Source organism: Phoenix dactylifera, unplaced genomic scaffold (genome assembly GCF_009389715.1).
Source record: "Phoenix dactylifera cultivar Barhee BC4 unplaced genomic scaffold, palm_55x_up_171113_PBpolish2nd_filt_p 000652F, whole genome shotgun sequence".
NCBI lineage: Eukaryota > Viridiplantae > Streptophyta > Magnoliopsida > Arecales > Arecaceae > Phoenix > Phoenix dactylifera.
In genome coordinates this window covers 20,191-164,369 of record NW_024068042.1, presented here as the reverse complement: position 1 = coordinate 164,369, position 144,179 = coordinate 20,191, and the positions used below count along the sequence as shown (strand labels likewise).

Sequence of the window (144,179 nt, the reverse complement as noted above, 5' to 3'; positions counted from 1 at the left end):
CCAGTCTTCAGCTGATCCTGTACTCTCATCTATTTAGGGTTGGCTTGAAAGGATATTTTATACTTCCACTCTTATCAGCTATTCGGACTCCAACGTGTTACATTTGTCCTGCCCCTGCTATCATCGACAATGGATCATTGTGGGTAGAATGCCTTGATGCTTTAGCAGGTCAATGATGGTGAAAGATTCATCTGCCTAAATCCGGAGTCAAGTGAGCACCTCAGGTATTGACCCATGCAATCCCATGCTTAAACGAATGTAATAAAATGATAAGGCCTTCTTTGCATGTCTGCTTCTTATCAACACTCGGCCTATCTCTCAAGAATCCGACTGATGATTTTTCAACTCAGACTAGCCAAAATTATTATCATTAATAAGGCTACAAATGGATCAGGTTGACCCATGACCCAACCCGAACCAACTTTCTTAGACATGATCCAAACCCAATTTAAGGATCCGTGGGGTCACAGAAAGTTTCAAATTTGGATCCATTCCACATTTTGGGTCAAATCAGGGTTTATTAGGTTCTGCCCTAACTCGACCCGATCGGATTGTTTTTTGGGTCTTCTGACCTATTACCCAACCCGATTTGATCCGAACCTGAAATACCCATTAACCTAAGAAGGGGGGATGTTAAGCACTTAACATATTAGTGTTTCGAGGGTTAGAAGAGAGAACAATTTGGGCTTCCAATTATTTTGACGAAGAGGTATTTGGTTCAATGGATGCTGCTATTAAGGCATAGGAGACTTAGGCTCAGGGGATAGTGATTTAGAAGGCCTTATTGGTAAAGTTGATGTGCAAATTGCTGATGGTGATGCTGATTTAGGTATGTTAATTATCTTTTTCTTAGTTAAGCCTTACCATATATGAATAGATACCATTTAATTATTCATCGTGATCTTGTATAAGGTTTATCTTTAAGTGATCCTCAAGATACACCAATATTGTATTACTTTTCAACCTCCTCAATAAAGAAATATGGAAGATGGAGGTGATACATGAAGTTCCTGATATCATCTAAAGTTCGAAAGATTTAAATGGTACTGAGGTGATCCTCAATAATTGTCTAGTTCAAAGTTGCTTCCGATGTCTAATCTCCACTCTTGACAAATCTAGTGACTGTTGCCAACCATCTTCCCATTACTCTGATACACAAGCATGATCATTCTACAATTACCAGACTGAAATTCATACTTATCAGCCTTAATTTATCTTTATGTAGTTTATGTTAGCTATTTTCCTTCGTTCGACCTATAATATAGTCTTCTTTCCTTGAGAATCTGAGACTTGTATAATGTCTCAGTCTTCTATCTGACAATGACTCGAGACCTAATCGTGCCTAGTTTTCTATCTCATGGCTAAATTCTATCTATTCGGCTTGAGCTTCCACCCACGTATAATTTCTCAATCGAACTCTATTAAGTCTTAGCAAGAGTCATGCAATTTTTACCAACTTTGGTTCTATCAAACTTCATCCATATGGCACTTACCTCGGGCTGCTAGCCATATAGTTAAGATGTAGTCTAAACAAGCCATTAAGGAGGAAGGAGAATAGAGGAGATAAATTAAAGAGAGATAGCTATGCCGAGAGGGAGGATGGGAAGAGAAAGGGGCATTGAGAGTGGAGGAGATTCATCAAAGAGTGGGACAGGCACTGAGAGAAGATGGAAAGAGAGGAGAGATATTAGAGAGGCATCATTATTGTGATTGGGAGAAAATAAGGGTGGAGAGAAGAGATAATAAGATGAGATGAAGTGAGGGTGGGGGCATTGTGATGGAGAGATGATTTAGGATCAAGTTAGCCTTAAACTTGGCTCAAATATAATTAAGCCTTGGGTTCTATGCGCAACTTGAATTTGTTTAGGCCGAGCCTAAAGACCGACACGAAGCTGACTTGAATCGACAGGCTCATTCCTATCCCTATTTTTCTTATTAGTTGTTAGGTACTATTAGTTTCAATAAGATTGTTTTGGTAGAAAAGTTCATTTAATTATCAATTTTGCAAGAAAAAAGGTTAGATTTTTTTATTTGTAAAACAACAAATATTTTGGATTAAAGATAGGGTTGAAAGTAGGTCGTATAATCCCACCGTATCTATTTCGAATCAGATTCGAATACTAATTTCTTGGTCCGATCAGATTTGGATACTTAGTACAGAAATCAATTGGATACGGATACGGATCCAAACTTAGATATTTCTGTTTTTTCCGAATTCGAATTCGGATATCCATATATTAAGGTGCCCCATTACTAACCTAGAAGGCCGAATCTATGGCACTTTGAACCTGATCGAATTTGGAGTCACTTTTGTTTCTCACCATTCTAATCAATCTTGTCTCATGATTTGAATCTCTTCCTTCAACAGCTTTTTTTGTGTCCACTGTGGATAGCTTTTTTAACATCTTCATAAGGTTTATTTGTTTCTCTTCTGGCTTAATTTGTGACTCTTGCTCCATGTTGTTTTGATGGCAAGTCATTAAAAAATTAGGATCAAACAGCCTAACAATCACTCACCTTATACCCAGTGTAACCATATCACCATGCATTTAAATAGAAAATAAAATAAATAAAGTAAAGGGACAATGATATGCCACATCTAGTTTTTCCAAGAGACTTCATCCAAATGATGCTTGGTTTTCAAGGTTTGGCAAAATGAGCTTTCAGAGACTCAAAATTGGTTTTGCAAAATGGTTGTTTAGTTATTTTTCATAAGCTTATTTTGTCAAAACTGACAAGTCATAAAACTTGTAAAATGAGTAAAACATGTCTCTTTTTATTTTACATAAAATATGTTATAAAAAAAATCAGATCCTCTGCAATGCTTGATGTACAACATTGAGTGGTATAACCTTGGATGGTTGTCATATCATCCAATCACAAAGATGAATGACTATCAAACAAGACATGCATTGTGTGCCATATACGACGCATTATTTATGCCATACACTATACATTTTTAATAGCCTTCCGTTTCTATGATTGGATGATGTGACAGCCTTCTAGAGCTGTACAACTTTGTACAGTGCAAAACATGCACTGCAAAGGATCCTAGGTTAGGGCCTCAGATATCTCATTCACAATGTTTTAGTGAAGCCTACCTGTTCAGCTAAGAGATTATGTACCTCTTTTGAATCCAATAGCAAGACTTGAAATAGGCAACAAGAATGGAAACTACCACTCACTCCTGCATAACATTCATATCATGGTGCTTGCCTCCCTGACAACCATCGGTGGCACTACCACCATGCTTATCATCTTCCTCTCTGCCACCGCTCCTGCATCTTGCCCTCCATATCCCTCTTCCCAATCCACTTCCCTGCAATCCTCAGGCCTTGCAAATGACTGCTGAGAACGTTTCCCATATCCCCCTGTTGTCCCCTATTTTCAATGTTATGGCAGTGGATGTTGCAAGTTTTCAAATTTGCATATGTTAAATTTGTTGTACCTTGAGAATTACGAACAACAACTGCATATATAAGGAAATCTAGGTTGTCATATTCCACCATAATCAAGGAGCAAATTTTGCAGCCGAATTAATTCAGCCTCATTTGGGAGCACTTTTGAAGAGCCAAAAAAAAATCTTTTGACCCTCCAAAAATACTTTTGAGCCATTTAGTAGTGTTTGACAAAAAAAAAAAAAAAAAATGCTTTCTAATTCTCCAAAAGGTTGAAAAATGTCTATCTAAGAATAACTACATTTTATAGCTTCTCCCTAAAAGCACTATTTAGCCGATGTCGAAAAATTATTTTTGATTTAACAAAATTCTCATAGTTACTAAAATACCCATGCTAGCACATTGTATTGTACTATATTGTTTTTTGTTGTAGTATAATAATATAATAATATAATAATGTATAATTATATCATATCATATCATTTTTTATTATATTATTGTACAATACCATTCAATATTGTATTACATTATATTACAATAATATTATATTATGTTATATTATAAAATAATATTTTAATATATAATAATAAATTATTATATTAATATTATACTATGTAATAATATTTTAATATTTAATTATATATTATTATATTATATTATATTATATCATATCATGTTATATTATAATACTATGCAATAATATTTTAATATGTAATAACACATTATGTTATACTATATAATACTATGTAATATTCTTTATTATCATTTAGTCATGCTAAAAACACTTTTTTCGTTTAGTTATCAAATAGCTATCAACAGCAGTCACAAATAGAGTCTTAATACACTTAACACCACATATTTCAAGGGCTTTCACAGGGGACTTTATGTAACAGTCTGTAATATGACCTTATCCAAGTCTTGCAAATACCAAAAGGCATTTATCAAAACGGTCAGTTGGCACCTTGAACCCAGGAACACAGCTCCAAATATTTAAATTCTTTGTGTAATACTCACTCGTAAATGAAAAAATGATTGGTGTAAGAATTTTTCACTGATCAGGTGTGATCAGTCTCATTCGACCAGTCGGTCTCACAGTCAGGCAGGCTTATACCATTACGCTCACGAGCAGCTGGACCATTCGTATTAAATCAGATCCGATGATTGTGTCCAAGCAATGTTGATAAAATACCACGTGAGTTGACTCTGGACCTTCGACTTGACCGCCCATCGCTTTCTTCACCGATGACCGAGCGACTCTTGCCCCTCGACTTTCATACTTGAAAGCCCATTCGTTCGTATTTGACTTTCACCCGCACCTATACCTTGATTCCCCGTCCCGTACCTCTACTGCACTCCCTTATCTAAGGACTAGGTTATGGAACGTTTCCCCCCCAACCCCCTCGGGGGGAGTGTTTATATGGACGTTTCCCCCCCAACCCCCTCGGATGCCCAGAAGAGGAGGCTAAAAAAGGTTCATCTAGTGAGGTGGTCTGAGGGATCCTCAGAGTTTTTATGGCTTGGGTCTTCGTTCTATGAGGGACATGGATCTCCTAGCGAGGCAAGTGAAGTTGGTGAGCCGTATGATGGGCAACTATCTCCTGCGGTTCGGAGAGGATCAAAGCAGACCTCCAGATTCGGCGCAGTTAAGTCGACAGCCTCAGTCAGATAGGGTCAAATTCTTCCTTAGCCTTAGATGTCCTTCCTATCATAGATTCTTGAACCTCCTCCTTCCAACAAGACTACCTTATTGGAATTTGAGTCTGGTGACCTTGTGTATGAATCGAGATTTAGTATCTGATGATAGCAAGAAGGCTGAAGCAACTGGCCAATTGTTGCATAGCATCCTCCTTGAAACCTTGTGCATTATGTGATAACAGATACCAACCAGGATTTAGGCTAAAGCGCTAAAGTTCCTGGTAAGAATAGTCATAATCTATTGAGGAGCATCCACAGCCCCAATCCACCATTGCATCACATGGATCAACTCCAGCCAGGGTGAGCAAGGCGACTAGGCAACAACATTCATTTAAACTCACTTGAGCAACTGCCACTCGTGAACTGCAGATATCTTCCTGTAATTGGACAACTGGTAGAATTCAGTGCCGAAGAAAATAAAAGTCAATTCACTGAGGCAGCTCTGAATAAGTTCCTATATCAATCCCCCAAGCACTACAAACAGTAGCAGCAGACAACTAGCATTCTGTAATTACTTTATCCTGGATCCCCAGCACCACTTGGCACTGTTTCAGATGCTGCAAACTTGACGTATTGGTTTTTTATGGATTGCTATACAAGAGGTAGTCCTTTAAGAGAACTCCGGAAGTACATACATTCCTGCAAGTACCTAATCAGCAGCTCTGGGAGTGGCTACTTCCTTTTGACTCCTCATGAAACATATTTACAGGTTTTGAACATTTGTGAAAAAGGCACAGCACAACTAGAGCTCTCGATGACCGTGAAAAGCTGGCATAGTATCTTGACATGATCCGTGCTTCTTTGCACATGCTTTCTTCATAGATTCTATAGCTTCCCTGTCCAAATAAGAAAATAACGCTTCTTACATAGAAACCATGAGGAAAGCATTGAAGCCATTCAACTTGGTCACAAGTGATGTTTGTTTGCATTTCTTGTAGCTAATGGGTCTTATTTGGGTTAGAATAATAATTCCACAAAGGAGCAGAAATAGCAAAAGCAATAAGAGAGTTACCCTATTGCATCCTCAATCTCTTTATCTGCACGTTCTAGCGCTAAAGCATCCAAGAAAGCCTGCGCTGCCTTTTTATACTCCTATAGTCATATAAGAACGCATGCATGGTCAATCCAAGAAAAAAGAAAACAATTTGCTGAAAACAAATACACAAGAGTAACCAAAGAATTGGCAGCATTTGATTTTCTCTTACTTTGAGTAAACTCAAAGCTGAACCTTCCCGGTAGCATACCTTTGCTCACTCAGGTTTCAGCATTTTAAAAATAATAGCATCGTGCAATGCCCTGTCTCCCACTTCCAAGCGAAGCCAACAGAAACTTCTGTTGGAATATATGATGGAATCAAAAGGGTCCAATAGCATTGCCTCCATTCAAGCATCAGAAATTTGAATTAGTATGGAAATAAAGGAGCTTTTTGCCTCAATTTCAGCATATGAACATAAATATGTTTTGGTATAACATTAAAGAAGGAAACTTTAATAGGTTAACAGTCTACTTGTTTTCATGAGAGCAAGTTTGAATCCCGGCGTGAATTTGATGCAACGAAAACCATGATAAGCAACCTACTAAATCTACAAAAAAAAATTACACCTAAGATAGTGAAAACATTGTGTAATCTGAATCAAAACATGCAAAAATATAAAATTTGTCAATGTAAGAGTTACTTATAGAATATTCCCAATTCAGCCCAAAGGAAAGAATTATTCAATCATAATTATAAGTAAATACACATACATGCTAGATACTTGGCTTGACCTAAACAGTACGACAAGATTCATCCATGATATATTCAATTTGCAGTACCACATTGTGGTATGGTACTCATCATGCATCTTCAAGGGAGTGCATATTGCACAGTATAGGGCATGTTTCTGAATCAACCCCATCAACCCCCCACACAGACATGCACTATCTATTTTACTAGCATTTTAAGCAAGGGATCAGGTTAGCTCTTTTGCACGAAAGATCATCAGGGTCTTGTGTACGTGCATGACCAGTCGATCATGCTTTGAGATTAGGGCATGTTTTTGCATCAACCCCATCAAACCCCTATGTAGAGATGCCCTATCTATTCAACTAGAATTAAAAGTAAGGGATCGGGTTAGCTCTTTTGCATGTAAGATCACCGAGGTCTTTTGTGCGCACTTGACCATACATGATCACGCATCATCCAACACGATCAGACATCTCAAAGCATGTCCAGGGAGTAATTGGGCGGTCGTGCATGAGCAAAAGGCGCCGATCATTGTTCATGTGAAAGGCCTGACCTAGCTCCTAAAAGCAAAGTCTCGAGAGGTGCATCAGGCTCTGTTCAAAGGTCAAATGTCTTCAAATGATGTTCACCACACATGACAAACTCTAGTTACACAAAATACATGAGTTGGCATTGTTTAAAAAAATTATACAACACATCCACATCAACAAAAGCCGTGTTATTTCTTTTAGGTAAGTTTCAGACATTATTTTCATAAAGTTGTCTTCACTCCAGACTTTATTACATCAAATTATGACTCAGGTCAAATTTACCATAAATTAGATATCATTCAACAATTATCTATCAGCAAACCCTCATTTAGCAGATCAGAGAGAAGAGAGTGCATTATTCCTTATCCATACAAATATCGCAAAATACCTATAAGATAGGAGTCCATAGGATCTTGTGTGCATACATGAAGAACATGAGGCTAGGACAACGTGGAATGCAACACAATGAAAGGATATGAGATGATATTATAACCCTGTTGATCTAGACATTATGAATAATGAAGTGATATGATGCTTAAGTGAATGCAAGTGTCACAACCAAGGTTTGCAATCATTCAACAATTATGACTCAGATCAAATTTACCTCAAATTATTAATCATTCAAGAATTATCTATCAGCAAATCCTCATTTAGCAGATCAGAGAGAAGAGAGTGCATTATTCCTTATCCATACAAATATTGCAAAATACCTATAAGACAGGAGTCCATAGGATCTTGTGTGCATACATGAAGAACATGAGGCTAAGACAACGTGGAATGCAACACAATGAAAGGATATGAGAAGATGATATTATAACATTGTTGATCTAGACATTATGAATAACAAAGTGATATGATGCTTAAGTGAATGCAAGTGTCACAACGAAGGTCTGCAATCTTGGTATCGAGTACCGTACAAATACTGTACCAATTCGGTACAGTACAATATAATATGCATCCCATATTCAAACAAGGCTCCAAGCATTTTTCTCCTTTTTTACCTCGGTACGCCTCGTTATGAGTCAATATGCCTCGATACAAGTTGGTACAAACCTGATACGCCTCAGTAAGAGGCGGTATGGGGCATGTACCGATCCGAACTAGAGTTTTGTGTCGGTTCCCACTCAGTATGGTATGGTATGCCCCATACCGGCCAGTACGGAGCAATACGACAGTCCATGGTCACAACCATCAAGTAACTTGAAGTAGGTGGCTTAAAACAATCATCACAAGAGTTGGGTAGACATGTAGGTCATGTGCAAAGGAGCACAATATACGACCATAGGGCAATATGTTGAACTCGGGTGAAAAGTAGTGACGTTACTTATAGTAAGAGGAAAAATAAGATAAGATGTTGATTTATGTATCCAAAATCATCAAACTAACCCTATGTTGAAGGAAAATGCATGGCATGGTAAGAAATTCAGTGTTAGTTTTCTAACCGCATAGAGGAACCTCTTGACACTATCAAACATGCAACATAGAGGACAAGCAGCAAGATGACTTCATTAAATATAATTATGACAATGATGAATGTGAGGATGATGATAATGAAGATGAGGAAATTGGAGGTAGGCAAGGTGACAATACAATAGCATGACATTAGGATTGGTACACAAAGCTGTCACTTTGACCATGTACCCTCAAGATGTCACCATTTGTTAATGGCATGGTTAAGGCTGCTTGCTTAGCCATACCAAAAGAGGATCATAAATAATGAAATTTCTAATGGAGCAGCAATGAAAGGCATCATGTATCCATAGCACATCCTCGGGAATAGGTTACAAAGAAGGCCTCTTGTTGATCTGTACAGGGACCAAATAGTGGAGTTCGGGTGTCATCGTTCTCATGAAAGAGGTTGTTAGTTCCCATTTGACTCAGAAAACTTGTCTTCTTGCTCCACTCACTTTTGTAGTGCACAACCAAATGCATGCCTCATAGGACCGACAAGCAATGTAACTTATACATTGATGAGAATTATGGCAATTCAGCATATGAAATATAGCAATCTAGGAAGTTTGCACTAGTTGAGTCAACAAATACCAACATAGATGAGCAACAGTACTTATATTTCCTAAGAGACTAAAAGAATGGTATGTTCATACAAGCATTGGTCAACATTGCTCACATATTATGCAAATACAAAATTAACCTTGTCTTCAGTAATGGATCTATCACCTTGGTTGTCATTAACATGAAAATTTGAAGGGTATGTACTGATTTATATCAATAAATAATTGAGAAAAGGATGGGTGATTATGATTATGGAAATATCAATATACTTCAAATCCTCCATGTTAATTAGTCATTCTATCTCGATTGTATACAAAAGTCTAAGATATAATATCCTATTCAATTACATGTATAGTGTTGTTTACATCAGTTTGGCGAGCATAAATCTACTCATGCTTTTGAATGCAATTTGCATAGCCTATATATATATCAAATTAGATATTAAAAAATTCAAAAGAAAAAGATAAGTAGGAAAAATATGGACCTTGCAATTATATATTTGATAACGTTAAACAATGTCGAGCCTATGTATGATCATTCTCCTTCAAACATGTGCAATCAAGGTGTGCTGAACAGACCAGAACTGGTCGGTTCAGCCCGTACCGAACCGGTACCGACAAGCACTAGTACAGTACAGCATATAAAATCGATTTCGACCCAAACTGAGTCAGAACCGATTGGTTCCGTACTTGAACAGGTGCATACTAGCTCAGTACGCACTGGTACAAGCCGGTACCGGTGCGAACTGGGCTAGTTCGCATCGGTCCAAGCACGGCTTTGATGGGGGCTCATGGTCCAAAGCCCCTTACCTCGCACTCCTTGTGTGCGCCTCCAAAAATCGCTGACGGTGGACCGATTGTAGATAACGCCGGTGGAATAACTCAGTGCAAAGATCAACGATGAAAGTAAACCGAATTTTATTCCACTCCAATTGAAGAACAAACAAACAAGAACAATCAAAAGCAAAACAATCTAGTAGAGTAGTCAAGGATCTCTACTAGCCCAAATCTAGCAAAGGATCGAAAGGATCCCTTCCTAGCCCAATCTAGTGAAGATTGATGTATCAACCACTAGCCCAAGTCCTAGAACATAAAATCTAAGGACCGAAATCGGCACAATGCTGCCCAAGCCTTACGGCCGACTCTCTAACAAGAGAACAAGACTAAACTCAACTCTGGTATTATTCTCGGATGCCTCACAATGGCCCCTTTCAACCTCTTTTATAGACCCAAGACCCTAGACAACTTTAAGTAACTCTCCTTAAGATAAACATAGAAAACCGTCTTCCCACGGATCCTTGCTGATGTGGCAATGTGCAATGCTTCTCCACCCTTGATTTGCATGTGATCAAGGGCTTGGAGGAGTCCTAGAAGATCTCCAAACTTTATCTCCCAAATTTGGATGGTTGACTCGGTCTTTCGGGGCAATCGGCGTGCGTCCCGGAGGTTGGCTCGGCCTCGAGCTGAAGTCGGCTCGGCCTGAGGTCGTCTTGGCCTCCCAAGGTGGGCTCGGCCTCTTGAGGTCGGCTCGGCCTTCAGACTACGGTCCAAATGCCCGTTGGGTTGACGGGGCGAGGTCTGGCACACGGGCGGATCCCACGCGATGCTGATGTTGTGGATGAACCCCGTGGTCGGCCAAGGGGCGACCGGCCTCAAAACACATCAATTGGCCGCTTTGGCCCTCGGTTGGCGCATGGTTGTTCCTCGGCTTGCGAGGGTCCTCAACATTCCTCCTTCCTTGAAGAACATCCTTGCCCTCCAAGATGAAGTTGGGGTACTTCTGAGCGACCTCATCATAATCCTCCCACATGGCATCCTCCTTGGGCAAGCCGCCATATGCGGTACTTGAGGGCTTCAACTAGTTGAAGAAGTAGTCGGCCCTCTTCATCAAATGTGGGTAAGTCTTGTGCAATCAACGATGGGTCACCAACCTTCTTTTTTAGCCAGGATACATGAAAGACCGGATGAAGCTGGCAACTCCAGTCGGTAGGCGACCTCTCCAATGCGTTCCATGATTCTGAACGGCCCATAAAATTTCTGAGATAACTTGTGGCTGAACTTGTCCTTCAATGATTTTTGTTGGTAGGACTTCAACTTAAGATAGACAAATTGGCCGGGGTTAAAGATAACTTCTCTGCGACCAAGGTTCGCCGTACCGATACCGAACCCCGTATCGGTGCCACACTAGTATAGGCATACCGAGTGTCGGTACTGTACGGTACGCGGTATGCCAGATGTACCGACATTGGCGTACCGATACCAGTACCCATCAGTATGGGTACGATACACTCCGGTACCGACCGGTACAGCATACCATGTCTGCGACCCTAGTCGTAGTATCGTTTCATCCTTTCTTGTGCCTTCCGAAACTCTCTTTTTTCATTTGGTAGGACTTCGTCTCTTGCCAATAATTCTTTCTCAACTTCCTCACTTCAGGCCGGTACGATGCTCCTCAGCACTCCATGCAAACGAACTACGATCTCCATGAATGCATGTGCAACTGATTTGGCTGTATAAGGATGTTTAATATGTATGAAATGCGCATACTTACTCAGCCAATCAACCACTACTAGGATCACCTCATAGCCCTTGCTTGTAGGTAGTCCCTCGATGAAGTCCATGGTCAGATCTTCCCATATCATGTTCGAGATGGGAAGAGGTTGCAGCAGTCCGGTTGGTGCCAGTGGATCATATTTTATCTTCTGACATGTCTCGCACTTGGCCACCAAAGATTTGACGTCGTGCTTCAACCCTTCCCAATAGAAAAAGTGCTTCACACGGATGTAGGTGCGAAGCCAACCTGAATGGCCACCTTCCTTGCTGTTATGGAAGTGGTCCAAGATGTTTCTCCTCAGGTCGGGGACGTCCGGAACATATACATTCCCCTTGTAAAAAATCAGACCGTCGTGTAGCTTGAATTGTGCGACACCTGAAGTTGCTGCGTCTAGTTTTTCTTGGATTTCTTGTGCTCGGGCGTCAAGCTTAGTTGCCTCGCTAACTCGGTCCCAAATCATCCAATCAATGCCGCTGATTGTTGCAAAGTTCTGCAGCTCGTCCATGTCTTCAGCCACCCACAAAATCTGGTCGTTCTCCCTTCGTGACAATGTATCAGCCACTTTGTTCTCTTTGTCGGGTTGATAGATGATGTCGTACTCGAAACCCAACAACTTCACCAAAAATTTCTGCTGTTCGGGCGCCACTATCTTTTGCTAGAGTAGATGGCGAAGCGCTTGCTGGTCTGTAACGATGGTAAAGCGTCGGCCGAGAAGGTATGGCCTCCAAACCTTCACCGCATGTACAACCGCCAGCAACTCTCTTGCATAGGTGCTCCAAGCTTTCTTCCTTGGCCCTAATGCTTTGGAAATGAAAGCCAAGGGTCGTCGTTCCTGCACCAAAACAGCACCTATACCTTCACCACTTGCATCAGTGTAGACCTCGAACGGTTTGGAGAAATCAAGCAAGGCAAGAATGGGTGTTTGCGTCATAAGCTTGCTTGAGGTCTTCAAATGCTTTGTGCACCTGTATGGTCCACATGAATCCTCCCTTTTCAGCATGGTGGTCAGCGGCTTCGCAATCAGCCCATAATTCTTCACGAACCACCAATAGTAGCCAGTTAGCCCTAGGAAACCTCTCAAGGCCATGATGTCTTTTGGCCATGGTCAATGAATCATGGTCTGAATTTTTTGCTGATCCACACGAACTCCTTCAGCTGAAATTATGTGGCCCAGGTACTCGAGCTCCATTTGCACGAATGCGCACTTTGAAGGCTTGATGTGAAAGTGGTGCTCCTCCAAGGTGCTAGAACAATTTCCAAGTGCTCAAGGTGCTCGTCCATGGACCTGGAATATATAAGGATGTCATCAAAAAATACTAAGACGAACCTCTGTAAGTAGGGTCTGAAAATCTCGTTCATGGCTGCCTAGAATGTTGGTGCACTGCATAAACCGAATGGCATCACCAGGTACTCATAGTGGCCGGAATGCATCTTGAAGGCCGTCTTGTGCACATCCTCTTCTTTCATTCCGATTTGATGGTAGCCGGCTCGCAAGTATAGTTTAGTGAAGAATTTGGCGCCGTGTAATTCATCAAGCATCTCATCCACCATAGGGATTGGAAAACGGTCTCTGATGGTTGCTTCGTTCAGGGCTCCGTAGTCGGTGTAGAATCTCCATAAGCCATCCTTCTTCTTCACCAATAGGGTGGGTGAAGAGAAGGGACTCGAGCTATAGTGGATCATCCCTGACTAAGCATCTCATCAAATTGGTGCTCAATTTCTCCCTTCTGAAAGTGTGCGTACCTGTAAAGTGGAACATTGATTGCAGCAGTCTCATCTTTCAGCCGAATTGGATGATCAAAGCTCCTTTGTGGCGGGAGGGTAGTAGGCATCTGGAGGACACTTTGATGAGCTCCTAATACGCTCCAGATTGGTGGTGGCAGCCCCTCGAGTACTTGCTGTTGCTGCTGAATTTCTGCGTCATCATGAAGATGATCTTCTCGGTTTAGGGCTAGCCATAACAACGGCAAAGCAACTAGCCCCTCCTTTGCACAGTTTTTCCAGCTTGTTGGCCTTGCAAGGCCTTACCTCCTTGCTGCTCAAGGCCGTCCATCTCCTCTTTTTCCCACCGAGTTTGAACTCCATGGTCATTGCGTCGAAATCGGTCACTACCCAACCTAAACTACGTAACCATGCATTCCCTAATACAATGTCTAAGCCGACTAATTGTTATACATGAAGGTCGACTTTAATTCTCGCCCCTTGTACATTCATTTTTACATCATTAACAATTTCAGCACAAAGTAATTTTTCACCACTAGCAATTTTTATCTCTAACGGAGTAACCAATGTACCTTTAAGTCCAACCTTTCGCACAATCACTGAGTTGATGAAATTATAAGAAGAGCTGCTGTCCACTAACAATGACACCTCATGCTTGCCTATCCAAGCGATGAGCCTCATTGTGTGATGGTTTTGGTGCGCCGCAAAGTCCATTGAGTGACAATTCAGCGTGCTAATTTTCTGCGGATTGCTCGGGCTCTTCGGGGTGGTCTTCTTCATCGCTGCTGCTATCTGAATTTTCAGATGCAGCAGGCTCTTCGTCGCTGCTCATATCAAGGACGTAGACTTGGTCGGTCTTGCAACGATGCTCTCGGCTCCACTTTTCACCACACTTGAAACATAGTCCTTTTTTAATGTAATCCTGCAGCTCATCACAAGACAATTTCTTTACCACTTTTTGCTGATTTTTTGTACTTGATGCAGCCGCTTCTTTGGATTTGAAATTTGCTTTGGATGGTTGCGGTTTGGAGAGCTTGTTGATGGCACTATCTTTATTTGGACGTCGCTCTGGGTTGTAGCTTTGGTCTAAGATCTCCACTATGCGCATTGCCTCTTGTAGCTACGTTGGTTGTTTGAGCTTGATCTCCTTGGCAAGCCACGGTTTGAGGCCATCGATGAAGGTATCAAGTAAAGCTTCGTCGGACCATCCGCTGACCATTGTTTGTAATTGCCGGAACTCATCGATGTAGGTCTGGACTTTGCCCTCCTTCTTGAGTTTTGCAAGTTGGCCATAGTGATTGACAACGGGGGAAGGTCCCCATTGCATCATGAATTCTTCAACAAAAGCAGTCCAACCCAATTTTCTCCCCTCCTTCTCATACGAGGCCCGGATCCACCTCCACCATCGACTAGCCCTACCTTCTAAGTGGAAACTTGCTAGGATAACCCGATCAGCCCGTGGAATATCATAAACATCAAAGTATTGATCCGCTTTGTTAAGCCACTCATATGGGTCTCCTCCTCCAAACTTTGGAAAGTCAATTTCGGGCTTCCTAAGCCCTTCTTCTCTAGGCTGTGGACCCCAATAGTCATCATCTCCAAAGTCATCATCCCGCATGTTTCTTCCTCTCCTTGTCATGGGTTCTCTCCGGCCGTGAGGCCTTTGAGCATGAAAGGATCTTTCTTCGGGTTCACAATCGGCCTCATCATGACTTTTATGGCCATTACTAACCCGCTCATCATCAAGCCACCTCTCAAATACTAAGCCCTCAGTTTCAATTCTTCCTCCCCTTTGTGAATGGTGCCTAACGCCATGATCTACATGATGAATGCTAATGGCATCACTCTCATACCTTGCCCGGCCCTGCCGCGCGGCATGCGACCTAGGCACTTCTTCTTGCACCCTCTTATGCTCCCTCTCTAGGATTCTCCTTTCCAACCTCTCAATAGTGGCATTGTTCTCCCTCCTTATTTCAGCCATGTTCGCTGCCAACGTATTTGACAAGGTTTCTAATGCCCGATTAAGGTTGGCTGAACTACCTTCAAGGGCCTCTATCCTCCTATCCTAGTTGTTGTTTCGGGGGGACTCCATCTCCTATTAACCCTTTGACTCTATAACTATGAGACAACAACCTCTAACCTCCTGCAGTTGTCACCCAAAGGATGAACCAACCCACCTGATTTGTACACCACTCAATCAGCCTCCAATATGGGTTGTACATAAAAAAAATACAAGATAAAAAAGATCTCAACCCAAAGAGGTCTTGATGATCTATTTGTTCCCTGAAACACTGTAGTTGGGGAAGGCGCACAAGGTACTACTAGTAGGCTCCTTTTATGCGGCCCCTAATGTACCCTACAGCAAATCAGTTAGGTCAAATAGCATTGGATCCTACCAGTAGCCTCCCCGTTATGCTATCCCTAGTTTGAACAAAATAGAATCAAGAGAACTTTTTTTTCTTACAATAAAAAGCTTTCACAATATATCAAGACTATAAATATCCCCAATACAATCAGATCACACCAATTAATACTAGAAAAATCCAGATCTGATTTTTAACTTCAGATCTAAAAAGAGTATGCAAAGAAAATTCAGATCTGGAAGATTGAAATTCAAACGTTACCTCCTTGAGGGATTATCTCAATGAAAGCACCAATTGATGGGGGCTCACGGTCCAAAGCCCCTCACCAAGCCTCTTGCCTCGCGCTCCTTGCGTGCGCCTCCAAAAATCGCTGACGGTGGACCGATTGTAGGTAACGCCGGTGGAATAACTCAGTGCAAAGATCAACAATGAAAGTAAACTGAATTTTATTCCACTCTAATTGAAGAACAAACAAACAAGAACAATCAAAAGCAAAACAATCTAGTAGAGCAATCAAAGATCTCTACTAGCCCAAATCTAGCAAAGGATCGAAAGGATCCCTTCCTAGCCCAATCTAGTGAAGATTGATGTATCAACCACTAGCCCAAGTCCTAGAACACAAGATCTAAGGACCGAAATTGGCACAATGCCGCCCAAGCCTTACGACCGACTCTCTCACAAAAGAACAAGACTAATCTCAACTATGGGATTATTCTCGGATGCTTCACAATGGCCCATTTCAACTCCTTTTATAGACCCAAGACCCTAGACAATTTTAAGTAACTCTCTCTAAAATAAACATGGAAAACTGTCTTCCCACGGATCCTTGCTGATGTGGAAATGTGCAATGCTTCTCCACCCTTGATTTGCATGTGATCAAGGGCTTGGAGGAGTCCTAGAAGATCTCCAAACTTTATCTCCCAAATTTGAATGGTTGACTTGGTCTTCCAGGGCAATCGGCGCGCATCCCGGATGCACGAGACATGTGATTCTGAAGATTTGCGGGATCTTCGATTGATAGGGCCGAGGTCGGCACGGCCTCGAGCTGAGGTCGGCCTGGCCTCTAGCTGAGGTTGGCTCGGGCTTCTGAGGTCGGCTCAGCCTTCTAACTGCAGTCCAAACGCCCATTGGGTTGACAGGGCGAGGTCTGGTGCACGGGCGGATCCCACGTGATGCTGATGTTGTGGATGAACCCCGTGGTCGGCCAAAGGTCGACCGGCCACAAGACACATCGATTGGCTGCTTTGGCCCTCGATTGGCGCATGGTCATTCCTCGGCTTGCGGTGCGGCTTGCGAGGGTCCTCAACATGCTTCCCTGTGCGCCCACGCACGGGACAACTAATGAGGACCCGCTCCGCCAAGCCAAAATCTTGGCATGCCGGCAGAGACCAATGCTAGCCAGGGTCAAAGGATGGGCTCAAGCACTTCAGCGGCAAACCCAGCCCGGCGCAAGCCATGACCAACATCTGCGCGAGGCCCAGGACCACGGCGAGAGGCCAATGCGCGACGCCCAGCCTAACGCCCGTGCCTGCGCGCATGCGCCCCAAGCAGCCAGCGGCCGCGCCCAAACTAGTCAAGCCTGTTCACATTGGTGTGCACATTTGACCAAACCCGTCCACACCCGAGCGCATCCAGTCAAGCCTATTCACACTTGAGCGTATCCAATGAAGCCTATTCACACTTGGGTGCGAGTGGAGGGACCCGACCAACAGGGCCGAGTCCATCAGCTCGTGCACACCCGAATGCATGCGCCCACATCCAGCACACGACCAACAAGCATGCCCAAAGGCCAAGACAAGTGGTAACCATCCAACGGCCCTAGAGCCCCCACGGGACTAGGAGACATCAGCCCATCCGTGTGCCATGTGGAAAGCATCAAGGGAGCTCGGCTAGGAGGCACCAACAAGGTAGCCAAGTCCTTACCAAAGGACTTGACACGGGTCCAACAATCAAACCATGGAGTCCCTACCAAGCATGGATTCTTCCATGTCTACTCTTCCCCGGGAAAGCAAGGGCCTAGATGCATCAGGCCATTGATTAGCCACCCATGCACATGCCACTTTAGCAATCCATGTGCATGGGCAAACAAGGAAGGTCACCAGTGGACAACAACGGAGCTGCAAGGGCTGCCAAAAGAAGACACCATCAGCACCCCATCTGCATGTGCCACATCATCCATCTGCGCACATGGGCGAATTCAAACAAGGAAGGATCCACAGGGTGCCAACAATGGGCAAGCGCAAGATAAGGAGGAAATCTTCATGCGCCCAAGAGCAACCAAAGCAGGGCTTCTTCCACGCGTGACAAGTCAGCAGTCCGTGGTGAAGGACATTTGTCGTGGCCTAAGAGAAGCACATGCCAAGGCCACCGTGGGCCAGTCAACCAGCAAGACCACGCGGCCATGCCAACCACAAAACCCGTCCAAAGATGTTCTTCTTTGCAGGATTTTTCAGCATGAAGCCCCCATTCCAGAAATGCCACCATTAGCAATCCATAGAGTCCTAGGACTCTTCCATGGCCATCCGATCCGGGAGAGCGAGGGCCCAGATTCAGCAAGCCAAAGATCAGCACCTCATGTGCGCGCGCCATGTCACCAATTCGCGCACATGAGGAAACACAAACAAGGCAGGATCAACCAGGCGCCAACCAAGTATATGTAGAACAACCTCCTGATTTTAAAGAACATGAATTTTTCGAACATGTATTTAAATTGCATAAGGCACTATATGGTTTGAAACAAGCTCCTAGAGCTTGGTATGATAGACTAAGCAAATGCATGCTAAATAATAAGTTCAATAGAAGAAATGTAGATAAAACACTATTCATTAAAAGAAAAGATAAAAATCTCCTTATAATGCAAATATATATAGATGACATAACATTTGGTGCTACTGACAATTCTTTGTGCAAAGAGTTTGCTGAGTTAATGCAGGGTGAGTTCGAGATGAGAATGATGGGACAACTTAATTTCTTCCTCGGACTTCAGATCAAGCAAACTAAGGAAGGGATCTTCATTTGCCAAACCAAATATACAAGGGAAATCCTCAAGAAGTTTGGGAAAGAAGATTACAAGGAAATGGGAACTCCAATAAATTCTACTAGTAAGTTGGACAAAGATGAGACTAAACTCTATAGAGGTATGATTGGATCCTTGTTTTACATTACTGTTACTAGGTCTGATATTATATTTAGTGTTGGAATGTGTGCTAGATATCAGTCTAATCCTAAAGAATCATATTTATCTGCTGTTAAAATAATTCTTAGGTATCTAAGAAGTACATCTAGCATAGGATTATGGTATTCTAGAGATTCATGTTTTGAACTAATTGCATACTCAGATGCTGATTTTGCTGGATGCAAACTAGATAGAAAGAGCACTAGTGGGACATGTCAATTCTTAGGTGCAAATCTAGTATCATGGTTTAGCAAAAAGCAAAATTCAGTTGCACTGTCAACGGCTGAGACCGAATACATTGCAACTGGAAGTTGCTGTGCTCAAGTATTATGGCTTAAGCAACAATTAGAAGATTATGGAATTAAGTTTGATAAGATTTCCATAAAATGTGATAATACAAATGCAATCCATTTACCAAAAATCCTGTACAACACTCTAAAGCAAAACATATTGAAATAAGATATCACTTCATAACAGATCATGTGCAAAATGGGAATATAAATATTGAACATGTGTGCACGAAAAATCAATTGGCTGATATATTTACAAAACCTCTTAGTGAAGATAGATTTTGTATGCTTAGAAGAGAATTAGAAGTATGTGACCCTTTTGCTTAGAAAAGGAAAAATGCTTCATGATACGCTCCTCTCATTTCCTAAATCCTATGAAACATTGGTCAAATCATTGATTTAGAGCTTCCTCTCATGTATATCAGTGATCCATAGAAATTTGGTAAGGATCAGAAAACTGAAACATCAAAAAAAAAAATTTTGGGGTCTGAACTCGGGTCGACCCGAGATCCAAGCGGGGTCGACCCCATGCGAGCCGACCCAAGCGAAAGCTGGGGTCGACTCGACGGCGGGAGCCTTACTTTTTAGGGCCGGCCGAGAGCACATTTTAGGGCATTTCACTCTTGTAAAATCCCTAGCAACCCAATTTCCTCTCCTCCATTCACCTCCAATCGCCGGTAAACTCAAATTCCACCCTCTCCCAAGTCGGTAGATCAAATCTATAGGAAGATTAGTTCAAAATGAGATCCAAACGAGCAGTGGCCAAGCGAGCTAGCAAGGTGACACGTCGATCTATAGTTCCTCCATCTACAGTAGTGATCCAACTCAACAAGTAAGAATAAGAGCATCTCTTAGAAATTTAAACAATCACTTAGCTTTTGTTTCACAAGTTGAACCTAAAACTATAGAAGCTGAAAACGATATAAATTGGATGAATGTCATGCAAGAAGAACTAAATCAATTTACAAGAAATAATGTTTGGGACTTAATTGAAAGACCTAAAGACAATTTAGTAATAGGAACAAAATGAATACACAGGAATAAATTGGATGAAAATGGAATAGTTGTGAGAAACAAGGCTAGGCTTGTTGCGAAAGGATATAACCAAGAAAAAGAAATTAATTTTGATGAAACTTTTGCACCTGTAGCTAGACTAGAAGGCATTAGACTATTACTTGCATTTGCGTGCTTTATGGACCTCAAATTATACCAAATGGATGTTAAAAGTTTATTTTTAAATGGATATATAACTGAGGAGGTTTATGTAGAACAACCTCCAGGGTTTGAAAATCATACATATCCTGATCATGTCTTCAAATTAAAGAAAGCACTTTATGGTTTAAAGCAAGCTCCAAGGGCCCGGTATGAAAGACTTAGCAAATTTCTGTTAGGAAATGATATTACTACAGGACATGTAGATACAACATTATTTCTAAAAAGAAAAGATAAAGACTTGTTAATAGTACAAATCTATGTAGATGACTTCATATTTGGTGCTACTAACAATAGTCTTTGTCAAGGGTTTGCTGAGTTAATGCAGGGAGAATTTGAAATAAGAATGATGGGTGAACTAAACTTCTTCCTTGGGCTTGAAATCAAACAACTAAAGGAAAGGATTTTCATCAACCAAACCAAATACATCAAGGAGATGCTTAAAAAGTTTGGGTTGGAGATCAACAAATCAATTGGCACACCCATGAGCTCCTCATGCAAATTAGATAAAGATGAATCAGGTAAAACTGTTGATCAAAAGCTTTACAGAGGTATAATTAGATCACTTCTTTATCTTACTGCTAGTAGATCTGATATCATGTTTAGTGTCTGCATGTATGCTAGTTATCAATCTAATCTTAAGAAATCACATTTACTAGCCTTTAAAAGGATATTTAAATATTTATTTGGAACAAAGAATATAGGATTATGGTACTCAAAAGATTCAAACATAAACTTAATAGTGTACACTGATGCTGATTTTGCTGGATATAAATTAGATAGAAAAAGCACCAATGGTACATCTCAATTTTTAGGAGAAAACTTAATTTCATGGTTTAGTAAGAAGCAAAACTCAGTTGCATTGTCTACGGCTGAATCCGAATACATTGCAGTCGGAAGTTGTTGTGCACAAATTCTATGGATTAAACAGCAACTAGAAGATTATGGCATTAAGCAATGTAAAATTCCCATAAAATGTGATAATAATAATGCCATAAACTTAAGTAAAAACCCTATACAACACTCAAGAACTAAGCATATTGAGATAAGACATCCTTTCATAAGAGATCATATATGTTTGTACGAATAAACAAATAGCTGATATCTTTATGAAACTCTTGAGCGAATAGGTTTTGTAATCTTAAAAGAGATTTAGGAGTGTTTGATCCTTTCCTATAGAATTCCCTAATGCCTATCAATTTTCTCTTCTTATCTTGAAATTCAACTGATTTGAGCTAATATTTGAAAATCTTTTCATCATATATCATCTAGACTATTTTTGGAACTGAATTTAACCCAAGAAAAATTGAATATCTTTGGGCGAGAGAGGGCTCGAGCCGACTCGAGTAAAACCTGAGTCGACTCGCGCTCGAGTCGTCTCGCGAAAACATGCGAGACGTCTCGAGGATGGGTCGACGGCTTTTTATCCTAGCCGAGTCGTCTTCTGTTTCATTGTTTCCTTGATTTTCAAAACCCTAGCACCAAGGTCTGCCATACCGATACCGGTCGGCGTACCGGTGGCGGCCCGAACCGGTCCGAACCGGTCCCGTACCGGTCCTTCAACAATAAACTACCGGTACCGGATTCCACGCTGATCTGGTACCGGTCTCAGGCCAGACCGGTACGTACCGCCTGTACCGGCCGGTACGGACCGGTACGGCAGACTATGCCTAGCGCCTTCTCTCGCCACCATTTCCACTCCATTAGAGTTTCTCCCCGGTTTCCTGACCCACATTAGGTTTCCATGGCCTCTAGGAGAGTCTCCACCACTCGTGGGAAGCGGCCTCTTGTCGCAAGCGGGTCAGAATGATGGTCATAGGCAAGGAATGAGCCGACTCGTGAAAAGTCGGTTGCTCCTCCTCCTCCCGGGCCTATCGTCTCCATCTCTTGTGCCGGGAGAATCATGACCACCGGGAGAAAGGTGGATTTCCCTTTCTTAGAGAGAAAGGGATTTACTATAGGTCAAAAAAAAAAAAGACTTTAGGTTGGGTGTGTTTGTGTTCTTTGGAGTTACCCACTTACCCTAGCTTGATGAGGGAATTTTTTAGTTCTGTAGGTAGGGGAGATGGGGGCTTAGTTAGCACAGTTAGGGATGTAAGGATAAACCTAAATGAGGAATTTTTAGCTAACTTATTGAGCCTTCCTAGAGAGGGACAAGCTCCTACTACCCATTCTGACAAAGAGGGAGCCCTCAGACTTATCTTAGGTAGGGACATAGCAAACCCCTTAGAAGAAGTCTATGCAAACCAGTTATCAGTAGAAATGAGGCTTCTTCTAAGCATAATAAGTAGGGTCCTCTTTCCAAAAATTGGTAGGTTCGACTTTATATCGGAGAGGCACTTAATTATAATGCAAAGTGTCATAGAGTGTATTCCCCTTAATTTACCTCGAATGATGATGTCCTATATAGGGGAAGCCGCTACTAAGTCTAAGGCAAGTTTGCCTTATGGGATGGTCTTCATCCTAATTTTTAGAGAGTTCGGAGTGCCCATTCCTGAAGAAGAACCATGTATATCGTAGGCACACCGCTACTACAGTGACAAGACCTTGATTAGAATGGGATTTCATAAGGTAGATGGCCAGTGGGTCAAGAAGTCTGATCATGGAGAGGAGACCTCACCCACCAGAGCCCCACCTCCTCCTACCCATGCACCCACAACAGTACCTCCAAAGCCATCCTCTTTACCATCTTCCGGACCTACACAGTCTACCACTCAGCCCTCTCCACTTGCACTAAGTGAGGATCAGCTGCGAAGGATTGCATCCTTCGTAGTTGATGAGATAGCCTCTTGAGGCATATGCGGTGGAGCACCTTCCACAGAGATCATACCTTCCAATGCAGCACTCACTCAAATGGTAGCTGACATTAGAGCAGAGCTGGTCAGTCTTCGGTGTCTGCTTCAAGGACAATATAGAAGATTTGTGGACATCGAAGAGGATACAAGAAAACTACAAGAGTCTTGATTTCGCCCAAAGAATAACGCGGCTATTGCAGCATAGATTGGGGTGTCGATTCCATAGGGAAAAGGTAGAACACTAAAAGAAACTACAAAACTAAGAAAAAATATCAAAGCAGTAAAACGTGATGTGAATATTTAAAAGTAAATTGACAATTAGATAGTAGTAGTGAAAAGATGTGACTAGAATTAATGGCAGCAAAGCATCGGAAATTTCTCACTTGAATCAGGTAATTCCATTCATATTTGATCCATTGGATAACTCAATTAGAGATCATAGCACCAGATTCTCTAATCGGAAGGTATAGCATTACAATCAAACTATTTAGTGATAATTCTAGAAAATCATTCTCCTCTTTTAAAACCAAGGATTGTTATCCAATTAGACTCAGATTCGAAGAAAAAAATATACCCAATGACAATATTTTAGCTGAGAATCACACTAGCTAAATAAACAATCAAATCTGGACATAATCAAGCACCTCAACAATTCTATAGAAAAAGACATGGTTGAATCTATGAAAGAAATCAGTTCAAGATTATTCCAACACAAGAAAAGAACTATTGGTGAGAGATGATAAACAAAAATTGTATCAACATGAGAATCTATTACATAGATCAAATTTAACTAAAACTACCATGATCCAAGCAAGTTCATCCCTAGCTTCACCAAAGAATTAGCTCTTCATGAATTTATGGCTTCTCTTTATGATTCCTTTGTGGTGCAGCCTTTTCTCCCTAAGAACGGCGAGCTTCCCCAAGTATATGTATGGTTTTGGGGCTAAAAACCCTAGGAAACACGTTTGCATGTGTTTTTCCGACTTTACCCTCGAGCACCAACGTCAGCATGAAGTTCGGGAGGCTCTTCAGATCGCATCTGATCTCCAAATTTCATGTTCTTATAGTCATTGAAAGGCCCTGGAAGTCTAGTTTCCAACAAAATTTGAATCAGCTCAATTGGACTTCTGTAGCTCCTGATATAATCAAAATACTATATAAAGGTCCGATCTGTCGGGGCCCAAGCTGGCGGTTTAAAGAAACCTAACTTTGCAACCTCATAACTTTGTCTCCAAAGCTCCAATTGACCTGATTCTTGATGCATATAAAACCTTAACATGTCTACTTCATCTCCACCAAGTTTTATTTCATTCGGACTGCAATGGGGCATTCAATCTCCTTAACTCCATTCCTACAATAAAATCACTAAAATCAATTAAAACTTGGACACTTTGTGAATTAAAGCTCAGATCAGAAAAATATCATAAAAATGCCTAAATCATGCTTAAGTATTAACAATTTAACCAAAAGTAATAGTGTTAAAAAGTACATTTTCGTGCACCTATCACACCCCCCAACCAGCTTATTGCTAGTCCCTAGCAATTTAAGCGAAGAAAAAGAACGGACTATATCCAACCTAGTGTAGACAGCTTTTGCATGAGCTAAGCAATAGTATTCAAGTATATCAACCAAAGTACTCGTAAGAAATCAACAATACTATCAAAATCAGTAGTCCATCAAGAGCAACTCCCAGAATTCGTGTGTGTGTGCGCTCTAAGCCGTAACCATCTTACCACCAACCCCAATACATACAATGTCAAGAACATTTCAAACAAAAGCTTCAACTCCATATATCATAGGTATAATATTCAATAGTAAACTGGTGTAAGGGGTCTCTCTATGAAGTTGAGAAAGGCGGTTCACACAAATATATGAGAAGGCAAGTGTTCATGAACAAGCAACAAACAAGCATTGATCTTATGATAGGATCACCAACCATTGGGAACTCAACCATTCTTACCACAAACCCACTTAGAATCAAAAAGGTCAATAATAAAAGGTTGTAATGAGGCTAAAGTTAAGTAAAATAAAAATAATAAAAGGATGGATACGAGAATTCAAAAGAACTTTCCAGTACATGCTAGAGGTCTTCACAAGATATAACATCATGTACAACTCCCTCAAACTGCTTGTACCTCTCTTTTTTTTTCTTTTTTTCTTTTTACCACGCTAGCCATACCATTTTGGTTGTATTAGGCTAAACATGTGGGTAATACAACCATGGTACTTGGTTATTTCATCAACAACTTCATACCTAGCATTTTGAACCTATGACAAGCGGTTTAGAAACCAATAGAACCATTTTTAGAGTGAAGATTAGAGCCTGAGACATTTTCAAGACCTGTGGTAATAGATGGTTGGAGCTGCTCGTGGAATTGATTTGTTTCTTTCTTTCTTTCTTCTTTTTATTTTTATTTTGAACATAACCTTTGGTTGCAATCATGGAGTCCATTTCAGCAAACTTGCCAGCACCAATAAGAAACCACCATAATACATCCCCTTCCTTGTCTTTATTATTTGCAGACCAATATTTATCATCCCTAGCATGTACTTGAAAGTAAAAGGTAGGGAAGATATAATAATTTAGGCTCAACTCCAATGTGGAGGGGGGGGTAAGGACATATGGGTTTACAAAGGAAGGGCTCTTTTTTTTTCGGCTCAAAACAGCTTCTAATGGATAAAACATGGGTTAGCTTGAAAGGCTCAAACGTTCATCCTAAATTGACCTTCATCATCTCCTATGTATAATCAACCAACATAACACAAACTATGTAGTAAAAATTCCCTATAGAGCAACCAATTCAAAAAAATCAATGAATGCATGCCACGAGTCTCTAAACATGATAAACTCTCTCTCTAATGCTCACAAATGCGTAAATACTTAAGTTTGAGAGTTCTCTAATTGTATGCATTGACCATTCATCAAACCACAAGGCTTAGATGCATGCATAAAAAAGAATTCTAAGGGTGTCTTAATAGAGTAACTAACATAGAAAAATTGACTAGCAAAAATACTTTATAATCATTTGTTTTTTTTTAAAGCAAAGTCATGCAAAAACACGTACACATGGGCTACCCTCCCCAACTAAAACATGACATTGTCCTCAATGTAAGGAAATAAAAGAATAGGAAACAAAATAGGATAGAGGTCACTTAATTAGCGGAGCACAAATCCATGGTAAAAATAGAAAACTAGCAAACCTGAAAATTAAACTAAAGAAACCAAACGAAATAAAACAAAACAAGTGAAAACAAAAACTGAAACAAAGACAAAATAAGGAAAAACAAAAAGAAACAAGAAAAAAGAGAAAAGTACCTGCATGGGCATAGCATCACTGATTGTAGACGGGGTCCGTGAGAAGAATATCTTCCTCTACTGGAACCTCCTTCTCAAGGACTGGCTTGAGTCTCTAGCCATTTACCTTAAACACCCGACCATCTCTAGGGTCTTCTATCTCTACCATTCCATTCTCAAAGGCATGCTTTACCATAAAAGGACTAGTCCACCTGGATCGTAATTTACTAGGGTGCTTATGAAGCCTAGAATCATATAAGTATACTCGCTGATTAGGTACAAACGTTCTTCTAAGGATATTTCTATCATGAAACGCCTTCATCTTAGCCTTGTAAATTCTAGAATTTTCATAAGCTTCATTTCGTAACTCTTCTAACTCGGTGTTCTGGAACTTCCTAAGCTTACCGGCTTCAGGTAAATCAAAGTTAAAGTTCTTAATAGCCCAATAGGCTCTATGTTCTAGCTCTACCGGTAGGTGGCAAGATTTACCAAAAACAAGCCTAAAGGTGACATGCCTAAGGGGATCTTGAAAACTGTACGGTATGCCCAAAGCGCATCAGTTAATCGCAATGACCAATTCTTCTGGTCGGGGTTAACCATTTTCTCTAAAATACGCTTAATCTCTCTATTAGCAAGCTCTACCTGCCCACTTGTTTGAGGATGGTAAGTTGTAGAAATCTTATGCACCACTCCATACTTCCTCATCAATGCCTCAAAGGAACGGTTACAAAAATGTGTACCCCGGTCACTAATGATAGAACATGGTGTACTAAAATGAGACAACACATTTTCCTTCAGAATTTTAATCACCGTCTTATTGTAATTGCTCCTACAAACTGTAGCCTCTATCCATTTGGACACATAATCTACTGCAACAATAATATATTGATAGTATGCGTGCGGAGGGCTAAGCATGAATTTTAGAATTTTATGCGGAAATAATGGGTTAAACATTTTAACCTAAAACATGCTTGATATTTTAGATATTTTGACTCTGGTACAAGTCGAATACAGTCTTCAACTGCACATCACATGTAGCACGGGCTCAGTTCCAATACATAGGGTGACACCCGCGCATGCCTATCAAAGCACTCATCACATGAGCCCCCGGGTGGAGAGCCACGCTTCGTCACACGATCACGCGTGAGAGTTTCCGGAAATCGGATAGTCTCCACTAATCCTTTGCTTTGACACCAAATATCATAAAGCCCTCAGATCCCGAGGATTGTGTGATTCAAATAAATATGCATAAATCACAACTTCTTGTAATTTGAAGATTGAGATCATATCTCAACCGTAAAAGAGATCAGGTCTCTTACCTTTAGAAGGGGTGAGGTGGCCTGGAGGGTGATGTCATGGATGACGTCATGATGCAGATGAGGTCATGGATGACATCAGGAGGAGTGTGAGGTGTCCAGGCCCGCCACATGTCACACATGCAAGCAAAAGAGGTGTCCTGCTCCGCCACGTGTCACGCATGCAAGCAAACGAGGTGTCCTGCTCCGCCACGTGTCACGCATGCAAAAGGATGACATGGCCTGGAGGGCGATCGGGACGTGGGTCCCACCTAAGCAGGACGTGGGTCCCACATACAGTTTGTGGGTCCCACTTAGGCAGGACGTGAGTCCCACATACAGTATGTGCTTCCCACATATGCAGGACGTAGGTCTCACATACAGTATGTAGGTCCCACATAGGCAGGACGTAGGTCCCACATATAGTATGTGGCTTCCACATGGGCAAAGAAGTCCTAGTCCAATTTGACTCAAGCCAAATCTAATTTGGTTGGGGGCAAATTGAGTCTAATCAGTGATCCAATCACCAATTAACTTTTCCAAGCAACAATTGCTTAGGGCAATCAGTCAATCACATTGACTATTTTACCTCTAGACGATTCTCAATCGTCAATCAGCCATTTGATCAATCCAGAAATTTCTAAGTGTGTGACCTCACAGGTTCGAACCTAAGCCGGTATGTTGCCCAAGGTGACAACCCAAGAGGGGGGTGAATTGGGTTTTCTAAAAATTATGTTCCCTAATTTTTACTTTGAATTGAATGCAGCGGAATGATAAGATGTTATTTACTTAAGCTCTAGGCAATTACAAGTAAAGCAGTGGAAAATTAAGCTAGAGCAATTATACTATGGCTTTAGGGTGCAATTGATCTAAAATTAACTTATAGTTGTATGATCAATTTCAATCTATGTGTATGGTAAGAATGGAGTGGAAGCTAAGCAAATTCTAAACAATCACTTATAACTCTATAGAGAACAAAGCTAGAGATATTACACAATCAAGTATGAATGTAAGGCATGAAATACAAGAGATAAGGCATCACAAACACAAAGATGTATAGTGGTTCGGTGCACCCCAGCACCTACATCCACTCCCCAAGACCTCTTGAAAATTTCACTATAATCCTCCAGATTACAGCCGGTTGTTTTACAAGCTCACAACCCAACTTGTTGTTTTGTGAGATCACAACGAACTCGGTCGGTTTCACAGACTCACTGACTAGAACCAACCGATTGTTTTTCCGGGTTCACAATCAAACCCAGTTGGTTTTCCCAAAGGCTCACCAACCACAACCTTACAACGATTGTTTTTCGGGTTCACAATCAACCCAGTTGGTTTTTCCAAAGGCTCACCAACCACAACCTTACAACGATTGGTTTTTCCTTTGGCTCACCAACAAACCTTAACCCCTTGATTCAATCCCTTGATTGAATCAAGTTACAAGATATTAGAACACGAATTTAAAACAAATACAAGCTTCTTAAACAAGCAAATATAGCAATATAAACAAGTAGAGTAAAGAGAAGAAGCCCTCAAACAAATTTGTAGATGAAGGAACTCGGCTTCTTCTTTACTTGACCCTCTTCTGATTTGGCACGAGGTAGAGGATCACTGAGGCAGCACACAGTTGGAGAGGAAGCTTTGGGATTCACTCGGATGCTCTTCTTCTCTCTCTTTTGCTTTGAATGGCCCTTTTGTGCTTTTGGGAGATTTTTCTTTGAGATCTCTTTCCTAAGTGTTCTTTCCCACTTCCATGACTTCTTCCCTAGCTCTCCCCTTGATTTTATAGCTTTGGATGGCGTGGAAATAAAAATCTAGCCGTTAAAGACAAAAATAGAGCCGTTGGAGTCAAGAAAAAACTAGTCGTTATGCCTCCCAGCGTGTTAGAGTCGACTCGGCTAAAGTAGGAGTCGACTCGAGCACTGTAGCACTGAAAATCAACTCTCTGTTTTTTGTCTGTTTGCAGTCCTAGAGTCGACCTGCAGTCTCGGAGTCGACTCGAGCACTGTAGCACTGAAAATCAACTCTATTTTTTTTTGTCTGTTCTCAGTCGAAGTCGACTCGTAAAGTTCTGGAGTCGACCCGAGCACTGTTCCTTGAAACTCCAGAGTGCCAGAGTCGAATCTGAACTTCCAGGAGTCGACTCGAGGACTATTCTTTTGAATCTTTCTTTGAATTTGCTCCTCCAACTTGAATCCTTTGAATTTGAAACTTGGGCCAATGAAGTGTAGCTTTCTTCCAGCTTTTTTTGAGAGCTTTTGAGGCCTTCTTGTATTTTTCCAACTTGATATGTTCCTTGCAAAACAAATTATCTTTCTTCTTGCAACACAAGCATTAGTAATTATACTTCAAGGTTTTGTGATCATCAAAATTAATCTTTAAATCAATCTTTAGATCATCAATCTCTCCCTTTTTGATGATGACAAAACTTGGAGTATATGCAATATAAAATAGACTGTGCTCTAGAACTAATGCATAACTAAGATACTTCATGATAATATTTTAGATTTAATCAACTTAACATAATCAACACATAAAGCATTATGAGCATATACTCAGATATTTCTCCCCCTTTTTGACAACATCAAAAAGGTTGCAAGATAATGAAACATTAAGCACAAAGATAATGATACTCAAATATTTCTTTTTCTTATTGTACTCTGATTTTTAGTTAATGCATGTCAAATTATTGCAAGAATATGAATCATATAACTCAAGGCAATAATGTCAAAATGAGATTAATCAGCATAGATTAGAGTCAATTAAGATGATTTTAGAGCAAATTATAATGAGAGCACATCGTATGTGATTCCAAAGATAGTTTTCAAATCAAGTATAGGTGGAACCTTTTTCAAGTTAATTCAAGAAATATCAAGACTGATATTCAAAGAAGGCACGAATGGAAATCTAACCTCTCTTCAATAATAAGTATGAAAGCTTGTTCATTTAAGATCTTTTGCCCAATATATTAAGTATTTTATCAACATGAGAGCAATTTAATTAATTTTCAGAGTATAAGATCAAAACTTATATACTTGAAAAACATACCATCATGTTGGATCGTTAATTCTTAATGACTTCAAAGTTCTTTTATGATAATAAGAGCATTGGGGCACAAATACCAAAATATGGATTCATGCAATTTTTGATACATCTTAGAGCTCTTTTAAAGACAATGCTACTGAATTCTGCTTTTTGCTAAACCATGATAATAAGTTATTTCCTAAAAATTGACATGTTCCACTAGTGCTCTTCCTATCAAATTTGCAACCAGCAAAATCTGCATCAGAGTATGCAAGCAAATCAAGACAGGAGTCTCTTGAGTACCATAATCCTATGTTTGTAGTTCCTCTCAAATATCTAAGAATTCTTTTAACAGCACTTAGATGTGACTCCTTAGGATCTGATTGGTATCTAGCACATATTCCCACACTAAACACTATGTCTGGCCTACTAGCAGTAAGATAAAGCAAAGATCCAATTAAACCTCTATAAAGCTTTATATCTATACTTTTTCCTTTTTCATCTTTGTCTAGCTTACTAGTGGGATTTATTGGGGTGCCTATTCCCTTGTGATTTTCATTCCCAAACTTCTTTAATATTTCCTTTGTGTATTTGGTTTGATGAATGAAGATACCTTCCTTAGTTTGCTTGATTTGTAATCCGAGAAAGAAATTTAGTTCTCCCATCATACTCATCTCGAATTCTCCTTGCATTAAATTAGCAAACTCCTTGCAAAGATTATCATTTGTGGCACCAAAGATTATGTCATCAACATATTTGTACCACTAGCAGATTTTTATCTTTTCTTTTGAGAAAAAGTGTTTTATCTACATTTCCTCTACTGAAATCATTATTCAGTAGAAATTTGCTTAGTCGATCATACCAAGCCTTAGGTGCTTGTTTCAATCCATATAATGCCTTATGTAATCTAAATACATGGTTTGGCAATTCATGATTCTCAAAACCAGAAGGTTGCTCTACATATACTTCTTTCTCTATAAAACCATTTAAGAAGGCACTTTTTACATCCATTTGATACAATTTGAAATCCATGTAACATGCAAAAGCTAGAAGTAATCTAATAGCTTCTAATCTTGCCACGAGAGCAAATGTTTCCTCAAAATCTATTCCTTCTTCTTGATTGTATCTCTTAGCTACAAGTCTAGCTTTATTTCTTATAACTATCCTATTTTCATCTAATTTATTTCTAAAGATCCATTTTGTTCCAATTACAGAGTTATGCTTTGGTCTCTCAGTTAATGTCTATACATTACTTCTTTTGAATTGATTTAATTCTTCTTGCATAGCATTTATCCAATTAGTGTCCTTTTCAGCTTCTTCATAAGTTTTAGGTTCTAATTGTGAAACAAAAGCAAGATAATCATTTAAATTTCTAAGAGAGGATCGAGTTCTTACCCCTTGAGATGGATCACCAATGATTAAGTCTTTAGGGTGTCCATGTGCATACCTCCATTCGTTCGGCAACTCTTGAGATTGTGGTGGCACGTAATCATTTTCCTTATCTTGATTTGGCACGTCATCAAGATTCAATTTTTCAAAGTCAATAATTCCAGCATCATCATCAAGAATATTTTTTCTCCTAGGAGACTCACTATCAGACTCATCAAAAATGATATTAACTGACTCTTCAACTACAAGAGTTTTTTTGTTGAATGCTCTGTATGCCCTGCTAGATGTAGAGTATCCTAAGAAGATACCTTCATCTGACTTGGCATCAAATTTACTTAGATCCTCCTTGCCATTATCTAAAATGAAACATCTACATCCAAATACTCTAAGATATTTAGCGGTTGGTTTCTTATTCTTCCAAAGTTCATAAGGAGTTTTCTTAGTTATAGGTCGTATTAAAACCCGATTTAGAATATGGCAAGCAGTACTTATAGCTTCAGCCCAAAAGTACTTTGGAAGATTTGACTCGCACAACATTGTGCGTGCCATTTCTGCCAAGGTTCTATTTTTCCTTTCAACAACCCCATTTTGTTGAGGCGTTCTAGGTGCTGAAAATTGATGCGAGATACCATTTTCATTACAAAATTCTTCAAAGTGTTGATTTTCAAATTCATTTTCATGATCACTTCGAATTGCTATTAAGGTGAGCTTCTTTACAGTCAAGATATTTTTATAATATTTCAAGAATGCTGAAAATGCTTCATTCTTATGTGCAAAAAATGAAATCCATGTATATCTTGAAAAATCATCTACTATAACTAGTCCATACTTCTTTCCTCCTAGACTCGCAGTTCTAGTAGGTCTAAATAGATCCATATGTATGAGTTCAAAAGGCCTAGTGGTTGATACTACATTCTTTGATTTGAAGGATGATTTTGTTTGCTTTCCTAATGAGCATGGTTTACAGATTTTGTCCTTTTCAAAGATCAATTTTGGCACATCTTTTATCAAATTCTTCTTGACTAGTTTTGATATTAAGTCCATACTAGCATGTCCTAGTCTACGATGCCAAAGCCAACTTGTTTCATTTTTCCTTTCTTCATTAGTAATTAAACATAATCCATTTTTCTTGCCTAATTCATGAAGATCTACCATGTAAATATTTCTTTGCCTTTGTCCTATAAGTACAATGCTATTATCTTTAGGATTTGTAATTATGCATACTGAGGCTTCAAATGTGACTTTAAAACCTTTATCACAAAATTGACTTATGCTAAGTAGGTTATGTTTCAAGCCATTAACTAATAAGACATTTTCTATAAAGGTAGATGGAGTAATAAAAATTTTACCCTTTCCAATGATAAATCCCTTTCCATTGTCTCCATAGGTTACTACTCCACCCTTTTTAGATTCCAAGGTGACAAATTGTTCTACGTCACCTTTCATGTCTTGAGCAGCCGCTATCTAGATACCATCGTTTATCCACCTTATTAGCTGCAAGACACCCCTGCAATCAAGATCAAGAATATGCTTTAGGTACCCAAACTAAGTTGGGTCCTTTAGGGTTAGTACTTGATGTTCCTTTTGGAACCCAAACTTTCTTATATTTATGCTTGTAATTATTACTCAATTTGTTGTAGCTAGACTTTCTATAGTTACATTCATATGCTTTATGTCCTAATTTATTGCAGCAATGACAAATTATATTTTCATTTTTGGCTTTCACAAATATGTTCTTTAAGTATTTTTGTTTCCTATTTGTTTTATATCCCAAACCAGCCTTATCATATAATGCCTTTTGACTATCAAGAATCATATTTAGTTTAGTTGAACTAAGTGTAAACTTGTCCACTAAGGATTTGTATTTTTCTGCATCTTCTTTTAGCTTGATATTTTCAGCAATTAAATTCTTAGTTTCATTTGTGAATCTCTTACTTAATGTTTCATAGTCATTAGATATTTTCAGCTTATCTTTGATAAGAGATTGATTTTCATCTTTTAGAACTTTATTTTTATTGATTAATTTTTTTGTGTTCTTCCATGAGTTCTAAAAATACACCATGTAATTCTTCAACAGTAAAATCACATTCAAGTTCAGAATCTACCTCATCGTCATTGGCCATATGACATATTTGGGCCGTCTCTTGTTGATCTTTCTCTTCCGAACTTGACTCCTCACTTTCACTCCATTCAGCCATGAAGTTCTTCTTCTTGAGTTTTCTTGCCATCCACTTCAATTCCAGACAATCTATCTTGAAATGCCCGGGCTTGTTACACTCATAGCAAATTGGCGTTTTCTTTTCCTTTTCTTTGTCCTTACCTTTTTCTTTGCTTGAGCTACCTTTGAAGAAGGGCTTCCTTTTATGAAATTTCTTCTTTCCTCTCATGAACTTTCTGAATTTTCTTCCAAGCATAGCCATTCCTTCTTCATCATATTCCTCCTCATTATCAGATTCTTCTGATTCAATTTCCTGTTTTGGAGTAGTAGACTTCAAGGCAATGGTCTTTCTTTTCTTGACCTCATCTTCTGAATTTTGCCTCATGGTCAACTCATAGGTCATGAGTGATCCTAGAAGTTCTTCCAATTGCAAGGTATTGAGGTCCTTTGCTTCTTGAATTGCTGTTACTTTGGCCTCCCAAACTCTTGGTAGAGACCTGAGAATTTTTCGCACTAAATCAGAGTTAGTGTAAGATTTTCCTAAACTCTTTAGCCTATTTATGATTTCCGTGAATCGAGTAAACATTTCAGTTATGGACTCAGTGGATTCTATTTTAAATAACTCATACTTATATACTAATATATTTATTTTTGACTCCTTAACTTGATTAGTTCCCTCATGTGTGACCTCTAGTTTATCCCAAATTTCTTTTGCGGAGATGCATGTAGATATTCTATTGAATTCACTTACATCTAGTGAATAGTAAAGTACATTAATTGCCTTAGCATTTAGTTGTGCTAGTCTTCTATCATTCTCATTCCAATCCATTTCTGGTTTGGGAATGATAGAGCCCTCTATACTAATTATGGGTGTGTGTGGTCCTCTAGTTATGATATACCACAATTCATAGTCTAGAGCTTTAATGAAAATTCTCATTCTAGCTTTCCAATAAGTGTAACTGGTGCCATTAAACAGAGAAGGTCGATTTGTGGATTGCCCGTGACTCATAGAACATCCTACTTGGGTTGTCATGATCTTTGTCTCTTGATTGTGAGATCAACAAATACTATGTGAGAACCTGGCTCTGATACCACTTGTTGCCCAAGGTGACAAGCCAAGAGGGGGGGTAAATTGGGATAAACTAGACGACCTACGTCCACTCCCCAAGTGACCTCTTGGAAATTCACTATAATCCCGCGGATTACAGTTGGATTGTTTTCCAGGCTCACAATCCAAAAATCTTTACACTTTGGTTTTCCGGGATCACCAAAAACCTATGTTGGTTTTACGGGCTCACCAACGAACCTTCACAATTGGTTTTACGGATTCACTAATAAACCTACACCGTTGGTTTTACAGGCTCACCAACAAACCTTTACAAGGTGATTAAAAGAGAAGAAGAAGACTGAAACTCGTAGATGAGCAAATATAACAATTATAAGCTACAAAGAAGAGTTTAGAATATAGTTATCGCTTGATGAGACTTCTCTCTTCTTTGTCAAGAATGCTTCACTCTTTAAGGGTAGATGGAGCTCTTAATGTCTCTTGGAATCTGCTCAACCACTTTTTTTTGACTCTTGAGTGAAGCACTTGGATGAAGAAAATTAGGGCTCTTGTCTTTCTTGTGTAAGTTTTGATATTTTGCAAAAGGATGTTTTCTCTAATGAATAGTGTTCCTTTAAATAGTTTTCCTCATCCATTGGACACTCCCCATTGGTCAGATTTCAAAAACTAGCCGTTACTTGCTGTTGGGAGGACAAAAAGTACTTCTGCAGAACTAGCCGTTATGCTTCTGCCCGTGCTTGGGTCGACCCAAACTTTCCTGGGGTCGACTCAAACCATGGTTAATCAGACTTGGGGTCGACTCAACTTTCACTGGGGTCGACCCAACTTTCACTTGGGTCGACTCATGCAACATTGGGGTCGGCCCTCTCAGAAAACATAGAACCTTGTATTTCAGCCGTTTTTTCACTTGGGTCGACTTAACTCTTTTTGGGTCGACTCTGAGTCGACCCTCTCAGGGATTCCAGAGAACTAGTTTTTGAATGACAAACCCTTGGGTCGACTCATGTTCCATTTGGGTCGACTCAAGGTGGGGTCAACTCAAGTTACATTGGGGTCGACCCTCTCAGAGATTCCAGAGACTTGTTTTCTTGAGGCTTGAAGATGGGGTCGACTCAACCTTTACTTGGGTCGACCCAAGTACTGTTCATCCGTGCCATTTTTGCAGAAGTGTGCCATATGGTTCATTGACGTGCCGGGGTCGACTCCACTAATCTTCGGGTCGACTCATTCCACACTTTGCTGCAACTTAGGGTTAGATTCATCCATATAATCAATGAAATATTCCTCAAGCAATTTTGAATATGTGTCATAGTGGTGTTACAAACTCTTAACAATGAAAATTACTATCATCTCCTTGAGAGTACGTTTTACTTTAAAACTTTGCCGAATTAGAATTTAGAATTCACTATCCCTTTTCTATCGCAAATTTTATCTCAATATTAATCATTGAAATACATCTTGATCTCATTCTACTAATGTACCGAGAGTGACGGACTTAGTAATGATGTATCATATTACCTTGTAATATTTAATTAGATATTCCTTCAATGGTTGTGTTAATCATCAAAATACCACTATCATCCTCAATACCCGCATCTAACAGTTTTAAAACTTCATTTTTCACAACTTCTTTCATGGTAGGGTTTAGCCTACGTTGGGGGTCTCTACGAGGGTTAGCTCCCTCCTCCAAGTGAATCCTATGAGAACAAATTAAAGGGCTGATGCCTTTAATGTCGGTCATGGTCCAACCAAGTGCAGATTTATGCTCATTTAGAGTTGAGTAATTTTTCACCTTATGATGCACTTAAGTCAGAAGAAATTATTACAGGAAAGGTATCACCTGACCAAGAAATGCTTGTTTCAAACCCTTATGCAGTGGCTTTAACTCGACTTTTGGGGCTTCAATGGTAAATGGCTTTGGTTGTTCTCGCGTCAAGGGCATCTCCTGAAATCTTGGTTGCCACGTCCTCGTCCCATAATTCTGAGATGAATCAAAAACCGCACAAATATTAGTAACATCATTAGAGTCAAATATGCTATCAAACCCAGAATTAACAAGAAAATATTCAAGAGGATCGGGGTCATATTTTGTGATGGCTTCCTCTTGCATGAGTGTGTTTATCTGGTAGGTTTGGTGACACTCATCATCCTCCTATGGCTGTTCGCTTATGTGGAAGATATTGACCTCAAGGGTCATATGCCCAAAGGACAACTTCATCAACCCATTCCTGCAATTAATAAGAGCATTAGCGGTGGCAAGAAAAGGTCTACCTAAAATATTGAGGATTTTTGATTTAGAAATAACAACAGAATGTGTGTCTAGAATCAAGAAATCAACAGGATAATAAAATTTATCAACTTGAATTAACACATCTTCAACTATCCCCCTTGGTATCTCAGCTAACTGTAAGACCATAGAGGTGGGTTTAATCTCTCCTAATTCTAATTGCAAGTAAACAGAATAAGGCATGAGATTGACAATACAAACTACATCAAGTAAGGCCAAATCAAGTAAGGCCTACGCAAACTCATGATTCCCAATAATACAAGAAATTGTGGGGCATCCTGGGTCCTTATACTTTGGTGGAATTCTCTGCTCTATCAAAGCACTTACTTGTTCCGTTAGAACAGTTGTTTTCTTAACATGGTGTTTTCTTTTTACAGCGCACAAATCATTAAGGACCTTTGCATAAGTTGGAACCTGTTTTTGTTAGATGTATGCCCTAGAAGCCAATCTGGCTGATACATTATTAATTCTGGGACATAATTTTGTACTTGACTTTATTATTATTAAATAATAAAAGGCATCTTTTTTATTCATATTGTTTATGTGTCTGTGAATCGTCCAAGGAATTAATAAGATGATGATACATATTCTCAAGAGTTGAGAATTTGAGCCATGTATCATTGGTGATTAATTTCTAAATGCTCCTGATCGATGGATCATCACGAGGACGGTGATCGATCCGATTAGATCAGTGCACACATTGCTTTCCTTGTGGATGGACGAGACTCGAGTCCACGGTGTGGGGACACTGAAGTAATAGTGCAGGTGCTTGTTAGAGAACAAGGGTACTGAGCGTGACCAAGACAAGAAGTCACTTGGATGTCTATCCACTCGTCAGTGACTTGCTTGATGTTGCAGTAGTGTGACTGGTCCTTTCACCTGCGGTGCTTCGGCTACTCACAGTAAGGTTATTGTAGTTTGACTGCACGTACGCATGATCTCTAGACATATGGGTCCATGCAGTGTACATTGGCTGCAGTAGGTTCACTGTAGGAGTAGGGTATGCACTTATATGGTATCTGTCGACCTTGATAGATAAGGAGAGATCCTATGTGATTTATAAGACTGAGTTCGTAAGAACTCGGCCGGGGCAGTATACACAGTGGAGAGAGTTTTCCACTCTCGAACTTAAGTCGAATAAATCTTGACATATAACAGACGATGGGGTTTGACGAGTTGTCCATGACCTCCGTCCTGTAGGAATCCACGATAGAAGGACTGTATCATACGATAACTGCACCTAGAGGTTCATTATTCTATTCTACAAGGTTGCCACTACATACTGCTAGGTGTCACTTGTGGATGTTGGGACTCACGGGCATTCACCTGATGATCGGTAGACCCTGACGAGTAGAACTGAAAGTGTTTCAGTTCACTGAAAGGTGTTTCAGTGATATTGAGATGGAGATCTCAATATATCTTATTACCAGTTAGATTAGAATCTACGAGGTCACACACATTAGGGGTTCTGATTATTAGGATTGTCGAATTATGATTTGGAATCACAATGTCAATTGTCAATAAGATTGATGTTCGAAATAACCCACTAAGAGTTAGTGAGTTAAATGGAAGAATTAAATAATTATAATTAGATTATAATTAAGTCTTTTATTGCTGATTAATTGAGTCAAATTATGTTGGGTCTGACCCAAAGAAATTTGATTCAAATCCTAGTCAAGAGTTGGCTAGATCGAGTCCTTAAAAACCCTGCCTAATTCAGCTTTTTTCCTATTATTGGAGCCTCCCTCTTGATGCCTTATTTTGAGGGGTCAAAATAGGCAAGAGGGGACAGCCAAGAGGGCAAGGAGTGGCGTGGCCCCCTCTCCTTCTTTGCTTTCAGCCGGCACCCCTTGATTCTTTCCAAGAATCAAGGGGCCATCCAATTAAAAAAGGGAGGCGCCAAGGAATCCTAGTGGGACTAGGACCCTTGGCACTTAAGGTTTTGAACCCTATAAAAAAAGGAGCCCCACGCCCCAAGTTTTCATGAGTGCTTCTCCCAGGCATGGGGCAGCAAGGAGATATATTTTGGGGATTTTTAATCAGCAAGAAAAAGGTGAGAAGAGAATCAAAAACAGTGAAAGTGTTTCTTCTTCCCTTGAAGGCTGCACAAGGTGGGATCCTTGTGATTTCTTCTTCCTTCTTCTTCAACATCCAAGAGAGACTTTTGCAAGGAGCTAGCACCCCGGTGAAGCCCCATCTCTGATCTTTAGCAACCTCATGAGGATACTTGTAGAGGCCGGACGTTTGTGCGGCTACAAGGAACCAAACCACGATCATCGGTTGCGGTGTTCTTCTACCCGCCCAAAGGTGAAGATGAGATCTTCATTTGAATTTTTAGATTTCTGATTTGCTGGTAGTTTAACAATTCATAATTAATTATTAGATCTTAGTTTAGTCTCCATCTGAATTCAAAAAAGTTCTGAATCGTTCTGAATCAGAAAATTTTTGAATTCACCCGATCCTGTTCCGGCGTATGCGATGCACCGGGCCCGGCATGCGGATTCCGCCGCGATCGTCGCGCCGCTGCGGGGCAAACCAACAGTTTTATCACATGTAAAAGAGAAATTAATTTTTACTTGCCATAGGTTCTCTAGGATCACGCCACTATGGTCCATAACTCTTGAGGTGGACTTGAGAGCTTGAGGAAAGGGCACTCTAACTGGACTCTTCACTATCTCTTCCTCTCTTGGAACATCAACTACATCACTACTCAACTTCTCTTGTGTGTCCTTAGGCTTGGGAACCCCTTCTATAACCTTACCACTTCAAGTATTTTCAGGCTACTATCAGCGTGGGAGAGAAAGTTCCTTGTTCCCCTTCGCGGGGCATAGTCTTTTTTGTTTTAGAACAAAAGTTTAGGCATGTTGGCACAGGCTGGGAGAGTGAAAGGCTTATAACAAAATAGTGATGTGCAGGCATTGGAATTAACCTCCTTAAGATCTTGCCTATCAGAGTTAGAAGTTTGTGCCATATGCTGACCTTGGGGATTTGGTTGAGCTTGGGATGGAAATTTTCCTCACTCATTTACGGTTAAAGCACTAATCAACTTAGACACATGACTCCTAATCTCTTTATTTTCCTCAACCACCCAGGTAATCATTGACTCAAACTTCTGGTTTGTCTTATTCTGAGCCTCAATAAGAACATGTAAGGTATCCTCTAAAGGATTCCTAAAAGAAGGGGCATGGTATGGAGGTGTAGAATAAGCTCTAGGTAGTTGTGGTTGTGCAGGATGTTACGGGTCAGATTTTCAACTAAAGTTAGGATGGTTCCTCCAATCGGGATTATAGGTATCTGAAAAGGGTGTAAGAGGCTTCTTGTACATACCTAAGGCATTACAATGTTCCTCATACACTTCCCTCATTTCAACAAATGTGGGACAATCCTGAGCTAGGTGATCCACTCCACACACAAAACAGGATCCATGGAACTCAACACGAGAAACAGTATGTGTAACCTTTGCATCCTTTGTTTTTAAGGCCTCTAACTTCCTAGTCAGAATCTCTACCCGGGCCTTGAGATTATCCTCCTCTCTAAGATGGTAAACTCCTCCACTAGAAAGAGTAGCTGTAAGTCGTGACCTACTAGTACTATCAGTCGCACTAGGTCCTGTGCAAGTATGAGCTTTCTCAGCTAGGTCATTCAGGTACTCTATGGCCTCATCTAGATCTTTCTGCAAGAACTCACCGTTACACATCATCTCTACAAATTGGTGCTCTCTAGGTGTAAGTTCCTTATAAAAGTAACTAACTAAACGCCAACACTCATAGTCGTGATGAGGACACAAGTTCAACAAGTCTTTAAACCTCTCCCACGCCTGATACAAAGTCTCACTATTTTTTTGTGCAAAGGTTGAAATATGTCTCTTCAAACCATTGGTCTTATGGTGGGAGAGGTATTTGTTAAGAAAACCTGTGTCATCTCATCCCAAGATCCTATTGATCGCGGTCTCAATGAATACAACCAACTTTTCGCTTTATTTCAGAGAAAATGGGAAAAAGTTAAGCCTAACTGCATCTATTGTACCGGGTTGATTATGAAAAGTCGTCACTACCTCCTCAAACTCTCTAATGTGCACGTAAAGATTTTCATTCTCTAAACCATGAAAGGTAGGAAATAACTGTATCATTCCTGATTTAAAATCTTGTTGCGGGACATTGGGTGGGAACATAATGAATGACAGTGTGGTTGTGCGTGTAGGATGGAGATAGTCCTGGAGAGTCCTAATGGGCTGATCTTCGTGATTGCTCATGGTGTTAGAATTAGATGGCATATCAGGCAAATTCACAAGAAAAGTGTCAGATTCTAATTCCAGTCTCCTTGCAAATCTACCTAACTCGTCTCTATGCCTACGCATGCAACACAAAATATATGTATATTATTATTTTTATTTTTTTTTGCACAATCATATCAAAACTATGAATGAAATAAACCGAAAACAAAAGGCAAGAGAAAAAAAAAAAGAAGGAACGAGGTTACCGCTTTGACGAATTAATTCAGCAAACCTATTCCTTGAAACGCTTCTTGTACCGTTCTTCCCGGCAACGGCGCCAAAATTTGATTATGCCCAAAGAATAACGCGGCTATTGCAGTATAGATTGGGGTCTCGATTCCACAGGGAGAAGGTAGAAACACAAAGAAACTACAAAACTAAGAAAAAAATATCAAAGTAGTAAAACGTGATGTGAATATTTAAAAGTAAATTAACAATTAGATTGTAGTAGTGAAAAGATGTGACCAGAATTAATGGCAGCAAAGCATCAGAAATCCCTCACTTGAATCAGGTAATTTCATTCATATTTGATCCATTGGATAACTCAATTAGAGATCATAGCACCAGATTCTCTAATCAGAAGGTATAGCATTACAATCAAACTATTTAGTGATAATTCTAGAAAATCATTCTTCTCTTTTAAAACCAAGGATTGTTATCCTATTAGACTCAGATTCGAAGACAAAAATATACCCAATAACAATATTTTAGTAGAGAATCACACTAACTAAATAAACAATCAAATCTGGACATAATTAGCACCTCAACAATTCTATAGAAAAAGACATGGTTGAATCTATGAAAAAAATCAATTCAAGTTATTCTAACACAAGAAAAGATCTATTGATGAGAGATGATAAACAAGAATCGTATCAACATAAGAATCTATTACATGGATCAAATATAACTGAAACTACCATCATCCAAGCAAGTTCATCCCTAGCTTCACCAAAGAATTAGCTCTCTATGAACTTGTGGCTTCTCTTTATGATTCCTTTGTGATGCAGCCTTTTCTCCCTCAGAACGACGAGCTCCCCCAAGTATATATATGGTTTTGGGGTTAAAAACTCTAGGAAACACGACTTAGACACGTTTGCATGCGTCTTTCTGACTTTACCCTCAAGCACCAACGTCAGCATAAAGTTCGGAAGGCTCTCCAGATCGCATCTGATCTCCAAATTTCACGTTCTTATAGTCATTGGAAAGCCCTAGAAGTCTAGTTTCCAACAAAATTTGAATCAGCTCAATTGGACTTCTGTAGCTCCTGAAATCATCAAAATACTATATAAAGGTCCGATCTGTCAACCAAAGTAGTAGTGTTAAAAAGTATATTTTCATGCACTTATCAAGTCTGTAAGAAGGGATATGAAGAAGCTAAATGAGAATGCAAAAGGACTGGCAAACAAGCTACTTGAAAGACTTCACAATAACAGTCAAAGTATAAATCAATTGAGCAAGTCCTCTTAAGAGTCCTCCTCTGAAATCCTTCATAATCTTCGTGATATCTATGATGCAGTTCGGGTGCTCCTGCAGAGTCAGTCGGGATCCTCCTCATCAAGATTCACTGCTCCTTGATCTTGTTTAAAATCTTATGTATAGATTGTTGGCATCTCTAAACCATTTCCTCCTACATTCATTTAACCAAACATATCAAAGTGAATCAACAAGGTTTAGAGATCTAGAATTGATACATACAAGAAGGCAGATATATGTTGGGTTAGGTAAAATTCGGTAGGCCAAAAGCTGTGCCGTAGGAAAAGAGAAGTAGAACTACTCCCACCAAATCGATGACCCAACGGGGTGGTGTCCCAACGCGATCGACCGATACTGGCTCCATACGGATACAACAAAACACTGTATGGAACCCGAACCTCGCAAACTTAGGTTCGGAAAACTTTAAAGATTTCTGGGGAAGGGAAGGTTTCCAGATTTTGACTATGATTGGGCCCTGCAGTGGTAGAACCTGGTGAACCGGGCATACTCCTTCCTAACCTTCTGTGGACCTTGCTTCTCTTATGAAATATGAAATTGCGCTGTGCGGAAGCGTGTGGATCCCTGAAATCCGCTAACCTAGGGCGTCCCCTAAGGCGTCAGGCTGCGTGGGGAAAGAAGGAAGAAGAGATGAAGAATCACAATCACAAACTAGGGTTTTCGTGGAGAAGAAAAGGAAGAGAGAACGTGGGAGAAAGTTTTTTGGCGGCTCTTATTTCTCCAGAAAATAATACAAGTGATAACCCTAAAACTGATTACATCAAGCCTTTATATAGGCTCTCAATTTTAGTCTAATCCCAAGCCAACTCAATCTCCCTCTAGGCCACATTAGAAAGCACTCAACCCAAGTCCATGACTTACATGCTCTCTTCCCTTGAGTCTAAAGCTAGCCCAAGAATGACTTAGACCCTTAGGAACATAAATCATGAAGTCCCTAAGCTAGTCAAAGACCAAAAATTTTCGTCATTGACTAAATGGCACGCCTGGCACGACGTTGGAGTCGACCCCTGCAGATCAGGGGTCGACCCCAATACCGCAGGGGTCGACCCCCTCACAGACAGGGGTCGACCCCTTCCTGAGACGACAGAAAATAGCTCTTTGTCGTTTCCCTGTGACTTCCTGGGATCGACCCTTCCTTCACTCGGGTCGACCCCAGGATTCGATCCCTGACTGTTAGGGGTCGACCCCACCTGAGACCGATAGAGAAGTGCTCTCTGTCGTCTCCCTGTGACTTCTTGGGGTCGACCATTCCTTCACTAGGGTCAACCCCAGCTCTTCATGGGTCGACCCCAGCTTTCCATGAGTCGACCCCAGCCTTGCAGAAACTGAATTTTGAGCTGGTTTTTCTTTGGATGCGCCACACATGAGCCTACAATCTCCACCTTGGCGCTCCAAAGCCTCTGCAAGCTTCTTCTAGTCCATCAATCCCATCAGCGTCACACACCTAAGGAAGCCATCCTTTGGAAGAGTCTTGGTCAGTGCATCTGCCAGGGTCTCCTTTGTATGAACTTTGGCTAGCTCCACTTCACATTCTTCCACCAACTCCCTCATCCTGTGGTACCTGATGTCAATATGTTTGGTCCTCGCATGATAGACCGAGTTCTGAACCAAACATAATGCACTCTGGCTATCACAATGCACCTTGACAGCCTCCTGTGCAAATCCCATTTCCAATGCCAATCCTTTCAACCATAGAGCTTCCTTGGCAGCTTCTGTGATGCCAATATACTTCGCTTCCGTTGTAGACAATGCCGTGATTAGTTGCAAGCTTGATCTCCATGACACTAGATCTCCGTTCAAACAAAACACATAACCTGTGGTAGAACACCGTGTGTCCATGTCTCCTCCGTAATCAGCAACCACAAAACCAATCATCCGGCTCTGGTTCTCCTTGGTCATGTTGGAATTCTTCTTCTTGCTTCCTTCCTGTCCATAGTAAATACCAACTCCAACTGTGCCCACCAAGTATCTAAAAAACACCTTTCAGTGCTCTCCAATGCTTCTTGCCAGGGTTAGCCATAAACCTGCTGACTTGGCTAACTGCATATATAAGATCTGGTCTACAACAGACCATGGCATACATCAAACTCTCAACTCCTGAAGCATATGGAATGCTCTTCATCTCCTCAGCTTCCACCTCAGTCTGTGGTGACATTATCTTCGAAAGACTGACATGACCGGCTATTGGTAATGCCGCCGGTTTCGCTCCATCCATGCCATATCTCCGCAATACCTTTCTGATGTAACCTCCCTGAGATAAATGCAGCACCTTCTTAGTTCTATCCCTGAGAATCTCCATGCCTAGAATCTTCGTGGCTGGACCCAAATCCTTCATCTCAAATTCCCGAGATAAGGTTACCTTTAAGTTTTCCACAATTCCTCTACTCTTGCAAGCAATCAGCATGTCATCTACATACAAGAGTAGATATAATCTAGACTCATCCTCAAGAGTTTTCACATAGACACAGGGGTCATACTCACATATGGTCATGCCAATGCTCTTCACATATGTGTCGAACTGTAAGTACCATTTCCTTGATGATTGCTTCAACCCATAAAGTGATCTCTGTAGCAAACAGACCTTTCCTTCTGATCCTGGCTCACCAAACCCCTTTGGCTGCTCCATATAAATCTTCTCCAAATTCCCATGAAGGAAGGCTGTTTTAACATCCATTTGCTCCAACTCCAAATCCTGGATGGCAACAATGCTCAACAGCATCTGAATAGAAGTATGTCGAACAACTGGGAAGAATACTTCATTATAATCAATGACCTCCTTCTGGGAGTATCCCTTAGCCACTAACCTGGCCTTGTATCTGATGTCTTCTCTATCTGAAAATCCTTCTTTGCATTGGAACACCCACTTGCATCCAATGGGTTTTTTCCACATGGCAACTGCACCAACCGCCAAGTCTGATTTTTCTAGAGAGACTGCACCTCCTCTACTATAGCTTGGACCCACCTATCGCTATCCTGGCGTGCCAATGCCTCCTCATAGGTCTCCGGGTCTCCATTCACAACAACCAATGCATAAGACATGGTTTCGCCAAAACCATACCTCTCCGGCTACCTCACAATCCGCTTAGGCTTGTGCAGTGCGACTCCAATGCTTCTGCTGGGATCTTGTTCCTTCCTTTGCACATCTCATCTCCGAGTTAGCATCTAGCTCCTCTCCACATGTGGAGGCACCTCTGACTGGTGCTCCACCTGAATTTCATGTCTATCTGGTGCACCTGCAAAAAGTAAAACTGAATAAGAAGTTAGCTGTCCAACCCTGTCCGGTTGGTTCTCCCCCCGCTCTTCTTTCACCCTTTGCATCTTTAGGACTGAATTCTCATCAAAGACCACATCCCTACTGATAGTAGTCTTCTTCTCCAAGGGATCCCATAGCCGATAACCCTTGACTCCACGCGGATATCCTATGAACACCATCTTTCGTGACTTGGCATCCAACTTGCTCCGCTCACTAGGATCAATGTGCACAAATGCCGTGCACCCAAATACTCTAAGATGGCCAACCTCCATCTTCTTTCCAGACCATAGCTTCTCTGGAACCCTCCCATTTAGCTTTGTATGAGGAGATCGATTCACCAAGTAGCAGGCTGTGTCTGCTGTGTCCACCCAAAACACCTTGGGAACAGGGGTGGCAAAATATGACCCAACCCGCCAACCCGACCCGTGTTTGACCCGCCATAAACAGGTTTAGATTTGGCCTAAACAGGTTCGAGTCGTAAATAGGTCGACCCATTTAACCTGTTTATTAATTGGGTCGGATATGGGTTTTAAATGTTTGACCCATTTAACCCGTTTAATATATGGGCCAGGCTTTTTTTATTATCGAGAACAAGTGCCTCACAAGTCACAGCCTCAACCCAACGGATCGTTTGAATAACCAAATCAAATACAAAAGACCTAGCCCTAGGTGGAAATAAAACCCTTCTCAGCTTCTCCCCTAGTTCCCCTCGCTCCTCGCGTCGGCCTCCTCCATCCCCAAATCCACTTGCCCTCCACAGCTCCACGACTCCACCATGGACGATGTCTGCGATAAAAGGGAGTTCTCCTTCCCTCAGAGCCCGTACGTGAGGCGTCGAAGACCCAGTTCATCCCGATCACGTCCGAGATGAAGCCGGCAGCCGCAGCGCCCCCAAGGATGATGCTAATCTCGACATCGCTCACCTGCTCGCCCACCTCCGGCTTGCGCCGCACCATCCACTTGACGGCCGGTCGGACCACGAAGAAGCACCCGGCGACAAAGGCGGCGCCCGAGAGCGTCACCCACACCGCCGCCGCCATCGATGCCTCCTCCATCCCCAAATCCACTTGCCCTCCACGGCTCCACCATGGATGATGTCTGCGATGGAAGGGAGTTCTCCTTCCCTCAGAGCCCGTACGCGAGGCATCGAAGACCCAGTTCATCCCGATCACGTCCGAGATGAAGCCGGCGGCCGCCGCACCCCCGAGGATGATGCTGATCTGCTTGCGCCGCACCATCCACTTGACGGCCGGTCGGACCACGAAGAAGCACCCGACGACGAAGGCGGCGCCCAAGAGCGTCACCCACACCGTCGCCGCCATCGATGCCTCCTCCCCGTAGCGCACACCGGAGGCCATGGCGACGCCGAGCAGGGTGAAAAAAAGCTTGTTGTTGATGATGGCGGAGGCCATGGCGACGGGGCCAACCCCGGTGTTGAGGAGCTTCAGCTCGGTGATCATGCGGGCGAGAACGAGGAAGCCGCTGATGGAGACGGTGACGCCGACGAAGATGTGAAAGGGGACTGCCATGCCCACCACCGCGAGGGTCGGCACCTTCTTCCCCACTCTCCAGCGCCCGGATTAAATTTTATTTTTTTTATTAAACGGGTTAAACGGATTGGGTCGGGTTACCCGTTTAATAAACAGGTCGGGCTCAGGTTGTAATTTTCTGACCCGTTTAATAAACAGGTCGGGTTCAGATTTACAATTTTCTGACCCGACCCGTTTATGTCTGATCCGACCCGATTGCCACCCCTACTTGGGAAGCCCTGCCTGCAATCTCATACATCTAGCTTTCTCCATGAGAGTTCTGTTCATCCTTTCGGCCACCCCATTCTGTTAAGGAATCTTCCTCACTGAAAATTGCCTCTTGATCCCACAATCTTCGCAAAATTTCAGAAACTTCTTACCTGTGAATTCGCCACCATTGTCGGACCGCACACACTTCATGCAGCGTTCCTTCTCTTTCTCTACCTCTGCCCTCCAGGATTTGAACTTAGAGAATACCTTTGACTTTTTCCTCAAGAAATACACCCAAACTCTCCTTGAAAAGTCATCAATAAAGGTTAGAAAATATCTTGCCCCATTCCTGGCTGTGACCGGGGTCGGTTCCCAAACATCCATATGCACAGCTCCAAGGGACCACCGCTGCGTGTAATACTAGTAGAAAACTTCACCCTGTGTTGCTTCTCCAACTGGCAAGGCTCACACACCTCTATAACTCCTCCATCCAGATCTGATATCAGTCCATCTTTGCTCAGCATCTTCATACCACGATCTCCCATGTGACCCAAGCGGTAATGCCACAAACGATATGCTTCCTGCTGGTCTTGTGCCACTGCTGCTGTTTCGGATCCCCCACACACCACGGACCCTTCCATTCTGTACAAATTATTCTCCAACCTCCTCCCCTTCATCACAACTATGGCTCCTTTCGATATATTCAAAATACCACTCCTGGAACGGCAACTAAAGCTGTAACCGTTCTTCTCCAAGTAGCCAAGTGACACTAGATTCTTTTTCAGATCCGGGACATGCTTTACATTGGTAAGAGTTCGCACCATCCCATCAAACATCCTCACCTTGATGGTCCTAATGCCGGCCACCTTGCAAGGATGATCATCTCCTAATGTCACACTCCCCTCATCGATTTTGGTGTATGTAGCAAACCAAGACCGATTTGGTGTGTAGTGATGAGAGCAGGCTGAATCCATTGTCCAGATATCCGTGTTGTTCCTGTGATCATCCGAAACTACCAAAAGGTCATCCTCAACCTTGAGATCAGCCACGGCACTGACTGAATCCTTGTCATTCTTCTCTCCCTGAAGCTTCTTCTAAAGCGGACAATTCCGCTTCAAGTGTCCTGCTTCATTGCACTTGTAGCATCTGAACTTTTTCTTGCCTTTCTTGGACTTTGATCGTCCCCTATGCTTGCTCCGTTCCTTCCCTCTCCCAGGCCTCTCTCCGACAGTAAGACCTTCCTGAGGAACTCCATCCTTTGTCAATCTTTCTCTTTGCTCATTGGACCTTAGTACAGAAATTATGTCTTCATAATTCAACGTCTCCTTCCCATACAGCAAAGTAGTAACCAAAGGATCATAAGAACCTGGCAGCGAGCAAAGCAAGAGTAGAGAACTGTCCTCCTCTTCCATCTTCACCCCAAGGGTCTGCAAGTCATTACAAACCTGGTCAAACCTCTGAATATGAAGAACAATATCTCCACCTTCATGCATCCGAAGGCTGTACAATTGCTTCTTCAACATCAACTTGTTGCACATATTCTTCACCATATACATGGTATGCAACTTTGTCCATAATCCCTTGGGTGTCTTCTCCTCTAGGACGCTGTACAAGGCTGAATCCGTTAAGCATCCTCTAATGGCAGCGCAAGCCCTTTTCTCCAAAGAAAACCATTCCTTATCTGTCATACCCTTCGGCCTGTCCTCCAAGGCCGAATCCAAATAGTTCTGCACCAAGAGATCCTCCACCCGGACCTTCCACATAGAGAAGCTTCCCTTTCCATTAAACTTCTCAAACTCCACCTTCATGTTATTGTTCATGGTTGGCCAAACCACAATCACAAATAAACACAAATCTAATTTGAGAAATCACCTTGAAGGGAGATAAGCGGACTGCTTTCCTCTTGATGTCTTTCCTTCGTTTCTTCTTTCCTATGCCAAAACCTCGCTCTGATACCAATTGTTGGCGCTATGCGGAAGCATGTGGATCCCTGATATCCGCTAACCTAGGGCGTCCCCTAGGGCGTCAGGCCGCGTGGGGAAAGAAGGAAGAAGAGATGAAGAATCACAATCACAAACTAGGATTTTCGTGGAGAAGAGGAAGAGAAGAGAACGTGGGAGAAAGTTTTCTGGCGGCTCTTATTTCTCCAAAAAATAATACAAGCGATAACCCTAAAACTGATTACATCAAGCCTTTATATAGGCTCTCAATTTTAGTCTAATCCCAAGCCAACTCAATCTCCCCCTAAGCCACATTAGAAAGCACTCAATCCAAGTCCATGACTTACATGCTCTCTTCCCTTGAGTCTAAACCTAGCCCAAGAATGACTTAGACCCTTAGGAACATAAATCATGAAGTCCCTAAGCCAGTCAAAGACCAAAAATTCCCGTCATCGACTGAATGGCACGCCTGGCACGGCGTTGGGGTCGACCCCTACAGTTCAGGGGTCGACCCCAATACTTCAGGGGTCGACCCCCTCATAGACAGGGGTCGACCCCTTCCTGAGACGACAGAAAACAGCTCTCTGTCGTCTCCCGGTGACTTCCTGGGGTTGACCCTTCCTTCACTAGGGTCGACCCCACCTGAGACCGACAAAGAAGTGCTCTCTGTCGTCTCCCTGTGACTTCTTGGGGTCGACCCTTCTTTCACTGGGGTCAACCCCAGCTCTTCATGGGTCAACCCCAGCTTTCCATGAATTGATCCCAGCCTTGCAGATACTGAATTTTGAACTGGTTTTCCTTTGGATGCGCCACACATGAGCCTACATAGATCTCTAGGATTTTCACTGCTATTGTACTCACTTTTTGTACTCACTCTTACATCACAAATGTAATCAACTTTTTGATGAAATAAAATGATAGCATTTCTCTTTTCCATGCACCTATTGTGAATATCTATTCTACTTATGCTTGAGTCGAATGAAAATTACTCCATCACTGCTTAATAACTAAACTGTTTGCTAATGACAAAAAAGGGGAGAAGAATATTGCAAAGTAAAAGCAAACAAGTAATAACTTGGAAATCAATAAAGGAGAAGAATATAGCAAATAAACACAAAACAATTGAAGAAAAGAAATGTCATACAATTCCCAATGAAAGGGGGAGTTTTAAAGCTTAAAAGCTTAGTTAAGCATACCCTTCATATTCGTAGAATGCATGAGTTTTAAATTGTGAATATTCTATCTGATTTTATTGTGTCTATGAATTCTAAATCAATACTTTGTATGTGCAAATTTACTTGCATATACTTAATGTTTTGTCAGCAACAAAAGGGGGAGATTGCTGATCAATTGTGTTTGATCCCCTATTTGATTTTGATAAGCCCAAAACACATGAGTATATTCCTTATTGTACTAACGTTCTTAAGTGAGTGTTTTAGGAGAAATTACATAAAAGCTTAAGAAGAATTCATTAGAAAAAGGTTCAAAGGAGTTAAGATAAGTTGAACACTTAAGATGGACCTTAGTTGCCAATGAACAGTCCATGAGACGTCTCTCACTGTGGACAAGATGTCTCTGGCACATAGAAATTGAATTGGCACATCTTCGAGTCGACTCTTGACGAAGACAGAGTCGACTCCCACTATAGAACGGAAGACTCTATTAAACGTGCCAGAGCCCAAGACATCTCCAGCTGCGCTCAAGTCGTCTCGAGAAGTAAAGAACCAGAGCGCGAGTCGACCCCAGTATGTTTCGAGTCGACTGAAGTCTGATACGAACCGACTCCCCGCAGAAAGACAGAAAGTCAGGCAAGAGCGCGAGACACCAGGGTGTCACGAGCCGACTCCCACAAAAAGAACAGAAGGCGACTTTTTGAAGAGGCCGATTGCGAGCCGAATCCCCACAGGCGCGAGACGTCTCCTAACTTAGGCGAGCCGACTCCCAGAATGCTCGAGACGACTCCAAATATGCTGGGACGCCAACGGCTATATTGTCAGAAATTCAGAAAGGGGACAACGACGAGTTTTCAGTCTCTAATGGCTAGTTTTGTGAAAATAGGGTATAAGAAGGCACTCTTTATTATTCTTCAACAACCAAGTGAATCATCATTAAAGCGCATTAAAAGAGAAGAATCATTCTTGAGCTTTGAAGTGAGATTTCAAGTCAAAAGAGAAGAAGTGCTTCTAAGAGAAATATCTGATTTCTTCTCAACTTTCAAGGCATCGATCCTCAAGCTTTTCGAGCCATCTAGGGAGGATCAAGAGAGAAAGAAGCCAAGCTCTACAGCTGTCTTCATTCCAGGCTTCTTCTCCCATTTCATATTTATAATTGTTTTATCTACTTAGTTTAAGAAGCTTGTAACTGTTCTAAACGTTCTTTCATTATCTTGTAACTTGATTTGATCAGAGGATTGAATCAAGGGGTTAAGACCTTGTCCAAGCCCGTGAATTGGACTGTGTAACACCAGGGTTGGTTGGGGTTGGTTCTAGTTGGTGATCCAGAGAAAACCAACTGGGTTCGTTGTGATCCTGGCAAAACAACGAGTTGAGTTGTGATCTCGTAAAACAACTAGGCTGTAATCTGAGAATTATAATGAATTCCCAAGTGAAGCTTGGGGAGTGAACGTAGGAGCAAGGATTAACTCCGAACTACTATAAAACTTGCGTGTTTGCATTGTGCCTTATTATTCCCTTCACAGCTTTTTATATTTGCTCAAATTGCTTTAACTTAAAATTAAGTTACCCTTCATCAAGATAATTTTAAGTAGCTTAATTTTTAAAGAACCCAATTCACCCTCCCCCCCTCTAGGGTTGTCTTCTGAACAACAGACAGTGTGATGTTCCTAGGACGTGATATCTAAAGAGGGAATCTATGTGGATCCAAAGAAGGTTAAAGCAATGGTCATTGGAGCAGGCCGAATAGTGTTTATGAAATTCGCAGTTTCTTGGGCCTAGCTGGATATTACAGACGATATGTTGAGAATTTTTCTCTCATTGCTGCACCTTTAACTTGACTAACTCATAAAGGAGTTAAGTTTGAGTGGTCAGATAAATGTGAACAGAGCTTCCCAGAGCTTACGCAACGCTTGGTGTCAGCCCCCATCCTTACCCTTCCTTCCAGTGGTAAAGGTTATATCATCTACAGTGATGCTTCAAAGAAAGGATTGGGTTGTGTACTGATGCAGAATGATAAGATGATTGCTTACGCCTCTCGACAATTCAAATCCGGGTTGTCATATTCCACCATATTCAAGGAACAAATTTTGCAGCCGAATTAACTCGGCCTCATTTGGGAACACTTTTGGAGAGCCAAAAAATGTCTTTTGACCCTCCAAAAACACTTTTGAGCCATTTAGTAGCATTTGGCAAAAAAATTTGCAGTGCTTTCTAATTCTCCAAAAAGCTAAAAAATGACTACCTAGGAAAAACTCCATTTTATAGCTTCTCCTTAAAAGCTCCACTTGGCTGATCTCGAAAAGTTATTTTTGATTTAACAAAATACTCGTAGTTACCAAAATACCTATGCTAGCACATTGTATTGTACTATATTGTATTATGTTGTAATATAATATTATATAATATAATAATGTATAATTATATTATTCCATATCATTTCTTACTATATTATAGTAAAATTGTTGGGAATTGTGTCCTAAATCCAATCAATTGCTGATTGTAAATGTATTTGAATCAATTATAAATAACATGGTATTTATTCATCACCAGAACATCTTCACAAACTCCGATGTGATGAAGTTCTTAGGACTGCTTTGTGTAATGAAATATGATTTTGTCACACAGGTCCTTAAATGTTCATGACCGTATGATATACTATTAATAGGACGATAGTATTATCGGACGTAGGTCATTGTATATCATATTTGTTGGTTGTCTTCCAAACCAAAGAGTATAAAGATACTAGTATGGTATACAGGTGAATAGTAGTGTACGTTCACTGAACGTGACCAATTGACGGACTCTCTCTTGTCAAGAGTTGTTCCGAGTGGATATGGGTATATGTATCCTTTAGACCTGAGATTGCAACCGATGGCTTGCAAGCAACTCACTGTACTTTGATGCCGGACTACCTGGATTTCTAATCCAGCGACGGAAGGTTTCTGGGTCCAGTCAAGTACTTGTGGTAGTCAGTTGCAGATCAAGATGGGATTGACCTCCCTTAGAAATAAGGATGAATGCCTTGTGTTTTCAATTAAGTAGTACCCTGGCCAGGAAAAGTCAAATCACTATCACTTGACTTATTGAATTGAAACATATTTCCGGATGGATCGTTTCAGGGTAGACAGACTCTGAACCCACCCTGGACATTTTCTGGTCAAGAGAATGAATTATGCGGTAACCATAGTCCATAGGTTCTAGAATGTTGCTTTGTACCTATTCGGCCTATCCGGTCGTCGGATCCCATTGCTAGATGGTTACTTCGATTAGTGCAGGAAGTGTTCTTGTACTACCGGCTTAGGTTCGAACCTGTGAGGTCACACGCTTAAAAGTTTCTGGATTGATCAAATGGCTGATTGACGATTGAGAATTGTCTAGAGGTAAAATAGTCAATGTGATTGATTGATTGCCCTAAGTAATTGTTGCTTAGAGAAGTTAATTAGTGATTGGATCACTGATTAGACTCAATTTGATTGAGTAATAGAGATTGGGCTTGACCAAATTCAAATATGATTTGAAATTGGTCAAACCGTAATTGACACTAAAATTAGTTTGGTGAAAATGTCTAATTTGTCCCCAACCAAATCAGATTTGGCTTGAGTCAAATTGGATTGAAATCAATTATGATCCTAGTATGACTTGGACTTCCTTCCCTTTGTGGGACCCACATATTCCTGCCTAGGTGGGACCCACATGCTGTATGTGGGACCCACATCCTGCCTAGGTGGGACCCACATACTGTATGTGGGACCCACATCCCGACCGCCCGCTCTTAAGCATATTTTTTGCTTGCATGTGTGACATGTGGCGGGCCTGGACACCTCACACTCCTCTTAATATCATCCATGACCTCATCTGCCTCATGAGGTCATCCATGACATCGCCCTCCAGGCCACCTCATCCTTTTGCATGCATGACATGTGGCGGAGCAGGACACCTCTTTTTCTTGCATGTGTGACATGTGTCTTGGCAGGACACCTCATAGGGACACCTCACCCTCTTCTTGGCCTATAAATAGGCCACCCCTCTTCCTTCTTCTCAACATCAAAAAAGAGGACTAGAGAAAGAGAGTGAGAGGAGAGAAAAGCTCTAAAGGTGAAAGCCCAAGGAGTTCTTGAGCTATGAAGGTCCATCTTCTTCCTTCTTTTTCCTTTCAAGCCAACATTCTGCCTCCCTGCGAGCTAGCACTCCCCGGAAAGCTGATCATTCCGGAGCTTCGCGTGGACGAGTCATCGAGGCCGGACGCTTGTGCGGCTGTGAAGCATCCTTGAAGGAACCCCCTTCTAAAGATAAGAGATCTGATCTCTTTTACGGTTGAAATATGATCTCAATCTTCAAATCACAAGAAGTTGTGATTTATGCATATTTATTTGAATCACACAATCCTCGGGATCTATGGGCTTTGTGATATTTGGTGTCAAAGCAAAGGATTAGTGGAGACTATCCGATTTCCGGAAACTCTCATGCGTGATCGTGTGACAAAGCGTGGCTCTCCACCCGGGGGCTCATGTGATGAGTGCTTTGATAGGCACGCGCGGGTGTCACCCTATGTATTGGGACTAAGCCCGCGCCACATGTGATGTGCAGTTGAAGACTGTCTTCGACTGGTACCAGAGTCAAAATATCTAAAATATCAAGCATGTTTTGGGTTAAAATGTTTAACCCGTTCTTTCCGCATAAAATTTTCTGAAATTCATGCTTAGCCCTCTGCACGCACAACATCAGTGGTAACAATGAGAAATTCCTAAATGTTGGAGATGAAAGAATTGTTCCAGTTCTAGCATTAGGTAATATTCAAATTGTTTTAAATTCTCACATAATTGCCCATGGTGAATGTCACTATTGTCCTAGTTTCTCAATGAATGTCATTTTCGTTGGTCATTTGGCCTTAAACGGTTATAAAATTTGTATAAAGAAGGATTATTGTGATATCATTATCAATGGTGTTACAGTAATCAATGGACGATTAAACAATGGCATTTATGTATTGTCACAACCTGTTAGTGTAATGTACACTACAAGTAAACGCCCTAGATCTGATGATGTCTCTGATATCTACCTTTGGCATTGTAGGCTAGGTCATATTAACAAGAACAGGATCAACAGGTTGGCCTCACTGGATATTTTAAATATTAATGATTGTGAATCATTACCTACCTGTGAGTATTGTCTTCTTGGAAAAATGACCAAGTTGCCTTTTACTAGAAAAGGTATACGAGCCGGTGCTGTATTAGGTCTTGTACATTCGGATGTATGTGAACCTATCAGCACTAGTGCAAGAGGTGGATACAGCTATTTCATTACATTTACCGACGACCTATCTCGGTATGGGTATGTGTTTCTTATGAAACACAAGTATGAATCATTTGAAATGTTCAAATTATACCGTAATGAAGTAAAGAAACAAACTCGACAGTGTATTAAGATACTTCGATCTGATCGAGGTGGTGAATACCTCTCCAGTGATTTCTTGACATATCTGGAGGAGAATAAGATTCTCTCTCAGTGGACCCCTCCCGGAACACCGCAGCATAATGGTGTATCTGAAAAGAGGAACCAGACTCTGTTGGACATGGTCCGATCCATGATGGGGTTTTCAGTTTTGCCCTTATCATTTTGGGGTTATGCACTTGAGACCGCTTGTGATATTTTTAATAGAGTTTCCAGTAAATCTGTGACTAAAACTCCATATGAGATATGGATCGGTCAAAAGCCTGTACTCTCTCACCTTAAAGTTTGGGGGTCTCCAGCCTACGTCCGTCGTTTGAGAGCAGACAAACTGGAAGCTAGGTCGGAAGAATGTCTTTTTGTCGGCTACCCAAAAGAAACCAAAGGGTATTATTTCTACCAGGCTAATGAACAAAGGTTGTTCGTCAGCAATAGAGCTGTCTTCTTGGAGAAAAAAATTCCTTGGTAAAGGAACGAACAGCTCTAAGGTTGAGCTTGATGAAGTTCAACAAATAGAGGATCAGATAACTAGAACTGAACCATTAGAGTCTGATTTGATTGGATCAAACTCAGAACCCATTGAGGTTGCACCCTTTAGGCGGTCCGGTAGAGTACCGTATCGATCGGATAGATACTACAGTTTTCTGGTCCGGGACGATGATCCCATTGGTCTTGATCAGAACGATGAGGATCCAGTCACCTATATGGATGCTATGCAAAGGTCTGACTCTGATAAATGCTTGAAGCCATGGAATCTGAAATGGAGTCCATGAAGGTCAATGATGTATGGACATTGGTTGACCCACCCGAAGGATTTAAATCCATAGGGTATAAGTGGATTTTCAAACGGAAAAGAGGCGTAGACAGAAAGGTGGAAACCTATAAAGCCCGTCTGGTTGCCCAGGAATTTTGTCAGCGTTATGGTATTGACTATGACGAAACGTTTTCGTCTGTGGCAATGCTGAAATCCATTCGGATCATGCTTGCAATTGCGGCCCATCTGGACTTTGAGATCTGGCAGATGGATGTTAAAACCGCTTTTCTAAATGGAGATTTAGAGGAACAAGTGTATATGATACAGCCTGAAGGTTTTATTTCTGTAGATGAGTCTAAGGTGTGTAGGCTGCAAAAGTCCATATATGGACTAAAGCAGGCAGCTCGGAGTTGGAACATTCGTTTTGACAGAGTTATCAAAACTTATGGCTTCGTTAAGAACGAAGAGGAACCTTGCATATACAAATGGGCTAATGGTACGGTAGTTTTATTTCTTGTATTGCATGTGGATGATATTCTCCTAATAGGGAATGATATCGCTGCACTACAGGGAGTAAAATATGGCTTTCATCACAATTCTCTATGAAGGATTTGGGAGAAGCATCCTATATCCTTGGGATGAAGATCTATAGAGATAGATCTAGGAGGTTGCTCGGTCTGTCCCAATCCATGTACATTGAAACCGTGCTAAAACGTTTCAGCATGACGAATTCCAAGAAGGATTATCTACCGATAGCTTCTGGAATTTCTCTCTCTAAAGAGATTGTCCGACAACTCCGCTAGAGAGAGACCGTATGCATCGGATTCCCTATGCTTCGGCTGTGGGGTCCATCATGTACACCATGATATGTACACGACCGGACGTGGCACAATCGCTAGGAGTAGTAAGTAGGTACCAGTCTGACCCAGGAGAAAGCCACTGGACCGTTGTAAAATCTATCCTCAAGTATTTGAGAAATACTAAGGATAAGTGGCTGGTCTACGGAGATTCTGACTTGAAACTTGTGGGATATACTGATTCCAGTTTCCACTCAGATCGTGATGCTAGCAAGAGTGTGTCTGGATTTGTTTTTACCCTGTATGGTGGGGCTGTCTGTTGGAAGAGTTCCAAGCAGACTACTACAGCGGACTCTATGTGTGAGGCGGAGTACATTGCGGCATCGGATGCGGCAAAGAAAGCTGTGTGGCTGCGGAAGTTCATTGCTAAGCTCGGAGTTGCACCCTCCCTTAGTGGACCAGTCCTTGTCTATTCGGATAGCACTGGTGCCATCGCTCAGGCCAAGGAACCAAGAGCTCACCAGCGCACCAAGCGCATTCTGCGCAGATATCACCTGGTTCGTGAGATTGTCGAGCGAGGTGATGTTGATCTTTAAAAGATCGATGGAAAGGACAACCTGGCCGACCCTTTTACTAAAGCCCTCACCATCAAGGAGTTCAATGATCATTTTACAAAGATGGATATGAGATACTGTAGTGATTGGCTTTAGTTCAAGTAGGAGTTGTTGAGAATTGTGTCCTAAATCCAATCAATTGCTGATTGTAAATGTATTTGAATCAATTATAAATAACATGGTATTTATTCATCACCAGAACATCTTCACAAACTCCGATGTGATGAAGTCCTTAGGACTGCTTTGTGTAATGAAATATGATTTTGTCACACAAGTCCTTAAATATTCATGACCGTATGATATGCTATTAATAGGACGATAGTATTATCGGACGTAGGTCATTGTATATCATATTTGTTGGTTGTCTTCCAAACCAAAGAGTATAGAGATACTAGTATGGTATACAGGTGAATAGTAGTGTACGTTCACTGAACGTGACCAATTGACGGACTCTCTCTTGTCAAGAGTTGTTCCGAGTGGATATGGGTATATGTATCCTTTAGACCTGAGATTGCAACCGATGGCTTGCAAGCAACTCACTGTACTTTGGTGCCGGACTACCTGGATTTCTAATCCAGCGACGGAAGGTTTCTGGGTCCAGTCAAGTACTTGTGGTAGTCAGTTGCAGATCAAGATGGGATTGACCTCCCTTAGAAATAAGGATGAATGCCTTGTGTTTTCAATTAAGTAGTACCCTGGCCAGAAAAAGTCAAATCACTATCACTTGACTTATTGAATTGAAACATATTTCCGGATGGATCGTTTCAGGGTAGACAGACTCTGAACCCACCCTGGACATTTTCTGGTCAAGAGGATGAATTATGCGGTAACCATAGTCCATAGGTTCTAGAATGTTGCTTTGCATCTATTCGGCCTATCCGGTCGTCGGGTCCCATTGCTAGATGGTTACTTCGATTAGTGCAGGAAGTGTTCTTGTACTACCGGCTTAGGTTCGAACCTGTGAGGTCACACGCTTAGAAGTTTCTGGATTGATCAAATGGCTGATTGACGATTGAGAATCGTCTAGAAGTAAAATAGTCAATGTGATTGACTGATTGCCCTAAGCAATTGTTGCTTGGAGAAGTTAATTGATGATTGGATCACTGATTAGACTCAATTTGATTGAGTATAAAGATTGGGCTTGACCAAATTCAAATATGATTTGAAATTGGTAAAACCGTAATTGACACCAAAATTGGTTTGGTGAAAATGTCTAATTTGCCCCCAACCAAATCAGATTTGGCTTGAGTCAAATTGGATTGAAATCAATTATAATCCTATTATGACTAGGACTTCCTTCCCTTTGTGGGACCCACATATTGTATGTGGGACCCACGTCCTACCTAGGTGGGACCCACATCCCGACCGCCCGCTTTTAAGCATATTCTTGCTTGCATGTTTGACATGTCGCGGGCCTGAACACCTCACACTCCTGATGTCATCCATGACCTCATCTGCCTCATGAGGTCATCCATGACATCGCCCTCCAGGCCACATCACTCTTTTGCATGCGTGACATGTGGCGGAGCAGGACACCTCTTTTTCTTGCATATATGACATGTGTCCTGGCAGGACACCTCATCGGACACCTCATAGGGACACCTCACCCTCTTCTTGGCCTGTAAATAGGCCACCTCTCTACCTTCTTCTCAACATCAAAAAAGAGGACTAGAGAAAGAGAGTGAGAGGAGAGAAAAGCTCTAAAGGTGAAAGCCCAAGGAGTTCTTGAGCTATGAAGGTCCATCTTCTTCCTTCTTCTCCCTGTCAGCCAACCTTCTGCCTCCCAGCGAGCTAGCACTCCCTGGAAAGCTGATCATTCCGAAGGTTCGCGTGGACGAGTCATCGATGCCGGACGCTTGTGCGGCTGCGAAGCATCCTTGAAGGAACCCCCTTCTAAAGGTAAGAGATCTGATCTCTTTTACGGTTGAGATATGATCTCAATCTTCAAATCACAAGAAGTTGTGATTTATGCATGTTTATTTGAATCACACAATCCTCGGGATCTGTGGGCTTTGTGATATCTGTGAGCCCGCGCCACATGTGATGTGCAGTTGAAGACTGTCTTCGACTGGTACTAGAGTCAAAATATCTAAAATATCAAGCATGTTTTGGTTTAAAATGTTTAACCCGTTCTTTCCGCATAAAATTTTTTGAAATTCATGCTTAGCCCTCTGCACGCACACCATCAAAAATACCTGTATCAGATTATATTATAATAATATTGTATTATATTATATTATATTATACTATAGAATAATATTTTTATATGTAACAATATTTTATTATTTAATAATATATTATTGGATTATTTTATGTTGTATCATATCATGTTATATTATTATACTTATGCAATAACATTTTAATATATAATAATATATTATGTAGTATTATATAATACTATGCAATATTCTTTATTGTCAATTAGTCATGCTAAAAGCACTTTCTTAATTTGGTTACCAAATAGTCGTATAAGTTCTATGGCATAATTACCAAATAGCAAAGAGTTTTTTGTTAAAAGCTCAACTAGCTAACACTCTACTATCAACAGCAATCCCAAACAGAGCCTTAATATACTTAACAGTGGTCTGTCGTACCAGCTGATATAGTGCATCGGATTTTGCTTCCGCCATATTTGGATGGGCCCCTACATAATCAGAGGACACCTCTCAGAGCCAGAGCGTGAGCGAGAGATCCGATAGTTCTTATAACCTGGCGCGCGTTCCTTCTGATTGGGTTGATTTGCCTCCTCCTGACTATACTTATGATCCGTATATCTACGAGAGCCATCGGCACTCGTCCCGAATTTAGATATCCGTGAGTGCTTTAAATGTATGTAAATGATTGTATCTTATTTTGAAGATATTTTATGTGTATCATTTTATCATTTGGAACGGGAGAAAGTAATAACATGCATTATCTATGTTTCAAATTTCAACCCTAAATTTAAACATAGAAATATCAAAACTCATGAAAAAAGCAATAAAAAAACATCAAAGTTTACTTAATTTAAGATCCAACAGCGACAACATTTAAAAAAAAAAATAGAACCCAAATTCCTGGCTCGCCGTACCGTGTCGGTACGGTACCGGTACCGAACGGTACGGACCGAACCGGTACCATACCGGTCCGGCCGGCGACCGATACCGATACGGCGGACCTTAACACCACATATTTCAAGGGTTTTCGCAAGGGACTTCATGTAGTCGTCTGTAATATGACCTTCTCCAAGTCTTATGAATACCAAGACGCATTTATCAAAATGGTCAGTTGGCACCTTGAACCCAGGAGCCCCCTCCTCTCCAAATCTCTATTTATTACCTGATGATAGCAAGAAGGCTGAAGACAGATGTCAGCATTTGTTAATGGCATGGTTAAGGCTGCTTGCTTAGCCATACCAAAAGAGGATCATAAATAATGAAATTTCCAATGGAGCAGCAATGAAAGGCATCATGTATCCATAGCACATCCTCAGGAATAGGTTACAAAGAAGGCCTCTTGTTGATCTGTACGGGGACCAATATAGTGGAGTTTGGGTGTCATCGTTCTCATGATAGAGGTATTTCTTTCCCATTTTCATAATAATCAATAAGATTTTGACACAAAAAACTTGTCTTCTTGCTCCACTCACTTTTGTAGTGCACAACCAAATGCATGCCTCATAGGACCGACAAGCAATGTAACTCATACATTCATGGGAATTATGGCAATTCAGCGTATGAAATATAGCAATCTAGTAAGTTTGCACTAGTTGAGTCAACGAATACCAACATAGATGAGCAACAGTACTAATATTTCCTGAGAGACTAAACGAATGGTATGTTCATACATGCATGGGTCAACATTGCTCACATATTATGCAATTCCAAATTAACCTTGTCTTCAGTAATGGATCTACCGCCTTGGTTGTCATTAACATGAAAATTTGAAAGGTATGTAATGATTTATATCAATAAATAATTGAGAAACGGTTGGATCATTAAGATTATGGAAATGTCAATATACTTCAAATCGTCTATGTTAATTAGTCATTCTATCTCGATTGTATACAAAAGTCTAAGATATAATATCCTATTCAATTACATGTATAGTGTTGTTTACATTAGTTTGGCGAGCATAATATCTACTCATGCTTTTGAATGCAATTTGGATAGCCTAGATATATCAAATTAGATATTAAAAAAAAGAAAAAGATAATAAGTAGGAAAAATATGGACCTTGCAACTATATATTTGATAACGTTAAACTATGTTGAGCCTATGTATGATCATTTTCCTTCAAACATGTGCAATAAAGATTTAAGGTGTTGATCAATATTTAAACATGCCAAAAGTGCTGCCATTTGACATCCAACGAGCCAAACAATTAGACCAGGCAAGTGAATGATTTCAAGTAAGGCATGTCATGCTACCATTATTGACAAGGGGTTTAAACGTACATAACTAGCCTTATATCCTACAGTACTCTTCTATTAGCCTTAGGAAGGACATTTTGCATTCAAAATGGATGATTAAATTGGAACGTCTAGGACTGAAACTAATACTTAAATTCTAAGAATTCTCTCCAAAAGCTTTTTCTACAGTTTCTTTACAGTAAGCACAATTAGCAAGATCACAACATGGCCAATTACTACAAACTCATATAAAAAATGGAGTTATTAAGACACAAAGGCATGTGATGTCTTGAATTAATTTCATATATGAAAGATGCCAATTATTTACGAACTCCTTACCATAAAAGAAAGGAAAAACAATTCATTGCATGCAAAGTCTAAAAGCTCAGTTTATGATCTTGCTACAATTCTGTCGAATGGGTTCAATTTTTGAAAATTATTGTTTTAGTTTCAACTCAAATTTAAAATTTACAAAAAGGATTAGGAAATGTTAAAAATTGATAGAAAACAACCAACTTATACTTGCACACAAGTTTTTAGTTTCATTTTTTGTGTTGCCATGTATGGTTGTCAGACCTGAATCTCAAGTCTAAAATATTGCTAAAAAGAACCAGAAACTGAAAAATAAAAATGGAAAATACAAGCTAGCAAACCATAAAGATACCAAATGTAAATTGTAACTTGTGATCGAGTGGTTATAGCAAATATATGCAAAAAAATTGTTGAAATAACTAATTTTTAACATTTCCAAATAATTCTTAATGGTGCATTTCAATTACTTTGTAATGTTTTAATGAAAGGAAAGTAAGACGGCATGATGTTGTTTTGTTTGGGCAAGTTAAAAGCTTAAATAGAAAAAAAACAAAAATATATGTTCCATTTCCTTGAAATTCTGGCAAGACAACAGCTATTTACTTCTGATGTGCTAAAATCATGCAGATTCGAGTTTAATATTGCAACAATGCTTCCTAAGGAGATCAAGCTAAAAAATGAATAAATGAAAATGATAAGATAAGGTCTTCAGCCTTGTACTTGTGCAATTTGAGCTAAGAAAACTGAAACTGGCCAGAGCTAGAATGATATTAATTGGTTAGGGATGAAATTAGCTGAAATCATTGAAACTCAACTGGTTTCAGATATGTTTCAAGCCAAACTTTACATTTTGTCTATGCATATATCATCAGGCAATACTTCAATTGTAATTCTTTCAAGATATACATTCTTTCTCATTCTCTCTCAAAATGTAATAGCTAAGACTAACACATGGAGAACACCTCCCAACAATCAGAACACATTTATTTATCCATTTTCATTACCACATTTGTAACAGAGGAAAATTGTAAAATTAATGACCAGAGACCAACCCCATTGATTGTACACAGTAATACATTGTTTTCGAATGGGAATGCAGCAAACTGAGAGGGAAACAAATTACTTAAATATTGAAAGCTGACTTTGTTTCATGGAATTATGTTGATCTTTCAAGGCAAGAATGCAATTTATCCCTTTGTTAAGGCATCATGTCACATATGAGATTTTTTTCAAACAATACCAACGTGGTATAGTCAAGGCGTTGGCCCCCAAAATTCTGAAGCCTGTGCTGAACAAGAAAAACTCCTGATAACCAGCCATTTGAGTGGAGTGGCAAGTCACTGATCCATGGTTTGGCTGTTAGATGACTATAGGAGCGGAATTTCAAATCAAGTGACATGAACAATTTAAGTCATGGATTATCAACTTGCAAAGATATGAGACCTTAGAGCCTCTTCAAATTAGCTTATTTGATTTATGCTTTTGCCACAAAAACATGGTGTCAGTGGATATGTGCTACTCTTTCCCACAGACATACTACAGAAGTAACCTAAAAGAAAGTGAACTTATGATACTTGTAGTCTTGTACCAACAAAAGGTTTAAAATTTTATTACAACAAAAACAGGAACTGAGGGGTAAAAAACACTATATGCTGACAAATACTTTCTCTAAACACAGATTCTTTACAACACGAAGATATCCTAATTCTCCTACAGTACTCTTGTTTCTCAACTTCTCCTTCCTAGTTTTATTATGCATCTATCTCAAAATTCTCATTTCTTCCACCATCTTGTTGGCTTCTACCATTTTTATTGTGCGTCAATTTCAGTATTGTCATGGATCACTAACATAAAACAGAAAAGAACTTAGAATCTTTAATGTAATCTAGTAAAACCAACAATAATCTTCAAACCAAAGTTAGCATTCCTGGTACCATGGACCATTCCAGTAGTTTATCTGTACAAGTCAGTTGGCACAGTATACCCATGCACAAACATATAGTACATCGCTGAAGTTAGTACAACAACTGTACCATGTGTCAGTATAGTGTCGTATCAAGCCTCTGAACTATTCCACTATGGTACTAGGTCAGCATGCTACACTCTGTACCCATGCTATAAAACCACCACTTGTAGTTTACAAAAGGATAGCCTAACTTAAAAGCTCATGCTAGAGACTTCACTAAATCTCAGCCCAATCAATGAAAAGATAAAACACAAAGGCAAATCAAGAATAAAACGAGGAAAAACTGCTAAGGGGCTGTCTTTATCTTAAACTAAATATATATAAATGAAACACTCAAACGCTGCATCCAAAAACAAAATGCTTAAGTATCAAAAGTGGTTATGAGTTCAGGAATTACCATAGCGTAAAAAATAATTGCTGAAAGATATTCCATTACACCAACTGCTTTTCTTCCGCATGCATTCCAATCTGAGAATGTCTTTTTATCTTGACATTTAATCTATCCATTAAGTCAATTTGAGTTAGTAAATGAGATCAAATTTATCACACAATAACTAGTCACTACTATCAGATATAGCCTATAGAATGGTTAAGCAAAGATGTCGCACTTTACAATAAGTTCCTGAGATAACCTAGAAATTTATCATCTGGCCTGATTTGTACTTCTATCAATAAAGCAATCTTGGCTGTTTGGTAGAAAAAGCTTTTCCCCTCTTCATTTTCCATTTTTCTTAAGGTTTCGGCATTCCAAATCTAGAAGAATATATTTTCCCAAGTCAAATATTATTTATGATATATTATTCTACATGTAGACTATAGGTAGCCCTTAGAACGTAAATATAATATTATATTAACTGCCAAACTGCAAACTTCAATGCTTCATGAACTGTTGTGACATTCTCAAGGAAAACTTTATATCAAAAAACTGCTAAAACTATCACCCCCCCCCCCCCCCCCCCACACACACACACACACCACCCCAACCTTTTTTTTTTTTTTTTTTTCGCAATTGAGCCTATCTTTCAGTCCCTGCACAAGTAATGACATCTTTTGTACATACAATACCAAACCTTAGGCCATGGCTAATTCTCATGATAGTCTGATGTTCTTTTCAAAATTAACATTCAACTGCTAAATAGACCGCATTTGAATAAAAGTCTTAGATAAAGATCAAATAAATACATGCATATGCCTGTAAACATATAGCAAATACATACCTATGCCTATAAACATATAGCTGCAGATATGCACAAGTAAAACATGCACATGCATGTGTATGCACATACATGGATGTGTCCTCACATTCACAACTCCAAAAGAACAATTTTGCATTCTTAATAAAATTTTAGTTTTAAGATAATCATTTTAATTTCTAGTATAGATCCTAAGATTTATAATCGGGGTATGTGCATTCAACACATCCACCTGCTTGTTCTTTCACCAATTTACCCTAGTTGTACAAGTAATTTGACCAGATTATTCCTGACAAATGAAGCATATGTAGCTAGATTTTTGTAGAATATTTACTGAATCGCCACCATTCATACACATAACAAGTTAGTAAATGCATGTCTGAAATTTGTATGTAAAATTCTTTACCTTTCTTCTTGACTGTGCTAGTGCTCCTCTTTTCCCTATCCTTTTATATTCCTGTCTCCTTGCTCTTTCATCTCTTCGTCCCCCATCCATTATTTACATAATTTTCGTATCCTATATCAATCCAAAAGATATGCTGCATCTATGAGAACCAAGATTAAGGGCATGTGATTCAGATTTGACTTCCTTGTACCTTCAAGAGGTAGTTGTCCATCTTCTGCACTATTATATAAGAAATTCAGTATGGATGCCATCCCTATACAAGCTATGTTAAACAATAAGTTATAATTACCAGTTGTTAACAAAGAAGCAATATCTGCCACCGTTTCTGGCGTCTGTATCAAACCACTTGTCTGTACTCTTCACCAGAAATTTTATTTAGAACAAGATCTTAAAGCAAGTGTCAGCCTTAAATCTGCAAAATTAAATAAGCTCAAAGGCCCAATATCTTTTACTCCTTTAATCATTCTTTCTAAATAAACTTCCTGGAAACCTAGATTGAAGCCTATAAAGAAAATAAACATAATTGCAGTTTAGGCAGCTTGAACGACCATTAAAAGGAAAAGAGGAGAAAATACCATGTCAACATGAAGACCACAATTAAAGAGAATCAAGATGCAATATTACTGCTTCTGAGACAACACTACAAGTACAGCAGGTGAAAACAAAGCCTGGGGCGAAATACACACAACATAAAGCTCCTTGTTGAACAGAGTTCATCAATAATTATATAAAGCTCCTTGTTGAAAATGATAAAATGAATCTGTACATGTCAGTTGGTACAGTATACCCATGCACAAACATATGGTACACTGCTGGAGTCGACTGTACCATGTGTCAGTATAGTGTCGTATCAAGCCTCTGAACTATTCCACTATGGTACTAGGTCGGCATGCTACACTCCGTACCCATGCTATAAAACCACCACTTGTAGTTTACAAAAGGATAGCCTAACTTAAAAGCTCATGCTAGAGACTTCACTAAATCTCAGCCCAATCAATGAAAAGATAAAACGCAGAGGCAAATCAAGAATAAAACGAGGAAAAACTGCTAAGGGGCTGTTTTTATCTTAAACTAAATATATATAAGTGAAACACTCAAACGCTACATCCACAAAAAAAATGTTTAAGTATCAAAAGTGCTTATGAGTTCAGGAATTACCATAGCGTAAAAAATAATTGCTGAAGGATATTCCATTACACCAACTGCTTTTCTTCCGCATGCATTCCAATCTGAGAATGTCTTTTTATCTTGACATTTAATCTATCCATTAAGTCAATTTGAGTTAGTAAATGAGATCAAATTTATCATACAATAACTAGTCACCACTATCAGATATAGCCTATAGAATGGTTAAGCAAAGATGTGGCACTTTACAAGAAGTTCCTGAGATAACCTAGAAATTGATAAGGAAAAATGTTGAAGATAAAATGGAACAAGCACATGAACAGAACGATTAGAAGAATTTCAACAAAATTTCCAATGAAAAAACAAATAAAAACGAATAATATAATGCAAAATTGACCTCTACTTAAGCCCAACAGTTAGAAATATCTTGCATCACATCGAGAAATATAGTTTTGAAACCCTTGTTGCGGAAGATTTCTAGGAAACCAGCTACTAGACATGATTCCACAAAATGCATTCATGTCTCTATAAACCCATCATATCATTCCTACTGACATGTGAATCAGAACTCTGCAACTAGTATTCTAAAGCAGGGTTCTGCACAACTTTGCTATGAATATGTAAATGTACAGCAAAAAAAAAAAAAGCAATTTGACAACATTATTAAGACTCTAATAGTAAAATCGCATTGTGTTGATTCTGTAAATGTTTATTGTAGTTAATGTAGTCAAGGACCTCAGAATCTAAGATTTGATTAGTATCTTTTTGTAATTGTTGGCAAGTTAACTCAGGAAGCATATATCATATTTATTTAAACAGAAATTGACAGCTACATTTGATACATCATCATAAATTAGAATATAGAACCACAAACAACTTGTGTTATCTAAAGTTTTATAAAGTAGTGTTTCTTGAAAGCCTTCCATTGGATTTCACAAGCTATTATGTTGGGCACTTGTAATTTTGTAGCTCCCACTGCTACATATCCAGGTAATACTAGTTCAGAGTATTGAAGTCTTGAGATCCTCAGTTTAAAAAAAAAGAATGTATCCCCCGATACATCTACAGACACTGATGTCTCCCTGAGTCATATGAGAAATATGCGGCATATAAACACATAAATTTAGATGATTCAAACTAGAGATAGTGATATAGTCCACATAATAAGCAAAAGAATTTTGACCATGGAAACGAACATAAAAGACATGTTGATGATATTGAAACATAGAACATTACATCCGCTTTGTGATTCAACAAAATATTTGTAATAGATTCTTGTCCACAACTAGCAGCCACATGCAGAGGAGTCACTCCAAAAGAGTCTTCCAGGTCCACATCTATTTGTCTTGAAATAAGCAACCATAAAAGGTCATAGTATCCTAAGAAGATACTGATGAGTTACGCCCCATTCGATGCGACGTTCGCAGCGGAATTCGAACAGGACATTGTTCATCGTATGAACGCGCCTCGAATCGTAGAATTCAAAAAAATTTCTGGATCTAAATCCAGAAGATTTTTGAACTCATTAGGGAGGGAAGAATAGGATCTGAGGAGGGTTGATTAAGATTTATAAAACTGAAACAAAAATCAGAAGTTTTAGATTTGAAGATCTCATCTTCAAAAATTCTGCAGGTGTAGAACACCGCAGCCTGATGATCTATTCTAGGTTTCTGTTTGAGCCGCACAATTGTCCGGCCTCTACAGGTATCCACACGAGGATCTAATCATCTGAGAATAGGTCTTACCGGAGTGCTAGCTCCTTGCAAAGACCTCTAATGACTATCATAAGTTGGAATAAGAATCTGCAACTTACCTCCTTGAAGAAGAACCCTTTCTTCTTCAACCTTGCTTGCGATGGAGGAAGAGGAAGGAGGAACCTTGCACGTGGATCTTCCTTGCCTTGCTACCATGGAAGTAGAGGAGGATGAAGACCCCTTGCTGCCGTGAAGGAGGAAGAAGAAGGGCTATGTGGCGTGAGGAAGAACTCCTTCTTCCTTGCTGCCGTGTGGTCTTTCTTTCTTTCTTTTCTTCTCAAACTTCCAATGCCTTGGAAGAGGAAGAAGGAAACTCCTTTGCTGCCATGGAGGAAGAGGATGAAGGCTCCTCTTACTGCTGTGGGAAGGAGGAAGAAAGGAAAAGGAGGCGTGGAGAGGAAGAAGAGAGAATTAATTCATAACGTGTCCCTTGCTACCCTTTTATAGACTGGGTTTAGGGCTTCTCCTAATCTTATTAGGAGTATGGGACTATAACCCACCCTTGGATTAATGCCAAGTGTCCAATCCTTGTGCTCATAAATGCATGACATGTGTCCACTTAATCAATTGATTAATTCCTAATCCCATTAGGACTTCTAATCTCATTAGGAGAACTAATTGATTTGGGAGCATGCATCCAATGACGCCATGTGGACTTTAAAGTCCGCATAGTGTGAACACAACTTAAGTCATATTCATCCTACGACGACATGTAGACTTTAAAATCCGCATAAACCCTGGTTAATTTAATCCAATTGACCCAATCATACCCAAATCAATTTGGGTCAAACCCAATTTGATTTGAACAATTAAATCAGCCCAATTGCAATCCAATTGCAATCAATTCCACTTAATTATTCTTCCATTAACTCACTAACACTTAGTGGGTTAATTCAATCACCAATCATATTGATGATTGATTTCTATTGTGATTCCAAAACAAAATTATGATAGTCTGACTAATTAAATCCTCTATGTGTGTGATCCCGTAGGTTCTATTCTGACTGGTAGTGAGACATATTGAGATCTCCATCTCAATATCACTGAAACTCCTTCAGTGGACTGAAACAATTTCAGTTCTACTCTTAGGGTTCACTGATCACAAAGTGAATGCCTTCGAGTCTCACAATCCACTAGCAACACCTAGCAATATGTGGTGGCAACCCAGCAGAATAGAATGTCTAAACCTCTAGGTGTAGTTAGCGTATAATACAATCCCTCTATCATAGATCCCGACGTGACGGAGGTTATGGATATCTCGTCAAACCCCATCGTCCATCATATGTTAAATTTATTCGACTTCCAGATCGAGATATAGAAAACTCTTTTTCCAAAATAGCTGGCCAGAAATTTATCGAACTCAGTCTCATAAATCACATAGGATCACTCCTAATCTATCAAGATCAATAGATCCCATCTAGATGCAACCCTATTTCAAAATGAACCTACTGTAGCCAATCCGCACTACAAGGATCCGAATGGCTAGGGTCCAAGTTCACATGCTCGTCAAACTACAGCAACCTCACAGTGAATAGCTGAGGCATCGCAGATCAAAGGACTAGTCATACAACTACAGCATAAGTAGTCACTGACGAGTGGATAGACATCTATGTGACTACTATCTTTGGTCACGCTCAGTACCTTGTTCTCTAACAAGTACTCGCATAATCACTCCAGTATCCCTACACTGTAGACTCAAGACTCATCCATCTGACTAAGTGATCTGTGCACTAATCTCAGCGGATCAATCACCGTCCCTCGTGATAGATCCATCGATCGGGAGCATTTAGAAATTAATCTCTAATGACACATGCCTCAAATTCTCAACTCCTTGAGAATATGTGTCATCATCTATTAATTTCTTGGACGATTCATGGACACATACAAACATGAATGAAAAATAAATTGCCCAATCTTATTTATTGATAACTTGATAAGAGTCAAATTACAAATTTGTGCCCCAGATTACAAATATGCGTCAGCCACGTTGGCTTCTAGGGCATACTTCTAACAGATACAAGAATAAAAAAAATCAAAGGGAGAAACGCCTTAATATTATCTAACACCAAGGCATAAATCTATGCTGCAAGTATAGCGTAAGTATATTTTCACTCGAATAATGAAGTTTGGAGTATATATGAAGTATATTATATATTTTTTCTGAAAGTTTTAAATTGGTAATAGACAATGTAAATATTATGCATGATTGAATTATGTTATCAACAACCTAGCAAACATGACCGAACTCAAATAAGTAAAACTCATGTTGAGAAAAGATTTTTAATAGTGTCAGCTGTCACTTTATGCATTACGAAGTGCATAGTGCTTGATGCAGTTGGTACTAACAAAATGACCTCCACAGACTACAAAACCAGGGAAAAAATCAATAGACATACTCATATGCACGTATTCCACAATGATATGCAGAACATAAGAATCCATTATACAATATGTCTATTATTTACTTTTATTAGCAAAAATATAAGTTTCTAGAAAGCCACTCTTTAGAAAGCAGAAAAAAGTTGTGCTTAAGTTGAGATTACTCATTCTAGAAGATTTTAGGTGCTAATACAATTGAGATTCGACTTTCTTCGAGCTTAATTGTGGCAACTAGGCAGAAATGTATGTTCTGACAAAGCCTCACTGTAAAGATCAAGATGCACTTTACTTAGAATAAGAGAACAGAGAAAAAATATAAGTGGACCTGCATGACCAAAGTAATTTAGAAAGTTAAACAGTCGATTCATATGGTATAACAAAATCAATCCCCAAATGCAAATAGATATTTGAAGGCGCTTAGGAAGATAATGTCGGTTAACTAACATGATGTTGTTAGTTATTTGAAGTTCTGCAAGTAAATAGTAGAATTTAGTTTTATAAATGTTTATAAGGGTTGCAATCCTTCAACCAATTTGCCAACATGGGATCACACTAGCACGTTTTGATATGGAAATAGCAGGTTTGGGTCATAAACAAATTGGCCCAGCTAACCAATTCAGCAAATCAGCAATTTTCAAGTTTATAGACTTGACCTGCTTGATGTGAATTGACCCATTTAATGAGTAGGTCAGGTGGATATAGTTATGACCCAAACTTGAATGTGATTCTACACCAACATGCTTAATTGTGTGCGGACACTAACTACTATATACAAAAAGTTGCATATATGGAATATCATGTATAGCGATAGATTGAATAGATGTTAAATTAGTGGGTTGTCATTCATCAATAGATTAATTGGGTAAGTATCAGACTAGGTATGCCAGATTTGATCTAAGTGTGTCACGGTAGGCTAACAAGTTAGCCATGACCTTGCAGACCCAATCTAGCCTGATTTGTACTTCTATCAATAAAGCAATCTTGGCTGTTTGGTAGAAAAAGCTTTTCCCCTCTTCATTTTCCATTTTTCTTATGGTTCGGCATTCCAAATCAAGAAGAATATATTTTCACAAGTCAAATATTATTTATGATATATTATTCTACATGTAGACTATAGATAGCCATTAGAACGTAAATATAATTATTATATTAACCAAGGTCCGCCGTGCCGGTACCGGTCGGCGTATCGGTGGCGGCCCGGACCGGTACGAAACCGGTTCCGTACCGGTGGCGTACCGGTCCGTACCGGTGGCGTACCGGTCCCGTACCGGTCCGAACCGGTCCCGTACCGGTCCGAACCGGTGGCGTACCGGTCCGTACCGGTGGCGTACCGGTGGCGTACCGGTCCTTCAACAATAAATTACCGGTACCGAATTTTACGCTGATCCGGTACCGGTCCCAGGCCGGACCGGTACGTACCGGCCCGTACTGGCCGGTACGGACCGGTACGGCAGACCATGAATTATTAACTGCCAAACTGCAAACTTCAATGCTTCATGAACTGTTGTGACACTCTCAAAGAAAACTTTATATCAAAAAACTGTTTAACCATCTAATGTTAAATCTTCAGTTATTTTCCAGTTTGTTTCAAGCATAAGGCTGTTGCACTTGCTCTCTTAAACTATCACCCCCCCCCCCAAAAAACCACCCCAAACCATTTTTTTTTTGTTTGTGCAATTGAGCCTATCTTTCAGTCCCCACACATGTAATGACATCTTTTGTACATACAATACCAAACCTCCGGCCATGGCTAATAATCATGATAGTCTGATGTTCTTTTCAAAATTAACATTCAACTGCTAAATAGACCGCATTTGAATAAAAATCTTAGATAAAGATCAAATAAATACATGCATATGCCTGTAAACATATAGCAAATACATACCTATGCCTGTAAACATATAGCTGCAGATATGCACAAGTAAAACATGCACATGCATGTGTATGCACATACATGGATGTGTCCTCACATTCATAACTCCAAAAGAACAATTTTGCATTCTTAATAAAATTTTAGTTTTAAGATAATCATTTTAATTTCTAGTATAGATCCTAAGATTTATAATCGGGGTATGTGCATTCAACACATCCACCTGCTTGTTCTTTCACCAATTTACCCTAGTTGTACAAGTAATTTGACCAGATTATTCCTGACAAATGAAGCATATGTAGCTAGATTTTTGTAGAATATTTACTGAATCTCCACCATTCATACACATAACAAGTTAGTAAATGCATGTCCGAAATTTGTATGTAAAATTTTCTTTACCTTTCTTCTTGACTGTGTTAGTGCTCCTCTTTTCCCTATCCTATTATATTCCCGTCTCCTTGCTCTTTCATCTCTTCGTCCCCCATCCATTATTTACATAATTTTCGTATCCTATATCAATCCAAAAGATATGCTGCATCTATGAGAACCAAGATTAAGGGCATGTGATTCAGATTTGACTTCCTTGTACCTTCAAGAGGTAGTTGTCCATCTTCTGCACTATGATATAAGAAATTCAGTACGGATGCCATCCATATACAAGCTATGTTAAACAATAAGTTATAATTACCAGTTGTTAGCAAAGAAGCAATATCTGCCACCGTTTCTGGCATCTGTATCAAACCACTTGTCTGTACTCTTCACCAGAAATTTTATTTAGAACAAGATCTTAAAGCAAGTGTCAGCCTTAAATGTGCAAAATTAAATAAGCTCAATGGCCCAATATCTTTTACTCCACTAACCATTCTTTCTAAATAAACTTCCTGGAAACCTAGATGTGAAGCCTATAAAGAAAATAAACATAATTGCAGTTTAGGCAGCTTGAACGATCATTAAAAGGAAAAGAGGAGAAAATACCATGTCAACATGAAGACCACAATTAAAGAGAATCAAGATGCAATATTACTGCTTCTGAGACAACACTACAAGTACAGCAGGCGAAAACAAAGCCTGGGGCGAAATACACACAACATAAAGCTCCTTGTTGAACATAGTTCATCAATAATTATATAAAGCTCCTTGTTGAAAATGATAAAATGAATCTGTACATGTCAGTTGGTACAGTATACCCATGCACAAACATATGGTACACTGCTGGAGTCGGCACAACAACTGTACCATGTGTCAGTCTAGTGTCATATCAAGCCTCTGAACTACTCCACTATGGTACTAGGCCGGCATGCTACACTCCGTACCCATGCTATAAAACCACCACTTGTAGTTTACAAAAGGATAGCCTAACTTAAAAGCTCATGCTAGAGACTTCACTAAATCTCAGCCCAATCAATGAAAATATAAAACACAAAGGCAAATCAAGAATAAAACGAGGAAAAACTGCTTTATCTTAAACTAAATATATATAAGTGAAACCCTCAAACGCTACATCCACAAACAAAATGCTTAAGTATCAATAGTGCTTATGAGTTCAGGAATTACCTAGCATAAAAAATCATTGCTGAAAGATATTACATTACACCAACTGCTTTTCTTCCGCATGCATTCCAATCTGAGAATGTCTTTTTATCTTGACATTTAATCTATCCATTAAGTCAATTTCAGTTAGTAAATGAGATCAAATTTCTCATACAATAAGTAGTCATCACTATCAGATATAGCCTATAGAATGGTTAAGCAAAGATGTGGCACTTTACAAGAAGTTCCTGAGATAACCTAGAAATTGATAAGGAAAAATGTTGAAGATAAAATGGAACAAGCACATGAACAGAACGATTAGAAGAATTTCAACAAAATTTCTAATGAAAAAACAAATGAAAAGGAATAATATTATGCAAAATTGACCTCTACATCAGCCCAACAGTTAGAAATATCTTGCATCACATCGAGAAATATAGTTTTGAAACACTTGCTGCGGGAGATTTCTAGGAAACCAGCTACTAGACATGATTCCACAAAATGCATTCATGTCTCTATAAACCCATCATATCATTCCTACTGACATGTGAATCAGAACTCTGCAACTAGTATTCCAAAGCAGGGTTGTGCACAACTTTGCTATGAATATGTAACTGTACAGCAAAAAGTAAGCAATTTGACAACATAATTAAGACTCAAAGAGTAATAATCGCATTGCGTTGATTCTGTAAATGTTTATTGTAGTTAATGTAGTCAAGGACTTCAGAATCTAAGATTTGATTAGTATCTTTTCATCATTGTTGGCAAGTTAACTCAGGAAGCACATATCATATTTATTTAAACCAAGGTCCGTCATAACGACTGTAATGACGTACTGATAGAGACCGGTACCGGTTGGGAAAAAAAACTAACACGACGCGTGCGGGGACGCGCGCGCATCCGCGTTAAATGCAACGAGTGGCATTAAATGGCCCACATGGGCTGCCCCGCGTGGGCGCGATGCCCTGCGCGCGGTTCAGCCTGCGGGCACGCGATGCCCTGCTCGGGGAAACGCACGCGCTGCACTATGCGAGCGCGGTTCCCAGCGCGGGCAACCGCCCGCGAGCTTGGGGTACCGTGCACGGACCTTTTTTTTCTTTTTCTTTTCCTTCTCTTCCTCCTTCCCAAACCTTCTCTCCTCTCATTTCTTCCCCGCTCTCCTCCTCTCTTCTCCTCTCTTTCCCCCGTTCTCCCGCGAGCAAGGAAGAAGGAACTGACTAGGAGGGGCGCGATCCTCGTCGCCATCGTCGGGGTGTTTGGGAGGGGGTCGGCCCGAGGCTATGTGTGAACTGCGAACCAATACTCTTCTTCTTCTTCTCCTCTTTCTCTTCTTCTTCCTCTCCTTCTTTCTCTTCTTCTTTCTCTTCTTTCTTCCTCTTTCTTCCTCTTCTTTTCTCTTCTTCCTCTTCTTCTTTCCTACCAGCGCAAACCGTTTTCAAAAGCTGTACCGTACCAATGACGGAAGGTACCGATACTGGTACGGGATGAACGGGCTGTTACAGCCGGCACAGCAACCCCTGATTTAAATAGAAATTGACAGCTACATTTGATACCTTATCATTAATAAGAATATAGAATCACAAACAACTTCTGTCATCTAGAGTTTTGTAAAGTAGTTTCTTGAAAGCCTCCCATTGGATTTTCACAGCTATTATGTTGGGCACTTGTAATTCTGTAACTCCCACTGCCACATATCCAGGTAATACTAGTTCAGACTGTATAGAAGATGTATAATTTTCATTGACCTCAGTTAAATAATAGAACTTTTGATCCTTTTTAGTGCCTTGTCTGCAGATGTAAGCATTCAAAATAATACAGAATACTGGATTGGTAGAAAAAAATCAAGTTTAAGTTCTTCCTTTTTCAGTTTCAATAATTTATGCAATTTGATGTAATGTGGCACTGAAGATTTGTCATCATAAATCTTAAATAATAATTATTTCCTGAAGCAAGTATTCAGTTTTGTAAATATAAATGAGACCTAGATGCATGCATCAAGTATTTCAAAATGAAATCTGTAAGATAATAATACATATGAGAGAGATAGTAGTGGTTTTCTTTTCTTCTTTCTCTCTTTATCTTTTATTCCGGGATTGTGGGTAGGGGGCAGTGGGGCAACAACGTAGAGTTTTTTTCTAGGATTCCGGATTGCACACCAGTTGTTTGGGAACTTTCAATTTTAGATCAGTAATAATTCCATCAATGCTCCAGTCTGTTGGCTGCTAAGTTCGTGACATGATAATATAAAAAGAGAAAGTTCCCACGTGCATTGTAAAGTTCATAGAATGGACATTCTGAGGATCAATCAAAGAGAAAGCATGACAACAAAGCTACGGCATAGCAGTGTGGCACACTAGTATTTACTTTTTTGTCAATATGAAGTTCATCATCCCGTTTGCTTTCTGTGGCTTCTGCTAAACTGATATGAGAATTTTAGAGAGCCAAAAACAGCCAGAAAAATAAACAAGGCAACATGGTCTGCTGTACCGGTCGGTACGGGTCGGTACCGGCCCGTACATACCGGTACCAGATCCTACTGGTACGGTACAGCTACATAATTCGGTACCAACTCGTACCGACCGGTATCGGCCCGTACCGACCGCGTACCAGCCCGTACCGACCACGTACCAGCCCGAACCAAATCGATACCAGCCCGAACCGACCGGTCTGTACCGGCTCCAAAATTTTTTTGGCTTTTAGCCCCATTGGTACCGTACCGGTTCGGCTCGGTTTGGTTCGGTACCGTACCGGTACCGATGCCCACCGGTACGTCGGTACAGTCGGTACTGCGTACCTTGCAAGGCAAAGATATGAGCACTTACTTTATTAGGTATATTTGCATCAGCCCCAGCTTTCCGTAAGCAATTAATAATCTCAGTCAAGCACCACAAGCTGCCAATCCTAAGGGAGTTACTCCAATGGAAATATTACCATTCGCATCAACGCCGGCCTACATGAACAGAAATACATAATAAATTATTTAGAAGAATTCGTCGCATCTCAGAAGTGAGAGGTCTCCTTGCTCTCTCTGATAAATTTTGTTTTTTTGTAGTCCTACCACATTTTATAATTTGCTTGAGAAATTTCATGAGCAAAGATATTACATTGACGATTCTTTTATAGGGCTTCTCTGAGCCACCTGATTAGAAAGCAGGCTCCTGCCATGCCAAAGGTGTGAAATTCTCCAATTTTTCTTCAATGAAGATCTTAAGCATAGCAGATCATCTTACGAATTCCTTCATTTCCTGAAATTCTTTGTCGTCACTCCTAAGTGAACATTATGGTCATTTAGATGATGAAAGATCCAGGCTTACTTTCATATAATCATCTTCATGCTGTTTAGATAGGTAATATCAAAGCTCAAATGGATCAGCAAAGAACTTCCATTCTGCTACATGGTGGACATTTTCTTTCTAGGACTTAAATATCAATCAGAAGAAATGAAGATGAGATATGTACATGCAAAAGTAGATATAGCAAAAGGAATTAATTTGCAAATTCTGGAAGCTAGTGTGTGATGACTGCATATCATCCAGATTTGTCTAAATAAGATTTGCTAGATATATCATCTGTCAAAATCCATGAAGCCTTTAATCCAGCATCAGCAAGAAATTTCATAGAAACAAACAATGATCCCAATCAATGGTAGATGATTTTTCAATTATACCCCAGTCAAAGACCAGAAATGTGCTCACTATGAGATATTAAAGAACATATGGCCAACAAACTTGTTTACCTCGATCAGTTCCTCCATGCATTGCAGTGAGCCAGCAAGAACAGACATCATCAATGGTGTAAACCAAGGTCCGCCGTACCGGTACCGGTCGGGCGGTCGGCGTACCGGTGGCCGGCCGGACCGGTCCGGTACCGGTCCGGTACGTACCGGCCGGTACCGGTGGTTTAAAAAACCACAGCGCGAGGCGCTGTGGTTCTTAAAAAAAAAATAGTACCTGTGCGAACCGGCCGGTTCGCACCGGTACGGGCTCCGAACCGGCCGGTACGGGGCCCGTACCGGCCGGTTCGGCTAAAAAACCGGAAAATACCGATTTTTTAGTGGCTCCGGTACCGGTCTAGGACAGGACCGGTACGGCATTCCATGGTGTAAACCATTGTGCGAAACCTTCATGGGCTGGAAATATAGAAGCAAGTTGAAGTAAAATAAAATGGACTAATACCTCCAACAACACTAAAATATAACAAAGATCTTCTGTTAGAGAATAATGTGTAAGGTACAAGAACTACACCATGCTGCATATATCGTGTCCTTCCATATAACTAGTTACATATGTAATAGCAAAAACAGGCAAGATTGTAACAGAAGTAAGCCCCAAAGAAAAATTACCACATAGGACAAAATAATAACATATCCGATCTGAAAGGCTTACCAGAACTTCCCTCTATCTAGGCAAGTTTGATAACTCATGCCATTTGTGATACTCGGAATATGTATCAGGAGGAACCAATAATACCCCCCCCATCTATCAGCCACTTGCAATACGGCATGTTTCTTGTGCTTCCTGCTAATCTGGGAAATTGTACTTTCTTTTTGGGTGCGGAAAAATTACAGTTTGTTAGCAAGCTTGCTAATGTTGGTCTACCCGTTTGTTCTCGCCATTTTATTTTTGCTTAGAAATTCATACAAGCTTGAGGATTATGCCATAAATAGGTTGAACTGTTTGCACCAACATCAACCAAATATCAACCAAGATACTTGATCAAATGATGAGTCAACGATTAAATGATAATAATCGCAAAGGCACATGCAAACATTAAACTTGGACAATTATAGCTCACGCAAGGAAGTCATGAAAGCAAAGTCATACAAGGGAACAACTACCAATCAAAATTAAATAACTACGAGGAGATCATAATATTTTCTGCTAGTCGCTTCAGGAGAGTCTTGTTGCACCATATTCCTGCCTCGGTAGAAGACGACGGGGAAGATCGAAACCATGCGGAAGCTGAGACTGGTGAAACGCTTGCGGTTCGTGGCATAAGCGAGTATGGGCTTTCAAATAGCTGTTAAGGTTAACCCAACCTGGGCATCTTTGACCGGATGACCGAATGGGCTCACCGCGACTTTGAGTTGGATATCAAAGTCATACAGTCAGACAATTCCCTCATTTGGCCCTCCGTTTTGTCAGAATTCCCATTAATGAACCACTTGGCCTTACCCTTATCTTCTATTCACGATAAAGCCTTCGGAATGCTTCGACTTATTTCATCCTTATATATGAGGTCCTACCTAATAGTACCAATTTATGAAAAACTCAAGAAATCTGATATCATCATTGCAAAGAACTATAAAAAGAGTAGAATAATGAATTAGGTAAATGAAGAAGAATAAATTGAGGAGGCATGAGATGCCTCGTCTAAGAATTTTAGTGAAATGTATGTTCTGACAAAGCCTCACTGAAAAGATCAAGAAGCACTTTACTTGGATAAGAGAACACAAAAAATTTAAGTGGACCTGCATGACCAAAGTAAGTTAGAAAGTTAAACAGTCGATTCATATGGTATAACAAAATGAAACAAGTACGTTAACAGAACTAGAACAATTAGAAGAATTTCAACAAAATTTTCAATGAAATAACAAATAAAAGGCAATAATATTATGTAAAATTGACCACTACTTAAACCCAACAATAAGACCTATCTTGCATCACATCTAGAAATATAGTTTTGAAACCATTGCTGTGGACGATTTCTAGGAAACCAGCAAATACACATGATTCCCCAAATTGCATTCATGTCTCTATAAACCCATCATAGCATTCCTACTGACATGTGAATCAGAACTCTGCAATTAGTATTCCACAGCAGGGTTCTGCACAACTTTGCTAAGAATATGTAAATATTTGTTTTTTCCTCTTTCCGGATGGTAAATATTTCTCAGAACATGGAGTGTGAATCAAACCCATGTTTGAATTGAAACTGAGATACTGATACAAGTTCTTCCCTTCTGAATCAGATAGATTCATATCTGAAAGAGGCTGACAATAAGTTCTTTCAAAATTGACTATTTGTTCCTCTGTTAGAGGTGTTGCAGAAATGTCTGCGATCGAGTAAATAGCTCTACGAACGAATGGATCGGATCGAAAATGGAAAGATTTGTACAAGTTATACGTTTCGTCACCACTTTGTGGAAAATCCTTAGGTATGAATATGTCAGATACCCGTGACTCGATTGGTGAAATAGTCTCTAAAGAACCAGCGATTTGATACGTCGGTTTGTTAGAATGTTCCAATTGTAAATCTATCCTAAGCTTAACACATGCAAGTCGGACTATGAACCACTGTTTTCGAGGTGACAAAACCCTATACTTTTCATTATAAAACCAATAAACCGGAAAAAGATGGATTGTTTTGTGAAAGAATCTTTGGACCCATAAAAAGTAGAATTTGTGCTTGTGGAAATTATCGAGTGATCAGAGCTGAAAAAGAAGACCCGAAATTTTGTGAACAATGCGGGGTGGAATTTGTTGATTCTAGGATACGAACCCTTGGGAGTTGAAGATCTCACGAAGAGTATTTTTCCTCTTTCGTTCTTTAGTGGAAGCATGGAAAAATGGTTTATTTGGGTCATCCTTAGTATACTAAAAAACTCCGTTTGGTGGGTATGAAGTCAAGACCAAAATCTCCTCTTTTCGGAAGAGCGTGAAAACTTTCATTATATGGCCAGATCTTGGTAGGGAAATGGGGCCCACAGCCCCTTCTTGGCTACTGGGCCGGCCAGTGAAAGCAGCAGTACTACCTATTTATTGGACCAGCGCCAGTGAAAACAAGTATCCGTACTAAGCAAGAGAAGGAAAGCAGCAGTGCAATAGATAGCCGGATAAGAGAGGCTAAGCGCAGTTACCAATCGTGTGCCATCAGCGCGACAGTGTCGAATTGGAAAATTAGGATGAGATCTAAACTTGTCCACAATATCCTCATCCGTGGCATGCCCCTATATGATTCTTACTATTATTAAGACACTAATAGTAATAATCGCATCACGTTGATTCTGTACATGTTTATTGCAGAAATAAGAATATAGAGTCACAAATAAATTGTGTTATCTAGAGTTTTATAAAGTAGTGTTTCTTGAAAGCCTCCAATTAAATTTTCACAAGCTATTATGTTGGGCACTTGAAATTCTGTAACTCCGACTGCTACATATCCAGGTAATACTAGTTCAGACTGTATAGATGTATAATTTTCTTTGACCTCAGTTAAATAATAGAACTTTTGCTCCTTTCTAGTCCCTTGTCTGCAAATGTAAGCATTCAAAATAGTAAAGAATATTGAATTGGTAGAAAAAGATCAAGTTTCAGTTCTTCCTTTTTCAGTTTCAATAATTTATGCAATTTGATGTAATCTGGCACTGAAGATTTGACATCATAAATCTTAAATAGTAACCATTTCCTGAAGCAGGTATTCAGTTTTGTAAATATAAATGAGACCTTGATGCACGCAACAAGTATTTCAGAATGAAATCTGTAAGATAATAATACATATGAGAGAGATACTCGTGGTTTTCTTTTCTTCTTTCTCTCTCTGTCTTTTTTCCCGGGATTGTCCGTAGGGGGCAGTGGGGCAACAACGTAGAGTTTTTTTCTGGGATTCAGGATTGCACACCAGTTGTATGGGAACTTTCAATTTTAGATCAGTAATAATTCCATCAATGCTCCAGTCTGGCACACTTGAAATGGGGGATGTTGAAGGAAAAAGGATTTCAACATCTTGTCGTTTACTAAATACTGCAGCAATTTCAATTGGCTTCATCAGCCCATCCTGAAATTTACACAGCAAAAGAACAAGAAAAGAGAACGATAAGTTTCATAAGGCATGCAACATAATCTTACACTCTGTACAGCACAACAATGTTTCCCAACATTTTAGTATTCTGCTGGTATTCAAGCACAAGGGAGTTGCAGGAGTAAAAGGGAAAAGGGCAGGGGAGAAGGAATCACTAGTATGGTCATTTTTCAATGAAGATCTTAAGAATAGCAGATCTTATGAATTCCTTCATTTGCTGAATTCCTTTGTGGTCACTCCTAAGTGAACATTATGGCCATTTAGATGATGAAAGATCCAGGCTTACTTTCATATAATCATCTTCAAGCTGTTTAAATAAGTAATATCAAAGCTCAATGGATCAGCAAAGAACTTCCATTCTGCTACATGGTGGACATTTTCTTTCTAGGCCTTAAATATCAATCAGAAGAAATAAAGATGAGATATGTACACGCAAAAGTAGATGTAGCAATAGGTATTAATTTGCAATTTCTGGAAACTGGCGTGTGATTACTGCATACCAATCAGATTTGTCTAAAGAAGATTTGCTGGATATCATCAGTCAAAACCCATGAATCCGGTAATCCAGCGTCTGCAAGAAATTTCATAGAAACAAACAATGATCCCAATCAATGGTAGATGATTTTTCAATTATACCTCAGTCAAAAACCAGAAATGAGCTCACTAACAGATATTAAAGCACATATGGCCAACAAGCTTGTTTACCTCGATCAGTTCCTCCATGCATTGCAGTGAGTCAGCAAGAACAGACATCATCAATGGTGTAAAGCCATTGTGCGAAACCTTCCTGGGCTGGAAATGTAGAAGCAAGTTGAAGTAAATAAAATAGACAAATACCTCCAACAAAACTAAAATATAACAAAGATCTTCTGTTGTAGAATAATGTGTAAGGTACAAGAACTACACCATGCTGCATATATCGTATCTTTCCACATAACTCGTTACATATGTAATAGCAAAAACAGGCAAGATGGTAACAGAAGTAAGCCCCAAAGAGAAATTACGACATAGGACAAAAAATACCATATCTGATCTGAAAGACTTACCAGAACTTCTTTCTGTCTAGACAAGTTTGATAACTCATGCCATTTGTGCTACCCTGACTATCTATCAGGAGGAACCAATAATACCCCCCCATTCTATCAGCCACTTGCAATACTGCAAGATTCATGCTAATCTGAGAAATTGTACTTTCGTTTTGGGTGCGGAAAAATTACTGTTTGTTAGCAAGCTTGCTAATGTTGGTCTTCCAGTTTGTTCTCGCCATCTTATTTTTGCTCAGAAATTCATACAGGCGAGAGGATTATGCCATGATTAAGTTGAACTGATTGCACCACACATCAACCAAATATCAACCAAGATACTTGATCAAACGATGAGTCAACCAAAATTAAGTCGATGATTAAATGACAATAATCGCAAAGGCACATGGAAACAATGAACTTGGACAATTACAGCTCACACAAGGAAGTCATGAATGGAAAGTCATACAAGGGAACAACTACCAAACAAAGTTAAATAACTACGAGAGCTCACAATATTTTCTGCTAGTAGCCTCAGCAGAGTCTTGTTGTACCACATTCTGTGGAATTCCCATTAGTGAAGCACTTGGCCTTACCCTTATCTTCCATTCATGAAAAAGCCTTCAGAACACTTTAACTTATTTCATCCTTATATATGAGGTCCTACCTAATATTACCAATTTATGCAAAAGTCAAGAAATCTGATATCATCATTGCAAAGATCTATAAAAAGAGTATAATAATGAATTAGGTAAATGAAGAAGAATAAATTGAGGAGGCATGTGATGCCTCATCTAGTAATTTGAGTGAAAAGTCTGATATTTCATTTAATTGAAAAAAATACAAGAATATCAGTTGTACCTTCATGAATTTGTCATTCTCATTATATTGAGCTGAAAAGAAGAAAGAAAAGAGGGGAAAAAAGGAAAAGAAATAAAAAACCTTGAGTTGAATTATTAAAATCACCTGTCACCAATTGAATTAATAAACCTGTCCCACTAAACTTGTACTGGATTCCATAAAGGGATAGGAGATATATCCAATCAAAACATGAATTTAAGTTAATTCCATTGGGTCAAATTAAGAAATCCATGTTAAAGTTAAAGCCAACATAGTTGTTTTCAGTATCAGACCCTGAACTTGTTCCAAATATGTTCAAACTTTAATTACTTGCACCTATTACCTCGACACAAGCTCAAATTTGATCATGACACACTGAAAAGCTTATATGGTAAGCTTTTCAACGATTTGAATCACATGTGCATAACAAATACATGTTTTTATTAGTAGTTCAATCATCTTTTATGTCAACCTTCCTATTCTCTTGAGCCTTAACAGACAAAAAAGTATGAAACTTGCCTCGAGCCTCAGATGTTGTACGCGTTCATCCATGTTGACCTGCTGTGACGGGCCACACTTTTCTGCCAAATGAACTACAAACTATAAATTTGCCACAGACCTTCATGTTTCATCTTTAAGGTCCAAATATTATAACTTGTCAGCACTTGGATAGGGACTTGATTTTCAAATTCAATCTCAAGATGACAACACTGCCATCAATTATAGGAGGACACTGACCCCAAAAATGCTCTTTTGGAAAGTGAACATCCTTCTGTTGCCAAATGAGCATAATCTCTAAACTACAATTCATTTGCCTTCATCCACCTCAATTCCAATGCACTTAATTGACTTTCTCAGACTATAGCTTTAACCCTGCTTTGGGACTAGGAGTACATGTGTGAAAATTGAAAGCTACCTCAGTTGTGAAGAAGACTATTTCCCAAAATGTAGGAGGATGAAGGTTTAAAACATTAAATTGCATTTTCGAGAAAGAGATGATGATGGAGAAGTAAGATATGGTGACAAACAATTTGTGGTAAACTGGCGTAGAGTAAGAAAATTTTGCCAAGTTATTTCATCTAGTTTGCTTGAGTTCTCCATTTTGCATCTATGAATACAGTCATATATACATCTATGTGGACATACAAACATATATTCATGATCAATATGCCATATAGATCAATCCAACTGTACACTTGTTCTATCATGAGCATTGATTGAAGTCTTGAGATCCTCACTTAAAATAAAAATGATGCAATCATATACAGACACTGATGTCTCCCTGAGTCATACGCGAAATATGCTGCTTATAAGCATATAAATTTAGATGATTCATACTGGAGATAGTGATATAGTCCACATAATAAGCAAAAGAATTTCGACCATGGAAACGAACATCAAAGACATGGTGATGATAATGAAACATAGAACATTAAATCTGCTTTGTGATTCAACAAAATCTTTGTAGTAGATTGTTGTCCGCAACCAGCAGCCACATGCAGAGGAGTCATTCCACAAGAGTCTTCGAGGTCCACATGTATTTGTCTTGAAATAAGTAAGCATAAAAAGTCACAGTATTCTAAAAAGATACAAGAATAAAAAAAATCAAAGGGAGAAACGTCTTAATATTATCTACCACCAAGGCATAAATCTATGCAGCAAGTATAGCATAAGTATATTTTCACTCCAATAATGAAGTTTGGAGTTCATATGAAGTATATTACATATTTTTTCTGAAAGTTTTAAATTTGTAATAGACAATGTAAATATTATGGCATGATTGAATTATGCGATTAACAAACCTGGCAAACATGACTGAACTCACATAAGTAAAGCTCATCTTTATGCATTATGATGTGCATAGTGCTAGATCTAGTTGGTACTAACAAAATGGCCTCCACAGACTGCAAAACCAGGGGAAAAATCAATAGACATACTCATATGCACGTATTCCACAATGATATGCAGAACATAGGAATTCATTATACAAATATGTCTATTATTTACTTTTATTAGCCAAAATATAAGTTCCTAGAAAGCCATTCTTTATAAAGCAGAAAGAAAGTTGTGCTTAAGTTGAGATTACTCATTCTATAAGTGTCACGCATCCGGCCCGAGATCGGGAGCCGGGGGTCCGCGCCAACCGCCGCACACCCGTAGGAAACTCTTCCCACGAGCATGCAAGGCATCTTAACCAAATCTCAAAAATGTAACTAAAATAATTCAGTTGAAATAATTGCAATCTTGTTCCATTGACTGACACAAGTTATAAAGTCTCACAGTTCTAAATACGCAACGGAACAATAAAGATAAAACATCAATGTAAATAAACCCTAATCTAAGATAACTTGTGCCACAGTTCTTCTAATCGCTCTCCCATTTTGAAACCCCGATAGGTTAGTTCTCAGAATCTATAAAACAACAAGAAGTTGTACAATGAGCTAGACAGCCCAGTAAGTAATAAACATCTTAACTAGTCAAATCATATAATAACATAAAATATAAATTACAAATTACGATGAATCAACATAATAACATAATCAATTCATTTTCAAACACAAATTCATTGAAATCCGTATCTTTCAAATATCCATATGCATAATCGTAAATCTGATTCGAAATAAATCACATTCATCTCAACAGCCTTTAACTACGACCACACTTATACCCTGTGGTTAGGCCAGAAACAGAACCGCACTTATACCCTGCAGAGTGGGCCAAAATACCGCACTTATACCCTGCGGAGTGGGCCAGAATACCGCACTTATACCCTGCGGAGTGGGCCAGAATACCACACTTATACCCTGTGGTGGGGCTAGAATTGCCAATGCATAACCCCCAATTGGCAAGGTCCAGAACATAGTCAGGCTGAGAGTTTTAAATCTGATGAACATTAAAATTCTTTTGGTAACATAATACATGTATCATAATCCGATCTAAATATGCATATACGATGCAAGAACAGTAAATATAGCAATAGTCCGAAAAATATTATTCCAGTTTACATATCCATTTTTCATTCAAATCATCATCTCGTAAAATTCATAAATCACATATAAATTAATTAACAATTTATTCGATGCAAAAATAATATTATATAAATGAAGAGTCTAGAGAAGGCAGTTCATTACTTATATTGAACGCGATCCACAACAAATCCAATTAATCTCACAAATTTCTTACAGAACCTAATATCCAAAAATCATATTTTCTTTTAAAATTAATCATAATATATATAAAACTTAAATTTTAACATTCTTCCAGGGCCGACCCTGCAGAAGTATCTAGCACCCCGGGTTCGGATTCAGATTCGGGTTCATACCCGTAAACCACCCTCCTCCTTTTATTTTATTATTATTGTTTTCTTTCTTTCTTTCTTTTCTTTTTCTTTCTTTTCTTTTCTTTTTTTTCTTTTCTTTTTCTTTTCCTTCTCTTTTCTTTTCTTTCCTTTCCTTTTCTTTTTCCTTCTCCGAAGCTTCCTCTCCTTCCTTTTTTTTTCGTTTTCTTCTTCTTCTCTTCCCCTCTTCTCCTGCGACCATGGAGGGGAAGGCGCGACCCCATGCCGAGGCTCGGAAGGGGCGGCGGCCTGAGGTCGGCGGTGCCCGCTACTCACGGTGGCCGGCCCTCTCTCCGTTCCGTGGAGAAGTGAGGGCTCGGGAGGACAGCAACCGACCCTCTAATTCTTCCCCTAGAGGAGAGGGAGAGCTCAAGAGAGGAAGAGCCCGCGGCGGGGGACCAGCGGCGTCGGCGACGCTCGCAGCCGCACACGGGTAAGTCCCCTCTTCCCTCTCTTCTTCTTTCTTTCTTTCTTTCTTTCTTTCTTTCTTTCTTTCTTTTTCAAATGGTATAGCAAGGAAATGAAGGGTAGAAACCCTTACCTCAACCCCAGCGAAGATCCGGCGGCTTCTTTCCGGCGGCAATGGAGAAAGAGGAAGACCCCCCGAATCGAAGAGGAGCGGGGCTTCAGCGGCTCTCTCTCTCTCTATCTCGGCTAGTAGCCCAAAGAAGAAGAACCCAGACCAGGAGGACGTGGCGTGGCGGCTCTTCTTCGGATGGCTTCAAGGGAGGAGGAGAAGCCCTAAAAAAACCAGGGGAGCCGGCTTCTTCAGGATGGCTCCGCCCCCTCATCACACGCCCTCACGTGCGCCGCACATGAGGCCGAAATCCTTGGGCTGGGCCGGTCAATGGACCGAGCCCAGTTTCAGGGTCTCACATCCTTCCCCCCTTAAAAAAATTTCGTCCACGAAATTTTCATACATGCAGGTTCAAGAGTAGAGAATATTTCTTCCAAATCAAGTCATAACACTCTTCAAATCAAAGTCGTCTTGTCTGATCAATGTCAAATAATTCCATTCACCACACTTTCTCTGCACACACTGATTTAAACCTCAACATACTCGTGTCAAGTCTAGCTTTTCTTTTCTTTTCTTTTCTTCTTTTTAGAATTACTTGCTTATTGGTACATTCATTATTATGTCTTCATCCGTGTGAACACTTTCGAAATTTAAAAGTTCATATTCTTCTTTTGACAATTAATCGAAAAAAACATTATGTAACTATTTAATCCTTTCTAGCAGCATAATGAGTTGTCTAACAAAGAGCAGTGGGCATGGCTAAACAATAAATAGAAATAAATGTTGGGACTAGATTAATACCTGTCAAAAACATCTCAGAAGCCTGTGCATCTTGCTGCGTAAGTGCAAATACTCTTCCTTGAGTCTTTGGTCCCTGGCTTCCTTCCATTGCCTGAGTAGGTCTATTCTCGTTTCTTTGTGGGCAGTCTGCAATTTTATGACCTATCTTACCGCATCTAAAGCAGGCACCGGTGTTCCAATTGCAATCCTTGTCAGCATGAGCCTTACCACATCTAGAACATTTATTGATATTCATCTGCTTAGGGTTGTCACTCGTTGATTTCTTGTTTGAACTTTCGGCGTTTTCATTGCTCTGCCCCTGAAATTCATTCGATCTGTTCCTCTTCTTTTGATTTCTTTCCCTTTCCAACCGTTCATCATTAACTTCTCTTTCAATTATTAAAGCCTTATTTACCACAGCTGCATAGGTAGTCAATTCATAAGGTACCACTTGTTTTCTAATTTCAGTCTTTAGTCCCATCTCAAATTTATGCGCTCGATCTAGCTCATCCTCAACTAACTTTGGAGCAAATTTGGCTAGCTCAGTAAATTTAGCTTCGTATTCTACAACAGTCATATTCCTTTGCTTTAGATGAATAAACTCCTGCTCTTTTTGCGTCCTTACACTCCGAGGAAAATACTTATCATAAAATGCTCCTCGAAATTTTTTCCAAGTGAGTGGCTCCCTATCCTGCTCATATTTATGTTCCAACATCTATGTGAGGACCCATACGGGCGTGTGTTTAGTCCCACATCGGTTATTCGCTGGGTAGATCTTGGGTACTTATACAGGATCAAGAAACCCAAATAATACCTTCCGGCTAGTCATTTTGGTTGAGATCCTGGGTTGTTACAAATGGTATCAGAGCGGACCCGGCCCATAACCTATGTGGACTAGGGGACACTGCAGCACGGATCCATTGGGGCTGACCACGGGCTAATCGTGGTGTTTGTGATTTGATTTGAATATATATGAACTCTTAGCCTGATGAGGACGTCAGGGCTTGAACGGGGAGAGTATGTGAGGATCCATGCGGGCGTGTGTTTAGTCCCACATCGGTTATTCGCTGGGTAGATCTTGGATACTTATACACGATCAAGAAACCCAAATAATACCTTCCGGCTAGCCATTTTGGGTGAGATCCTGGGTTGTTACAAATGGTATCAAATCCGGCCCATAATCTATGTGGACTAAGGGACACTGCAGCACGGATCCATTGGGGCTGACCACGGACCGATCGTGGTGTTTGTGATTAGATTTGAATGGATATGAACCCTTAGCCTGACGAGGACATCAGGGCATAAACGGGGGGAGTACGTGAGGACCCGTGCGGGCGTGTGTTTAGTCCCACATCGGTTATTCGCTGGGTAGATCTTGGGTACTTATACAGGATCAAGAAACCCAAATAATACCTTCCGGCTAGCCATTTTGGGTGAGATCCTGGGTTGTTACAATAAGATTTTAGGTGCTAATACAATTGAGATTCGACTTTCTTCGAGCTTAGTTATGGCAACTAGGCAGAAATGTATGTTCTGACAAAGCCTCACTGAAAAGATCAAGAAGCACTTTACTTGGATAAGAGAACACAAAAAATTTAAGTGGACCTGCATGACCAAAGTAAGTTAGAAACTTAAACAGTCGATTCATATGGTATAACAAAATGGAACAAGTACGTGAACAGAACTAGAACAATAAGAAGAATTTCAACAAAATTTTCAATGAAATAACAAATAAAAGGCAATAATATTATGCAAAATTGACCACTACTTAAACCCAACAATAAGACCTATCTTGCATCACATCTAGAAATATAGTTTTGGAACCCTTGCTGTGGAAGATTTCTAGGAAACCAGCAAATAGACATGAATCCCCAAAATGCATTCATGTCTCTATAAACCCATCATAGCATTCCTACTGACATGTGAATCAGAACTCTGCATTTAGTATTCCACAGCAGGGTTCTGCACAACTTTGCTATGAATATGTAACTGTACAGCCAAAAATGAGCAATTTGACAACATTATTAAGACACTCATGGTCTGCCGTACCGGTCCGTACCAGCCGGTACGTACCGGTCCGACCTGGGACCGGAACCGGATCAGCGTGAAATTCGATACCGGTAGTTTATGGTTGAAGAACCAGTATGGGACCGGTTCGGACCGGTACGGGACCAGTTCGGACCGGTACGGGACCGGTTCGCACCGGTACGGAACCGGTTCGGACCGGTACGGGACGCCACCGGTACGCCGACCGGTACCGATACGGCAGACCTTGAAGACACTAATAGTAATAATCGCATCGCGTTGATTCTGTACATGTTTATTGTAGAAATAAGAACATACAATCACAAACAACTTGTGTTATCTAGAGTTTTATAAAGTATTGTTTCTTGAAAGCCTCCAATTAAATGTTCACAAGCTATTATGTTGCGCACTTGTAATTCTGTAAATCCTATGGCTACATATCCAAATAATACTAGTTCAGACAGTATAGATGTATAATTTTCTTTGACCTCAGTTAAATAATAGAACTTTTGCTTCTTTCTAGTCCCTTGTCCGCAAATGTAAGCATTCAAAATAGTAAAGAATATTGAATTGGTAGAAAAAGATCAAGTTTCAGTTCTTCCTTTTTCAATTTCAATAATTTATGCAATTTGATGTAATCTGGCACTGAAGATTTGACATCATAAATCTTAAATAGTAACAATTTCCTGAAGCAGGTATTCAGTTTTGTAAATATAAAAGAGACCTTGATGCATGCATCAAATATTTCAGAATGAAATCTGTAAGATAATAATACATATGAGAGAGATACTAGTGGTTTTCTTTTCTTCTTTCTCTCTCTGTCTTTTTTTCCAGGATTGTACGTAGGGGGCAGTGGGGCAACAACGTAGAGTTTTTTTCTCGGATTCCGGATTGCACACCAGTTGTTTGGGAACTTTCAATTTTAGATCAGTAATAATACCATCAATGCTCCAGTCTGGCACACTTGAAATGGGGGATGTTGAAGGAAAAGGGATTTCAACAACTTGTCGTTTACCAAATACTGCAGCAATTTCAAATGGCTTCATCAGCCCATCCTGAAATTTACAGAGCAAAAGAACAAGAAAAGAGAAAGATGAGTTTCATAAGGCATGCAACATCATCCTACACCCTGTACAGCACAACAATGTTTCCCAACATGTTAGTATTCTGCTGGTATTAAAGCACAAGGGAGTTGCAGGAGTAAAAGGGAAAAGGGCAGGGGAGAAGGAATCACTAGTATTGGTCTTCGCACTTGAGTTTTTGACAATAATGATGCCGACTTCGTTGCATCAATTGACACCACACACCAGTCATTCATAGAGTCAATAATTACCATTACCTTTTACACCACCTCATGGTATGCTGTACATGACATCCATTTGTTGTAGAAACCCTTTTTGCTGCTAAGTTCGTGAGATGACAATATAAAACGAGAAAGTTCCCACGTGCATTGTAAAGTTCATAGAATGGACATTCTGAGGATCAATCAAAGAGAAAGCATGACATCAAAGCTACAGGATAGCAGTGTGGCATACTAGTATTTACTTTGTTGTCAATATGAAGTTCATCACCATGTTTGCTTTCTGGGGCTTCTGCTAAACCAATATGAGAATTCTAGAGAGCCAAAAACCGCCAGAAAAATAAACAAGGCAAAGATATGAGCACTTACTATATTAGGTATATTTGCATCAGCCCCAGCTTTCAGTAAGCGTTCGATAATCTCAGTCAAGCCACCACGAGCTGACAATCCTACGAGAGTTACTCCAACGGAAATATTACCATTCACATCAGCGCCTGCCTACATGAACAGAATACATAATAAATTGTTTTGAAGAATTCTTCGCATCTCAGAAATGAGAGCTCTCTTTGCTCTCCCTGATAAATTTTGTTTTTTGTGGTCCTACCACAGTTTGTAATTTGTTCAAGAAATTTCATGAGCCAAGACGATTCTTTAATAGGCCTTCCCTGAGCCACCTGATTAGAAAGCAGGCTGCTGCCAGGCCAAAGGTGTGAAATTCTCCATTTTTTTTCAATGAAGATCTTAAGAACAGCAGATCTTATGAATTCCTTTATTTGCTGAATTTCTTTGTGGTCACTCCTAAGTGAACATTATGGTCATTTAGATGATGAAAGATCCAGGCTTACTTTCATATAATCATCTTCATGCTGTTTAGATAAGTAATATCAAAGCTCAATGGATCAGCAAAGAACTTCCATTCTGCTACATGGTGGACATTTTCTTTCTAGGCCTTAAATATCAATCACAAGAAATAAAGATGAGATATGTACACGCAAAAGTAGATGTAGCAAAAGGTATTAATTTGCAAATTCTGGAAACTGCTGTGTGATTGCTGCATACCAATCAGATTTGTCTAAAGAAGATTTGCTGGATATATCATCAGTCAAACCCCATGAAGCCTGTAATCCAGCGTCAGGAAGAAATTTCACAGAAACAAACAATGATCCCAATCAATGGTAGATGATTTTTCAATTATACCTCAGTCAAAAACCAGAAATGAGCTCACTATGAGATATTAAAGCACATATGGCCAACAAGCTCGTTTGCCTTGATCAGTTCCTCCATGCATTGCGGTGAGTCAGCAAGAACAGACATCATCAATGGTGTAAAGCCATTGTGCGAAACCTTCTTAGGCTGGAAATGTAGAAGCAAGTTGAAGTAAAAAAAAATTGACTAATACCTCCAACAAAGCTAAAATATAACAAAGATCTTCTGTCGTAGAATAACGTGTAAGGTACAAGAACTACACCATGCTGCATATATCGTGTCTTTCCACATAACTCGTTACATATGTAATAGCAAAAACAGGCAAGACGTTAACAGAAGTAAGCCCCAAAGAGAAATTACGACATACGACAAAAAATACCATATCTGATCTGAAAGACTTACCAGAACTTCTTTCTGTCCAGACAAGTTTGATAACTCATGCCATTTGTGCTACCCTGACTATCTATCAGGAGGAACCAATAATACCCCCCCATTCTATCAGCCACTTGCAATACTGCATGATTCATGCTAATCTGGAAAATTGTACATTCTTTTTGGGTGCGGAACAATTACTGTTTGTTAGCAAGCTTGCTAATGTTGGTCTTCCAGTTTGTTCTCGCCATCTTATTTTTGTTCAGAAATTCATACAAGCAAGAGGATTATGCCATGAGTAAGTTGAACTGTTTGCACCACACATCAACCAAATATCAACCAAGATACTTGATCAAACGATGAGTCAACCAAAATTAAGTCGATGATTAAATGATAATAATCGCAAAGACACATGGAAACAATGAACTTGGACAATTATAGCTCACACAAGGAAGTCATGAAAGGAAAGTCATACAAGGGAACAACTACCAAACAAAGTTAAATAACTACGAGAGCTCACAATATTTTCTGCTAGTAGCCTCAGCAGAGTCTTGTTGTACCACATTCTGTAAAATTCCCATTAGCGAAGCACTTGGCCTTACCCTTATCTTCTATTCATGATAAAGCCTTCGGAGTGCTTTAACTTATTTCATCCTTATATATGAGGTCCTGCCTAATAGTACCAATTTATGCAAAAGTCAAGAAATCTGATATCATCATTGCAAAGATCTATAAAAGGAGTAGAATAATGAATTAGGTAAATGAAGAAGAATAAATTGAGGAGGCATGTGATGCCTCATCTAGGGGTGGCAATCGGATCGGGTCAGACATAAACAGGTCGGGTCAGACACAGGTCGGGTCAGAAAACTATAAATCTGAACCCGACCTGTTTATTAAATGGGTCAGGAATTACAAACCTAAACCTGACCTATTTATTAAACAGGTAACCCGACCCGACCCGTTTAGCCTGTTTAATAAACAGGTAACCTGTTTACCCAACCCGACTCGACCTGTTTAACCTGTTTGCCCAACCTGACCCGTTTAACCTGTTTAGACCTGTTTAATCTGTCCAACCCAACCTGTTTAACCTGCCCAACCCGACCTGTTTAGACCTGTTTAGACCCGTTTAACCTGTTTAGACCTGTTTAACCTGTTTAACCCGTTTAACCTGTTTAACCCGTTTAACCTATTTAGACCTGTTTAACCTGCCCAACAGTTAAACGGGTTAAACGGTTTAAACGGGTCAGACATCTAAAACCCGTATCCGACCCAATTAATAAACAGGTTAAACGGGTCGATCTGTTTACGACCCAAATCTGTTTAGGCCAAACCCAAACCTGTTTATGGCGGGTCGAACACGGGTCGGGTTGGCGGGTCGGGTCATATTTTGCCACCCTAGCCTCATCTAATAATTTTTGTGAAAAATCTGATACTTCATTTAATTACAAAAAATACAAGAATATCAATTGTACCTTCATGAATTTGTCATTCTCATTATATAGAGCTGAAAAGAAGAAAGAAAAGAGGGGGAAAAAAGGAAAAGAAATAAAAAAACTTGAGTTGAATTATTAAAATCATCTGTCACCGATTGAATTAATAAACCTGTCCCACTAAACTTGTATTGGATTCCATAAAGGGAAAGGAGATATATCCAATCAAAACATGAATTTAACTTAATTCCATTGGGTCAAATTAAGAAATCCATGTTAAAGTTAAAGCCAACATAGTTGTTTTCAGTATCAGACCCTGAACTTGTTCCAAATATGTTCAAACTTTAATTACTTGCACCTATTACCTCGACACAAGCTCAAATTTGATCATGACACACTGAAAAGCTTATATGGTAAGCTTTTCAACGATTTGAATCACATGTGCATAACAAATACATGTTTTTATTAGTAGTTCAATCATCTTTTATGTCAACCTTCCTATTCTCTTGAGCCTTAACAGACAAAAAAGTATGAAACTTGCCTCGAGCCTCAGATGTTGTACGCGTTCATCCATGTTGACCTGCTGTGACGGGCCACACTTTTCTGCCAAATGAACTACAGACTATAAATTTGCCACAGACCTTCATGTTTCATCTTTAAGGTCCAAATATTATAACTTGTAAGCACTTGGATAGGGACTTGATTTTCAAATTCAATCTCAAGATGACAACACTGCCATCAATTATAGGAGGACACTGACCCCAAAAAGCATACTAGCACCAAAAATGCTCTTTTGGAAAGTGAACATCCTTCTGTTGCCAAATGAGCATAATCTCTAAACTACAATTCATTTGCCTTCATCCACCTCAATTCCAATGCACTTAATTGACTTTCTCAGACTATAGCTTTAACCCTGCTTTGGGACTAGGAGTACATGTGTGAAAACTGAAAGCTACCTCAGTTGTGAAGAAGACTATTTCCCAAAATGTAGGAGGATGAAGGTTTAAAACATTAAATTGCATTTTTGAGGAAATAGATGATGATGGAGAATTAAGATATGGTGACAAACAATTTTAGGTAAACTGGTGTAGAGTAAGAAAATTTTGCCAAGTTATTTCATCTAGTTTGCTTGAGTTCTCCATTTTGCATCGATGCAAACAGTCATATATACATCTATGGGGACATACAAACATATATTTATGATACAATATGCCATATAGATCAATCCAATTGTACACTTGTTCTATCATGAGCATTGATTGAAGTCTTTAGATCCTCAGTTTTAAAAAAAATGATGCAATCATATACAGACACTGATGTCTCCCTGAGTCATATGAGAAATATGCTGCTTATAAGCATATAAATTTAGATGATTCATACTGGAGATAGTGATATAGTCCACATAATAAGGAAAAGAATTTCGACCATGGAAACGAACATCAAAGACATGGTGATGATAATGAAACATAGAACATTAAATCTGCTTTGTGATTCAACAAAATCTTTGTAGTAGATTCTTGTCCGCAACCAGCAGCCACATGCAGAGGAGTCACAAGAGTCTTCGAGGTCCACATGTATTTGTCTTGAAATAAGTAAGCATAAAAAGTAACAGTATCCTAAAAAGATACAAGAATAAAAAAAATCAAAGGGAGAAACGCCTTAATATTATCTAACACCAAAGCATAAATCTATGCAGCAAGTATAGCATAAATATATTTTCACTCCAACAATGAAGTTTGGAGTTCATATGAAGTATATTATATACTTTTTCTGAAAGTTTTAAATTTGTAATAGACAATGTAAATATTATGGCATGATTGAATTATGTGATCAACAAACCTAGCAAACATGACTGAACTCACATAAGTAAAGCTCATCTTTATGCATTACGATGTGCATAGCGCTAGATGTAGTTGGTACTAACAAAATGGCCTCCACAGACTGCAAAACCAGGGGAAAAATCAAGAGACATACTCATATGCACGTATTCCGCAATGATATGCAGAACATAAGAATCCATTATACAAATATGTCTATTATTTACTTTTATTAGCAAAAATATAAGTTCCTAGAAAGCCATTCTTTATAAAGCAGAAACAAAGTTGTGCTTAAGTTGAGATTACTCATTCTATAAGATTTTAGCTGCTAATACAATGGAGATTCGACTTTCTTCGAGCTTAATTGTGGCAACTAGGCAGAAATGTATGTTCTGACAAAGCCTCACTGAAAAGATCAAGATGCACTTTACTTGGATAAGAGAACAGAGAAAAAATTTAAGTGGACCTGCACGACCAAAGCATGTTACAAAGTTAAACAGTCGATTCATATGGTATAACAAAATGGAACAAGTACGTGAACAGAACTAGAACAATAAGAAGAATTTCAACAAAATTTTCAATGAAATAACAAATAAAAGGCAATAATATTATGCAAAATTGACCACTACTTAAACCCAACAGTAAGAGCTATCTTGCATGACTTCTAGAAATATAGTTTTGGAACCCTTGCTGTGGAAGATTTCTAGGAAACCAGCAAATAGACATGAATCCCCAAAATGCATTCATGTCTCTATAAACCCATCATAGCATTCCTACTGACATGTGAATCAGAACTCTGCAAATAGTATTCCACATCAGGGTTCTGCACAACTTTGCTATGAATATGTATCTGTACAGCCAAAAATAAGGAATTTGACAACATTATTAAGACACCAATAGTAATAATCGCATCGCATTGATTCTGTACATGTTTATTGTAGAAATAAGAATATACAATCACAAACAACTTGTGTTATCTAGAGTTTTGTAAAGTAGTGTTTCTTGAAAGCCTCCAATTAAATGTTCACAAACTATTATGTTAGGCACTTGTAATTCTGTAACTCCTACTGCTACATATCCAGATAATACTAGTTCAGACTGTATATATGTATAATTTTCTTTGACCTCAGTTAAATAATAGAACTTTTGCTTCTTTCTAGTCCCTTGCCTGCAAATGTAAGCATTCAAAATAGTGAAGAATATTGAATTGGTAGAAAAAGATCAAGTTTAAGTTCTTCCTTTTTCAGTTTCAACAATTTATGCAATTTGATATAATGTGGCACTGAAGATTTGACATAATAAATCTTAAATAGTAACCATTTCCTGAAGCAGGTATTCAGTTTTGCAAATATAAATGAGACCTTGATGCATGCATCAAGTATTTCAGAATGAAATCTGTAAGATAATAATACAAATGCGAGAGATACTAGTGGTTTTCTTTTCTTCTTTCTCTCTCTGTCTTTTTTCCGGGGATTGTGCGTAGGGGGCAGTGGGGCAACAATGGAGAGTTTTTTTCTGGGATTCCGGATTGCACACTGGTTGTTTGGGAACTTTCAATTTTTGATCAGTAATAATTCCATCAATGCTCCAGTCTGGCACACTTGAAATGGGGGATGTTGAAAGAAAAAGGATTTCAACATCTTGTCGTTTACCAAATACTGCAGCAATTGCAATTGGCTTCATCAGCCCATCCTGAAATTTACAGAGCAAAAGAACAAGAAAAGAGAGATGAGTTTCATTAGGCGTGCAACATCATCTTACACTCTGTACAGCACAACAATGTTTCCCAACATGTTAGTATTCTGCTGGTATTCAAGCACAAGGGAGTTGCAGGAGTAAAAGGGAAAAGGGCGGGGGAGAAGGAATCACTAGTATTGTTCTTGGCACTTGAGTTTTTGACAATAATGATGCTGACTTCGTTCCATCAATTGACACCACACACCAGTCTTTCATAGAGTCAATAATTACCATTACCATTTACACCACCTCATGGTATGTTGTACAAGACATCCATTTGTTGTAGAACCCCTTTTTGCTGCTAAGTTCGTGAGATGACAATATAAAATGAGAAAGTTCCCACGTGCATTGTAAATTTCAAAGAATGGACATTCTGAGGATCAACCAAAGAGAAAGCATGACATCAAAGCAACAGCATAGCAGTGTGGCATACTAGTATTTACTTTGTTGTCAATATGAAGTTCATCACCATATTTGCTTTCCGGGGCTTCTGCCAAACCAATATGAGAACTCTAGAGAGCCAAAAACAGCCAGAAAAATAAACAAGGCAAAGATATGAGCGCTTACAATATTAGGTATATTTGCATCAGCCCCAGCTTTCAGTAAGCGTTCGATAATCTCAGTCAAGCCACCATGAGCTGACAATCCTAAGGGAGTTACTCCAACGGAAATATTACCATTCACATCAGCACCTGCCTACATGAACAGAATACATAATAAATTGTTTTGAAGAATTCTTCGCATCTCAGAAGTGAGAGCTCTCTTTGCTCTCTCTGATGAATTTCGTTTTTTGTACTCCTACCACATTTTATAATGTGTTTGAGAAATTTCATGACCCAAGTCGATTCTTTAATAGGGCTTCTCTGAGCCACCTGATTAGAAAGCAGGCTGCTGCCAGGCCAAAGGTGTGAAAATCTCCATTTTTTTTCAATGAAGATCTTAAGAACAGCAGATCTTATGAATTCCTTTATTTGCTGAATTCCCTTGTGGTCAATCCTAAGTGAACATTATGGTCATTTAGATGATGAAGATCCAGGCTTACTTTCATATAATCATCTTCATGCTGTTTAGATAAGTAATATCAAAGCTCCATGGATCAGCAAAGAACTTCCATTCTGCTACATGGTGGACATTTTCTTTCTAGGCCTTAAATATCAATCACAAGAAATAAAGATGAGATATGTGCACGCAAAAGTAGATGTAGCAAAAGGTATTAATTTGCAAATTCTGGAAACTGCTGTGTGATTGCTGCATACCAATCAGATTTGTCTAAAGAAGATTTGCTGGATATATCATCAATCAAACCCCATGAAGCCTGTAATCCAGCATCAGCAAGAAATTTCAAAGAAACAAACAATGATCACAATCAATGGTAGATGATTTTTCAATTATACCTCAGTCAAAAACCAGAAATGAGATCACTATGAGATATTAAAGCACGTATGGCCAACAAGCTTGTTTACCTCGATCAGTTCCTCCATGCATTGCAGTGAGTCAGCAAGAACAGACATCATCAATGGTGTAAAGCCATTGTGCGAAACCTTCTTGGGCTGGAAATGTAGAAGCAAGTTGAAGTAAAAAAAAATTGACTAATACCTCCAACAAAACTAAAATATAACAAAGATTTTCTGTCATAGAATAACGTGTAAGGTAAAAGAACTAGACCATGCTGCATATATCGTGTCTTTCCACATAACTCGTTACATATGTAATAGCAAAAACAGGCAAGATGGTAACAGACCTAAGCCCCAAAGAGAAATTACCACATAGGACAAAAAATACCATATCAGGAGGAACCAATAATAACCCCCCATTATATCAGCCACTTGCAATACTGCATGATTCATGCTAATCTGGGAAATTGTACTTTCCTTTTGGTTGCGGAAAAATTACTGTTTGTTAGAAAGCTTGCTAATGTTGGTCTTCCAGTTTGTTCTCGCCATCTTATTTTTTGCTCAGAAATTCATACAAGCAAGAGGATTATGCCATGAGTAAGTTGAGCTGTTGGCACCACAACATCAACCAAATATCAACCAAGATACTTGATCAAACGATGAGTCAACCAAAATTAAGTCGATGATTAAATGACAATAATCGCAAAGGCACATGGAAACAATGAACTTGGACAATTACAGCTCACACAAGGAAGTCATGAATGGAAAGTCATACAAGGGAACAACTACCAAACAAAGTTAAATAACTACGAGAGCTCACAATATTTTCTGCTAGTAGCCTCAGCAGAGTCTTGTTGTACCACATTCTGTGGAATTCCCATTAGTGAAGCACTTGGCCTTACCCTTATCTTCCATTCATGAAAAAGCCTTCTGAACACTTTAACTTATTTCATCCTTATATATGAGGTCCTACCTAATAGTACCAATTTATGCAAAAGTCAAGAAATCTGATATCATCATTGCAAAGATCTATAAAAAGAGTATAATAATGAATTAGGTAAATGAAGAAGAATAAATTGAGGAGGCATGTGATGCCTCATCTAGTAATTTGAGTGAAAAGTCTGATATTTCATTTAATTGAAAAAAATACAAGAATATCAGTTGTACCTTCATGAATTTGTCATTCTCATTATATTGAGCTGAAAAGAAGAAAGAAAAGAGGGGAAAAAAGGAAAAGAAATAAAAAACCTTGAGTTGAATTATTAAAATCACCTGTCACCAATTGAATTAATAAACCTGTCCCACTAAACTTGTACTGGATTCCATAAAGGGATAGGAGATATATCCAATCAAAACATGAATTTAAGTTAATTCCATTGGGTCAAATTAAGAAATCCATGTTAAAGTTAAAGCCAACATAGTTGTTTGCTGTATCAGACCCTGAACTTGTTCCAAATATGATCAAACGTTAATTGCTTGCACATATTACCTCGACACAAGCTCAAATTTGATCATGACACACTGAAAAGCTTATATGGTAAGCTTTTCAATGATTTGAATCACATGTGCATAACAAATACATGTTTTTATTAGTAGTTCAATCATCTTGTATGTCAACCTTCCTATTCTCTTGAGCCTTAACAGACAAAAAAGTATGAAACTTGCCTCGAGCCTCAGATGTTGCACGCGTTCATCCATGTTGACCTGCTGTGACGGGCCACACTTTTCTGCCAAATGAACTACAGACTATAAATTTGCCACAGACCTTCATGTTTCATCTTTAAGGTCCAAATATTATAACTTGTAAGCACTTGGATAGGGACTTGATTTTCAAATTCAATCTCAAGATGCATACTAGGAGGACTGGAGGACATTGACCCCAAAATGCATACTAGCACCAAAAATGCTCTTTTGGAAAGTCAACATCCTTCTGTTGCCAAATGAGAGTAATCTCTAAACTACAATTCATTTGCCTTCATCCACCTCAATTCCAATGCACTTAATTGACTTTCTCAGACTATAGCTTTAACCCTGCTTTAGGACTAGGAGTACATGTGTGAAAATTGAAAGCTACCTCAGTTGTGAAGAAGATTATTTCTCAATATGTAGGAGGATGAAGGTTTAAAACATTAAATTGCATTTGCGAGGAAAGAGATGATGATGGAGAAGTAAGATATGGTGACAAACAATTTGTGGTAAACTGGTGTAGAGTAAGAAAATTTTGCCAAGTTATCTCATCTAGTTTGCTTGAGTTCTCCATTTTGTATCTATTCATACAGTCATATACACATCTATGTGGACATACAAACATATATTCATGATAGAATACGCCATATAGATCAATCCAATTGTACACTTGTTCTATCATGAGCATTGATTGAAGTCTTGTGATCCTCACTCAAAAAAAAATGATGTGTGCCCCATTCATTCCAATCATCTATAGACACTGATGGCTCCCTGAGTCATAAGAGAAATATGCTGCTTATAAGCATATAAATTTAGATGATTCATATAGGAGATAGTGATAAAGTCCACATAGTAAGCAAAAGAATTTTGACCATGGAAACGAACATCAAAGACTTGCTGATGATAATGAAACATAGAACATTAAATCTGCTTTGTGATTCAACAAAATCTTTGTAGTAGATTCTTGCCCACAACCAGCAGCCACATGCAGAGGAGTCATTCTACGAGAGTCTTCGAGGTCCACATGTATTTGTCTTGAAATAAGTAAGCATAAAAAGTCACAGTATCCTAAAAAGATACAAGAATAAAAAAAATCAAAGGAAGAAATGCCTTAATATTATCTAACACCAAGGCATAAATCTATGCAGCAAGTATAGCATAAGTATATTGTCAGTCCAATAATGAAGTTTGGAGTTCATATGAAGTATATAATATATTTTTTCAGAAAGTTTTAAATTTGTAATAGACAATGTAAATATTATGGCATGATTGAATTATGTGATTAACAAACCTAGCAAACATGACTGAAATCACATAAGTAAAGCTCATCTTTATGCATTACGATGTGCATAGTGCTAGATGTAGTTGGTACTAACAAAATGGCCTCCACAGACTAAAAAACCAGGGTAAAAATCGATAGACATACTCATATGCACGCATTCCACAATGATAGGCAGAACATAAGAATCCATTATACAAATATGTCTATTATTTACTTTTATTAGCAAAAATATAAGTTCCTGGAAAACCATTCTTTATAAAGCAGAAAGAAAGTTGTGCTTAAGTTGAGATTACTCATTCTATAAGATTTTAGGTGCTAATACAATTGAGATTCGACTTTCTTCGAGCTTGTGGGAACGAGGCAACAATGTATGTTCTGACAAAGCCTCACTAAAAGGATCAAAATGCACTTTACTTGGATAAGAGAACAGAGAAAAAATTTAAGTGGACCTGCATGACCAAAGTAAGTTAGAAAGTTAAACAGTCGATTCATATGGTATAACAAAATGGAACAAGTACGTGAACAGAACTAGAACAATTAGAAGAATTTCAATTTTCAACAAAATTTTCAATGAAATAACAAATAAAAGGCAATAATATTATGCAAAATTGACCCCTACTTAAACCCAACAGTAAGACTATCTTGCATCACATCTAGAAATATAGTTTTGAAACCCTTGCTGTGGAAGATTTCTAGGAAACCAGCAAATAGACATGATCCCCCAAAATGCATTCATGTCTCTATAAACCCATCATAGCATTCCTACTGACATGTGAATCAGAACTCTGCAATTAGTATTCCACAGCAGGGTTCTGCACAACTTTGCTATGAATATGTAACCGTACAGCCAAAAATAAGCAATTTGACAACATTATTAAGACACTAATAGTAATAATCGCATCGCGTTGATTCTGTACATGTTTATTGTAGAAATAAGAATATACAATCACAAACAACTTCTGTTATCTAGAGTTTTATAAAGTAGTGTTTCTTGAAAGCCTCCAATTAAATTTTCACAAGCTATTTTGTTGGGCACTTGAAATTCTGTAACTCTGACTGCTACATATCCAGGTAATACTAGTTCAAACTGTATAGACGTATAATTTTCTTTGACCTCACTTAAATAATAGAACTTTTGCTCCTTTGTAGTCCCTTGTCTGCAAATGTAAGCATTCAAAATAGTAAAGAATATTGAATTGGTCGAAAAAGATCAAGTTTCAGTTCTTCCTTTTTCAATTTCAATAATTTATGCAATTTGATGTAATCTGGCACTGAAGATTTGACATCATAAATCTTAAATAGTAACAATTTCCTGAAGCAGGTATTCAGTTTTGTAAATATAAATGAGACCTTGATGCATGCATCAAGTCTTTCAGAATAAAATCTGTAAGATAATAATACATATGAGAGAGATACTCATGGTTTTCTTTTCTTCTTTCTCTCTCTGTCTTTTTTCCCGAGATTGTGCGTAGGGGGCAGTGGGGCAACAATGTAGAATTTTTTTCTGGGATTCCGAATGGCACACCAGTTGTTTGGGAACTTTCAATTTTAGATCAGTAATAATTCCAACAATGCTCCAGTCTGGCACACTTGAAATGGAGGATGTTGAAGGAAAAAGGATTTCAACATCTTGTCGTTTACCAAATACTGCAGCAATTTCAATTGGCTCCATCAGCCCGTCCTGAAATTTACAGGGCAAAAGAACAAGAAAAGAGAAAGATGACTTTCATAAGGCATGCAACATCATCTTACACTCTGTACAGCACAACAATGTTTCCCAACATGTTAGTATTCTGCTGGTATTCAAGCACAAGGGAGTTGCAGGAGTAAAAGGGAAAAGGGCGGGGGAGAAGGAATCACTAGCATTGTTCTTGGCACTTGAGTTTTTGACAATAATGATGCTGACTTCGTTCCATCAATTGACACCACACACCAATTTTTCATAGAGTCAATAATTACCATTACCTTTTACACCACCTCATGGTATGCTGTACATGACATCCATTTGTTGTAGAAACCCTTTTTGCTGCTCGGTTCGTGAGATGACAATATAAAACGAGAAAGTCCCCACGTGCATTGTAAATTTCATAGAATGGACATTCTGAGGATCAATCAAAGAGAAAGCATGACATCAAAGCTACAGCATAGCAGTGTGGCATACTAGTATTTACTTTGTTGTCAATATGAAGTTCATCACCATGTTGGCTTTCTGGGGCTTCTGCTAAACCAATCTGAGAATTCTAGAGTGCCAAAAACCGCCAGAAAAATAAACAAGGCAAAGATATGAGCACTTACTATATTAGGTATATTTGCATCAGCCCCAGCTTTCAGTAAGCGTTCGATAATCTCAGTCAAGCCACCACGAGCTGACAATCCTACGGGAGTTACTCCAACGAAAATATTACCATTAACATCAGCGCCTGCCTACATGAACAGAATACATAATAAATTGTTTTGAAGAATTCTTCGCATCTCAGAAGTGAGAGCTCTCTTTGCTCTCCCTGATAAATTTTGTTTTTTGTGGTCCTACCACATTTTGTAATTTGTTTGAGAAATTTCATGAGCCAAGACAATTCTTTAATAGGGCTTCTCTGAGCCACCTGATTAGAAAGCAGGCTGCTGCCAGGCCAAAGGTGTGAAATTCTCCATTTTTTTTCAATGAAGATCTTAAGAACAGCAGATCTTATGAATTCCTTTATTTGCTGAATTTCTTTGTGGTCACTCCTAAGTGAACATTATGGTCATTTAGATGATGAAAGATCCAGGCTTACTTTCATATAATCATCTTCATGCTGTTTAGATAAGTAATATCAAAGCTCAATGGATCAGCAAAGAACTTCCATTCTGCTACATGGTGGACATTTTCTTTCTAGGCCTTAAATATCAATCACAAGAAATAAAGATGAGAAATGTACACGCAAAAGTAGATGTAGCAAAAGGTATTAATTTGCAAATTCTGGAAACTGCTGTGTGATTGCAGCATACCAATCAGATTTGTCTAAAGAAGATTTGCTGGATATATCATCAGTCAAACCCCATGAAGCCTTTAATCCAGCGTCAGCAAGAAATTTCATAGAAGCAAACAATGATCCCAATCAATGGTAGATGATTTTTCAATTATACCTCCGTCAAAAACCAGAAATGAGCTCACTATGAGATATTAAAGCACATATGGCCAACAAGCTCGTTTGCCTTGATCAGTTCCTCCATGCATTGCAGTGAGTCAGCAAGTACAGACATCATCATTGGTGTAAAGCCATTGTGCGAAACCTTCTTGGGCTGGAAATGTAGAAGCAAGTTGAAGTAAAAAAAAATGACTAATACCTCCAACAAAACTAAAATATAACAAAGATCTTCTGCTGTAGAATAACGTGTAAGGTACAAGAACTACACCATGCTGCATATATCGTGCCTTTCCACATGACTCGTTACATATGTAGTAGCAAAAACAGGCAAGATGGTAACAGAAGTAAGCCCCAAAGAGAAATTACCACATAGGATAAAAAATACCATATCTGATCTGAAAGACTTACCAGAACTTCTTTCTGTCTAGACAAGTTTGATAACTCATGCCATTTGTGCTACATCTACTTTTCTGCAAAATGACCTGCAAACTATAAATTTGCCACAGACCTTCATGTTTCATCTTTAAGGTCCAAATATTATAACTTGTAAGCACTTGGATAGGGACTTGATTTTCAAATTCAATCTCAAGATGACAACACTGCCATCAATTATAGGAGGACACTGACCCCAAAAAGCATACTAGCACCAAAAATGCTCTTTTGGAAAGTCAACATCCTTCTGTTGCCAAATGAGCATAATCTCTAAACTACAATTCGTTTGCCTTCATCCACCTCAATTCCGATGCACTTAATTGACTTTCTCAGACAATAGCTTTAACCCTGCTTTAGGACTAGGAGTACATGTGTGAAAATTGAAAGCTACCTCAGTTGTGAAGAAGATGATTTCTCAATATGTAGGAGGATGAAGGTTTAAAACATTAAATTGCATTTGCGAGGAAAGAGATGATGATGGAGAAGTAAGATATGGTGACAAACAATTTGTGGTAAACTGGTGTAGAGTAAGAAAATTTTGCCAAGTTATCTCATCTAGTTTGCTTGAGTTCTCCATTTTGTATCTATTCATACAGTCATATACACATCTATGTGGACATACAAACATATATTCATGATAGAATACGCCATATAGATCAATCCAATTGTACACTTGTTCTATCATGAGCATTGATTGAAGTCTTGTGATCCTCACTCAAAAAAAAATGATGTGTGCCCCATTCATTCCAATCATCTATAGACACTGATGGCTCCCTGAGTCATAAGAGAAATATGCTGCTTATAAGCATATAAATTTAGATGATTCATATAGGAGATAGTGATAAAGTCCACATAGTAAGCAAAAGAATTTTGACCATGGAAACGAACATCTAAGACATGCTGATGATAATGAAACATAGAACATTAAATCTGCTTTGTGATTCAACAAAATCTTTGTAGTAGATTCTTGTCCACAACCAGCAGCCACATGCAGAGGAGTCATTCTACGAGAGTCTTCGAGGTCCACATGTATTCGTCTTGAAATAAGTAAGCATAAAAAGTCACAGTATCCTAAAAAGATACAAGAATAAAAAAAATCAAAGGAAGAAATGCCTTAATATTATCTAACACCAAGGCATAAATCTATGCAGCAAGTATAGCATAAGTATATTGTCAGTCCAATAATGAAGTTTGGAGTTCATATGAAGTATATAATATATTTTTTCAGAAAGTTTTAAATTTGTAATAGACAATGTAAATATTATGGCATGATTGAATTATGTGATAAACAAACCTAGCAAACATGACTGAAATCACATAAGTAAAGCTCATCTTTATGCATTACGATGTGCATAGTGCTAGATGTAGTTGGTACTAACAAAATGGCCTCCACAGACAAAAAAACCAGGGTAAAAATCAATAGACATACTCATATGCACGCATTCCACAATGATAGGCAGAACATAAGAATCCATTATACAAATATGTCTATTATTTACTTTTATTAGCAAAAATATAAGTTCCTGGAAAACCATTCTTTATAAAGCAGAAAGAAAGTTGTGCTTAAGTTGAGATTACTCATTCTATAAGATTTTAGGTGCTAATACAATTGAGATTCGACTTTCTTCGAGCTTGTGGGAACGAGGCAACAATGTATGTTCTGACAAAGCCTCACTAAAAGGATCAAAATGCACTTTACTTGGATAAGAGAACAGAGAAAAAATTTAAGTGGACCTGCATGACCAAAGTAAGAAAGTTAAACAGTCGATTCATATGGTATAACAAAATGGAACAAGTACGTGAACAGAACTAGAACAATTAGAAGAATTTCAATTTTCAACAAAATTTTCAATGAAATAACAAATAAAAGGCAATAATGTTATGCAAAATTGACCCCTACTTAAACCCAACAGTAAGACCTATCTTGCATCACATCTAGAAATATAGTTTTGAAACCCTTGCTGTGGAAGATTTCTAGGAAACCAGCAAATAGACATGATCCCCCAAAATGCATTCATGTCTCTATAAACCCATCATAGCATTCCTACTGACATGTGAATCAGAACTCTGCAATTAGTATTCCACAGCAGGGTTCTGCACAACTTTGCTATGAATATGTAACCGTACAGCCAAAAATAAGCAATTTGACAACATTATTAAGACACTAATAGTAATAATCGCATCGCGTTGATTCTGTACATGTTTATTGTAGAAATAAGAATATACAATCACAAACAACTTCTGTTATCTAGAGTTTTATAAAGTAGTGTTTCTTGAAAGCCTCCAATTAAATTTTCACAAGCTATTTTGTTGGGCACTTGAAATTCTGTAACTCTGACTGCTACATATCCAGGTAATACTAGTTCAAACTGTATAGATGTATAATTTTCTTTGACCTCACTTAAATAATAGAACTTTTGCTCCTTTGTAGTCCCTTGTCTGCCAATGTAAGCATTCAAAATAGTAAAGAATATTGAATTGGTCGAAAAAGATCAAGTTTCAGTTCTTCCTTTTTCAATTTCAATAATTTATGCAATTTGATGTAATCTGGCACTGAAGATTTGACATCATAAATCTTAAATAGTAACAATTTCCTGAAGCAGGTATTCAGTTTTGTAAATATAAATGAGACCTTGATGCATGCATCAAGTCTTTCAGAATAAAATCTGTAAGATAATAATACATATGAGAGAGATACTCATGGTTTTCTTTTCTTCTTTCTCTCTCTGTCTTTTTTCCCGAGATTGTGCGTAGGGGGCAGTGGGGCAACAATGTAGAATTTTTTTCTGGGATTCCGAATGGCACACCAGTTGTTTGGGAACTTTCAATTTTAGATCAGTAATAATTCCATCAATGCTCCAGTCTGGCACACTTGAAATGGAGGATGTTGAAGGAAAAAGGATTTCAACATCTTGTCGTTTACCAAATACTGCAGCAATTTCAATTGGCTCCATCAGCCCGTCCTGAAATTTACAGGGCAAAAGAACAAGAAAAGAGAAAGATGAGTTTCATAAGGCATGCAACATCATCTTACACTCTGTACAGCACAACAATGTTTCCCAACATGTTAGTATTCTGCTGGTATTCAAGCACAAGGAAGTTGCAGGAGTAAAAGGGAAAAGGGCGGGGGAGAAGGAATCACTAGTATTGTTCTTGGCACTTGAGTTTTTGACAATAATGATGCTGACTTCGTTCCATCAATTGACACCACACACTAGTTTTTCATAGAGTCAATAATTACCATTACCTTTTACACCACCTCATTGTATGCTGTACATGACATCCATTTGTTGTAGAAACCCTTTTTGCTGCTAAGTTCATGAGATGACAATATAAAACGAGAAAGTTCCCACGTGCATTGTAAAGTTCATAGAATGGACATTCTGAGAATCAATCAAAGAGAAAGCATGACATCAAAGCTACAGCATAGCAGTGTGGCATACTCGCATTTACTTTGTTGTCAATATGAAGTTCATCACCATGTTTGCTTTCTGGGGCTTCTGCTAAACCAATCTGAGAATTCTAGAGAGCCAAAAACCGCCAGAAAAATAAACAAGGAAAAGATATGAGCACTTACTATATTAGGTATATTTGCATCAGCCCCAGCTTTCAGTAAGCGTTCGATAATCTCAGTCAAGCCACCATGAGATGACAATCCTACGGGAGTTACTCCAACGAAAATATTACCATTCACATCAGCGCCTGCCTACATGAACAGAATACATAATAAATTGTTTTGAAGAATTCTTCGCATCTCAGAAGTGAGAGCTCTCTTTGCTCTCCCTGATAAATTTTATTTTTTGTGGTCCTACCACATTTTGTAATTTGTTTGAGAAATTTCATGAGCCAAGACGATTCTTTAATAGGGCTTCTCTGAGCCACCTGATTAGAAAGCAGGCTGCTGCCAGGCCAAAGGTGTGAAATTCTCCATTTTTTTTCAATGAATATCTTAAGAACAGCAGATCTTATGAATTCCTTTATTTGCTGAATTTCTTTGTGGGCACTCCTAAGTGAACAATATGGTCATTTAGATGATGAAAGATCCAGGCTTACTTTCATATAATCATCTTCATGCTGTTTAGATAAGTAATATCAAAGCTCAATGGATCAGCAAAGAACTTCCATTCTGCTACATGGTGGACATTATCTTTCTTAGCCTTAAATATCAATCACAAGAAATAAAGATGAGATATATACGCGCAAAAGTAGATGTAGCCAAAGGTATTAATTTGCAAATTCTGGAAACTGCTGTGTGATTGCTGCATACCAATCAGATTTGTCTAAAGAAGATTTGCTGGATATATCATCAGTCAAACCCCATGAAGCCTGTAATCCAGCGTCAGCAAGAAATTTCATAGAAACAAACAATGATCCCAATCAATGGTACATGATTTCTCAATTATACCTCAGTCAAAAACCAGAAATGAGCTCACTATGAGATATTAAAGCACATATGGCCGACAAGCTTGTTTACCTCAATCAGTTCCTCCATGCATTGCAGTGAGTGAGCAAGAACAGACATCATCAATGGTGTAAAGCCATTGTGCGAAGCCTTCTTGGGCTGGAAATGTAGAAGCAAGTTGAAGTAAAACAATTTGACTAATACCTCCAACAAAACTAAAATATAACAAAGATCTTCTGTTGTAGAATAACATGTAAGGTACAAGAACTACACCATGCTGCATATATCGTTTCTTTCCACATAACTCGTTACAGATGTAATAGCAAAAACAGGCAAGATGGTAACAGAAGTAAGCCAAAAGAGAAATTACCACATAGGACAAAAAATACCATATCTGATCTGAAAGACTTACCAGAACTTCTTTCTGTCTAGACAAGTTAGATAACTCATGCCATTTGTGCTACCCTGACTATCTATCAGGAGGAACCAATAATACCCCCCCATTCTATCAGCCACTTGCAATACTGCAAGATTCATGCTAATCTGAGAAAATGTACTTTCTTTTTGGGTGCGGAGAAATTACTGTTTGTTAGCAAGCTTGGTAATGTTGGTCTTCCAGTTTGTTCTCACCATCTTATTTTTGTTCAGAAATTCATACAAGCAAGAGGATTATGCCATGAGTAATTTGAACTGTTTGCACCACACATCAACCAAATATCAACCAAGATACTTGATCAAATGATGAGTCAACCAAAATTAAGTCGATGATTAAATGATAATAATCGCAAAGGCACATGGAAACAAAGAACTTGGACAATTATAGCTCACACAAGGAATTCATGAAAGGAAAGTCATACAAGGAAACAACTACCAAACAAAGTTAAATAACTACGAGAGCTCACAATATTTTCTGCTAGTAGCCTCAGCAGAGTCTTGTTGTACCACATTCTGTAGAATTCCCATTAGGGAAGCACTTGGCCTTACCCTTATCTTCTATTCATGATAAAGCCCTCGGAATGCTTTAACTTATTTCATCCTTATATATGAGGTCCAACCTAATAGTACCAATTTATGCAAAAGTTATGAAATCTGATATCATCATTGCAAAGATCTATAGAAAGAGTAGAATAATGAATTAGGTAAATGAAGAAGAATAAATTGAGGAGGCATGTGATGCCTCATCTAGTAATTTTAATGAAAAGTCTGATACTTCATTTAATTCAAAAAAATACAAGAATATCAATTGTACCTTCATGAATTTGTCATTCTCATTATATTGAGCTGAAAAGAAGAAAGAAAAGAAGGGAAAAAAGGAAAAGAAATAAAAAACCTTGAGTTGAATTATTAAAATCACCTGTCACCGATTGAATTAATAAACCTGTCCCACTATACTTCTATTGGATTCCATAAAGGGATAGGAGATATATCCAATCAAAACATGAACTTAAGTTAGTTCCATTGGGTCAAATAAAGAAATCCATGTTAAAGTTAAAGCCAACATAGTTGTTTGCTGTACCAGACCCTGAACTTGCTCCAAATATGTTCAAACTTTAATTACTTGCACCTATTACCTCGACACAAGCTCAAATTTGATCATGACACACTAAAAAGCTTGTATGGTAAGCTTTTCAATGATTTGAATCACATGTGCATAACAAATACATGCTTTTATTAGTAGTTCAATCATCATGTATGTCAACCTTCCGATTCTCTTGAGCTTTAACAGACAAAAATGTATGAAACTTGCCTCCAGCCTCAGATACTGTACGCGTTCATCCATGTTGACCTGCTGTGAAGGACCACACTTTTCTGCAAAATGACCTACAAACGATAAATTTGCCATAGACCTTCATGTTTCATCTTTAAGGTCCAAATATTATAACTTGTAAGCACTTGGATAGGGAACTTGATTTCCAAATTCAATCTCAAGATGACAACACTGCCATCAATTATCGGAGAACACTGACCCCAAAAAGCATACTAGCACCAAAAATGCTCTTTTGGAAAGTCAACATCCTTCTGTTGCCAAATGAGCATAATCTCTAAACTACAATTCATTTGCCTTCATCCACCTCAATTCCAATGCACTTAATTGACTTTCTCAAACTATAGCTTTAACCCTGCTTTAGGACTAGGAGTACAAGTGTGAAAATTGAAAGCTACCTCAGTTGCGAAGAAGACTATTTCCCAAAATGTAGGAGGATGAAGGTTTAAAACATTAAATTGCATTTTCGACGAAAGAGATGATGATGCAGAAGTAAGATATGGTGACAAACAATTTGTAGTAAACTGGTGTAGAGTAAGAAAATTTTGCCAAGTTATTTCATCTAGTTTGCTTGAGTTCTCCATTTTGTATCTATTCATACAGTCATATATACATCTATGCGGACATACAAACATATATTCATGATACCATACGCCATATAGATCAATCCAATTGTACACTTGTTCTATCATGAGCATTGATTGAAGTCTTGAGATCCTCACTTTAAAAAAAATGATGTCTCCCCCATTCATTCCAATCATCTACAGACACTGATGTCTCCCTGAGTCATATGAGAAATATGCTGCTTATAAGCATATAAATTTTGACAATTCATACTGGAGATAGTGATAAAGTCCACATAATAAGCAAAAGAATTTTGACCATGGAAACGAACATCTAAGACATGCTGATGATAATGAAACATAGAACATTAAATCTGCTTTGTGATTCAACAAAATCTTTGTAGTAGATTCTTGTCCACAACCAGCAGCCACATGCAGAGGAGTCATTCCACAAGAGTCTTCGAGGTGCACATGTATTTGTCTTGAAATAAGTAAGCACAAAAAGTCACAGTATCCTAAACAGATACAAGAATAAAAAAAATCAAAGGGAGAAACGCCTTAATATTATCTACCACCAAGGCATAAATCTATGCAGCAAGTATAGCATAACTATATTTTCACTCCAATAATGAAGTTTGGAGTTCATATGAAGTATATTATATACTTTTTCTGAAAGTTTGAAATTTGTAATAGACAATGTAAATATTATGGCATGATTGAATTATGTGATTAACAAACCTAGCAAACATGACTGAACTCACAAAAGTAAAGCTCATCTTTATGCATTACGATGTGCATAGTGCTAGATGTAGTCGGTACTAACAAAATGGCCTCCACAGACTACAAAACCAGGGGACAAATCAATAGACATACTCATATGCACGTATTCCACAATGATATGCAGAACATAAGAATCCATTATACAAATATGTCTATTATTTACTTTTATTAGCAAAAATATAAGTTCCTGGAAAGCCATTCTTTATAAAGCAGAAAGAAAGTTGTGCTTAAGTTGAGATTACTCATTCCATAAGATTTTAGGTGCTAATACAATTGAGATTTGACTTTCTTCGAGCCTAATTGTGGGAACTAGGCAAAAATGTACGTCCTGACAAAGCCTCACTGAAAAGATCAAGATGCACTTTACTTGGATAAGAGAACAGAGAAAAAATTTAAGTGGACCTGCATGACCAAAGTAAGTTAGAAAGTTAAACAGTCGATTCATATGGTATAACAAAATGGAACAAGTATGTGAACAAAACTAGAACAATAAGAAGAATTTCAACAAAATTTTCAATGAAATAACAAATAAAAGGCAATAATATTATGCAAAATTGACCACTACCTAAACCCAACAGTAAGACCTATCTTGCATCACATCCAGAACTATAGTTTTGAAACCCTTGCTGTGGAAGATTTCTAGGAAACCAGCAAATACACATGATTCCCCAAAATGCATTCATGTCTCTCTAAAACCATCATAGCATTCCTACTGACATGTGAATCAGAACTCTGCAATTAGTATTCCACAGCAGGGTTCTGCACAACTTTGCTATGAATATGTAACTGTACAGCCAAAAATAAGCAATTTGACAACATTATTAAGACACTAATAGTAATAATCGCATCGCATTGATTCTGTACATGTTTATTGTAGAAATAAGAATATACAATCACAAACAACTTGTGTTATCCAGAGTTTTATAAAGTAGTGTTTCTTGAAAGCCTCCAATTAAATTTTCACAAGCTATTATGTTGGGCACTTGAAATTCTGTAACTCCGATTGCTACATATCCAGGTAATACTAGTTCAGACTGTATAGATGTATAATTTTCTTTGACCTCAGTTAAATAATAGAACTTTTGCTCCTTTCTAGTCCCTTTTCTGCAAATGTAAGCATTCAAAATAGTAAAGAATATTGAATTGGTAGAAAAAGATCAATTTTCAGTTCTTCCTTTTTCAGTTTCAATAATTTATGCAATTTGATGTAATCTGGCACTGAAGATTTGACATCATAAATCTTAAATAGTAACCATTTCCTGAAGCAGGTATTCAGTTTTGTAAATATAAATGAGACCTTGATGCATGCATCAAGTATTTCAGAATGAAATCTGTAAGATAATAATACATATGAGAGATATACTAGTGGTTTTCTTTTCTTCTTTCTCTCTCTATCTTTTTTCCTGGGATTGTCCGTAGGGGGCAGTGGGGCAACAACGTAGAGTTTTTTTTCTAGGATTCAGGATTGCACACCAGTTGTTTGGGAACTTTCAATTTTAGATCAATAATAATTCCATCAATGCTCCAGTCTGGCACACTTGAAATGGGGGATGTTGAAGGAAAAAGTATTTCAACATCTTGTCGTTTACCAAAAACTGCAGCAATTTCAATTGGCTTCATCAGCCCATCTTGAAATTTACAGAGCAAAAGAACAAGAAAAGAGAAAGATGAGTTTCATAAGGCATGCAACATCATCTTACACTCTGTACAGCACAACAATGTTTCCCAACATGTTAGTATTCTGCTGGTATTCAAGCACAAGGGAGTTGCAGGAGTAAAAGGAAAAAGGGCGGGGCAGAAGGAATCACTAGTATTGTTCTTGGCACTTGAGTTTTTGACAATAATGATGCTGACTTCGTTCCATCAATTGACACCACACACCAGTTTTTCATAGAGTCAATAATTACCATTACCTTTTACACCACCTCATGGTATGCTGTACATGACATCCATTTGTTGTAGAAACCCTTTTTGCTGCTAAGTTCGTGAGATGACAATATAAAACGAGAAAGTTCCCACGTGCATTGTAAAGTTCATAGAATGGACATTCTGAGGATCAATCAAAGAGAAAGCAGGACATCAAAGCTACAGCATAGCAGTGTGGCATACTAGTATTTACTTTGTTGTCAATATGAAGTTCATCACCACGTTTGCTTCTGGGGCTTCTGCTAAGCCAATCTAAGAATTCTAGAGAGCCAAAAACCGCCAGAAAAATAAACAAGGCAAAGATATGAGCACTTACTATATTAGGTATATATGCATCAGCCCCAGCTTTCGGTAAGCATTCGATAATCTCAGTCAAGCCACCACGAGCTGACAATCCTATGGGAGTTACTCCAACGGAAATATTACCATTCACATCAGAGCCTGCCTACATGAACAGAATACATAATAAATTGTTTTGAAGAATTCTTCGCATCTCAGAAGTGAGAGCTCTCTTTGCTCTCCCTGATAAATTTTGTTTTTTGTGGTCCTACCACATTTTGTAATTTGTTTGAGAAATTTCATGAGCCAAGCGATTCTTTAATAGGGCTTCTCTGAGCCACCTGATTAGAAAGCAGGCTGCTGCCAGGCCAAAGGTGTGAAATTCTCCATTTTTTTTCAATGAAGATCTTAAGAACAGCAGATCTTATGAATTCCTTTATTTGCTGAATTTCTTTGTGGTCACTCCTAAGTGAACATTATGGTCATTTAGATGATGAAAGATCCAGGCTTACTTTCATATAATCATCTTCATGCTGTTTAGATAAGTAATATCAAAGCTCAATGGATCAGCAAAGAACTTCCATTCTGCTACATGGTGGACATTTTCTTTCTAGGCCTTAAATATCAATCACAAGAAATAAAGATGAGAAATGTACACGCAAAAGTAGATGTAGCAAAAGGTATTAATTTGCAAATTCTGGAAACTGCTGTGTGATTGCTGCATACCAATCAGATTTGTCTAAAGAAGATTTGCTGGATATATCATCAGTCAAACCCCATGAAGCCTGTAATCCAGCATCAGCAAGAAATTTCATAGAAACAAACAATGATCCCAATCAATGGTAGATGATTTTTCAATTATACCTCAGTCAAAAACCAGAAATGAGCTCACTATGAGATATTAAAGCACATATGGCCAACAAGCTCGTTTGCCTTGATCAGTTCCTCCATGCATTGCAGTGAGTCAGCAAGTACAGACATCATCATTGGTGTAAAGCCACTGTGCGAAACCTTCTTGGGCTGGAAATGTAGAAGCAAGTTGAAGTAAAAAAAAATGACTAATACCTCCAACAAAACTAAAATATAACAAAGATCTTCTGCTGTAGAATAACGTGTAAGGTACAAGAACTACCCATGCTGCATATATCGTGTCTTTCCACATGACTCGTTACATATGTAGTAGCAAAAACAGGCAAGATGGTAACAGAAGTAAGCCCCAAAGAGAAATTACCACATCGGACAAAAAATACCATATCTGATCTGAAAGACTTACCAGAACTTCTTTCTGTCTAGACAAGTTTGATAACTCATGCCATTTGTGCTACATCTACTTTTCTGCAAAATGACCTACAAACTATAAATTTGCCACAGACCTTCATGTTTCATCTTTAAGGTCCAAATATTATAACTTGTAAGCACTTGGATAGGGACTTGATTTTCAAATTCAATCTCAAGATGACAACACTGCCATCAATTATAGGAGGACACTGACCCCAAAAAGCATACTAGCACCAAAAATGCTCTTTTGGAAAGTCAACATCCTTCTGTTGCCAAATGAGCATAATCTCTAAACTACAATTCGTTTGCCTTCATCCACCTCAATTCCAATGCACTTAATTGACTTTCTCCGACAATAGCTTTAACCCTGCTTTAGGACTAGGAGTACATGTGTGAAAATTGAAAGCTACCTCAGTTGTGAAGAAGATTATTTCTCAATATGTAGGAGGATGAAGGTTTAAAACATTAAATTGCATTTGCGAGGAAAGAGATGATGATGGAGAAGTAAGATATGGTGACAAACAATTTGTGGTAAACTGGTGTAGAGTAAGAAAATTTTGCCAAGTTATTTCATCTAGTTTGCTTGAGTTCTCCATTTTGTATCTATTCATACAGTCATATATACATCTATGTGGACATACAAACATATATTCATGATAGAATACGCCATATAGATCAATCCAATTGTACACTTGTTCTATCATGAGCATTGATTGAAGTCTTGTGAATTGTGATCCTCACTTTAAAAAAAAATGATGTATCCCCCATTCATTCCAATCATCTACAAACACTGATGTCTCCCTGAGTCATATGAAAAATATGCTGCTTATAGGCATATAAATTTAGATGATTCAAACTGGAGATAGTGATATAGTCCACATAATAAGCAAAAGAATTTTGACCATGGAAACGAACATCAAAGACATGTTGATGATAATGAAACATAGAACATTAAATCTGCTTTGTGATTCAACAAAATCTTTGTAGTAGATTCTTGTCCACAACCAGCAGCCACATGCAGAGGAGTCATTCCACAAGAGTCTTCGAGGTCCACATGTATTTGTCTTGAAATAAGTAAAGATAAAAAGTCACAGTATCCTAGAAAGATACAAGAATTAAAAAAATCAAAGGGAGAAACGCCTTAATATTATCTAACGCCAAGGCATAAATCTATGCAGCAGGTATAGCATAAGTATATTTTCACTCCAATAATGAAGTTTGGAGTTTATATGAACTATATTATATATTTTTTCTGAAAGTTTTAAATTTGTAATAGACAATATAAATATTATGGCATGATTGAATTATGTGATTAACAAACCTAGCAAACATGACTGAACTCACATAAGTAAAGCTCATCTTTATGCATTACGATGTGCATAGTGCTTGATGTAGTTGGTACTAACAAAATGGCCTCCACAGACTACAAAACCAGGGAAAAAAATCAATAGACATGCTCATATGCACGTATTCCACAATGATATGCAGAACATAAGAATCCATTATACAAATATGTCTATTATTTACTTTTATTAGCAAAAATATAAGTTCCTAGAAAGCCATTCTTTATAAAGCAGAAAGAAAGTTGTGCTATAGTTGAGATTACTCATTCTATAAGATTTTAGGTGCTAATACAATTGAGATTCGACTTTCTTCGAGCTTAATTGTGGCAACTAGGCAGAAATGTATGTTCTGACAAAGCCTCACTGAAAAGATCAAGATGCACTTTACTTGGATAAGAGAACACAGAAAAAATTTATGTGGACCTGCATGACCAAAGTAAGTTAGAAAGTTAAACAGTCGATTCATATGGTAATAACAAAATCAATCCCCAATAGATATTTCAAAGCTCTTAGGAAGATAATGTTGACTAACATGATGTTGTTAGTTATTTGAAGTTTTGCAAGTAAATAGTAGAATTTAGTTTTATACATGTTTATAAGGGTTGCAATCATTCAACCAATTTGCCAACATGGGATCACATTAGCATGTTTTGATATGTCATTAGCAGGTTTGGGACATAGACAAATTGGCCCAGCTAACCAGTTCAGCAAATGGGCAGTTTTCAAGTTTATAGACTTGACCTGCTTGATGTGATTGACCCATTTAATGAATAGGTCAGGTGGATATAGTTATGACCCAAACTTGAATGTGATTCTACACCAACATGCTTAACCGTGTGTGGACACTAACAACTATACACGAAAAGTTGTGTTTATTGGATATCATGTATAGCGATAGATTGAATAGATGTTAAATTAGTGGGTTGACATTGGTCAATAGATTAATTGGGTAAGTATCAGACTAGTATGCCAGATTTGATATAAGTGGGTCAAGGTAGGTTAACAGGTTAGCCATGTCATTTCAGACCCAATATGGCTTGATTTGTACTTCTATCAATAAAGCAATCTTGGCAGTTTGGTAAAAAAAACTTTTCCCCTCTTCATTTTCCAATTTTCTTATGGTTTCGGCATTCCAAATCTAGAGAAATATATTTTCACAAGTCAAATATTATTTATGATATATTATTCAACATGTAAAACTATAGATAGCCCTTAGAATGTAAATATAATATTCTATTAACTGCCAAACTGCAAACTTCAATGCTTAATGAACTGTTATGACATTCTCAAGGAAAACATTATATCAAAAAAATGCTTAACCATCTAATGTTAAATCTTTAGTTTTTTCCAGTTTGTTTCAAGCATGAGGCTTTTGGGCTTGCTCTCTTAAACTACCACCACCCTCTCTCCCCCGCCAACTTTTTTTCTTTTTTTCTTTTTTGCAATTGAGCCTATCTTTGAGGCCCCACACATGTAATGAACATCTTTTGTACATAGAATATAAAACCTTTGGCCATCGCTAATTCTCATGATAGCCTGATGTGCTTTGCAAAATTAACATTCAACTGTTAAATAGACGGTATTTGAATCAAAGTCTCAGATAAAGATCAAATAAATACATGCATATGTCTGTAAACATATAGCAAATACATACCTATGCTTGTGTATGTTGTATGTCACAAGTATGCACGTACATGGATGTGTCCTCACATTCATAACTCCAAAAAAGCAGTTTTGCATTCTTAATAAAATTTGAGTTTTAAGATAATCATATTAATTTCTATTATAGAAATTTAGATTTATACTAATCGAGGCATGTGCATTCAACTCATCCACCTGCTTGTTCTTTCACCAATTTCCCTTAGTTGTACAAGTAATCTGATCAGATTATTAATGGAAAGTGAAGCATATGTAGCTAGATTTTTGTCAAATATTTACTGAATGTCCACCAGTCATACACATAACAAGTTAGTAAATGCATGTCTGAAATTTGTATGTAAAATTTTCTTTACCTTTCTTCTTGATTGTGTTGGTGTTCCTCTTTTTCCTATCCTTTATATTCCCGATCTCCTTGCTCTTTCATCTCTTTGTCCCCCATCCATTATTTACATAATTTTCTTACCCCATATCAATCCAAAAGATCCGCTGCATCTATGAGAACCAAGATTAAGGGCATGTGATTCAGATTTGACTTCCTTGTACCTTCAAGAGGTAGTTGTCCATCTTCTGCACTATATATAAGAAATTCAGTATGGATGCCATCTCTATACAAGCTATATTAAACAATAAGTTATAATTACCAGTTGTTACCAAAGAAGCAATATCTGCCACAGGTTCTGGCGTCTGTATCAAACCACTTGTCTGTACTCTTCACCAGACATTTTATTTAGAACAAGATCTTAAAGCAAGTGTCAGCCTTAAATCTGCAAAATTTAAATAGGCTCAAAGGCCCAATATCTTTTACTCCACTAATCATTCGTTCTAAATAAACTTTCTGGAAACCTAGATGTGAAGCCCATAAAGAAAATAAAATAAAACATAATTGCAGTTTAGGCAGCTTGAATGATCATTAAAAGGAAAAGAGGAGAAAATATCATGTCAACATGAAGACCACAATTAAAGAAAAGAATCAAGATGCAATATTACTGCTTCTGAGACAACACTACAAGTACAGCAGGACAAAACAAAGCCTGGGGCTAAATACACACAACATAAAGATGCTTGTGGAACAGAGTTCATCAATAATTATATAATTGCACAATTAGAATCATTGCCACTATTATTATGCATTTTAAGACCACTGATAATTTAAGTGATGTATGTGATCGAGATTATAATAGAAAAATAAATTCAAGAGATGGATGGAAATTGCCAATGAACAACTATTTTAAGTGATTACTATAGCTAATGTCCACCAAAATATGGATGGAAACAAAAATTCACAAGTACATGAAAAAGGAATTATATCTAAGAATCTATCAACTTAAGTAATCATATAGAAAAAGGAAAGCTTCTGATGCATATGAAAATAAAATCCGCAAAGTTAAATACCCCTTTTAATTTCCATAACAGGTATTTCGCCAAGACCAGGAAGGAAAATTCAAGAACCCTTTCCCGTGGCATGGTGCAGAGGAGTTATCCCCGATTTGTTCTGTATAGCAGGATTGGCGCCGTGATGAAAAAGATAGGTGGCGGTCTCATGCTTTCCATATAAAGTTGCCAGGTAAATTGGAGTTTCATCTGAAAAGGAAGGATTATTGAAAAAGAAATGCAAAGTCCAGAGAGGCGAATTCTTGAGCACGCAAGAATTCGCATCATGATAACGAGCAATCAATATACCAGAAGATCAAATCAAGAATACAAAATTTTCCGCTCAAGAAGAAGAAGGAAGAAAAGGAAGAAGAAGAAAACCTTTGTCGGAGAGAGAGTTAATGTCGAGTTTGATCTCCTCAACCAAATACTTGCACACTTCCTTTTGCCCGCCGATGGCAGCTAAATGGAAAGCTCCGCGGCCGAGTTCGTTCTTCACATCTCTGATGGTTGCGGCTAAACCCCTTCTATCGTCGGGCATTCTTGCCGCCTCTGCATCAGTATAGGGAGAGGGTGACAAAAATAAAAAGAGATCAAAAGATCGAATCCTGACCAAAAGAAGGAACCCTAGAGAGGTCGGAGAGTACGCTTGAGAACAGGGAGATCTCCACGAGAAGAAGCTTCGAGGAGCCCTTTGGGCCAGTCCGGAGCTGGAAATGAATGGAGAAGAGAGATCAAGAAATGGCGTCAGAAGATAAGAGATAGAAGAAGGAGAACAGGAGAGGGACGAGGATGGGAGCTAGGGTTTGTACCGAGGAAGGAGATTGGAGGGGGGGAAAGGGGTTCGTTTTTCGATTTCTTGGCTCTTCGTCTCCTGGGTTTTGTTGGGGTACCGGACGCCATGAGGTGATGGAGAAATGGGAAAACGAGGGGAGACGAGGGGCGGGGGTAAAATTCCAAAATTTATAGTATGGATGGTATTAAGGCGGCCCGGCGGAGAATTGATATGGGCCGTTCGATCGTGCTTTCCCGCTCAGAATGTAGCATCACGATAACACACAATATTCCATCCGTGCATCAAGGAGCTGATTTCTTTCTTTGTTATAGTTCCATGGACGGCCATGATTGACTAACTGACTCTCTGCAATCTAACTCTAAAGTGGAGGGGATCCTCACTTTATTTGATTAGTCTCGATGATCAAGAATCATTAATTAATGTACAAGTAATTAGTGATTTGAATTAGAGGCAACAATTTATGACAAGATTTCCATCTAAACATCCACTTTAAGTTGATTCAAGTTTGGCATAAACAAATCTAAATTGTACATGGATCCACCAAACCTAACTTTTTTTTTATTTTTAAAAAAAAAAAGTCGGTTCATCTTTAAAGTTCTAATCCATTTAACTTATTTTAATCTATTTAATAGTTGGATCAAAACACTGTGACCCATCTCTTTAAGACATATTTAACTCACTAAGTTCACTTATTCTGTTTAATAGTCATTTAACCTGTTTAAAACTGCTTAACACAACTGACCTTCTTCAACCCATATATTAAACATGGTTTACTTGTTTAATAAAAAGGAGGGCTTAAAAGGATACATAATTGACCCCATCCATAAGGCTACATCCAATCCAACCCATATCCAAGACCCAATTCCTGCTTGGACTTTTTGGCTTTGACATGATTAATATAAAATAGGCATGTAACTAAGCTTGATTTGGATCAAGATAATCATGATCATGAGTTAATCAAATTTTTATCTGATCATAGTTTTAGATATAGAATCTTATCATTTGCCGCTCATGTCCAGTTGCCTATAGAATTTTTTTGACCTTTTGAGTCATCCAAACCATATCGAGTTCGAGTATGATGTAATATACAAGAATTATACATTATTTATTATATTTATTTTCATTAAAATATCCATATAATTCATTCTACATTTCTTAGGGTAGCTAATAGTTACAAAAATTAATATATGGAAAAAGCTAAAAGAGAGTTTTAGTGCATATTATTAACACTAATATCATTATTGTTAACACTATTGTCATTGCCTAGGATTTGGTTTAAAATATCACTATGACTTCAACTTACAAACTGCTAGCTGTAGCATCTAACTTACAAACCTATGAATGATAAATTTGTAAGTATCGAGTTTTGGGTTAGATCTAATCAAAAAATGATAGACCATCCAATATTTGATCTGGACTAGATCATGTCAAATTGATCCTAGATCATGTAAGAAACAATGACATAAACCTACAACCAAATAGATCATTTTTCAAACCCAATCCATGATTCTAAACCAATAAATCAAATCATGCCTAAAAAGGTTGGATCATCTATTGACCAGACCCATTACTTATCTAAAAGTCTGGGGTTCTAGTTTGGGTCTCAGCTCAAACTACCAAGTTTAATAGGTCTAAGTTACAACCCTAATATTCTTTTGGAACTTTAATGCTAACATGTGCACCCTTGTATGCTGATTGAGCTCAAGCATCATCTACTACAGGAGCAGTGAATTGCCCATGCAATATTTTTTGCAAGCTAACACATATTCATGTATCACCCGGATATTGAAATAAAATTCCTAGTTGACACTATGAAATATATTTATAGTCAGTTTGATATGATAGTAGCACCTCTACAGACCTCAGTCTCTCCATAAAAAACCATGTTGCCTCATGATATATCCTCACACTCGCATAAGCCCTCCTGATGAGAAGATGGCAATGCTTAACCATTTAACCCGTTTAACTTGTTTCAACCTACTGTAGATTGTGTTAGATTACCTATTAACAAAAAATCAAGTCTCGGTCTGAATTTTTGATCCGTTAAATAAAATAATAAAATTAGGGTTTTATACTTGGACTTAATACTTATCTAAAAGGGTTCCAGTTTGGGTCACAACTCAAACCTCTACAAATCTAGATAGGGTCTGATTGCCAAGTTTAATAGGTCTAAATTACAACCCTTTTTTTTTGGAATTTTAATGCCAACATGTGCACCCTTGTATGCTGATTGAGCTCATGCATCATCTACTGCAGAAGCAGTGAATTGCTCACACAATATTTTTTGCAAGCTAACACTTGTGTTTATGTATCACTTGGATATCGAAAGAAAATTCTTAGTTGACACCATAAAAAATATCTGTAGTTAGTTTGATATGGCAGTAACACCTCTACGGACCTCTGTCTCTCCATAAAAAATCATGTTGCCTCATGATGTATCCTCACACCTGCACAAACCCTTCTGATAAAAAAATAGCAATGCTTAACCGTTTAACCCATTTCTTGTTTCAATTGTAAATTGAGTTAGATTACATGTTTAACAAATGACCAAGTATTTTGGATTTTTGATATGTTAAATAAACAAGCGGGGTTCAGAATAACATATTTAAAATCTATCTTATATTTGACCTGATCTATATCTGGTCTGAAGCAATCTGATTGCCACCCCGACGTGAGATATTCTCGTGCCTACACAGGCTCATAAGAGCTGTGAGGACATCCGGCACAACTGGTTAAGCCATTTCCAAGCAGCTATGATAATAGCCTCATGTACCATTTGTCCAATGAAGTGACGACGGTCATTAATTCAGTTTCGTGCGAAACATGCATTGTTTGACAGGAGATTGCCAATTTGATGCCGTCCAAAGCTCTGCAAGATTAAATTGTGGAGATCGAATGCTCCCTACTCGAACACGGAGTTTGGAAGAACGTATCGCTCTGTTGGTAGCCTTGGTGGTGTTAAGTGTGACGTACTCATACGTGATATTCGTGCCAGAGCCCAAAGAGGTAACCGAGCCGGACCCACGGATGGGGAGGGTATGAGTAAAACCGGCCGGAGTGCCTAACATACGGTCATTTCTGCTAGCATCGAACATTCTCCCGGTGGAGTGGAGGCTGCTACGTGGGGATAGGCTTGTCCCTTCCTCCCCGCCCCCTTTCCTTTTTTTAAAGCCAAAAAAAAAAAAAAAGCTCCGACGCTCAATTGGCAAGAAAGTGCAACCAGCCAGCATCTAGCTAGCATCCTCATTCCCTGCTCACCAGAAAACTATAACCCACTGTGGAACGAACCACTTGAGAAGCGCCTCGTCAAAATCATCTGCCATCACTTTTTTGATTGAAAGACTAGCAGATTGAAGATGTTCGAAATAACAGAATTTTTAAATTTGCCATTTTAGATATAGTTGATCAGAGCTCACAATTGACTTCTAATCCAAATGCCAACTACATAGTCCAACAAACTTCGGTTCATCTCAACTCACGAATGGAATTGCACCTCAGACCTCCACAAGCCAAATGATATCTGATATGAGAAGGGAGATCCCTCAGACACCTTGCTCAACTACGAGGAGTACGATATCCACATTTGATTCTCTAATGCGGACAATGTCAGTAGAACTGTAACAAGAGTATGATCTCCAGCAGCCAAAGTTCTACAATTGGAGACAAACATCCTAGCCCATAATAATTTTTTAGACCTTTACTTTGGTCAGGACCATTCCAACAGTAGAACTTTGGACGACACCCAAGTCCTTGGTCGCTACCTTTTCCACTGCTACAGTGACTCGCCCCCTTGATTACCACTACAATGTGGAGAAATTATTAGGTGGATCAGGATCACAAAGGATTTAGGGCGAACTGAATCCACCTAATAAGTTCATCCTATAGTGAAATAAATCTCTCTGCAATAATTTCATCTTAGATCCACAGTGGACCTAATCCACCTAATAATTTCTCCTGCACGTGTTTCTCACAACCTTTCATTTTGTTTTTATCAGCTGTTGGAAGTAGCATGTAAGCTGCTTCTCAAATGTGGACACCCCCACGCGTACAGGTACTCCACGTATTCATAATGCATAAGTTGACCAAGTATGAAAAAAGTATGAATAAATCATAATGGCCTCTTTTTCCTTTTTTTTCCCTCTATTGTACATTTCTTGTTATAAGAGAAGATTTACATGACACAAATCAAAATTGCAGTACTGCAGCAAAGACATCTGTTAAGATTACAAACTATATGACTAAATATGGGTGTATGCTCTACCAACTTTTCCCGTACCATGCTGTGGACTTTGGACCTCCAATGAACTCGTTTTTTGTACCTCATTATCTAAATGAACTCAAATTAGGTACGGAGAACCTGTTGGATCCAAGTCCAGCATATTATGCACCAATCTATTGTTTGGGAGCACACAATGAATGGGAACAGACATCATTTATAGCTGTGATGCACTACCATGTATTACACACCGCAACAAGTCTGAGCTCATACCTGAAACAAGAGGAGCACAGTAACAAGAGATTGCAGCAAGAAAAATGCTTCCATCAGTTTCATGATGCTGTCGCACCTTCAACAGGTGTCTCATAAATCAGCATTGCCAGGTGGTACGAAGATCTTGTCCAATATCAGTAAGGAATGACATAGGGCAGAGCAAAAACATCTGTCGACTCGATTCGCTGTCCCTTGGCCCACATCTGAGGTGGCTCTTCAGCCTTGAAACTTGCCTTAGGCTTTGGCCGAAGAGGATCACTGTGAAACAGCCAGTCCTGGTTATCATATTCAGGCCATTCCACCATTTTTGGAATGGAGTATATTTGGCTAAGAAACTTGGCATCTGGGTGAGGTGGTTTTACAGAAGGTTTGCCATTCTGACTGGTAAATACAGAAACTGAAGGCCTTATGTCAACCGTAGATGGTGGCAGTCCTACGACGCCATTTATCTTGCATTCCTTACTGTCTAGAACTCTTTCAGCGTTGATGTTATTTGTGGTTTCATGTTTGACGGAAGAATAACCCATAGCAACATTGTATGACTCCAATGTTCTTCCATTCTCAACATGCAGGCGTGAGGAAGACGCTGGTCTCGGAAGCTTATTAGGGAGCCCATCAATTTCTGTACCCACATGACAAATGAAAAAAACATAAAAAAACAAGCACTGCCAGTCGAAGTTTCAATTTATAAAAAATTTCAAATGATTTCTATAGAATCAATAGACAGCATGATCACAGGTCAAGGATCAAATACTCACCATAAAACCCATTTATCTCGAAGTCTTTCCTCTTCTTGATAGTTCCATCAGTACCAGCACACTTTTCATTGTCTTTCTGAGGGACTGAGGGCTTGATGATTAGATTTTCTATCTGATCCATTTTTCCACTGTCTCTTGTTTTACCATGTGCTTTATGTTTGTGTTCACCTTTCTCCCTTTTTCTCTCCCCGACTTTTTCCTTCTCTTTATGTCTGTCTTTGTCCTGTCCTTTGGGTCTCTTCTTGTGATCTCTATCCTTGAGTTTGCCTCCCTCGCCAACGTAAGCTTCCCTGTCTGTTACCTTCTCCTTCCGTTCAATCTTTTTGTCTGCATCATCTTTTGCCTTCTCCTTCCCTTCAATTTTTTTGTTTGTATCCTTCTTGACCGGTTGGCCCATCCCATCATCTCTTCTTTGCTCTTTACAGAAGAGGTACGCAACCATTCCATGCCTGTCTTTCACCTTCTCCTTTGCTTCCACAATTTTTTCTGCATCTTTCTCCACTGCTCGGCCCATCTCATCATTTCTTCTTTGCTCTTTACTAATGAGGTTTGCGAGCATTTCATACTTATCTTTCGCTTTTTCCTCCCCCTCAATCTTTTTGTCTGGATCCATTTCCACTGGTTGGCCCAAAGCATCATCTCTTCTTGGCTCTTTCGCAATGCAGTTTGCAGCCATTTCATTTCTGTTACCTTTATCCTTCTTCGAGGCAATTGAAGCACCAAAGCCTTCGGTCTCATTTTGAATGGAACCGGCAAAGTTCTCAGGCAATCTGTCTGCTGCCCCTTCATCTTTGATCCTTCTGCTAAATTCCTCTGTAAATTTAGAATTTTTGACTTCTTCAGCCTTCCGGCTGCCATCCCCAAGCTTCTGTTCAATGTGACCTTTGGTCCGTTCTTCAATTTTTTTATCATCTGCAGCTGCACTCTTCCCCTTGTCCCTGTCTTTATCCCTTTTCTTCTCCTTGTGCTTTTCCTTACGATTCTTATTCTCCTTGTGCTTATCTCTGCTTCTGTCCTTGTCCTTTCTTTCTTTACCTTCTCTCTTTTCCTTGTCCCTCTTCTCCTTTTTATGCTTCTTATCTTTGCGCTTCTCCTGGAAAATTAAATTCAACTCAGGGTTAATTAAAATTTGACCAGAGAGGGAAGCATAAATCACTTTCAAAAAAATTACAACCCTCTCTAAATATGAGGCTCAAAAAGTCCACTGATCTCAATGATCTTACTTCTTGGAAAATCTAGAACTGTAAACAAGTTCCTAGTACATATCAAATGAAACCAAGTAGAAACAGTGTCAAAGATTTAGCTGTCCTCTCTTTGAACTTATTAGATAATAGATGTAGTAGTCCTTCACCCAGACATCATTTTGGATCATTGCAAATCCATCCATCCAAAAAAAACCCAACATAGAGGTAGAAAACTTATTTCGCTAATGTAAAGCTAACTTTATTTTGCATATTCATTGAAAAATTTCTTTGTTTCTAGGTTACTAAGCACCAAGTTTTGTCATTGTAAGACACAAGACACTTCCCTTGTGCAGCTCGTAAAGCGCAACTATCGTAAAAACCCTGACAAGGATTTTACTCATCTCTACATAGAAAGTGGTTATAAGGGACACTCATTGTGGAAGCACCTTGGACACTTGCATAATGTGCCCATAATACTATACCAGAACTTTTGAAGGATCACCAACGGCTATCACCATGCATCCTATTTACAACAAACAACCTAAAACGACAAGATTCTTAGGTTCAAATAGGACTATGTAAACATGGCGATCGCCAAGGGCTGTCACCGCACATCCTACTTACAAAAAACAACCAAAAACAACAAGATTAATTGGTTCAAATAGGACTATTAAGATGTAGTTAAGCACAGTGCTGGAACATCAATTTGCCGAACTCCTTTCTACAATAGGGTGCAGTTGTATATTTTTCCCAGTGTGCTTTTTAAGTAAACAAGAGATTGATGAAATGGGGCCTGGAGATAACAAATAATCTGGTAAAGAAAGAAGACTTGCTGTTTACTAAATCACAGTAAATATCAAATAGCTGTGACACAATATATGACAATTGGATGTGCTCTATCAACTCATTTGATGATTTCACTAGTAATGAATACAGACAAACCTCAATTGTTAATGCCTTCAAAAGTATTTGAGAACCTTACACCTTCAGTTTGGAACACCAGCCTAACTGTTTTATCAAAAGATGATGTCTGCTACATGGAATTAACCCCCCAGAGTTCTTGCTAATTAGGGTCAGATCATGAGCAAGTGACCCATCTCATAAAATATAAGGTTGAACAGGAACCTATAGATAGCTACATGACCACTTGGAGACATGATATTGAGCACCTCAAATATATAGTGACCCCTTAATGGTACCTGGAAAGACAAAGGCCTTGCTGATCTTCTAACATAGTGAATAAATTGATAAGCTACTGCAACAGTCAACAGTGTCAAAAGAAATAATGAATAAGAATTCAGCATCCTGCCCTCTATGTGTCATTGAAAGAGAGCAGTAAAAAATGAATACATATAATAAAAAAGACACTTTCTTGACTTATACCAACAGATTTCTTTAATTGCATCCTGGTGAGCCTCACCCATCCTTTATAGGAAACAAGTTTAGGGAGAGAAAATAGTACGTAAACGGTAAACCTTATACGTATTTTTATCAAGACATTATGTAAAACCTGTGCTCATTCTCGAGGAAGTATGAATGTTGATCTCTTTATTTTTCCCAAGTATTTTGTTTGCATCAACTAGTTTCCAAGATGACCTACCGTCAGCACTGTCAAGCACCATTAAAGTTAGTAGGGGGGAAAAAGGGAAAATAAAAAAGCTTGGGGTAATAACTAGGCCCCATGCACTAGAATTAGGTTTGGTTTTCAATTTTAAACCTTTTAAATAGCCAAGCATCACCTTAGATTATATGTATGTTCAGGCCTCTTTTGATCCATGCCTTAACTGACCTCCATCAAATATGCTTGTGAAAAGGATTCTGGTTTGGTCCATTTTAAATAATTTTTTTTCTTGTGCAAAAGCCAATAGGACAAAAGAGATTAATATGTAGCACCAAAAGTACATCAATACCCTTCCTTTTATTCCCATGCAATTTAAACTATAAAGAGACAAAATGACAAATATTTAGTTAAAATTGCAAAGTTAATGCAAAACTAAAATCAATGAATACAAGGTAATAATGGCATAATTAATGATTATACTTACAGCTGCATGCATGCATTTGTTTGAGTGGCACATATATATGTATGCATGAACGGCTGGAGCCTGTATGTACACTATTTTTATGCATATACAACTATGCCTATATCATACCAGTCATGAAAATGATAGAAAAACTTTTCTAAGCCGGAAATTCCCAAGAAAATTGTTAACAAAATTCTAGCAAGTAAAAGGAGATACTTTCTCGGAGGTCTATTAGTGATTAATTTAAATCTGATCTATTGATGTTTGGCTTACCAGGCTTGCACTCAGATTATGCTTGGTCTTATTCTGACCAACCAGAGCACTTGGGGGCACAGTGGATAATCTAATGTGAGGCTTCAGCAGAGCCTAAGCTCAACTCTTTGACATCCCTAGTTTTGCTGAAAATTGATCTTCTTTGACCCCAACCCTTTCTTGTATAACAACCACCTTACACAAGAATCCATAATTTTTCATGGGCCAGCCTCCTCAGTTACCAAACCAAGCTCAGGTCATTTGCAACCCTGATGCCATAAAGCTTGGCAGAATAACATGTCAATATGAATTTGAATTCCTAAGCAAATGGTAAGCACTAATCTCGCAATCAGCAAGATCATCTACCTCCTCAATGATACTTTCAATAGCCATAAAGGATGCATGTGTTTTACCCACTTTTCATAGTGCAATTTAACCATTATAGGATGGTAAGAAAATTTCGAGTAGGTTAATTTGCAACTATATCTCTGTGCAAACCCAAGTTTCAATGAGCAGCAGACAGTTACAAGTAAACTTCTATCAGCATTTCTGTGAAAGTTTGCATGAGCTATAATATGGTCAAAGGACATTGAGGTTTCATGGAAACAGAAAACTTGCCATGCTTTTTAATACTAGGCAAAAAATAACCAGAAGAATGAAGATTGTGCACACATCTCTAGCCATCTATTTACTCACCCATCTTTTGATTAGAGAAAAGGAGAAAAAGGAAAATATCCTGGAATCTAGTTCTGATTCTGTAACTTCAGCAAAAAGATGGGGAACACTAAAATGACCTCAAAAAACTAAACCTCTCAGGATAAAGAAAATTAAGTTTGTATACCAACATTAAACCAAAACTCAATGTTCCAAAAAAATTGAGGGTGAAACTTAGTTACCAATAAACTAACCAACCCAATTTTTTTTCGTCAAAAAGCAAATAGGTAGATGAATAAATCAGGCAAGTTTCACAGACCGGTTACAACTTCAGTATCATAATTATTGAAATATTATTTAATTAAGTTGTTCCCGCTTGCAATCCCCTCACCATTTCAAACAGACTTCTCATTCTAGTAGCATTGCTAAAATTTGGATAAGAAGTTCAAAATTAGGTAGAAAATGCATCACATCTCAATAAGGAAAAAATATTTGTATCTGCCTGCAGAGAAGAGCCTAAAATGATAATACAGAACACAACAATATGTTAACATTATTTATCAATCCAAATTCATTCCTCATACATGTTCACGTTTATGTACCATCTACCAAAAGCCTGAAAAGATACAGCTAGGCACCAGAACCTAAAGTATATTCAATTTGACAACACTAATTTTCAATCCATGGCCCTTGATCAACAAATATAACATATGCGTGATTTAGAAAAACCCAGACTGTGGCATGCTTTGCTAACATATGTTGAGAAAAGGGAAAAAACAGGCTGTGGATATTAAGCTAATTTATAAATCTGCACAGTTACCTCTATCCGGTGATTTCTCCTAAATTTTCTGCTGGAACTATCCAGAAATAACTTCTTAGAAATCATTCATCATAATGATCTTAGTGTTTCCTTGTCAAACCCCTAAAGAATTTCACTCCCAAGCCACTTGTGAATATAATATAAACAAGGCTAAACCCATACAATTTGGATTTACTATTTTGATTAAATGTGTAATAAGTAGAACCACACCCAAAAAGGCAAGCCAGAAGGCCTTACTAAGGATCCTTGGCCCTGTATAAGTACCTACAATCTACCTAGTGCACCGTTGATGTTAAACTAAAAATATACCCTCGTCAACCCCCCCCCCCCCCCCCCCCCCCCCCCCCCCGCGGTGTTTAAGCCCTAGTGTCCTTGCCGACTAAGGAAGCAAATCCATTCAAGTCCAATCACAAATACCATGATCAGCTTGTGGCTAGCTAAAGGTCCTCCACATGGACCATGAACCAAATCCACTATAATACTATTTCTAACAACTCGAGATCTCACCCAAAAAAGCTAGCTAGAAGGTATTATTTGGCTTCCCTAACCTTGTATAAGTGACCAAGATCAATCCAATGCATAGCTGATGTAGGACTAAACACGCGTCCACATAAAAACTAGTGCAGACGTGCATTTAGTCTCACATCAACTGTGCACAGGCAAATCTTGGATGTTTTTAGGGCCAAGGAATCTAAATAACATCTTCCTGCTAGCTTTTTTGGGCGAGGTTCTGGGCATTGCAAATAGATCAAAACAGACCTGATTTATGGCCATGTAGACCAAGGGACATTGAAGCACGAGCCCATTTAGGCTGACGACGGGTTGGTGGTGTTTGTGATTGCACTTGTGGTACTTGTGATTAGATTTGAATGGATTTCTACCCTTATCTTGGTGAAGATGTCAAGGCTTAAACGAAAAGAGTATGTGAGAGCTTGTGTAGGCATGTATTTAATCTATATCATTTATACACTAAGTAGATCGTGGATACTTATACAGGACCAAAAAATCCAAATAACACCTTCCGACCAGCCTTTTCTGGTGAGGTTCTAAGTTTTCACAATATGCAAAATTAATGAAGCACCTAAAGGAATGGGTAGTGAAAACCAAAAAGTTTACTCTTCCACACATTTGAGAAAGGAATTGGATTTCTCACTTGTCCCAATATGCTGTTATGGGCCTTATGGCAATTTTCATGAGCATAGCAGGCTATATCCATTAGTAAGCACATCATGAACATCATAGAAAAGGCAGCTCTATGTACAACACTCCAGCCAATGCGAAGTCTAGGGAGGGCTAGATGTCTGTAGCCTTAGCCCCACACATCAAAAGGTTCATTCCATGTTTTGAACCTATGACCTCCATATCATAATGGAGCAACCTTACTGTTACGCCAAGGCTCACCCTCTTCTTTAAAAAACATTCTAAGATGTGATAGATAGTGATGGAGATTATGGTCAAGAATAGGCATATGATGGCAAGTAAAAGATGGAGTCTTTAAGGTTCCTAAAAATAAATTAAGCTCCAAAAAAGGTAAGAATATGAAAATTTATCTGCAAAAGACACCTTGAACATAAGGAAAGAATTAAATTGATGAAGTTGAGCATTGGTAAAGGATACAATAAGAACAAGGATTTAAGTCCCTCTAGAATGGCATAGGTGCCATCTATTTTGTACCATTCCTACAAGAAACCGATATCTGGGACACCTTCAAGACACCAGTTCTATTGAACTGAGACATCCTAGTCTATCCCACTCCCTCCTAGTATGTCGTGTTTGGACACACTAGACAGCCTTGGCCACAATTTTTCTCTTTTCACGATATTTTTCTTCTTGTTATTATAGGTTTTTGGTATGTCTTGATCTGTACCATGCTATCTTGGTACCATACTATCCCAGAATCAAACCAAGATCCGGCCCAGTACTGAGATTTATACCATTTGTGTATGAACTGCTTTGACAAAAGAGGCTATTATGGAACTTGTCTATAAAAGAAATAATTAGCTCTGTAAAAGAAATAATTAGCTCTCTTCTTGTTCATTAAATCTCCATAAATACAGATTAGGAAGAATTTCTTAATCTTGTTCATTAAAGCTCAATTGCATTAGAAAGAATATCCTAATCTCTTTAAGTTTCCTTCCACTGCCTACAAGATCGATCACATCTATTTACATGATAGCATGACAGAAATCCAAATAAGGAGAATTTTCGTGAACCTGTAAGGTAAGTCCATTAAATCAATGATCTAAAAGGTAAATATGCTCCCAAAATGTACAATATTTTGGACTATAAGTTCTCTGGACAAGAAAATGTATAAAAGAAATGGACATGATTACAAACACATTACTAAACTAATTTAAAGAGACTATTAGTCTCTCTCATCTGCTACTCTATTTGACATTTCCAAAATAATTGTCAGTTCAAGTGCTTGAAAATCTAAGCTTTATGAAGATCAATGGATAATGATAATAAACACAACCAAAGGCAAGAACCTAAACCTGGGAAACCTAAAGATGGGGAACCAAGAACATGTTGACAGCCAAACTTACTGATTTTAAATTAGTGATTACAAAATCAACAAAAAAATTTGGCAGGTAAACAGCCAGGAAACCAAGAATACATTGATAGCCAAACTTATTGATTCCATATTAGTGATAGCAAAAATCAACAAAATTTGGCAGCTGAACATGATGAACCATGACTAAATAATATTGACAAACTTTAAGATAGTTGACCAAGCAGAAGAGAGCATCCAGATTTACAATCTATTACAACTTCATGACAAGAAAGACTTGGCTGAGAGATTCAACAACTATTACATAGACTAAGGTTTTGGCAAAGGAGTTCCCTCACAGCTATAAGAATGGAATTTACAGCTTCAACAATAGTATAACTCACTCTAACGGTCCATACACTTCTCAGGGAAAATATTGCCATAGTGGTTTAAGTAATAGAATATGATGTTATTGTTAACTCCTTCAACTTTTCTCTCGTCACTGAGAGTGTACACTTAATTTTCGAGAGTTGGCTTAATAGAGTACTGGCTAACCATGTCTTGGAGATGCAGAATGCTGAGTTATCAGAGATGTCACAAAAGTGAAGACAAATGGATTTTGCACCTAATTGACATGAGGCATGAAAGTTTCAACAATTAACAGAAAGCAATATTATCATGGAACCACTACCTTGCATTTCTTCCCATGTGCATATTTCTTAGGTTTTCTATTACATAACTTTATAAGGCATGGGTTCGAACAGACATCATATCTAATAGTTATGGATTAAAGCATGAAGAGATAAGATGAGGATGAAGATGTCAAGAATTAGGAAACAGTATTCAAGAGGGTAGATGCTAAGTCTCGTAAGGATACGATATGGAAAGACAAGATGTGGGATTCACAAGAACTAATCAAACACAGAAACCTACAAAAGAATCGCAACTAAAATTGTCCGCGATCAATCAAAGAAAAGTATGAGAAGTTCTAAATGCTCAGCATCTCCAGCAAAATGTCAAGCATTTTGGTAATTTATCAACCTGCAAAGTTTGTTTAACCGCACAGATAGAACGTGAAATATATGCAAATCACCAAAACATGCAGGCACATGCATGAAAATCACATACTGTAATTCATGGAATAATTTATAGAAGTTCCTTGATATCAAGCTCTCTGTGCTCTAGGTTGCTATGTCCTTTATAGCTGCAAAAATTTAATCTAATAATCCAATGTTATATAGTAATTAAGATTATAATTAGCATAAATTGATAATGCATCTTTGCTGCATCAAATCTTAACTATTATACTAGTATAAGTATCAGTAAAGGATAGTTAACAAGCAATGGAAACTAAATAAGAGAACAGCCAAAGAAATGAGGACAAGGTATCATAAAGGATGAACCTTTGCTAGGAAATCTATGTCATCACTCCTTGGCTTCTTTTCATATCCTGGCGGCGGAAAGGGGAAGCAGCGAGACATTGCACAATAACCCCCAGAACGTCTAATCGTCTTAGTTTCCAGTACAGCTGTTCCAGTAAGGGAACGGACCACCAACCATGCACTTGTCCATGCACCATAGTCCTACACTCATTTCCAGCTTCAAAACTGTTCTATTTCCATGTGCCACAATTCACCGCCCTAACCAACCAAAGGAGAACTGAAAACCTCCAAGACAAGTAGAAGCTGGCCAGACTTTGCTGCAGATGGCAAGCAATAAATGAGCCCGGCAACAAATTCTCCAGATAAATGCTAAATCCGTGAACTTGTTACCAGGAGAACCCAAATAGAAGTCTCACGAAACTCACGCACCGTTTGGCACAAAAATTCAGCACGCCGGGGTCACAGCCCACGTTGCACAACAGCAGTTAGCTAAAATCATTCAAGGGGATAAACACCAGACGAAAAATGGAACCGAAAGCAAATTCTAAAGGAAATTTGCCGACTATAAACTCCCTATTATGGACTGTGAACCCAAAAGGAATCTCGAGATATCTGTCCGTGGTTTTGCACAGAAATCCAGCACTCGGCTTCCACCACCCAAAACACCAAGAAATGCTCAAAGAAGCTCAGTCACAGTAATACCAGCAGCAGAAGTACCAGAATCGGAGTAAAACCCACCAGAATTTTAAAGTGCAGTCTTCTTCCATGGCCCGGAAAACCACTACCATGTCACAGCACACGATCAAAAGGACAAAACAAGAGCCAGCTACGCAAACTGAATACCTCCGAGATGGCTCATGATCCAATCTCCAAGCCTATCACCCAATCCAGGCACTGAACCCTCGTCCTGGTGGCGATCAAAGAGGCCAAACCCCAGACGAAGAGACCAAAATCAAGCAATCAAGCAAGAAGAGAAACCCTAGAGAGGAGATTTGGGGGAGGGAGAGGAAAAGGGGAGAAAAGGGAGGGCTATGATTTTGGGGAAAGGGGAAATGGAAGGGAGCGATCGAGGGATTAAAGGAGGAGATCACCGAGGTTTCAATTATACCCCCGAAATGGGAAAAGAAAGTACGAAGGAAGCGAAAAATTTCTCTCGCTCTCTGTCTCTCTACTTCTCTATAGAGGTTTTGGTGTAGTTGTTTCTTGGGTTCCTGGAGACTTTGGGAAGGGATGGTGTCTCCTTTCCTTCTCTCTTTTCTCCGATCAGAAACCCCAAGGACAGGGGAAAGCCTTCCACAGGTTCGAGGGCAGGGACATTTATAGAGAGAGAGGTAGGGAGAGGAGAGAGAGGAGAGAGAGGAGCGAAGGAGAGAATTCTATATTTTATTCGAAAGATGCCAATACGATAACGGCGAGGGTGTGATAAAACCATGGAAGAAAAGGAAGTTGACATGCGTTTCCCGTTTCACTCAGTTAAAAGGGTTGCCCTCGTTCGGTAAAAAAACAGTAATCACGATGGAAGAATAGAGCGGAGAGGAAGTTGACATGCGTTTCCCGTTTCACTCAGTTAAAAGGGTTGCGCTCGTTCGGGAATAAGAACGGCATATATATAGTTATTCCATAGCGATTCCTGTTTTTCTTTTCTTTTTTTTGGTACATAATGATTCCTGTTTTTCATTGGCTAAAATTTAGCTGAGGCAAGATTAGAGAGGGCCTTGTTTTAAGGAAAAACTATTCTATCTTTTCATTAAAATATTTTTTTATTATTACCACTGATTTTGGATCGAGATCGGAGCGCAGCTTAAAGTGACCTTGAGAGCGGCAAGAATCGAATTGGATTGAGTGGCTGGGGTGTGCAGGAGCTAGCTTCCTCCGGATATGGCCTGCAAGAGGTCCGCTTGCCGCAAAGGTTCCAGCGGAGATCCTCCTATGCCTAAGTTAGAATAGAAATGAAAAAATATGAAATGAAAAAAATTTTAGCAGAGAGTAGTTCTCTGTGAATAATATCCCCTTATATGTCATATCTGAGGTTTTTCGGACCGCTCGTTTATATAGGAGAGTTGGTTTTATCATTACCTCGGTTGGCGAGATGTGCACCAATCATTAGGTGACGGCCAATAGTACGACCATGATGTGAGCATCGGTCCACATGGGCATGCACCGAACGTAGAGCTGCCACAACGGCTAGTCGCTGTTACAATGACTGTTTGTCAAGACTGTCAATCCTTGTTGGCACGTGTCGATAGGCTTCTCGGTCGAAAACAAATTTGTTCATCTTAGTTGGTCTACTCCTCGTCTGGAACCGAAGTTGCTCACTTCGGTTTGTGGGGAGGTTATCGAGGTCAGTCTAGTCCAAAGTTGAGGTGTCTAATATTTCTCCTACCATCCATAATGAACGGAATAGAGAGGAATAACTGTTATTCTCCTATTCCTTCTTTTATGACCTCCTTGACATATTCCCAGCTTATTCCTACCTTATTCCCCGAGACATACCGCCTCCTGGTAGAACGGCAGAGAGGGGCAACAGATTTGCATGATAGGAATACGATTCCCATTTCACTCTTCAAACAGCGACAGGGGAAACGAAGGACTTGCATGAGTGGAAAGGATTCTTCTTGCTGGAAAGGTGAAGACGAGGTGTAAAGCCAGTTGGTTCATGGTAAGGAGGGGATGATGGGAGGATGCTAAGTCATGAGTCCATGTGAGAAAAAAATTATTGGTTAGACCGGTCCACCAACACAGCGATGGACCAATCTAACTAAAAGCAGTGTGCACCGGCATGAACAAACAAGAAGAAGAGGAAGAAGAAAGAAAAAAAAAATTAAGTAGACCAGATGCACCATGAAATTAGAGATGGGTAAAGAAGAAAAAAAAAAGTGAAAAAATATATATATTAGATAAACTAGATTCACCATAAAACTAAGGACAAAGTTGCTTTTTGGTAGGACGGGTAGGCGGGTGGTTCTATATACACCCCCCCTATTGCTCAGGACACCCCCCAAAAATTAAAAAAAAATTAAATACTCTCTACACCCCCCCATTTGCTAAGGACACCCCTAAAAAATTAAAAATTCCTAAATTACCCCCCACCCTCCCCACCCCCTCACCTAAATTGCTCTCTACACCCCCCAAACCCCCCCCACTCCGCTCTTCCCCTCCAAAACACCCGCCGGCTTCTCCCTTCCGCCCAAAAAACCTCGCCTCAAGCACCTCGCCGGCGGCCAGTTGGTCGGCTACTGGCGGAACGGGATGTCCGGGCAACAAGAACACCTTCAAAATTAGAAATAAGAAAATATTAATAGCTACAAAATTATAAATAAGCAAAATTAAATAAGCAAAATTAAATATTCGCAAGTATTGTGAACATAGTACCTCAACAAAATGATTTCCATTTACGAATCCGATAGCGATATCTTTGCGGGATAGAAGAGGTACTGGCACAGAACGGAGAGGTAGGAAGGTCAGACATTGTTGCAACGAGAGATGGTATAGGACAGCATTATAGCAGGATGCTATAAGATGACCCATGTCCGGCATAGTCATCCATCTGTCATATGGTGGACAATCATTATAATATGATAATGCATGAGTGATCTCAGCAATCGTCCCTTCCACACCATATAATGTGCGATAGTGGTCCGAATGACATTGCAACTCTTGCAATAAATCCTTCATAACACGCACCCAGTCATCTTCTCCAAATCCCAGTAAGTCAGCTATTGCCCTAAATCCGCAATTCCCATCAGCTTTTACATCCTTGATATGCTGGATGTATGGTCTCAAGGCAGAAGGAATAGCATCAATATAGATAATGGGCGTATGTGACTGGGCTCTAGTACGAAAAACCTGCAAATAATATCAAATGATAGAAAATATGTGACAATGGCAGAAATATCCAAATAGTTATCCGTCTCAGCACTTCCCGTACCGGCACGGCACGGCACGTCCCGACATGTCCCGTATCGGCACATCTCGGCACGGCACGTACCGACATGTCCCGTATCGGCACATCTCGGCACGGCACATCCCGTATCGGCACATCTCGGCACGGCACGTCCCGACATGTCCCGTATCGGCACATCACATACCGGCACGGCACGGACTGTCCCGTAGACGTTGTGATACCTATTGTAAGGAAATAAATATTTGGTACTTACCTTTTGCTTGGGCCGCCTCTTTTGAATTTGAGGATGGATTGCGGATGGTAACTTTCTCAACACCAGGTGAATAACTATCCTGTCCAGATAGAACCAACTCAAACGCAGACGGGTCACGTCGAGTAGACGTATCAACCTTCATTGAAGCGCGCCCACGTGAACCAGTCTTCCGTTTTGCAGGCTCTAAAAGAGGTGTACTATCTGGACTTGCAATCTCTCGTAACTTCTTGATCATCTGCAATTGAGAAGCCCCATCTAACTTCTTGAATCGTAGCGCAATCAAATCTAACTCTGCATCACAACTCAACTGAATTGGCTGCACGGGGGGGGGGGGGGGGGGGGGGGGGGGGTAGGCAGAATATCAAGTTTCCTCCAATGAGGATCTATGCAGTCGAGAGGAATGGGCCGACCTTCCACCCTGTACCGCGCAATCTGGTGAGCACATGGTATACCATGTGTGCGTCGAATAGCGCACCCACAATTTGAATCATCAAACCCAACTGAATTGGCTCGTTTCGATTGGGCGAGGACATGATTTAACGCACTTATAGATATGAAACCTCGCAACTCTTTGAATTCAGCTGGCTTGAAGTTGTGCTGCACTACCAATAAACTCTTCTCCAATGAGGCTTTAACGGAGCTGTGCTGCAACTCAATCAATCCATGTATTCTAGTCCAAGATGACTCGAAACTTCCTTGGCTTGATCCAAGCTGCTTTTTGAGCTTTGCATGTGCACTCTCGACCCTAGTAAACAAATGAAAGTTAGATATAAGAATTAAGGCAAATTAAAATTAAATGAGTCTTTATTTGTGATACCTATTTGTCGTCACATTTCCGTAGTGCCTGCATGTATCCGTCCACGCCGCAACAAATCTTTCCTTGTATTTGCTCAGCCAAATATCTGACACATACTGTAGTGCATCTGGATAGGTACCGAACTCTCTCTGCAGTGCACTCCAGCGATCATTATACTCGTCTTCCGTGGAGGACAGCACTAGTACATTCCAACTCATAATAAATTTATCCCATTTCTCCTTCAATTCGAAAAATTTTTTGCACTTGGCCAAAACATTCCTACTAATATGCCATCTACATAATAAATGTCTAGCAGTAGGAAATACTCTATGAATTGCATTCATCAAAGCCAAGTCTCTATCTGTAACAATCAACTCAGGCAAAACATCATCAGCTATGACACTGCGCAATCTCTCTAATGCCCAAGTATAGCTTTCTTCCCCCTCAGAATTTAAGTATACAAAAGCAACTGAAAATGTCATGTCAGTAGATGTCACCCCCACAATCTCTAAG

At 39.0% G+C, this 144,179-nt stretch overlaps 3 protein-coding genes, 2 long non-coding RNA genes and 1 other non-coding gene across 10 annotated transcripts; 1 reads left to right on the top strand and 5 right to left on the bottom strand.

Moving 5' to 3' along the window:
* The first annotated feature begins 41,753 nt into the window (after window positions 1–41,753).
* LOC113461437 lies at window positions 41,754–41,861 on the top strand. Its single transcript, XR_003383705.1, has one exon. It is a non-coding gene; the product is annotated as a small nucleolar RNA R71 (small nucleolar RNA).
* Window positions 41,862–61,891: 20,030 nt separating this feature from the next.
* LOC113461505 lies at window positions 61,892–76,406 on the bottom strand. Of its 5 annotated transcripts, none has more exons than XR_005508839.1 (6): window positions 75,554–76,406; window positions 75,265–75,478; window positions 68,027–68,997; window positions 67,928–67,956; window positions 67,738–67,848; window positions 61,892–66,637 (listed from the first exon to the last, which is right to left on the bottom strand). It is a non-coding gene; the product is annotated as an uncharacterized LOC113461505 (long non-coding RNA). The 5 variants fall into 5 exon arrangements; XR_005508838.1 differs by having other exon boundaries at window positions 67,928–67,951; XR_005508840.1 differs by having other exon boundaries at window positions 67,738–67,951; window positions 68,027–68,087; window positions 68,896–68,997.
* Window positions 76,407–82,733: 6,327 nt separating this feature from the next.
* LOC113463187 (serine/threonine-protein phosphatase 6 regulatory ankyrin repeat subunit A-like) lies at window positions 82,734–125,251 on the bottom strand. Its single transcript, XM_039119879.1, has 19 exons — window positions 124,676–125,251; window positions 124,511–124,573; window positions 124,245–124,415; window positions 123,885–124,073; window positions 123,134–123,256; window positions 122,846–123,059; window positions 119,077–119,232; window positions 118,939–118,997; window positions 107,926–118,828; window positions 107,236–107,815; window positions 106,906–107,041; window positions 105,234–106,621; window positions 104,553–104,726; window positions 102,175–102,206; window positions 102,042–102,128; window positions 101,835–101,893; window positions 101,451–101,574; window positions 101,146–101,274; window positions 82,734–84,171 (listed from the first exon to the last, which is right to left on the bottom strand). The coding sequence occupies exons 12-19, from the start codon at window positions 105,235–105,237 to the stop codon at window positions 83,863–83,865; spliced, it is 918 nt and encodes a 305-aa protein (XP_038975807.1). The 5' UTR covers window positions 105,238–106,621; window positions 106,906–107,041; window positions 107,236–107,815; window positions 107,926–118,828; window positions 118,939–118,997; window positions 119,077–119,232; window positions 122,846–123,059; window positions 123,134–123,256; window positions 123,885–124,073; window positions 124,245–124,415; window positions 124,511–124,573; window positions 124,676–125,251; the 3' UTR covers window positions 82,734–83,862.
* Window positions 84,178–96,593, bottom strand: LOC120106825. Its single transcript, XR_005508835.1, has 7 exons — window positions 95,214–96,593; window positions 95,076–95,134; window positions 94,386–94,965; window positions 93,507–94,191; window positions 84,901–87,961; window positions 84,696–84,766; window positions 84,178–84,585 (listed from the first exon to the last, which is right to left on the bottom strand). It is a non-coding gene; the product is annotated as an uncharacterized LOC120106825 (long non-coding RNA).
* LOC113463190 (ankyrin-3-like) lies at window positions 106,056–119,374 on the bottom strand. The gene is made up of 16 exons (XM_039119881.1): window positions 119,345–119,374; window positions 119,146–119,232; window positions 118,939–118,997; window positions 118,554–118,677; window positions 118,250–118,378; window positions 112,972–113,058; window positions 112,765–112,823; window positions 112,380–112,503; window positions 112,075–112,203; window positions 111,951–112,019; window positions 111,305–111,460; window positions 108,133–108,219; window positions 107,236–107,364; window positions 107,112–107,180; window positions 106,466–106,621; window positions 106,056–106,097 (listed from the first exon to the last, which is right to left on the bottom strand). The coding sequence occupies exons 1-16, from the start codon at window positions 119,372–119,374 to the stop codon at window positions 106,056–106,058; spliced, it is 1,536 nt and encodes a 511-aa protein (XP_038975809.1).
* Window positions 125,252–128,757: 3,506 nt separating the features above from the next.
* On the bottom strand, window positions 128,758–140,089 carry LOC103714120 (RNA-binding protein 25-like). The gene is made up of 3 exons (XM_039119878.1): window positions 138,735–140,089; window positions 129,907–130,999; window positions 128,758–129,770 (listed from the first exon to the last, which is right to left on the bottom strand). Exons 1-3 carry the CDS (start codon window positions 138,810–138,812, stop codon window positions 129,283–129,285), a joined length of 1,659 nt encoding a protein of 552 aa, XP_038975806.1. The 5' UTR covers window positions 138,813–140,089; the 3' UTR covers window positions 128,758–129,282.
* Between the last annotated feature and the right edge of the window lie 4,090 nt (window positions 140,090–144,179).

What these genes read in the sequence shown, in the direction of transcription:
- LOC113463187 (XM_039119879.1), bottom strand. An exon ending in GCATGGAGGAACTGATCGAG is followed by an intron (nt 101,894 to 102,041) that starts GTAAACAAGCTT and finishes GCTGGATTACAG; the next exon opens with GCTTCATGGGGTTTGATTGA. An exon ending in GCAGCCTGCTTTCTAATCAG is followed by an intron (nt 101,275 to 101,450) that starts GTGGCTCAGAGA and finishes CTGTTCATGTAG; the next exon opens with GCAGGTGCTGATGTGAATGG.
- LOC113463190 (XM_039119881.1), bottom strand. Translation starts at nt 119,374, where the DNA reads ATGTGGAAAGACACGATATATGCAGCATGG. An exon ending in GCAGCCTGCTTTCTAATCAG is followed by an intron (nt 112,204 to 112,379) that starts GTGGCTCAGAGA and finishes CTGTTCATGTAG; the next exon opens with GCAGGCGCTGATGTGAATGG. An exon ending in AACTTCATATTGACAACAAA is followed by an intron (nt 106,622 to 107,111) that starts GTAAATACTAGT and finishes TGTAAATTTCAG; the next exon opens with GACGGGCTGATGGAGCCAAT.
- LOC103714120 (XM_039119878.1), bottom strand. Translation starts at nt 138,812, where the DNA reads ATGTCTCGCTGCTTCCCCTTTCCGCCGCCAGGATATGAAAAGAAGCCA. An exon ending in ACATAGATTTCCTAGCAAAG is followed by an intron (nt 131,000 to 138,734) that starts GTTCATCCTTTA and finishes TTAATTTTCCAG; the next exon opens with GAGAAGCGCAAAGATAAGAA. An exon ending in CGAGATAAATGGGTTTTATG is followed by an intron (nt 129,771 to 129,906) that starts GTGAGTATTTGA and finishes ATGTGGGTACAG; the next exon opens with AAATTGATGGGCTCCCTAAT.